Here is a 127,273-nt window from a genome sequence, read left to right as displayed (position 1 = left end):
AAATCAGGTAATGACAATTATATTAAATGTAATTGCATGACAATGCTTTATTTTTATAATTTTAAAGGCAATTTCATATCAAGGGCACAAGGGAGTTGCATCATTCCTTGTTTCAATGTATGTACTCATTCTTGGATCAAACTAGAGTAGCTGATGAAATTTTGTAGGTCCTCTATGTTTTCTGCTTGTTTGGTTCAAAGGCAGCCTAGGTACTTCCATAGTGCCATCATTTCAATTAAATGAACAATTAAAACTCAGCCCACATGTTTACTGAATAGTTTTTATCCCAGAGCTATAATTGCACTTAACAATGAACTTAAGGACCACCATCAGTGAGCTCTTGGACAGTATTACTTGGTCTGTTGTGTGGATGCTTATGTGTTTTTAGGGGGTGGTCAATTTTGGCGGGTGAGGGAGTGTTTGGGGATTGTCATGTGTGTATGCGTGTTGGGCCTGGTCTCTGGGTGTTATGTGAATTTCGTTGTATGTATACTGTGTATATATGTACAATGACAAGAACGAATTCAATTCAATTCAATTTCCACTTTCCCGACCCCCAAAAGAAATTTGAAGATAATGTGCAATTGTATTCATTAACATGTCAAAGTATGAGTGCACTGTCCTAATCTGAAGAAACAAAATGCTTTCTTCCCTGTTCATTACAAATGGGAAATAAATTATACAGAATATATGCAGGTTAGTTGGAAAATAGGCCTGGAAAATGACATGAGGAAAAAATATAACCATTTGAAAAAGGTTATAGATTGTTGAGTAGTTTAGTGGTCACATCTCACATTCTGCTAATTGTACATGATTTGGATGTGGGTGATTCTATTCTATAAACAACAATGCTCACAAAACAAAAAATGTCGAAGATAAACCTGGACAAATTCCAACATTGTGACTATATTTTTAGTCATACAATGGTACTTTGCAATGTGAATTCTCTGTACACATTTTGTTCACAAATCTGCTCTGGAGATCTTGTGGAAGAGATGCATTTTCAGAAGGAGCAAGGAAGGTAAAATGACAACGCACTGCACCAGTACAATCCTTGTGTAAATCTACCATGACATTCTACAATAATATGTTAAGGGCAGAGATCAGACAATGCGATTTTGACAAAATTGCAGTTAGGAACAGATGCCTCTTTATACAAGAGTGTCCGTTGGTAGCTGAAAAGTATTTGATTTCATCCATTGTTAAGTTCTTCTCATACTGATGTGAAGTTCTGATAATACAAAGCAAGCTTCAATTACTTGAGAGAGTCTTATTATAGTAGCCTCTCACAGCTATTGTGAGACCTCTGCTGTTTTCCTAGTGAATATAGTGAGGATCTGGTAGAAAAATTGCCCACTCATCAAACAATTGTTAGCCATGCCTGCTTATGTATCAGAGCACATATTTCTTTGGCAGGAGAGGCCAAATATTTCAGAGGCTTTCAAGTAATTGAAAATGGAATTCTGAAATGAACAACTAAGAATGAGATATTGTTGGAGAAAAAAAATGGATTTCTCAACCATGACTCATGCAGGCAACTCTTAGGCAGATATAAATTACACTTGATAAAAGGAAGTTTGTTTGGCAATGGACTTGTGAACTTTATCAGGAAAGCTTTAAATTAAACTGGAATGGGAAGGAGGGTTCAGAGAGTCCTGAAGTTAGCCTTGAAGGCAATAATCAGAAGCCATTACAGAAACAAGGATAGAAACATTCCTTAGGTTCTGGAAAAGGATATAGTGTTAGGGAACAGTGCAGATTGGTTCCTCTCTGGCCCAATGGAATATGAGAGAGAGAGACAGAGAGAGTAGGTGAAGAACAATCAGGTTTGCAAGATGCTGTTATTTATAGCATGGGCCTCCAACCTATGATCTGCGGCTCTCTACTGGGCTGTGAGGGGTTTGCAACCCAGTCACAAAAATAGCCAGTGTGTGCATGCACATGCGCATCCTGACCTGCACAAGCACCAGGTTAACGTGCAAACACGCTCCATTTAAGTGAACAGCAGGGGCGCATGCACACCACTTGTGCAAATGGAGCTGTGTGCACGCATACTTGCCAGCTGCTTGTGTGTAAACTTCCCCTCTCCACCTCTTCCACTGGTTTGCAAAGCCGGAAATTTTGAGGAACTCTTGTTTAGCTCAAAAGACTGACAAACCCAGGACTTCCGGTTGCAAGGCTTCAGCAGCGGCAGGAATCCGCTTCTCTGCGGGTCCCTGCTGCGCTGCGCCGCTGAGGTACCCCCGATCCAATTGGATTTGTGGGTTGTCGCTGCCCCAAAGAGGCAGCGGAAGACAGAGGAGATCCGGGCAGGGGTCTGGGGATATCGCACCCTTTCCCTAGCCGGCTAGACTCCTTTTCCTGAGGCGGTGGAGCGGCTGTCAGAGATGGCAGCCACATAGGAATCTTCAACCGGATAAGAGTTGTGCAGGAGGAAGAATCAGAAGGAGAAGTTTTCTTGGCTGAACCGGGACATTAAGATACTTTTAAACACCCTGGAAACCTGACTTTTGGATTGATACATTTGTTTCCAAAAGAAGTTGTTAAACGGCGAAAGTGCTGAAAGGAAAGTTCACTCCCCTTTCTTACGGAGAAAGCAAATGAGCACTGAAAAACCTGCTGCTTTAAGGTAAAAACAAGCTCTTTGTTATAAGTGGGAAGGAGAGGACTAAAAAAAAAATCTTTAAAACTGGTTGGAGGAGACACTTTGAAGATTATAAGACCAACAACTAATTGTAATACGGCTTTAAAATATATTTGGGATTTTGCCCCAGGAGGAAAAGTTGCAAAGAGAAGAAGAGGAAATAATTTCTGGCTGTTTGGATTGTTTGATAACTTTGACATTTGCAAATTACCTTAAGACTAAAAACATCTGGGTTGTTCTTAAAAATTTACAATGGCACCACCTTTGGATCAACTAAAAATGGAATATGAAAAATTAAAAGAAAGAGAACCAAATGGCAAGAATTCATTGGGAGCTGTCTTCCACTTTTTAGAAATGGCGGTTTCTACGTACCAGCAAATACTTGATGAAGAAGGAAAAGGAGAAGAAGAAGAAAAGGAAGCCATTTTTAATGGACAAAAAATTTGATTAAGAAAGAAAATAGGAAGAGAGGAAGGAAAAATGAGAATTTAAGATTAAGATTTAATAAAACAACCAAGAAAAAGAAAAATAAGGTGAAAAAAGGTACAATGTTAGAAAGCAATTGAAAAGAGAATTACAACAGAGAGGGAAGCTAAAAAGGTGGAGGTTAGGAGAAGGGGGGCAAAAGATCAGACTGGAGAAGAAAGGGAGGGAAAAAGGGGAAAAAGCCACGGTCTGGAACAAGATTTTTTTTTTTACAGATAAAGGATAAAGGATGTATAATTTAAGAAAGATTCTGCAAGAGTACATAAGATAGTATTGTAGTATTTGCAGTTGAAATAGTCCATTGGAATATTATAAGATTTAACAAAATATTAAAATATTAAAATGTTTTATATTGATAGATTTCAATATTTAATAAAATATCAAAGAGAATGTGTAAAATGATTAATGTTTAGTTATACTATTAATAGAATTAGAATTAGAATGGAAATTATATATATACTTATATTATAAGTTTATTATTCTTTTTCTTTTCAAAATGCAACATGTAGAATGTACTAAGCAGAATCAGGATAGAAATTATGTATTATTTTAAGTGTTACTTTAGGGAAAGGCGTCACACCTTAAAAGTGATTACAGGGAAATTCTTTTGCTAAAGAAAAGAGATAAATAGATGATTGGAAAAGAACAGACAAAAGATACAAACATAATGATTCTGAAATAAGATGAAATAAACAAAATATAACTAAGAGAGTGAAAAGAAGGGAGAAGTTATATAGAAAATATAGAATGGTTAATAAGATATGAATGGTATATAAGGTAAGCACGAACTTGATTTAGGTCTGTCAAAAAGATGTAACCGGGGCTAAGCCACTTTTCAAAAGAAGTTTTTTATTTTATGTTTTGTGTTTTGGTTAGCTATGTTTGATTGTGAATTAATAAAATCTTGGAGGAATAAAACTAAAGGGAGAGAAATTTGGAAAAGACATGTATAAATAATAATAAGGTTTTATCTTTTTATGTTTTGTTTTATGTTCTGTATTTTGTGTGTTTATGCTTGATGGAGAATTAATAAAACCTTGATAGAAAGAAATATAATTGAATAAAAGTGAAGGGAGAAACAATGAGAAATTTGGAAAAGATATATATGTGTTTAAATGGAAATGTGATAATGTGGAACTATGCTTTAAAAATAATGCCTTATTTGCCTTGTTAAAACTTATAAGTAATTTTTGAGAAAGGAGGTTTTATACTTTGATGTCTTATGTTTTGTCTTTAAAATCAATAAAATTTATTTAAAAAAAAAAAACTGACAAACCCAGAGGCATAAACTCAAGTGGCGGAGTGCTGAAGATTAGAAATATAGTTATCTATATACGACTAAAACTCTCAATGTTTTTATCAGTGTGTACCTTCAAGCCAAAATAGTGCATTATACCACAATTTTTTTGAATCAAGGTGCCTAAATTCTGGTAACTTAAAGAATTCATAAAATTTGCATTAAAATACAGGATTCATTGTTTATGTGGAATTGAAATTTCCACAATGTTCAGTCCAGTTTTATTTGCAAAGTTATGGCTGTTTACTAATTTGGGTAGTGTCAATCCATTACAGTTCTGCATAGAAAAGGCAGGGAAGTAATAATGGTATACGAAGAAGGCAAAAACTGCTGTATGTTTTCTTTGCATTAGTGCTCTATACTTCCTAGATAGGAAAAATAAAATGTATAGGTATAGGATTGAGGATGTCTGACTTGGCAATAATGCATATGAAAAAGAATTAGAAGTAGACCACCTACTTCTATTTGAAATGGACAAAGCAGAACGGTCAGTAAAATCTTTTGAGCTGTCTTAATAAAAACTTTGTGTCCAGATTATGGGTTTAAATATTCTATAATACTATGGATCACATTGTATTATGTTCAGTTGCTAATGTGGTGTAATCATAGCAGGTTTATAAGAAAAGCTTGGTAAGGACTGTGAAAGCTAAGCAGCTATGAGAAATAGTTAGAAGACCCAGATATTGAAATGGTCTAGAAATATCTAACAAGTAGCCATGGACAGGAGGTGGTGGTTTTGTTCTCTGTTGAAACCAAAATGGGACAAGGAACAATAGGGTGAAATTGAAAGAAGAATCAGGATGACTACTAAGAAGACATTTTTGACAATAAGAGTGATTTAGCTTTAAAAAGGTCTACCAAAAACAGGGGTGGATTCCTCACTTCAGAGGTTTTCAAACAAGGGCTGCTGGCCTTTCTTCAAAGATGATTTAGTAGATTTTTATACTAAACATATCAGGGAACTAGATGGCCCACAAGGTTCCATTCCAAGTTATGTATCCTATCCTACTACGATGGAAAGTGTCAGAGGTGCACTACTAGGATGCTGTATTGAAAACAAATTAGTGCAGACTTTCAGTATTTTAACTGTTTACAACACACCGGATGGTGCTTGTAATTCCAATTTAAGACTTACTATAATGCCCATTACTTGCTGAAAGTAAAAGCTGAGCACTCTAGCTATCCAAAGCACAAGTGACTTAGGAATTTGTTCACACATCACATTAAACTAGAATGTGATTCCACAAGATATAGAAGGGCAGCCTACTTTGTTGGTTTTTAAAATGTTAATTGGAAATTTTCATGTTGAATACAGATATTGATAACTGTTGATCAAGATAACTACAATATGGCTGTGTTCTCACAACATACTAAACCCAATATTATTATTTTCAAGGGATAAAGAACAATCCTGAATCATGCTCATCACATCATTTTACAACATATTAGCTAAAGTATCACAGTGCCATATAAAAATTGTGAATGCTGTGATTTACTAACCATATCTTAAGGCCCAGTTATTATGCAAATGCAGCTTGTGTAATATCAGATTATCGGCAAGTTTATCTCTCAGTAGCATTGTTCTTTAAGACATCCCCTAACGTTCCCCTTAGTTATTGTGGGAAGTCTGCTGAACCAAATTATTTTTAATCTAATTTATCAGTGCAGTCAAAAATTGGTTGTTACAAAGCACAAAAGACCTGTTTAACAAGTACTCCAAATTTAAGATCTATCATTTAATTCTACCCAATATTAATTTCTCTTGGTTTCTTTCTTCTGTTTACACTCCATACATATGCATGGTTGAATATAATTTATCCATTACCCCAATTTTGGGGGTATCCAGAGTGTACTGAATAAATTCTGAGGGCTTTGATCGCACAGCTGTAAAGCATAGGCACCCAGATCTGAGTTGCGAAATAACAGCTTTTCCGCAATCCACCTCACTGCTCTTTGCTTCCTTGTCCGGATTATTGCAGCCCAGATCGGAAAGTTGTAAATTTGCATTTGCAGCTCCGGTTTCCAGGCGTGCACTGTAAAATCCCAGAGAGCCTTAGAGGATAATAAAGAATTAAAGTTCCCGGGCTCTAGCGACCATCCCGAATTTTCGCTCCTAGATCTGGAAGCCCTTATACGGGAAGACGCCTCCCGTGAATCACTTCGGGTGGAGCTGATTGGTCGGACCGATCACGGAAGGATTGCTCGGATTAAGAAGCGATTGGAAGGTGAGCATTCGAGCAGGCGGGGTTTGTTTCCCGGGTGACGCGGGCGGCCTTGATGCTTGCCAAGCGTTGTGCTGGCAACAACTTGGAAGCGGGCAGCTGCAATTGAGACGTGTCATGGCGGCGGCCGACGAAGGGGATGCGACTGGGGAAGTGGCGGTGCTGGAGCGCGGGCCGGGAGCACTTTATCACATGTTTGTCATGATGGAGGATCTGCTGGAGAAGTTGAAGTTACTCAATTGCGAGGAAGATGCCGCGTTGCGGAGCCATAACATGAGGCCGCCTTCCCGGTAAGGCAAGCAAGTAGGCCTTGCTTGTTGGTTTTCTGTGTGTGTGTGTGTGTGTGTGTGTGTGTGTGTGTGTGTGTGTGTGTGTGTGTGTGTGTGTGTGTGTGTAGGTTGGGGTGCCACACAAGATTCCCCTCCCCCCCTTTTTTACAGTTGATTGAATACATTGTCTGATCCCAGCCAGTAACTCTTTCAAGGGCTTTGTGGATTTAAAAGCTAGTTTTCACGTGTGTATTTAATGTGTGTGTAACGGGCTTTTCGCGTGTAAAGTTGGAGGTTGGAGTTGTCGCGCGTGAACAACCCCCAAAACTATCAGACAGCAAAGAGAATTTAAGTTATTTTCGAGAAAGGCTCCTTGGAAACGGGGAATGTTTTTTGTTGCAGTTCAGTGTGTAATAAACTTTCGACCGAATCTTTTTATTCAATGAGATCCGGTACGAGATCCGAATAAAATCAGGCACTTTTCTGTTTATATAGGCCTATTTCTGTATAGGGTAAGAAAAATTAGAATACACACACACACACACACAAACACACACACGTCTCCTAATTTTATATCATACTGTGCTGTTTCAGAATATGCAATGTTATGCAAGTTGCAGAAAAAATACAAAGTCAAAAAAGAAAAAGATTTGATAAGGAAAGGAAACAAAAACTTTTGCACAAATATTAATGTGCTATATCTCTATTAACTTGAGAGTTACTTTTATGAAACCACTTAGAAGTTATGATTGCTTAGGAAACTTGTATGAAATTGTGCTGGAATAGGTGGTGATTTCTTCCTTGTTGTATTTGTAATCTTTCAAAAATACAGCATCAAATATATGACAAGCATTGTTTATTGCAAATAAACTTTTCCTAGAGATTCCTCCTTACAAACTCAAATTGTTGAACAGAATAAGTGGTTGTGATTCAGTAGATAAAGTTCTTTGGGATAGAATTTTTTCTTCCAGGCTCATTCTAAAAATGGAAAGTAATTATAAAGAATAAATGAGAAATTTTTAGAAATGTCTTTTATATCGATGTGATGTAAACGTATGCAGTCTTTTCTAATATACATCTGTGTTAAGGCCACAGAATAGGTATGCATCAGGCAAATGTCTCCTGTGAAGAATACTATTCGCGTTACTTTGAGAAGTTGCACATTCAATATAATTTTAAATTGGCGATATACCTAGACTCCTTTTTTTCTGATTTCTTTAAATGTACTCTAAGTCATGGGATTCTTGAGTAACTTTTTATTATTTACTCAGGGTTATGGATTATTTGGGTAAAAAGCTATGTTATTAATAGATAACTCTAACAATGGACTATGGAGATATTCTCACATTGTAAAAACAGTCTGTCAGACTAGCTTTGATTATATGCTAAAGTATGTGTTGAGTTGTGTAGCTGTAAGTTCAGGATTGTATCATGAGTACAAAAATAGTGCCATTGTCTCAAGACATTCTCATTAAATTCTAGTATGCATTAAATCCATATTTAAAATATAATAAATACATTCAATTTTCTTTTAGTTATAATCAGGGATGGGATACAACAGGGTTAACTACCGGTTCGGGATTTACGAGCTTCCCTGCACACTGTGAGCGGCCTGTAAATTGTCATCCACATGCTGTGTGCAGAGATGCAGCTTTTGAAACAGCCCTCTTTTCCTGCTTTTTTTAACTGCAGCTGTGCCTGGTTTAGCAGCTGAAGTTGAAAAATCAGGAAATAAAGATCAGGTAATAGCCCGGGTGGGCGGGTGAGCAAAAACATCAGCAGACATAGAACCAGAGGTGGTATTCAGCAGGTTCTGACCAGTTCTGGAGAACCGGTAGCAGAAATTTTGAGTAGTTCAGAGAACCGGCAAATACCACTTCTGACTGTAGGTTTTACAGCATCCTTCCCCTGCCACGCCCACCAAGCCATGCCCACAGAACCGGTAGTAAAAAAAATTGAATCCCATCACTGCATAGAACCGATTCTATGTCTGCTGCTCTTCAGAGCTACCGGTTCTACAGAGGTGGACAGAACCGGTAGAAACCCACCCCTGGTTATAATGCTTTCCCATCTATAGGGAAAAATAAAGTACATATTAACTTGGTTTGTGTAGTTTTTCTGCATAAGGGATAACATGGCAATAGTTTAAATGTTGCCTATAAAACTTTCTACCAATCAGTGACTATATTTTTGTCATGCAAGTAAAATTTATGGTGTATATTGTTTATATGCTGCCAATATGGATTCCAGTTCTAGTTTTGTGACTTGGGCTTCATATAATATACATGTAATAGTCTCAGAATGTAATCTCATACAAGTTTACATACAAGTAAGCCTCATTAATTTTGTCAGGATTACTTGAGTAAGATGAATATATTTGTGTCTCAACCTGTTCAGACTTTTTGCATCCAGTGAAACAAAGCTTGCCATTTTCCTGAATAATTGGTTCTACTGTTAAAGTGTTAGGAAATTTTTCCTAACATTCAACTGGAAATAGCCTTCAGTCAGAGTTTGTATGTATTTTGTCTTTCTGATTTCTTTCAGCAACATAGAAAACTGACAAAACAGTGTTTTAAATCTCCAGTTGTAATTGATTATTTTAATAATCAATATTTTAATAATATCAATATGTTAATTGTACAATTTTTAAATAATTTTGTGTACTTAAAGATACACACACACACACAATTTTGTTATAGATTTAAGATAATTAGAATATATGAAGATAGATTAATAGGTACATAAAGGTTGAAAAAATCAAATTCAAGTAGTACAAACCTAATAAGTATTATGACATAGAATGCACATTATAAAAATCATTTCCCAAATCCTTTTTAGATGTTTTATTAATATACTTAATGTGAAATTGCAGAACAGTGTAATGTCAAGGTGTTAAAAAAGGTGAAATAACCCTAATTTGGAGCCTTCTAATATTTCTTATATAATCTATTGTATGAATTTCTTTGTCAGAAATATAATGTAGACGATAGATATTTTGGAATTGTTCTCGAAGCTTTTTTTTTTTTTTTTTTGAAGAAAACCAATCTGAGAACTCAGAATAGAAAATAGTAAGTTTAAAAATAAATCTAAACTACTATGTTCAGATCCAATTATCCCCTAGTATTAAGCTTCTAATATTAAAGCAATCAGCAAATCAAGAGGACCCAAATAGACAGAAATAGAGATGATAGGATAACTGTTAACCTGCTGTTTGGACATCACAAAAGATCTTGTTAAAAACTGATTAAAATAAATGAGTATTTGCTGATCATGAAGGTACATGGAATTAAAAGTAAGTTTTCTATTATAGTTAGATTTGTTAAATTCCTTTTTGGTTATCTCTTTTGTTGTCAACACCTGAATGTGTTCGATCGGCGTTCCCACAGAGATCATGGGTTGAATGACTTCGTCTCTAGATACATTGTATTGAGGTAGTCGAGATAGTGCATCCGCCATGAAGTTTTTACCTCCCGGAACATATCACATGTGGAAATCAAAATGTTTAAAATACAAAGCCCATCTTACTTGTTTAGGGGACAGTTTTCTCAGTTTTTGCAATGCTTGCAAATTTTTATGATCTGTCCACACTTTGAATTTTTCTTTTAACCCTTCTAATGGGTGTCGCCATGTACTAAGTGCCCATTTTACAGTGAAAGCCTCTTTTTCCCAAATAGCCCACCTTCGCTCTGTAGTTGTAAATTTTCGTGATGTATACTGTAATAGGACAGCTCCCACAGCCACATCACTTGCGTCAGCCTGTAGTACAAAACTTTTAGTTGTATCAGGATGTTTTAAAATGGGCTCTTGAGCAAATAAGGCTTTTAAGTTGTCAAACGCTTGCTGACACTCCTGTGACCACACAGTGGGTTGGCTGGGTCTGGGTTTTGGCGACTGATGTTTAGTTTTTAACAATTCTGTTAGTGGTAAAACGATTTGTGCGAATTTAGGAATAAACTGCCGATAAAAGTTCGCAAATCCTAGAAAACTTTGTAATTGTTTTAGTGTTTTTGGTTCTTTCCAGTCAACTATGGCTCTGACTTTATTGGGATCCATCTCTATTCCTTTATTTGATATTCTGTACCCCAAATAATCCAACAATGTGCAGTGAAACTCGCACTTCGAGAGTTTCACATACAACTTAGTGTCAAGTAATTTTTTCAGAACTTTTCTCACTAAGGCAAAATGCTCCTCCATTGTTTTAGTATAAATCAAGGTATCATCTAAGTATATTAAAATGCCACGATATAAATGTTCTTGTAATACTTCATTCATGAGTTGCATGAAAACGGCGGGTGCTCCTTGCAGCCCAAACGGCATAACGTTAAACTGGAAACTTCCAAGGGGGCAATTAAAAGTAGTTTTCCATTGATGCCCCTCTTGTATCCAAACTCGAGAGTAGGCTTCTCGTAAATCCAATTTAGTGAAATATCTGCCAGTTGCTAAAGCTGCCAGCAAATCATTGATTAGCGGTAAAGGGTATAGATTGTCTACACAAATACCCTGTTTCTCCAACAATACGGCCTCCCCCAATAGGAAGTCCCAGCATGTTTTATAGGCATGAAATGAAATTAAGCCCCTCCCCCAAATTAAGGCCTATATTAAAACATGCGAAATGGGGGGGAATGGTGGGGGGGCTTGCCATTAGGAAGTACTTTTGTTGCACATCCGGATATGGTGCTGCCTGCGTTGACCCCGATACGAAGTGCCCCACCAACGCCGATGCCAACATCCAAGCCGTCGCCACCCGCCCACCCAAAGATGCAAGTGGGGGAATTAAGTCACCCCCGAAAAGAGAGCCTAGCCATTTTTTCGGGGCTCAAAAAAAAATAAGACCCAGCCTTATTATATGAGAAACACGGTAGCATTGAGGCCCCAGAAGTTAACACAAAGACGTAATCCACCATCCTTTTTCTTGCGAAATAAAACGGGCAGCTGTATGTGATTTCCCAGGTTGAATAAATCCATGCGCCAAATTCTTAGCTATATATTGTCTCATTTCCTCCATCTCTTTTGGAGTCATGGCATAGTGGTAATCAGGGATAATAAAGGCAATTATGGGTAATAGGGAGTAATGAGGGAAAATCATTATAAATACCAAGTTCCGGGTCTTATAACAGTCCTTATTTGTATCAAAAAAGATTAACTTTTTTTTTTTATCTTACAGAGCCATTTGTGTTTCTGTAGTATACTGGATTCTTCTATAGAAGATCGGATAATATAATTTATAATCTGAATAACTTTATACATTTTACACAGAGCTACTGCCATTAGTTGTTATTATTATACAGTATGGCAGTACAAAAATGTGGTAAATAAGTATAACAACTACTTTTAAAAGTTTTGACTTACATTGATTTTCAGTAATGTATACATACAGTTGTGACATAACATTCTGAAAGCACTTAAGGAAAATAGCACATATATTAAGAAAATTAGCTTAGTGAAATATAGTATCTTGGAGGGGAAGATTGGGGGCATAGATGATTGTAAAATAGAGACATTTTCTTAGTTTTTAGCACTTTTTTTTCAGTATAGGCATACTAATTTCTGCTCCTTTTTCTTTTAAAACAGACATTATTTTGCATTGCCTATTAACCCAGGTGAACAGTTCTACATGTTTTGTACCCTTGCTGCTTGGCTAATTAATAAGGCAGGGCATCCTTTTGAGCAACCACAGGAATATGATGACCCAAATGCAACAATATCTAACATATTAGCAGAGCTGCGGTCCTTTGTAAGTAAATTATTTAGTTTACTATCTCTGAATTGTTTTGATTATTTCTAATAACTTTGTAGATTGCAAAAGAAGTTTTTTACTTTATAGAAAAATTATATTGACAAGAAAAAGTGGATGACTGTGTACTAGTAGTGGTGAAGCCTAAGACAATATTATAGCTGAGCAGCTAACACCTTGAAAGCTAAAAAGATTTGACCTGATTAATACTGGAATGGGAGACTACTAAAGAAATGAGCAGTAGGGTGAACTGGAAAATAAATAAATATATTAAAATTAGTGACCCGTAAAACTATATGGATGTTGAAATCACCAGGATACAAGCTTGATTGGATGATTGAGAAAGCCAAAGAATACTAAAAAATAATAATAATCAGAATGTGTTCCATTGATTATAGAAAATCTTTGATTGCATCAATCATGTCAAGCAGTGGAATGATCTTAGAACAATTCTAAACATATAATTCTATTCTGAAATCCCAGAACAATTGATTGCTCTGAAATATGTGAAATCTAGACACAGATCAGAAAGCCAAAGGCCAGTCGGAACATGTTGAAACAGAATGAGAGGCCAGATGGCAAAATAGTGAGAGTGTAAACTGTCCCCTTATTTATTCTGTCTGCATATTGAAAGAAGTTGGCTTGGAAGATTAGCATGGTTTTGGATTGGAGGAAGAAGAACCTGCAGTATGTTGATAACACTGAGAGCTGAAAATACAAATAATCTGCAGGGTTTAGTAATGAAAATCAAAAAGCACAATAAAGATAATAGACTAATAGGTAAATAATATCAAATTTATGACAATTGATAAAGCAATCAACAGTAAAAATGACAATGGAGAGATTAAAACAGATATCTTCTGCATTTTAGTATGGACTATCAATAAGTAAAAGAACCGTTGGTCCAGAAATACACCACAGACTAGTATTTGGTAGAGTGCTAAATGAAGGACTTGAAACATATTCAGATGGCATGATGAGTCTATAGCTACAAAGATCAGAATAGTGCAGGCAGTAGCTTTCCCTATGATGAAAACAAGTTTTCTTTTGAAAAAGCAGTATATAAAGCTGATGCTTTTAATTTTTTTATTCTAATTTGAGTGTCAAAATAACTTTTAATAATAAAAACAACATCTTTGGTGTTGGAGAAGACTCCTGAGGATATATGAATAGCCAAGAAAACAAACAAATGGGTCATAAAATCAATCAGCCCAGAATTCTCTGCCAAGGCACAAATGCCCAGATTCAAATTATCCTACTTGGAAGGGGAGGCTGAATGTTCATAGGTATCATCTGATAATTTTAGATTTTATACCATAAATACTGATTTTTTTAAATTGAAGCACACAGCATTACTATCAAATAAATAAACTGCGATAAGCAAAGTTATTATAGAAAAGCGTTATGGCAATAATAAAGAATGTAAACAAAAGGTGGAACTCCAAGTATCTTAACTCACAAATTTACTTTAGCTCTCTGAACTAACTGCAGGAGAATGAAAGAACTATTGAGAATATGATGAGAAAGATATCTCCTATTATTATTTAAATACTTAAAATGGTCCTCACAAGACATGGCTATCAGTGACTAGGATTAGAACTGAAGTAGCAAAAGATTATAAAGACGGAGGAAGCCAAGCAGGATTAAAGATTTTTTCCTTTCAATGAGACTCTCACGTAACTCTTCTTTAGACAGGGGTTCCATGACCCCAATTGAAGGTATAGTGAAGTCATCTCAAGAGAGACGGTTGAAACGAGTAAAGTTAGCCAATTATCCTACTTTGGACATGCTAAGATCCAGTTCTCTGGACAAGCTTATAATGCCAGAAAGGTAGAAGGAAAGGGAAGAGGGGGATGACCAGCAACAAGGTATGTGAACTCAATTATAGTGGCAATGGATGCATTATTGAAAGGATCAGATTAAGTACAGTTGTATTGGAGAAAATCTATGTTGTCAATAATAGTTACACCAATTTAATGCTACATCAAGCTTGACTCAAATTAGACTTTAAGAAAGTTATAGAAATAATAGGTTTTGTTTATATTTTATTTATAATAAAAGATCAGTTACTAATTATACATAATCAGTATAAAGGTGAATACTATGAAACTATATTAAAACTTTAATGTAATTAAAGGAATATGAATAATCTTATAATACTTGCCCCCTCCAAAACAGCAATAGCTATAGAATATGATTTAGCAACGGTTTTAAAGATGACTAGTGGAGAATATGCTACTTATGCAAGGTGTTTGGCTAAGGAAGATGTTATTAAATATCTGCCAAGCCATATAGAATGGGCAGCTCAATAATGTATGAAAAATTGTCATAGTTTTTCCCTCTAGGCATGTACATAAATCCTCTTGCACTGCAATGTTAAATCATTACATCTGGCAAAAAGGGGCTTTTTATTGAGGTGAATGCAGAATTTTAATTAGATAATTAACTGGAGTGAAAAATGTTCCAGACAAAACTGCCACCATATGGTACCAACTATAGATGATAGCTCAGATCTTTTCTGATCATGAGTAAAAATTACACATTAGCTCAACTCATTATTGCTTTCTTAAAGCCCATGATACCAGGCTGAGAGTCTATAATATCCCTGATCTTACAACACCATTTTTCTAGGTCAATAGAAAGTTATCCAGAAACAACTTGAAGACCCAAGGGACCCATTACTGAAAATCAATTTTAGCCAGAATTTTAGCTAACACCCTTCAAACAAGCCTTTAAGGCAGGTATTGCTCATTCCAAATATAATAATAAACTGGAAATTCTGAAAAAATTGGACCATGACTTTTAGAAATATAGATGATCCTATTTTCACAGTCTCGAAACTCATCTATATAACAAGTAGTTAATCACCTACTGTATGTCTTAGAAATTTAGAGCAGAAAACATAGCTACTTTTTCTGTTGCTAGCAAAATAGCATTAACAATCAATAGCAGCTCTTATTTAATGTGTCCAAGCAAACCACAGCTTTAAAATAAGTTCCAAGATTTAAATGTATAATTTGCTCTATGCAAGTATTACTGATTATCAATATCTGTAACTTGCATGTGTCTTACTACTTTTGTTTCAGAGTAACTGATGCTAAATCTTCCCTATTAGCTACACAAAGCAAGAGTTTAAATGTTCTAGCTTGCATCTATTTATTTTGTAGAAGCATTTAAAGAGGTTTATTTGGCAAAATTTGTCCAATTAAGTTTTTTTCATACTTGTACTATAGAATTTATGTAAGGGCCCCATACCACCTTGCCTTTGTTTGAATTGGGGCAGAAAATCATCTTAGTTCAAGTATTTTCCTACCATCCGGTAATTAAAAGTTCAGGTAGTCTTTGCTTAACAATCACACTTGGAACCAACAGTGCTATTGCGAAGTGACATGGTTGTTAAGTGAGATATCTCATGACTGACAGATTTACAACCCACTCAGTTGTTAAGCAGTTGTTAAGCAAAAACACTAACAGTCCTTAAGTGAAACCTCATCTATCCATGACTTAGTTTTACTTTATTTCCATCATTGGAATGCAGCTGTGAAACATGAAACAGAAAGCTGCAATGTTTGTAAATACGCACTAGTTCCATAATGCCATCATCATGTCATTGCAGGGATGCTATGATTGTCATAACTTTACAACAAGGACTGGTTGTAAAGTTACATTTTCAGCTCTGTCAAAACTTCAAACAGTTTCTAAATAGGGCAGTCATTAAGTTAGGATTACCTGTATTCCCTGAAAGTGAATAGAAAAGCCGTGGGCAAAATTTCATAGCCTCATATACTGTGTTAAATGTCTTTACAGCAGTAAAAGTAGAAAGAGTACCATGAAGGCAATTAAAACCCCTTTTATCAAGATGCTGCAAAATGATGCACTAATCAAATGTTTTATGCATTCTACTCCAAACTGAATTTACTCAACCGGTAGATTGTCCTGTACAGCCAGAGACCAGTTTCTAATATATATGACTAGTGTATGATTTACTGATCTCAGTTAGAGATTAATTGGGTGAAATTTATCAAATCATCTGTCTTATCTCTTGTAAATTAGCCCTGTAATTGATTGACTGCATCCTTTGAGAATTTGTAAGGCGTACTCGATTTGAGTAAATAAAGATGCTAGTACTGGAAACTGCATAGTATTTCAGCTGAATCCAAGTATACTCTTATTTTCTGTACTATTTTCCAGTTGCAAAGTAAGGTCAGGTATTTCAGAAAAGAAAACAAGAGGCAGTTTGGAGATGAGATTTAATTCTGAGTTATTTAATTTTATTCTCATAATAGTCTTAGAAATTTAAACAGACACCAATTTGTATTTCAATGACTTGCATCTACATTTCTTCTGAAGCAGCCATAATATAGAATTTAAATTATGGTTTGAGCTTGCAAGTATATAGGTTTTCAGTAGCGTTTTTTGTTGTTGCCTGTTCAGATTTACTAGTTACATAGTAAAGCAGCCTCTCTTTGTCTATGCACTCTTCCTTTGACAGAGTGATAACAATTTTAATGCACTTGGCAAACCCAGTTAAAATCATAATATCTAATTCTGATTTGAAAGTGAAAGCCTGATTTTTCAGTTTTGACAGCATATCAAATAATGGCTAAATTTCCCTAAGCATGCATGGTTTGATGTAATGTATGAATTAAAACTATGTTCTGGTTTGATTGTGCTCCATTAGAATGAAAAATCTTTAGAAAGCTGACCCAAATATTTTGAGATACTTTGGCTATCTCTTTTATTCTAACTAATAATCCAGTTAGAAAACAAATTTAAAATACTGGATAATAACTATAATAGTCATGAGTTTGCTTTGTGCATTTACTTGATTAGTGTGCACAGTGGTTGCATTCTTATGGTTTACTATTTGCAGCTGAATGTATAAATTAAGTCCATTGAAAAGTGCTGTATTTGAATTCATGCAAACTTCATACTTATTAAATTCTCAACTTTGGGTGGCTCACAATATTCAAAAGAAATAAATTGCAATAAACCCAGTGAAAATTAAGAATAAAAGATAACAGATGGCAAGAACTATACACTGGATGGAAATGAAGCAAGGAGGTATAATTTCTTGTTTGTTTCTTCTTGTACCAGTTGTACAAAATAATAAAGCTGGAACAATAGTTCAGATCCAAATATCACATCTCTTTAAACAACAATGGACTAGGGGCCATCCAGATCTTGGGGGAATCTTATTCTAGAGGGAGGCACTGCTAAAGGGAAGGCACACTTCTGCGGTCATGATAGATAACTTTGCTTAATTGAAGGAACCTGATTAAAAATTGAACTAATTCCGCCAATCCTGTAAGATCAAATCAGCCAGCCAGCCAGATTCTGTAGTAGATATGTGATTCCTCAAGTAAGCAGCCCATATTGATGATATTTGGTGATTCACATGTACAGATAGTTTCTTGTTACAAACTAGAGAAGGTAGGCAATATTATTTGATTGAATGCTGCTTTGTCTCTGTTAATGATGTTTACTTCTTCTTCAGGGAAGAACTGTAGATTTTCCTCCCTCAAAGTTAAAGGCTGGTTATGGAGAACAAGCTTGCTACGTTCTTGATTGTTTGGCAGAAGAAGCCTTGAAATACACATCCTTTAGCTGGAAAAGGTATTGTATCTTACCCTGACTGAAAGGGGTCTAGATAATCAGCTATATCCTGGTTCTTCTGAAGCTACAACCACTTTCTTCACAACCTTCCTAAAAAGAGGAGACTGAAACTGGACACAAACTGTCCAGAACAGTTGAGTTGAATGATGGTCCCTTGAAGAAAGGGTGCACCATTACTTCCCTAAGAGCCAGCGGACTTCCCCCTCCCTCAAGAAAAAATTACATGTTCTCTCATGCAGCCTTGAGTAGCCAACAGGACCACTGATCTAACATGGAAGTGGCTAGATTAGTAGCTATAGGAGCATATATACAGTAAACATTTTTATAATTGCTCATATTAACACATTTTGTATAGTATAAAGATATATCAACCTTATTGTAAAACATCCCTAGCACAGTGTAAAATAACTCCTCCCCCTCCCAAAATCTATATAAAAATATAGAAGAAGGTGCTTATAGCCCTACCATTGTGAAGCTTTAAAATACACCTGAAGAAAATTGTTTTCACAGACAAAATGTCAGTATCAAGTAGGCTAGATACATCTCTAGCGATAAGATGATCCAGCATGGATCCCTGAACAGACCTTTTCTAGATAATCTAGCAACTGTCATTTTAAAGAAGTCATTTCTTCTATAACAACCAGGAGCCATGTCCTAATGAAGAGGGTTGAATGATAGAAACCACTTTCAGCAGGTGCTGAGAATGGAGGTTAGTAAAGTTAGATGTTAGGGCTGTTTTATCTTAAATCTTACTTAATCAGACTCACACCCACACAGAAGATGAGACACGACCACAGACCAGAAGCCGCACTGCAGCTGCATCACTACCCACTTCAAACTCCTCTGAACCATACATGAAGCGAACTGACCCCCACCATGAAGATGTGGCACGACCACGAACTCGAAGCCAAACGAACACAGACCCAGACCCCAAACTCAAAGCCATATTAAAAACCCAAAATGCTACATCACAGCCACCCGCTCAGGACATCACATCAGAAAACTCAAGAAATTACACCTCAAGAACTCAAGAAGTCACAACACAGCAAATGACCCAGGATATCACAGCACAAGACCAAGGATACCACAGCAATAAATCTCACAAGGTCATCACACAACCCATTACCCAAGCTGTTACAACAGGAGGCTAATCAAAAGAGATCAAAACACAACGACCCAGGAGATTACAGCAAGACCCAGGATTACAAGCCCATCACACAACCCATTACCAAGCGTAAAACACAAGAGGCTGTGACAGCACAAGATCCAGGATTGTTACACAGCCCATTATACCAACATCAACTCCATCAACCAATCAAGTGCAGCACAGCCAACCAGCCCAGCACACCATCCCCACCACTTGTATAAGAGATGGCAGCTCCGGTCACACACTGCTTGCACTGGCACTAAGCAAAGCACCAGCTGAAGATGGCGAGGGACCTCGCGAACGTGTGTACTTTGAATCTTCGCGGGAGAGAACCCAATAACCAAAGATCCACATACAAATACCCGAGAACTATATATATATATATATATATATATATATATATATATATATATATATATATATATATATATATATATATATATATTGTGTGTGTGTGTGTGTGTTGTGTGTATCTATATATAATGTAGTGGATATTTACATAAATAAAATATGTATATTGATGTCACCACTTTTGTATAACTACCATTTTTTAGTTGTTAGTCAATTTGTGATTTGGATCACAAACACTAGTAAGGTGTGTGCGATAAAGAAGAATTTCATTTGTTTATATAAAAGGCTTTACAGGAATAACCAGCATTTAGAATTAAGATTAAACACAATGATGATAGGTGCCTGAGAATGTGTGTTACACAACACTGTTTATTATTTGTAACTTCAAAGGCAGGCCCACATGTAGCATTATGTAGTCAAGTTGTGTGATGATTATTGCTTCAACCATTGCTATTAGGATTTGCTGATGAAGATAGTGCTGCAAATGATGTACCAGTCAAACTACAAATTCAGGAGTATCCTCAAGTCATGGACTTATTTCTTCAGCAAAAAGTACAACACTGTCTAATTCTATCACTGAAATTATTGTTTCTGGACAACACAGAAGATCAGAGGCAATACTCATATCTTACTAGGCTTTAGTCTTTTTGCTCCATCAGTTCCCTAACACCTTCAGATGCTGAATCAGAATATCCTATTCAGCATGCTCCGAGGTGGCAAAGTACAGCTCACTATCATCAACATATTTATAGTATCCTATTTATGCTACCTTATTTCAAAAACTGATTTTGTCTTCCACTGGTTTCATACAGATATTAAATAGTATGGAGAAAGGGTTTAGCCCGCTGGTGTCCCACACTGGAGAAACCCTTCTCCCTCAGCTGCCAGTTCCCAGGATGGATTGAATAGGTTGGTTGAAAGATTTGCAGGATAATATTAGCAACAAAATACTATTTTCTAATGCATCATGCTTGAATATGTTAAGTCTGGGCCTAATAAAAGACTACAACATTCTGTACTATTGGTTGTAGGTATAACTAGTAAGTGGTATAATTGTCCCCTATAATAGCAGAAGCTTGGAACAAAATAACCTTGGAGGCAAATGAATAAATGACAGATAATAACCAATTATTTACATTTATTTATTAAATTTGTTTGCAGACCATCTTGCTGCAAGGCAGCTCATTTTTTACTAGAAGCATGAAAGTAATCATTTTATCTCTACAAATTAGTGAGCTGCAGCAGCTCTTTTATTTCTCCAGGAAATTTGCCAATGCCATATTTGAGAACCACAACTAAGTGAATAATTAGTTCTGCACACTTCTTTTTAGTAAACCAAGTTTAATGGTGATTTCTTTTTGTATACATAATCTTAACACTCTTTTCCCCCTTCATTTTCTCTTTTTGCAAATATATTGATGGAAATTTCAGCAAGAAATATATGAAATAATTGCAGTGTTCACATTTACTAATCTTTGTTTTGCTATTTTGTATATATAATATTATATATGAAGGAGGCCTTTGTTATTTATTGATTGTTTCATATTTTCAAATGGATCTAATTTAAAACTGACGAGTCCATGCTTTATTTAAGACTACATTGAATGGTGTTATTAGAAACTGGCTGAAAACGTCTATCCAAATAAATTAAAAACTTGGCAATTTTAATAATTAGAACATTTGTAAATACTAAATGTCATCTAACTCAATTGTATATACTTTCTTACATAGATTTGATTATAAGCAAATGATGAAGGAAAACTGCACAGAGAAGGAAAAACTCTTTTGCACAATCATGGCTGCTCATATAATATGTCATCCAATGCATTTACATTTTAGACATTTTAAACATTTTAGACATAGTACTTTTATTCTGTATGCATACAAGCATTTTGGGATCAGCATTTGAAAAAACGAATTACAATTTTATTTGCATTGTTTGGCTGGAATTATATCCAGTCATTTTACTAATTATGGAAAAATGAGACAGAAAGTTCTCATATGACATAAATAAAGTTATCAAAAAAAATCTCACTGTAACTTCATGTCTTAGAGAATTGCATTTATTGCATTTATCTTTTAAGGCCTACATATCCTACTGAGGAGCTAGAAGAAGAAGCAATAACAGAAGATGATGCTGAATTAACACTTAATAAAATAGAAGAAATAATTGCGGTAAGTTTATGTAACTTGTCTTGACTGATTGCCCACTTATAAAGGAAAGAAAAATATATTTTCAATAGTTCAGTTTTATATGTGCACAAATGATTGATATCATTTTCAAATTTAAATTTATAAGTTTTTCTGTCTGGGAATTTAGCACTAGGTTGAACAAATGAGAAAACGGCTGATGTATGGATATGTGTTTGAACTAAAAGTTAAATGTGTTTAACACAGAAAAAAACAAATTAGATCTGTATTAGGCAGCATAGAGGTGGAGTGGTCAAGTTCTGAAATAGAAGAATGGAATAGAAGTTAGCCAAGAATATTTTTAATTAGGTATTGGGTTTTTTTAAATTGTAAGCGAGCATTGGGAAATTCACTTCTTGCCCCTCTATCCTAGCATAAATATATATGCTCCACTCCTGCTTCAAATTTACTGGTACAGTACAGTTGACTTCAATCTTTTCACTTTGGAAGGAACCTTGATTTAGTGAGCCTTGATGCAATAAACTAAATATTTAATGCATGTTTGTCAGTAATGGTCATCCTATCTTCCCAATTAATCTGTTAAAATGAGGATTTGCTATAATACCCATACAATTATAGGAAAAAAAACTATTTTTTTTGCACACTATTTTCTTCTTTTTTGTTATTAGGGTTGAATGTATGCTTTTATTTCATTTTATTTGTTGTTGTTTTGTTTTACTGTTTTGTATTTTATTTTCTGTGATAAAACAGTAAAAAAGGAAAAGGAAAAAATGTGGCTTGAATTGTTGCATATTTAAATGCCAAAGCATTATTTTTCTCTTATTTTGCTGACTGAATTGTCGTATACACAGTTGTGTAGTCAAAGTTAATACATGAGATAAAAAGTTAATTGATGTAGCTGGTAGCAATTCTTGTCAAAATATTACCAGGTTTTCACATGTCCCTATGATTGGATTCCTGCCAGCTGTTTTTTGTTGTCATTGCTTCTTGGCTCTCATATTACATTGTCCATATAAATACATTTGACAGGGGAAGCCAATACTTTTCACAAATGGCTTATATCTCAAATAAGGAGCTTAATGTCCTTAGCTCTACAATCCTTTTTTTCACTGTCAATGTGGGCTAGGGCTGATGTGAACTGAAGTAAAAAATATCAGGAAATTGCCTATCCTTAATGTTACAAAGGGCAAACTGTTTTGGGAATGATTACTAAAGCAGTGCTTTTTGACAAAAAGTCCTGTGAGTAGCATATTGTATAGTTTTGGATTGCAATAGCATTTTAAAGTTTGTTTCATCTAAAATAAATTTTGTGATGACATTCAGAGAATAATTTCTAAATCACAATGTTGACTGTCTTGCTAAAAATATTTTCTATGTTTTTAAGGAAGAAGAGACAGACAATGAGGAAAATTATATTGATCTGAATGTTTTAAAGGCACAAACTTACAAATCAGTAAGTGTTTTCTTCAATTAGTACCGAATACTAGATATTAAAGTATTGATTTGCAAACACAATGCATTGCTGCTTGAGTGAAGTGTCCCCTTCTTTCAGTAACTCTGTTCAATTTCCTATGATTATCTGGGAAGTGTCCCAGCATTTATACAATTTGGGTGGTTGTGCAGATAATCAAAAGAGCTATGACAGAGAAGAATTAAGGGTATTCATTAATGATGAATACCAGCCTCTAATTGGAATTTTCTCTCTTTTGACTCCCCCAACAGTTTTTACAAAGCAAACACAAAGAAATATGAGCTATAACAGTATTAGTCAGTTGATATTAGAATAGCAGTCCCCAACCTCTGCGACATTGCAGCCGGCTGGGGGAGGGAAAGGAGAATAAGCCCGTACGAGCTTATGTGTGTAGCCCGCTGCTTGCGCGAATGGAGCTGCATGTGCCTGCTGGTCTGCCACTCATGCGACTGGAGCTCCACCCATGCACCTGTGCTGGCTGCTCACATGAGTGGAGCTGTGTGTCAGGGTTCCAAGTAATAGTCCCATAGCCAGCAAAACTCCGAGGCAGGTGAATTCCTCAAATAATAGCTTTATTGGAAATATCATATTGGCAGAGATCTGGTGAAAACCAACTCTGAAGACTCCCACAGTTTTTCACCTAATTAAAAGTAAAAGTTTTCCACTTGCCCAAAACAATCAGTCACATGTTCAAATCACAGTGCAGTTTAGCAGCCAGGTGACATCACTCCGCCTTCTTCTGACCACATGTGAGAATGTCCTTGGTTCCCAAGAGAAAGTATTTTGTTTTGGGTACAGAATCCCAAATCCCCCCTTCTTATCCCCTCAGCTCCAGTGTGGCAACATTGAAGCGGTCAAAATGGCTTTGATCAGGTCAGCTTCAGGGTTGACAGTGCTCATGCCTGGTTCCGAATAGGCCACAGCCTGGTAGTTTGCCATGGGTCAGGCATTGGGGATCCCTGATTTAGAATATAAATTGAATATCAATTCATTGAGAATTTACAATTAGTTGTTTATACATTTCTCTCATTTGCTTTTTTAAAGGCAGCAGTAACATAAATACTCCTTTTTATATTTATTTTCTTGTAAACTATTTTTTTTTTCTGTGTGAATTTCTTTGTTGAACTAGTATGTTTTTTTGTTGTTATATGGTCAGAAAGCAAACCCTAGGAGTTTTCCCCATGCTGCTTACTTGTGTTGTACTTTAAAAGTAAATGTAAAGTGTTTACTGCTGGTACTGATATAACTGGCAAATCACCCTTTGGCCTTTATGTTGGTGAAACAGATTTCAAAGTGAGTACGGGTTGGGTGCTTTCTGTATCACTGCATATTATAACGTGATAATTCATTAGTGTGTTTAATGCCAATATCTTGATAGGACATGCTTGAGTCTAAACAGGAAGAGATTTTAGAATCTAAAGTAGATGCAGCTGAGTGGAATCTTGAAGTGGAACGTGTTCTTCCTCAGTTGAAAGTCACAATCAGAACAGATAATAAGGTAAGGAATATCTTATTTAGTGCGTTCCTTCCAAGTTAGCATGTCATCTTTCAGAAACAGTCTACCTATGTGCATGCACACGCTGTTTAGGCATTATGAAAGTAGGTCAGCAACTTCTCTGCTAAAAGAAATTTCCACATGTACAGGTGAAACTCGAAAAATTAGAATATCATGCAAAAGTTCATTTATTTCAGTAATGCAACTTACAAGGTGAAACTAATATATGAGATAGACTCACTACATGCAAAGCAAGATAGTTCAAGCCATGATTTGTCATAATTGGGATGATTATGGCTTACAGCTCATGAAAACCCTAAATCCACAATCTCAGAAAATTAGAATATTACATACAATCAATAAAACAAGAATTGTACATAGAACAGTATCGGACCTCTGAAAAGTATAAGCATGCATATGTACTCAGTACTTGGTTTGGGTCCCTTTTGCAGCAATTACTGCCTCAATGTGGAGTGGCATGGAAGCTATCAGCCTGTGGCACTGCTGAGGTGTTATGGAAGACCAGGATGCTTCAATAGCGGCCTCCAGCTCTTCTGCATTGTTCGGTCTCATGTCTCTCATCTTTCTCTTGGCAATGCCCCATAGATTCTCTATGGGGTTCAGGTCAGGCGAGTTTGCTGGCCAATCATGCACAGTAATCCCACGGTCATTGAACCAGGTTTTGGTGCTTTTGGCAGTGTGGGCAGGTGCCAAGTCCTGCTGGAAAATGAAGTCATCATCCTCATAAAGCTCATCTGCAGAAGGAAGCATGAAGTGCTCCAAAATCTCCTGGTAGATGACTGTGTTGACCCTGGACTTAATGAAGCACAGTGGACCAACACCAGCGGATGACATGACTCCCCAAATCAACACAGACTGTTGAAACTTCACACTGGACTTCAAGCATCTTGCAGTGTGTGCCTCTCCATTCTTCCTCCAGACTCTGGGTCCTTGGTTTCCAAATGAGATGCAAAAGTTGCTCTCATCAGAAAAGAGGACTTTGGACCACTGAGCAACAGACCAGTTCTGTTTTTCTTTAGCCCAGGTAAGACGCTTCTGATGTTGTTTGTTGTTCAGGAGCGGCTTGACAAGAGGAATATTTGCAGCCCATGTCCAGGATCCGTCTGTGTGTGGTGGCTATTGATGCACTGATTCCAGCCTCAGTCCACTCCTTGTGAAAGTCCCCAACACTTTCAAATGGCCTTTTCCTGACAATCCTCTCCAGGCTGCGGTCATCCCTGTTGCTTGTGCACCTTTTTCTTTCACACTTTTCCCTTCCACATAACTTTCTATTAATGTGCTTTGATACAGCACTTTGGGAACATCCAACTTCTGTTGCAATTGCCTTTTGAGGCTTTCCCTCCTTATGGAGGGTGTCAATGGCTTTCTGCACAACTGTCAGGTCAGCAGTCTTTCCCATGATTGTGATTCCTACTGAACCTGACTGAGAGACCATTTAAAGGCTCAGGAACCCTTTGCAGGTGTTATGGCTTAATGAGCTGATTAGAGTGGGACACTTTGAGCCTAGAATATTCTAATTTTCTGAGATTGTGGATTTGGGGTTTTCATGAGCTGTAAGCCATAATCATCTCAATTATGACAAATCATGGCTTGAACTATCTTGCTTTGCATGTAATCAGTCTATCTCATATATTAGGTTCACCTTTTAAGTTGCATTACTGAAATAAATGAACTTTTGCACGATATTCTAATTTTTTGAGTTTCTTAATGAAGCGTTCCTCCCATAGATATTTGCACTATATATGTGAAAGTCAGGGAGACTTGCTAAAATGCTCATATAAGGAATTGTACACCTTCTTTCTTCAGTTATTTTCATAATATTTGTGAAATATAGAGGCTTTCAAAATTTGTCTTTTCCTCTGCTAAACAAGATTATTAAAAATAAAGGCACTTTATACTTGACTAATATCAGATAGTTAGAATAGGTAAGAATCTCCAGATAAAGAATTTATTATTCCAGAATAAACATGCTGCAATTGCTGAACACAAATACCTTACTGAAAGCAGTGCAGATGTGTGAATAGATTTTTAGAGGCATTAAGATAACATTTAGCTATCCTAAATTTCAATGCCAACTGAAAGCATGCAAATTTTATAACTGTCAAATATGATTAGAATGATGGCTTTATTTAACTTCAGTTTCCTCAGTTTCCCCTCAGGAAAAACTTGATGTACTAACGTTAGTTTGGAATCAAAACGTGTTTGCACCTACTTTGTTTTTTAATCTTCTTCACTGTTAATTCCCCAAATTCTTTAAGATTTGAAAATTCCAGAAGTACTCTTAAGCAGCACATCTTGGATTTTGATCTACTAATTTGCCTAAGTCTACTCACTTGAACTCTTAGAAGGTTCACTGATTTCCCATGACTGCTGTGTATGGGTAGTCATCACTTAACAACCCTAACTGAAATCAGAATGTTCATCTTTCAAGCAAAAGATTATGTGATGACCTGGGGCGTGGCACAAAGGCAACACAGCCAGAATAATAAGTAGGGGTCTCTTTATTAGCTCCAACTTGCCCCTCAATGTTCTGGTTACCTTCCGGTCTGGAGAAAAACTCTCCCAGGAACTTGCAACAGCCTTGGGCTACAAATATTCCATTCCAAAATGTTATAAACAGAAAACTTTAAACTATGCATTCAGCAAGACAAAATAAGATAATAAATCCAGCAGGGCAAGATAAAGAGTTCCAGAAGTGAAGTAACACGGCAGTAAATCAAACCAGTTGGGAGGATGCCAGGAACTCTCATAACAGCAGCCAACATGAGAAATGCCCCTCCCAAACTGCCTCTCCAGGTGTGCCTTGTGAAGGGAATTGGGGCCCTTTCCTCCCTCGTAAGCCATGCAACCCACGTAGCTCTCATCTCTGTTCTTCCCTGCGTGCCCTAGGATGAAGAGGGACTGCGCCTTGGTGTTCTTCTGAAGCTCCTCTCCCACTCTAACTCTTTCCTGCTCTGCCCAGCCTGACTTTGCCCTTCCCCAGTTTCCTCCACAGCCAACAGAGCCTCTCTCCCGCTCCTTGTCAGCTATTCGTCTTCCTCCTCGGACTCCGATGGGGGCATGACACATTATGTGATTATACCACTTAGTGACAGCAGTTCCAGTAGTCCAATTGTGGTCAGTAGGTGAGCAGTGCACCATTATTAGGTGAGAACCTTACACGTTCCTGCCTTGTCATGCTCTCCTCCACTCAATTCCCCTCTAGTTCAGCAGATGTCTCAGTCAGGCATGTCAAAAGAAAACAGTGAAGGTCAGCTGGGGACAGTGGTAGAGTGCAGGATGACAAAAAGGCGGAGATAGGTGGATGAGGGAAAGTTGAAGCGCACACACTGTGATTGTAAAGGCAAACAAGCTACCAAGTGCCCAAATTTCAATCTGCCACAACTACCATTATTTCAGCACCTTCGTAACTTCAAACTCTCATTGAACAAATGGTTGTTAAATGAGGAGTACTTCTTTGCCTAATATATTCTATTGAACCATGTCTTAACTTTACTATTTTATGCTATTTCCTGTAGATTTTTTGTTTGTTAGTACTTGCTTGACTCTTTATTGGAACCCTCTTATTGAATGTTTTACACACTTGTAGTTTTCATCTCCATCTAACTATGTTTAAATGTAACAATTCCATTTATTCTGGTTCTTCCATTTATTTCTATTCAACATTGGCAATTCAGCTTTTACTCCCCTCTCTTCTCTCTTGTATTACTGTAATGTCCCCCTTTTCTGTGGGGTGTTGAAATCAAGTACTTGAATTATTCTCTATATATCAAGGAAATTACTAAATCACATTGCTGCTATCTTGTGTGTCAAATGTGACTATGTTTTGGCATGCAGTATTAAAGTTTTCATTGCTGCCCATTGTTATTACAATCAATGGAGGCAGAAAAAATAGTGATTGCTCAACATCATTCAGCACAGTTGGTAGATAACTGCAGCTTTGCAGAGTATATTCTAGGAAATCAGAGTAATTATTTTAGATGGTAAAGAGATTACACTTTTTTCAGTTTATTCAAGTATTGCAATTCCTTTTTTTGCAATTCCACACCTTCAATTATTATTTTTTATTTAGAACATTTCTTCTAAATTATGTGACTTCCTGTTACTGTAATTATACTTGTCATCTTTAAAATGTGCACCTTGAGTAGTCAGTTGAGGCACCGATATATTAAATTTTTTTCCTTGCAAACCTGTACCATGTTACATGCAGGTTGGGATATGTAAAAAGTTGATAGCCAAAATAAGTAAGGTGGAATTATGAATTTTTAAGTTTCCAACAATAAGTCTGGTTTTATATTCTTGTTGGTTTATCATCTTTCTTATTCAAGGAATGTGCAGGAGCCTTCTTCAGCACCACAGCTCAAACAAATAGACTGTTTCATGATCCAACTTTTGCAACTACAAATGCATATGGACAACACAATTGTGCAAACTAATCTTCATTTAAGTTCCAGGCTGATGTGCTAATGTCCAGCTTTACCATACTCAAATCATGCTTATTGCTGAGCAACCCAGTGCAATTCAGTGCTTTATTTCTGGGCTACATTCACTGCTTTGATCAATCTGAAATCGTAGGAAAGTGAATTCTTGCATGTTTTTGACCTCTTCACCATCAGTTGTTACTTTGACATTTCCATTTTTGCAGTGGTTAGGTGTTTGTTGTTTTTAATGTTCAGGAAGAGAACAAATTTTCTTGTTTTCTTCTTTAATCATTCTGATCAGATGTTTCAGAACTTTGGTTTCTAAGAGGAGCGTTGTATCATCAGCACATCAAAGATTGTGAGTGATCCTTTATCCATTTTTTACTCTTGATTTTCAATTCTTCCAGTTCTAGCTTCTTCATGATCACTTCAGCCTACTTTGAATAAAAAAACCTTGCTGCACTCATTTCTCTATCCTGAACCAGTACATGTTTTCATATGGCACAATAGTTTCCTAATTTGTGTACAGCAACTACACCAACTTGCCAGATGTGTTGTCACCTGCAAGTCTTCTAGGACTTTCCACAACTTGTCTTGACTGACACAATCAAAGGCTTTCTTGTATTCTTGTAGTTTTTTCCCATGATCTAGGATAGATTTGTAATATGGTCATGAGTGCCCCTTCTATTCTTGACACATCATTGGTCAGACAATTTTATTTCCCTTGCTTGTTTTTGATGATGCTTTTATGAACAGTTAATGGTGGTCAAATCCTTTTGATTTGCACAAATGCATTCTTGGCATGAACCTTCATACAGTCCTCTTTTAGCTGCTTGCTTTTCTGGTTCCAGTAAACTTTGCTGTCTTTCCTTGTTGCTCTTGGAAATCTGTATTCAATCTCCTAGCTTCTTCTTATATTACACTGCTTTGACTGGTTTTCTTTGCTTGGCTACTCTGATGGTTTCGTCTGAGAGCCACTTTTGCATTTTTCTGGTTTCTTGTCTATATTCAACTGTTGATTCAGTGATAGTTGATTACATTTCTTGCTACAGTACATTAGGAACCTTCTAAGCTATATCCAGCAGTTCAAACCTATTTTTCATCTCAATTGTATACTTAGAAGGGATTTTGGTGGTGTTAAATTTCTTTGGTTGTTTAGTAGTTCTTTTTAAATTCTAAAATTTTCCAAATTTTTATTTAGGATTGGCGAATCCATGTGGATCAAATGCATCAGCACCAAGATGGAATTGAATTAGCTTTAAAAGATACCCGTGTAAGTCTGATGTGTAATTCAAAAGTGACATTCTGAATGACATTGCAGCAATTCAGCTACTGCATGTTATTAATTAGTTGTATGTTGTTAAATTGTTACAACATTATTATGACAACATTCTGTTGTTACATTATTTCCATCAAGGATTGCCAAGGCCTATAACATCAGCTTTCTCTTTCTCTCTAAAATCACTTCTAAAGAATAAAAAGTATTTTTCCCCAGGCATCTCTTTTCCTTTAGAATTGGGATGTCTCTGTCAACAAGCTATTTTTATATGATGCCTATTTTAGGAGACTTCTGTCAGTAACTGAGTTTGGTCAACATGTTTGGAAGATTTTGCTTTCAAATGAGATTTCTGCACTGTTTTGAGATTATCAGTGTTTTCCTGTGAAAGAAATTAGCTGGTAATCATTAAATGGTGCTAACCTCTGAGGTGAAGGCTTGACCTGTATTAAGATTTAAAACCTTAGGGTTCCTAATAATTAAATTTAATATTAAGTTTTTGACACCTATGAAGAGTAGATGAACATTGTACAAATAACTGTCCACTGTTTGCTCTCATTCTGAGATACAGACAGTTGCAAGACCTTTTTTATTAGTGTATTCATTGTTTTATTTTTAAGCAGAGCAACGAATATGAATAATTGTTGAGGCTACAGAAGTGTTTACAGTGTCCAGGTGCACGGTGATAATTGTTTTACATTCATAATTAAATGATTCAGAATATTTAACAGCGTACATCCCATTTCATTATTTAAATTTTTCAAGTGCAAAGTAATTGAGAAACTAGAGTGTACCCTGGTTTTAGTGTTAGGATTTATTTTATGTTCCTTGATACAGGTAAACTTAAACTGGATAGAAAAATAGCATAAGTACATTGGATCCAGCGTTGGATATTTTTAGTATTTCAAAATTTGACAATATTTTTTCCAGCATAGTGTTACTGTGTTGGAAAAAGTATTTCAAAAAATATAAACATTATCTAAAATGTTGTTGTCCTTGTATTTCTGTAATGTTGCAGATGTGATTTTAAAACTTGGTACAGTTTTCAAAGCCTGTTTAGACATGGAACATGGGCTGATGTTCAGATGAAAAAGTGTTAAAAGAAATTCCATTGGACATGAACCAACAGTTCAGCAGAACTTTAGATCCCAATCAATTTCAGTGATAATTAATGTGCTTCTCAAACTTTTACAGGGCTACCTTGACAAGCTTCACAATGAAATCAGCAGAACTCTGGAAAAGGTTAGCAGTAGAGAAAAGTATATTAACAATCAGCTGGAGCATTTGGTTCAAGAATATCGTTCTGCACAGGCACTTTTGAGTGAGGTAATCTATTTTGCTTTTTAAAGTATTTTTACAGTATTGTGCTGCTGCTGCTGCTATTGCTAGCTGAATGTTTTATACTATATGTTTTATATTTATATTATAACTCAACTCATAAAATATAGGAAATGTTCACATTTAGCATTGTTCCTCTGAAAGGAGACATTTTCATAGAAATTCAGCACCTGATTAAAATATTTCCTAACATTTCTTCCTCTTCCTTCCCCCAAACAGGCCAAAGAAAAATATCAGCAAGGAAGTGGTGGTGTGACAGAGAGGACAAGAATTCTGTTGGAGGTACAGCTTGTTTATCTTAGTATTACGTCAGATATCAAGTAAATGCATATGTGTTCCCCTCATATTTAAATATGGTGAAAATAATAGTGTAATTGTGGAGATTTTTTTTATTTCCAAAAATCTGGTAGAGATTGATAGTCATGGGGACTGCATTTTCCAACCATTGGGAGGGTGGTTTTTGGTACAGCTTCTGAGTTCAAGAACTCCATGGCAACTGTTTGTTCCAAGTAATCTCAGCGTCGTGACATATGAGTGGGATCCTGCTGTATCATCATCTAAGCAGATCAATCTGGAAATGGAGATTAGTTCTATCTGTCCTTTGCAATATTGAGATTTGCTTCTTTGTTGAAATGGGATCTCATGGCTCTTCTAGATTTCTGCATGGTCAAAATAGATCACTTTTAGGCACCCAATGAACAACCCTTCTAAAGGGTTGTTGGAAATTTTCCTGATAATTTGACAGGCAGTTCTATCTCACATTTAGTCAACCTTTGGAATATGAAAACAGCCAAAATATTCAGTAAAATTATTCCTTTAAGGCTTCTGCTCAGTCATTGATCCCATATGTTTATTGCACTGAGAGAAATGAAGCAATTGAAAAGATGCCCAGAGTAATGGTAGCATGAAATCTGAAGTGGCTGCAACTAAGCTCTGATGAGGCTCAATCCTCAAGGCTCCGTAATTGTAAGAAGAGTGGCAAAACATGAGTTCTTTATACATTCAGCATCCAAAGATTCCTGCCGTTTCTCTTCATGTTATAAGGATCATTTAGGGAAGGCTGTGTCGGAGAAGACACCTTCAGGTTTACTAGTTGATTTTAAGCATTTTGGGGCAGTTAATCCAATGTGACTAATGAAATGAGATCTTGTGTTGTTATCTAGTATTTATTTGAGCTTACTGACTCCAGAGAAGTTACTAAGATCCTCTGTAGTTTGTTTTCTGCTATCTGTCACTTTGTTCCATGTTTGGCTGATACCTTCAGACATTTGGTGAAAGGTGATCTTCTCCTCCATGCTGCATCGAGAGCCCAGGATGGGTTGACTCCTTCCTATGACGTCATAGCTGAGTCTGTACTAAGATATAAAAGCCAGCCCCCGGGAGAGACCCCAGCTTTTGACTCAGCTCCTTTCAGTCAGTAGCTGTGTCTCTGAAAGCGTTCTGTTAGATAGCAATCACCAGCGATCTTCAGTACTTTTTTCCTCTCTTCAAGCAGCTCCCAGGGATCTGGGCAGCTGCTTTTTCAGGAGAGCCTTGCAACATTGGGAGCAGCGTCACAGAGCTCTGTGCAGGCAAGCTGGGCAGCGTCTGCAGACCTCCCCCACGCCTGCAGTTTGGAGCGATCGTAAACACAATCGGCAAACTGATAAGAGCTCAAGCCAGCTGATCGTGTAGCTGGTTGCTGTGTTTTTCCCTTGCTGACTTCACTCGGGGGCTCTGTATAGTCTAAGGCAGGGGTCCCCAACCATCGGTCCCCAGACCGGTACCGGTCCCCGGGTCATTTTTTACCGGGCCGCAAAGCTTGGACGCCGCGAGGGAGAGAGAGGGAGAAAAGAGCGCTACGGTATGCCCAGCGCTAGTCTCCCTTTTCCTCTCCTTCTCCTTCTCCCCCGTCAACCACGCACACGCACGCACGCAGATAAAACTGTTGCTGTTGCTGCTGCTGCTGCACCACGACCCGGAGGAACAGATTGAGCACAGGCGCCGAAGGAGCGCCACGGCGTCCGTCACCAGAGCGCAAGGAAGCAGCAGCAGCTGCAGCGGCGGCGGCTGCTGCGCCTCTGACTTTCCCGGGGAAGGTCATTCCCTGACCAGTCACGCTTCCCGGCCCACGCTTGCACCCCTTGCCCCCCTCGCCGCCCACTTCCTCGCAGGCGGTGGCGGGAAGCTGCGAGGAATTCGGGCGTGCTTTCTAGCCGGCTGTGCCAAGTCTTTTTTTTTTTGCCTGAGGCTGGAAAGAAGAAGGGTGACGGGTCACTGAGGAAGGTGAGAGAGACTGAGAAGGGAGAGAGAAGCCCGGCTAAAGCAGCTCCGCACTGCTTTAGGGACTAGTAGTAGAAGGCGGCGGTTGGCGGCACTTGCCACCAGGCGATGCTTCCAGGTTTTCGGTTGGAAAGCGGCGTTTGGGTGCTTGTGCCTTAGTTTCATCGAAGGGGGGGGGCGGCTTCGAACGAAGAGCCGTCCCGATGGCGGTGGAGTCTCGCGTTACTCAGGTACCGGTCCGTGGAAGAATAAATAATCGTGAAACCAGTCCCTGGTTCAAAAAAGGTTGGGGGCCACTGGTCTAAGGAACGATTCTTCAATCTTGGAGCCTGTTTTCCTGTAGTCAGTGGCCATCTTGGATTCAAGCCTTCCACCACGAGGTGAGTGGCCATTTTGTAAGCCCGGGGGCCATTTATACCCTAAGGGGCTTAATAGAAAAATTTCTAAAACAGCTTCTTTCCAACGCAAGAGCCTTTATTTTACAAATGGAGCAAGATAAGGCTCTGGCAGAGCTTTCCCCCCCAGTGGAACAGTCTCTTAAGCCCAATAGGAGAAAAAGACGTAGGCAACGCACCCAATCAGTCCAGAGGGAGGTGGCTCCTAAAATCAAAGCTAAGGCTCTAGCCCCTAAGAAGGCAACTCAGGCTGAATTGAGGACAGAGAAGCGCAGACATGCAGCTCTAGAGAGGCAGTTCAACAGAACTATTCAACAGAAGGGAGTGCAACTACAGCATGTTTCAGGTGATACTCGTGGGCCCCAACCAAGCCCTCCCAGGGGAGGAGAAGTTATCTATGAGCCTTTCCATCCTCCATCCTGGTCTCCTGAGGCTCTTGCTGTACAGTCAGATCCTCAGGATTTAAACAGAAGAAATAGATCTACAGAGGACGCTAAAGCCATCACTCTTCACACTGCTCTGACTCATCTAGAACAGCGGGGGAGGGGGTATGTGAGGATGCTTTTTATAGATTTTAGTTCTGCATTTAACACAATTCTTCCACATAGACTAATGTCTAAACTTCTGGACCTTTGACTTTCTTATTCAATCTGCCTTTGGATTATGGATTTCCTGTCTGGCCATTCACAGAAGGTCAGATTAGGTAATCATACTTCTTCAGCCCTTATTCTTAACACTGGTACACCACAGGGTTGCGTGTTGAGTCCCTTACTCTATACTCTTTATATGCATGACTGCATTCCCACTCATGCTAGTAATACTATTACTAAATTTGCAGATGATATAACAGTGGTGGGACTCATTTCCAGGGGGATGAGTCTGTCTATCGAGATGTGGTGGACTGGTTGCTTTCGTCGTGTGGAGACAATAACTTGGTCCTCAGCACCAACAAGACCAAGGAGCTTATAGTAGACCGTAGAAGGGATGTACTGTGGGGATTTTTTAATGTTCACAAAAAAAAGACCCGCCGGGGCCCCACCCCCCCCACCCCCCCCTTCTACTGGCTCAAAGAAAAAATTCTTTTTTCTCTGAGAGACTTACACTGCCTTCTGTGTTTGCCAAAGGCGACCCGTCCAGAAGATCATTGGTTGCCTTCTCTCCTCTTTGGAAGAGCTTTATAGCTCCTGCTGCCTTAAGAAAGTTCAAAACATTCTCAAAGATCCATCTCATCCTGGGCACCCTTTTTTGAACGATTACCATCTGACAGATGGTACATAATAATAAAAACAAGCACAAATAGGCTGAAAAACAGCTTCTATCCCAAGGCAGTAGCTCTGCTGAATTCTACTGTATAGTGCAGTGTTGGTGCGGTGTAGGGGGTTTTCAATTCAATGTGTGGAGTGTGAAGGAGGTATGTTTGTGTTTATTTTCATGGTCATGATGTGCACTGAAGATGATTTTTTTATTTCATTGTATGAGGTGCAATGACAATAAAGTAAACTAAAAAAACCAAAATCAATAAAATTTAATTACATTAAAATAGTGGTGCTGGGTCACTACTTCAGTCCATTATATATGGTGTTTTACCATATTTGTGACAAGATTTGTAACTTGTGGGTGTGGATGCCTGATTGAAAGTAAGCAATGGGTTTATCCTGAAGTATTCATGAAAGCTTAGTTATAAGTTGTATGATTTGAAATTTAGAGCACTCTGAATGGACACTTGAGAATTCTACTTCTGTCAGTTCTCTCCCTGAAGCCAGTTCACTGACCTCAATTAAATGATTTACTGTACTCTGCTTCTGTGAAATAGTTCAGGATGAATGAATTACTGATTTTCCTTTTCAAATAACTTAAATTTTATAAGATATTAATGTTAAAGAAATGAATGTACAATATATAACTTTACATGACTAAAAGGCAGGGCCTCTAGTGAGTGTTTCATCAGAATCAAATCAATTTATGTAATAGACTTTACTAATTTATCTACCTTGTATTGTTGATTATTATTCTGCATTAAGAATTGAACAAGATATATACATGTTTTAATTATGTCAGTAGACGGAAGAAGTAAACCTTGGGTATAAAGTCTTTTTTTTTAATAGAGTCAATATAAATATGACCTATTAAAGCAAGAGTTGTAATTCATAAGAATCATCCTCTGAAAAAGCCCCTGAACATGATATTACCATCATAGATAAATGAGATCGAAAAGGTTTGCTGTGGTGGCATAGTGATTAGAATGTAGTATTGCAGGCTAGCTCTACCCGCTGTCAGGAGTTTGATCCTAATGGCTCAAGGTTGACTCAGTCTTCCATCCTTCTGAGGTCAATAAAATGAGGATCCAGATTCTTGGGTACAATATGCTGACTCTGTAAATCACTTAGAGAGGGCTGTAAAGCACTGTAAGGCAGTATATAAGCCTAAGTGCTATTACAGTTGCATGTGAAATTCAGAGGCACAGTGCTGTTTCGGCTATGGAACCACTTTCTCTGCTTATTCATACATTTCATACATTCATACATGAAATAATTTTATCCTTCCAATGAGGTTCTCTGTGTCAGTTATACTAAACTTGACAAAATAAATTAACTATGATTTCTGCATTTAGGTATCATCTTAGTTTTTAGTGTATAGTAGTTCTTTCATATACCTTCCTTAGTTTGTTGGACTTCTGTGGGCTTCAGTAGGGTAGTTTGCAATATTAGAAGAGTTTTTCTATTAATATGTCATAGTTATGTATTCCTCAGCAAGGGTCAGTTGTCTGAGTGTGATTCATTTACCCTCTTCCATTTTCACTTGATTTTAAATTATGTTTACTTTATTAAGCATGGAGGCAGAATGGCATAAAAAACCCAGAGCTGCTGCAGCCAGCCTGTTCTCCATCTGTTTGACTTGGCTGGCTGCCACAGCAATCCTGCTCTTTCCACCCACGGTCTCTTGCCAGCTGGAATACCTTGCTCTGAGGTGGTTATGGTAGCTAAGTAATCCTTATTTGTCTCCCACTTGAACTGGCCACTGCATCTTGCCAAATGGCAGATTTACTTTGGGGAATCTACTTTACTGAAAATAATGAAAAAGCAAAACTACTGACATGATGTATATATGCATAATGTAACTTGAGTATCTCTAGCCCTCCTATAAAGAGAAATTCTCAACAGCACAAACTGCATCTAAGAGATAAGAAAACAGACAATCATTACTTAAGGAAGGATAATGGGTCTTTTTTCCCCTCTTAGACTGCAAATATTCTAGCTACTTACTGCGCTTTTGACATTCAAGATTGTGCCAGGTTGTAGAGGCTGCTACAACAGCAACAGCCAGATGTTAGTCTCTCAATGAACAAAATTACCTTCCTCAAGCTGCTGTTGCTGATATTTTTCACAGTTTTGGATTCTGGTGGCTTTCCCACCTCTTGTGTTCCAACACTCACACTATTTCTATTTGAGTGAAACTGCAAGTAGTCCTTAACTTATAACCATTAATTTTAATAACTATTCAAAGTTACAATAGCACTAGAAAAAGTGAGTTATGACCGTTTCACACTTATGAATGTTATAGCATCCCCATGGTCACGTGATCAAAATTTGAACGCTTGGCAACTGGCATGTATTAATGACAGCTGCACTGTCCTGAGGTCATGTTTTTGTTTCCTTCTGTCAAACAAAGGGGAAGCCAGATTCACTTAACAGATGTACTACTTAACAACTGCAGTGATTCACTCAACAACAAAGGGCAAGAAAGATTTTAAAATGGGACAAAACTCATTTAACAGCTGTCTTGCTTAGCAACGGAAATGTTGTGCTCAATTGTGTCATAAGTCGAGGAGTGTATTATTTTTTAATGCTAGATGTCTGCTTCGCATATTAGACCACACTATGAATCATGGTTTACTGTCCTCAGTGGTTGACTTCATACAACCCTCAAAGTTCTGTGTACTTGTAGAATATTGGACACCAATATGTTTGATTCAGACATGTTCTTTGATAAGTATGCTCCACGCCTCACCTATTTTTTAAAAAAATAATTAATTAAAAATGGAAATAATATCCATGCTGTAAAGTCTAGCCTCAAATATTATCTTAATTTTTTTTAATCTGGGCATCACATTGACTCTAGAGAAAGACTTATAACATAAAAATGAAACATCACTACTATTCTGATTGAAAGTATGGCCATCTGCCAAGTTAAACAGTGACAGGTAAACAGTTAATAGAGAAGATGGTGAGCAATTATCTTGCTCTTTTAATTTTTTATTAACATGTAAATATTTTGTAACAGGCCACACCCTTATTGTAGCCATTTGTAAGCGTGCCCATCTTCTGCTCTAAAAAATTAAATATAATTCAAACAGGCTACGTATTGTTTACAGAATGCAAACCTAAGCAAACCCCACCTCATGTTTTAATGCGATATTTGAACCCAGAGGATTTCTTGATCTTTGGGAACAAACAGCTTTAGAGATGAGCGATACTGGTTAGGAGATGGTTTTCAAAACAGAACTTGTTTCTTCAATAAGTGAAGCTGTTTTACCTGATTTGCTACTTACTTTTAATTTTTGAGAATACATAAAAGAAGGAAAAAAATAGAGAAAATAAAACAAGTCAAGGTCCATTCTCCGTAAAGTTTTCAAATGAGTAGAAATTTGTATTTATTTCGGAATACCAAATAAAAAATCGTGCAAGCCTGATTGTGCTGTACTTTCTCCTCCTTCCTATACTTATGTGAATTAGAGAAACATCTGTCTAAACCACTTCCAAATGTTATCTTGTTATCTTCAGCCCCTTTTACCTAGCAATGGAACCTACATACCTCTATCAAGATCATCTTCCTTACTGTCTATACCATTGTCCAGAGGCAGCACCTTGAATTGTAACCAGAAGCCTACTAGAACTTAGTTCAGCTCATGAAATAGTAGTGTTACATAGGTGTACTGAAGGGTCCATTAATACCAATCCTCCTGTATTTTGGATCATTTGCAACTTCTGGATGATCTTCAAGGACAATCCCATGTACAGCACATTGTAGAAATCTATTTGGGGGAAGGCCAATGCATGAATAGCCATAAGCAGAGCCCATGACTTAGAAATGATAACAATTTGAGCACAAGATAGCTTGTGCAAAGCTTTCCTGGCCATGTCCCCCATCTGTTCTTCAGGCTATATATAGAGTTCAGGGGGACCCATAAAATTGCCCAGAAGTCTGAGTGAGGAAATAAAGCCCCATCCAGAACCAATCTGGAAAGTCTCCAGATCTGGTTCCTGGGGGGTCACAAACTCACAGCTCTCCAGTCTTCCTAGAGTTAATTTGAAGACTGTTCTTCCTCATCTAGACCCTCACAGCCTCCAGGCACATTTTAAATTAAAAAATACTTTTTTTATTCTTTTGAACCCAGCAGAATATACATGCTTTCTTTACCCTGTTTTAGAATGAGAGTATTTTTACAGTGCAATTTTTAGCACTGTTTTTTATTTGTGTGGTTCTGTATAGGGGGGGACTACTCTAGTAAGTTGAGCCTCTCCCATTATGTTCAGTGAGCTTAGTATTTCATCATTCTGCTTTGTTTTATACTTTTAGTTTTTCTGTTTGCTCTATGAAGAATTTAGGTTGACTTTTGGAAATTTGATGCTCAACTCTTTTTCACAGAGCAGAAGGGAGTCAATTTAACTCCAACAACAATTTAATAATATAACGAAAATAGTTTTTTCTGGGTAGAGAGAGAGAGTTATCCTTAACTTCAAAGTAAAAGTATTTAAAGCCTGTTTTTTTTTAATCTAAGATTACTGAAGAATTAGAGAAAGTAAAACAAGAAATGGAAGAAAAGGGAAGCAGTATGACTGATGGAGGTAAGGCATTCTGAGGTCTTTTCTTGAGATTTTCTCCTGAATATAGGAAAATACCTTTATTTACTCTTGATGGATATACCTAGACTATTTTCTTGGCAACATAATAGAAATGCTTTGACACTGCTGCCTTCTGGAATGTTTTAATTTGTATAACAGGTACAAAAATAGGCTATTCAGCTGTGAAAAGATAAACAGAAGATACTAGTTGCAGTTTAATTCTATTTTTATATCTCCACAAACCTTAATGTTGTCTGGAAATAAGATGTAGCAGGTTTCTTGTTTATTGCTGAATCAGGTTTGTAGTATTTTTAAGATTGGGAGGGTTACTTCTGAAGACATTGATAAAGTAAATAAAGTTGATAAAAATACAGTGAGATAATATGCAGGCATTTTTCAAATAGAACATTCTGTGTTATCTCTTTAACTACTGGGAATATATGTACATTTTTAATATATTTCTTCAGATCTAAAATGTCATGAAGATGGAAAATACATTATGTTTTATAAGTAGATTTGATATGAAATGATAATTTATAAAATAATTCCAGAATATTATCATTCTTCTGTTCATTTATCTCTCTTGATTAAAAGAAATTGAATCATGGTGGGAAAATAATAACTATGCAGTAAACTGAAAGAAAAAAAAAGTACTGTTTTTACATTTTCCTTTAATAGCTCCTTTAGTGAAGATAAAACAGGCTTTAACCAAACTGAAACAAGAAACCATTCAGATGGACATACGAATTGGCGTAGTGGAACACACATTACTTCAATCAAAGTTGAAAGAAAAATCAAATATGACAAGAGACATGCATGCTACTATAATTCTAGATTCTTCAATTGTTGGTACTTATTAATTTTTAAAATAAATGCTATGCTAATACAATTTTGTACATAATATATTTTTCAATTTATGTATGCCATGCTGCAAATCTATTGCTGTGTATATAAACAAAAAGATTTATGTTTTACAATCAAGACCTACTGTGTGTGTGTTTTTGTATGTATGTGTGCCTGGATGTGTGGAGAGAAAATATTTTAAATATAGTATATTAAAAGTTTTGGATTGCATTGCATTGAAATGAAAAACTATTCAAAAGCAAAATCCTATACAAAAATAAATTGTTGTAAAACATCTCACTGTAAACACCAGCAAGATTGCCTTCATTTTTCTAAGACAATGAGCCATCACAACTTTATGGACTATATCAGACTTTCAGTTTGTAGTTCGCTGCTTTTGAGCAAAGAAATTACTAGAAAACTAATTTTGCTCAAGAACAACCTAGTTAGGTTACATTGCATTAAAGTCTTTGTCTATAATTTTGTTTTGCTAGAATTGCTAGTCCTATGAGGCTAAAACTCATCTGGCTAGATGATATGGTATAGGAGGGTTGCAAGATGAAACAGGAGGGAGCATATGGAATCCCGAGTTATGACTCAAATGGAGAATGATTGATTATTGATTTTTCTGCCAACTTGTGACATTGGCTCAGAGGGAAAAGAAATTGAAGAATCCACCAATTAGTGCCTTGAAGCTGCCTTCATTAAATATGTAAGGACACAGATCTGATCTGAGTAACTGATGCCCTTTAAATCAGCTATGGTGGCAGTAAAAATGACATCAACATACTTTCCGGTTGATTCAAACTTGTGGGAAATTTCTATTTACACAACCATAAGGAAGTACATATGATAATCAAGCATATTTAAAATACTCAGTTAATGCTATCACTTCCCCACCCCCCATTCTTCTTTCTTCGATGTGTTTCTTTCAACACCAGGGAATATTTGTATATTACTTTCTCTTTTCAAATGGGCTAATTTGAAACTTCCCCTAGTCACAAAGGTTTTTTAAAAACAGATAAAGGTTTTTTTAAAACAGATAAGTAGGCATTCTGGGAGTTGAAGAGTGCTATCGTTCAGAGATTCTTGCTTTGTTTCTTATTAGTTTCTCCAAAACAGCTCTCTGGTCTCAAGAAAGTAATTTTTTTCTCTGAGACTCAAGTGTTTAATAGGATGCAGGCCTATAAGAGCAGATCTTGAAACATGGATATAGAAGAAAAGAAAAGAAACAAGAGTGGAAGTAGGGCAGCTGCAGGAAGAGAAAGTATTGGTTTTATAGGTAAAACTATTAAGACAATTGAAACTGGATGTAAAGAAAACATGTGGAAGCTGCTTGGAACAGAATGAAAAAATATTCACATGTATTCACACATGAAACATGAAAAGAACTTATGTGAATGATGAAGTGAAAAAGGGAATCAATGGATGAGAAAAACATAAAAGGATGGTTGCTAGAAAAATGAGGATGAAATAGATTATACAATGTATTTTAAGAGAAAAATAGAGAGATGAACAGAGCTCAGCAAGGAGACTCCAGCACAGAAATTGCAATTAAAATTTTTAAAAAATATTTAGAATAAAAATAAAATTTGAAAATACTTTAAGAAGTATTTTAGAAATTTGTCCTGTAGGAATTATGGTGTTAAGCTAAAGAGTGGAATTGAAATATACATGTGAGCATCCAAGGAAAAGGGGAAATCATAAATGCTGGGGAAATGTTGAAAAATTGTAAGGAATCGGGTATAGATTATATAATTGTATATGCATTTTTTTAGTATGTGTATGAAAAATGTAACTGATAATTGGAAGAATGCTTTTATTTTTCCTAAATAGATGGAAAAGAAGCAAGAGTGCATATAAAAACTAATGGCTTATTAATTGTCCTCAAGAATGTTTTGCAGAATTATGATTAAAGAGGCGGGGCTAAGAAATGATTGTGAGCAAAAATGTTAGTAATACTGCAATTTATTGTAGGTACAGAATATGCAGAACAGTTTTTTTTCTTTAACAAATAATTTTAAAATATATGGAAAGCTTATTATATGTGTAATAAATTTTGTATGAGAAATTGTGTGATAAAATAAACTTCAATTGTGGAATGATTTGCCTGAATATGGAGTTGGGGTTGCTTTCTGAAGCAATTAGAATGATATGTAATGGAAGTGAAACATGCAATAGTTCATTATTGAACAAAGAGTTTGATAGGATACTGTATATATCCCTGGTTGTTAAATGTGGTGTATAGAAAACGTGTTTAAGAAAGCTGCTAATGAATTAGAGGTATGATTGATTGAGAATGTAAATGAATGTGTAGTCATTGTATGAGAACAATACCAAATTATTTGCAGTGAGTGTTAGGCAGATTATATGATGCAGCATGGTGTATAGATCTGAAAATTAATCTATTGAAAAAGATTAAAACAGCTACAGGGAGTTCTCTACTTACAGCTGTAATGGAGTCTTCCCATCATAGTCACCCTAATGCAGTTGTTAAGTGAACACCAGCCACCATGTTCATTAAGCAAATGCTGCAGTTGTTAAAGCAAACCAGTGGTTTTATACAGGACAGTTTTGCCAAAAACCGGAAGTAAATGGCAGTTTTCAGCAAAATGAGAAGTAAAATGCAGTCACATGACTATGGGACACTGCAAACGGTCATAAATGTACCCCAGATGCTAAATGCTGAAAGTTTGGTCATGCAACTGCTGGGGGAGGGGCATTGGAATTTCAAATCCAAGTTGGCCCTCAGATACATCTTTCATAATTTTGAATATCACTAAGCAATCAGTTGTAAGCCAAAGATTACCCGTATGTATAACTGTGGGGAATTGCCTCCCCCCCTTCATTCTTGTTGATTGTTCCTAAATGACTCAAAACCTGATGAAGGAAATGGCATGAATTATAACAAGTTATAAGTAGTAGCTGAAAAATTATAGCAAGCAAATGAATTATTGTTCTTTGGTATAATGTTTACTGAAGATTGGAAAAAGGGTGAACAATGCTTGTAAGGAGATAGGTATTAATGTGTCTAAAAAGAAACAAAAATTTCTGTGTATCAGTGCATCCTTCTACCCATTTTGTTATATGAAAGTAAGACTTGGGAAAATCTGCAGAAAGAAAGTTGAATGCAGACATTATGAACGAGGATTTTTATGCAATACCAAGGTGTGCCCAGAAACAGTATCTGTCATATTTAATCATTAATCTTTTTGTTAATCATTAATAATTTTGTTTCCTGGAACCTACTTGTTGTGCTTTCCCCATGATTCATTCTACTGTCTCGACTATACACCATGGAGTTTCCAGGAAAGGTGAGCATAGACACTGCTGCAGTTATACTTCCTGGTTTTTTTTAAATCTTGGATGGATGATATCTTGGTACTTGAAACATTTATCTGCTCCAGAGTCAGTGCAGCAAGCATATAATTTATGCTGGACATGAAAGATGTTGTTTTCTTTCTATGAACTATCCTTTGCTTCAGTGCCTTAATAAAACTCACTCTCACTGACTTCCTAGAGTTTAAGGGATTCTAATAATTCATCAGCAGTAACTTGGGCTGAATTCAAATGATCACTACCTATTATGTACTAAAAGGTTTATTGCATATGACTATCATTTCATAATGAGAAATGGGATAGGTACAAAGCCAGTTTCTTACTTTAAAACAACTATAGATAACTATAGGGTTTTGCCTCCTTCCTTCCATTCTCAATGGAATTGACATGGAATTGTACAACTAATGTAAGATATTCTATCAATATATTGATGTTTACTCTTAAAACCAGGCAAGCATTAACAGCCTGCTTCATGAACATAATTTTGAAAACTGTTAAGAATCTTAAACAATCAGTGGACTCATTTATATTGTTAATTACAGGACAGGGGCCTCTTTTGGTTCTTTTCTCTTTCAGCATTCCTTGTGATACCTCAAACTGGAACCAGGACAACCTAAATCTTGCAGTGCCATTTGGGTGGCTTGGCTAATAATTTATCTGTGTGTACTTAATTTTTCCTTATTACTCATATTAACATTTCTTTGATTTAACCACAATACCTGCTAGGTAATTGAATTAATTTCAGCAATTTTTTTTTAAAAATGTGCCTACTTAAATCCTCCCACTTGTTCACTCAGGATTTCTATTGTTACATAGGACTAGTATTATTAACCTCACAACTGCTTTGTATTTTTCTGCTAAAAAGATTGTTTCTAATCGTAATAAAAACTTTTGGAATAATTTGTCATTAAAAAAGTTTATTATATGATAAGGACAGGAGGTTTTCAGGACATGGAGCTCCCATTTCAGAGCTCTATCTGATTACGTATCTTATAAATTGAGGTCAGAAGAAATACAGAATTACAACATGAGCCGCAAAATATACATAACTCTTTCAAAAAAAAGATAGAACAGAGAAAAAGGCACTTTCTAAATGACTTCTAAAGCTAAGACAATCCTTTCATCTCCCATATTTGTTATATGGCATACTCGTTTGCAGCACTGGGTCTCCCCAAATTATTACATGAATTACCTAGCTATAAAAAAATTGCCCACCTCTGTTGTAAGTGAATATACCAATCTCTCTTCCTAATTGGTAAGCAGTATTACTCATATCTCAGGATGAATAATTTTGAATCTTTGGAATAGGATTGGATAACTGCATCCCTGCCTACTCAGATACAAGTTCCGTTATGTTTAATGTGATCTATCGTCATGCAAATTGGTACAGAATTGTAATGATGTCTCAGCAGTCACATTGTCCAAGAGGAAAATATAATTGGCATGTAAGAATTGCTTAACTCCATCCAGCATTGTATTTATAAATATATGCCTATACAAGCAAAACACTATGAATAAGAGTATGGTGAATTCACATCTCATAAATTTGATGGGTGTTTTTCCTAGGCTAAAGGCAACTGTAGCTTTACCATATTGTAATGTACCCTATTATTTAGCATCAGTTATAACTAAGAAGGAAACATAAGTATCTTTGTAAAGTAAGAGTGGTAAAATTCAGAATTGGAATGAACTTTTGATGCTATCTGGCTCTTTCTTTAATAGACACTCATATTTCTGCCATTTTTATTGGTATTTCTAAAAATACTTATAGGCTAAATGAAATACCTGATAACCTAAGATTTGTTCACAAGCAAGAAATTTTTGGAAAAATCCCTGTGGCATGTGGGTTTTGTAACTAACCATTTAGAAACACTAATTTTCATCTGTGTACATTTTACTCTTCTTAAATACTGTGGTATTCAAAGAAATATTTTTAGTACAAAAAGTAATTTTTTTAAAAAGAGTGAAAGGTCTAGAATTTAAACACCAAAAGACAGCTGTGATACACAAGTGACAATCTTCAACATATAGATTTGCTTTCTAGAATTTGTAGATGCAAACATCTACATTGAGCTTTTTCCTCAACAAAGGGAAAGTACTGACATTAGATTTTTAGGAATCTATGAAATTCCATTGTATATATACAATTAAATCTTGAGCAGATTTTTAGCAAGTATTGTACTTTATCCAAGTGAGAATATTAAAATGTTTTGGTTTTGGTCTTTTTCTGATCCAAACAGAAATTATTTCTGAAACCACTTACAGTCAGGCCAAAACAATATAAATATGATGAAATAGTTAAATCTCCAAATTAGAAAGCTGGGAAGAAGAAAAATATAGACACTATTCACTATTCCTCTCAAACACACAACCAGTTATGCTAATAGCTGTTGAGGGGTGGGGCCAGTTTATTTTGGACAACAGGTCTTCTCCCAAAGTGACTTTTTCAGGGAAACCCTTTGATTGATAATTAAAACTAAACCGGTAGTTTGGTCTAATTTGATCCTCAGTTAACCCAATATATTTATCCATCCAGTTTTGAATTCATGGACAGAGTAGAATAAAGTAGCACATAAAATGGGAGAAAAAAAAAATCCAACCATTAATTTGGAACACAAATGGGCCATATACATTTGTATATTCATTTCCTCCCCCACCTACCCATCACTTTTCTTCTGGAGGCTTTTGGTAGAATCAAGGCTATCAAGTGAAAAAGCATTTTTGCAGTAAATCTGCATTATTTTTAAGGCTAATGGAATGAGAAAGAAACTGGTGGTTTTGGAGATGTGGGGATGCAGGGAAAATAGGCAAACTATATCATTACAGGGAGAGAGAACAAACAAGGTGGGAAAGAATGAGATGGCCAGGAGAATAGTTACAGGCAAGAAGTGCCATTCATCTTTATTTTTTAAAAAAAATAGGCTTAGGAGTCAAATCTAGTATTTCTTTTCAAGTTAAAAAAAATGCAGCCGCTCCCTGCTTTGGGGGCAGCTTATAGGAGTTGTTTCAGTTACAAAAAGCAATTCTAATTTAATCTGCCATCTTTATAATGGGTCAGTATTCCAAATAAATTATTCTGGGATAAGCAATATTGCTGAAATGACTAGTCACCGTGACCAACTTAAGTCATATTAACTTTAATGAGATGATAAATGTTATAATCAACATGTTTTGAAGGGCAGAATAGAAATCAAATTATTTTTTTAAAAAAATAAAGGTCATCCATTACTATAACATCTGAATAAATAAAATGTCTAATGCATCATTTTTATGAAGGTCTTAAAGTAATACATCATTTTTAAGTTCTTATAGTACTTCTGTCATACTGTTAAGGTGTTATTATGTATCTCTATACATTTGTAGATGCACTGAATTAATTCTTAATGGCTTCCTAGCTAAGGAATCTTTATGTATTCTCAAAACCCAGTCACAGTCTTCACTAACTAGAAGGAGGAATGAGATTCAGGAGGAGAGGAAGTTAAGAGCTCCATTGTTCTGAGTAAGTTTTTGCTATTCACCCCACCTTACAGATTCAGATAGGTGAATGGGCGGTTTATAAAAACTGAAAGACTGAGAACTAGTGAGAACTCTACAAAGGGGACAAGTGAACCTGCATATGTATAGGGCTTCATGCATATGCTGCAACTTGCAAAATCGGTTCAGATGTCATGATGCAAACAATCGTGACAGATGTGTGGCATTTTGACATAACTGTTGGAAACGTTTAGTTGTTCAAAGGTTACCTTTTAAAAAATAATGCTATACATTTAGTTGGGAGTGATTCTATATCTGTTGCAAACCTGTGTATTCAAAAACCTTTGTACAGACTACTGAATATGAGTTTTTCAGAGCCAGATCTCAATTTCATGTAAATTACAGCAATTAAACTGTTTTCTCAAATCTCTATTTCATTGCTTTAATTGAGTATGTTTTTTAAAAAGTATCCAGTGTATAAGATTATTCCTGGAGATTTCCAGCTTTGCTTCATCCAGTTCATCCAGAGGAAACTGTCTCAAGAATAGGTGGTGATAGATTTTTGCCATTTTTTTTAAAAAAAATAATCTTAATTTTTTACAGCCTTACCCTGTTTTTTCTTTATATCTGATGATAAATTCTTATACAAAGTCTTATTCATGTTGTTCTCATGTAGATTTTGTTTCATATCTTTTTTGTAACATCTTCTGGAAGCACACTGTTCCCCAAAAGACAAACATAGCTAACATAATTGATTCAAACTCACACCACAGTTCTTGGTGCAGTTCCTCCACAATATCTCTGAATGCTATTAAAATTATTTACAGTATCTTATTATGCCTCCAATATAAAAATAATTTTTGTTTCCCACAAATGTGTATTTAGTTTTTAAAAATAATTTCAAAGTCTTATTATTCAATATTCCTCAGAAATTGTTTTCTGAGCCCTTAACCTTGGCTTGTTGTTTGCTGTTTATTTTACATTCTTAAAGATTATAAAAATAGATATTCATTTTCTTTTATTAAGGATTAAAGGCACTCACCCAGTAGTTGCAATCTTGTCATTGTGAAGGTGTCTAACTTCTTTGAAGCAATTAATAAGCAATTTCTAAAAGTGTCTGTCAAGGGAAATGTGAACTTAGCATACTTTAAAAGGCTTATTTGCAGCTGGAGCAATTATGGCAAATTACCTCATCTCCTGATTGTCTCTCCCTCCCCCCCTCCAAAACCTGCTATCTTGTGGTCTCTTTGCAAGGAGCACCTGGAAAGAGAACAGCTTGGCCAATTTCACATCCTCTCTTCATCCAGAGAGTTATAGGAGCCAAACACTTACTGGCTTCCTATTTGTGGCTGCAAAGGTGGATTCTACTTTTTGAACAGCCATCTTCAATCCACCAATGAGAACTTTGGGGCCTTAACAAGGTAACCATTAGTGGGGACTACTATTAACATCTGCAATTCAATTTTATCTGCATAAGAAAAAAAATAGAAAAACTTGCTAACATTTTCTGTTCAAAATAGCAATAGCACTTAAAAATATCACATCACATATATAAACTTATACACCACGCTAAGCAGTTTACAGAGTCAGCATATTGCCTCCAACAATTTGGGTCCTCATTTTACTGACCTTGGAAGGATGAAGGCTGAGTCATCCTTGAGCCGGTCAGAATTGAATTCCAGGCACTGGGCAGAGTCAGCCTGCAATGCTGCATTCTAACCACTATGCCAGTATAGCTCCTAAAGCCACATTAACATTTTCTGACTTCACTCATGGTGAAGTCCTCTCAATTCCTGGTAAATAGATGGGGAAGAAATGGAAGTAGTGACAGATTTTATTTTCCTGGGCTCCAAGATGACCGCAGATGGGGACTACATCCAAGAAATTAAAAGATACTTGCTCCTGGGGAGGAAAGCTATGGCAATCACCCTGCCAACAAAAGTACCTATAGTCAAGGCTATGGTTTTCCCAGTTGCAATGTATGTTTGTGAAAGTTGGACCATAAGGAAGGCTGAACGCCAAATAATTGAGGCCTTTGAACTATGATGCTGGAGAAGACTCCTGCAAGTCCCTTGGACTGCAAGGCAATCAAACCAGACAGTCCTAGAGAAGATCAACCCTGGCTGCTCTTTAGAAGGCCAGATCCTGAAGATGAAACTCAAATACTTTGGCCATCTAATGAGAAGGAAGGTCTCACTGGAGAAGAGCCTATTGCTGGGAATGATTGAGGGCAAAAGAAGAAGGGGGCGACAAAGAATAAGGTAGCTGGATGGAGTCACTGAAGCAGTCAGTGTGAACTTAAATGGACTCTGGGGGGTGGTAGAAGAAAGGAAGGCGTAGAGAAACGCTGTCCATGCTGTCACAATGGGTCAGATACGACTTCATGACTAACAACAACAAACAGTTGAGAACTATTTTCCTTTATTAATGCAAGCCAATTTTATATATTGTTAACAGCTGTGAGCAAAACTTTATAATCTAATTATAAAATATTTCAATATTCACTAAGCATTCCATTTCTTCCCATAGAAGTGCTGATCTGTCTCTTCTGTAGTGATTTATTGTTCTCTGATTCATGTGGAACAGGAAATGTATGTAACGTTCTGGATATCAGCTTTCCTTGATGCAGGGCAATTTGTTAAAGTTATATTTGTATGATACAATGCTGGCAAATTAGTTTCTATTCATGAACTAACTCTCAGACTTTTAAAAGATGTACAGCTGTCTACGGACAAAGTGGCTTAAATAAGATATATACTAGTTTCATATAGCTGGAGGACCATACTTTTTTTTTTAATAAAATGCCTCCAGAGGTGGCAGGGTATAGTTATTGAGGCAATGTTTTGGAAAGGTTGGAAGGGTTAATGGACAAAATGAATGCCTTAAGCCTTGCACTTTTTTAAATGATCCATTCAATGCTATTTGTGCAAATGCAGCTACTAGATTTGGAAGTGACTTGGTTAAGCACATTTTATTATCACAGCCAATCTAATTCTTTTAATATAGTTGTTTGCTACTCATTTCAAATTTGTACTTTTCAGGATCTATAAAACATATCGGTCATTTAGTCCAGGAGTTGCCAACCTTTTGGACCTCAGGGAGCACCAAACTCATAATTTTAAATCCTGGGGACCACTAATATGAATTCAAATTTCTTAACAACCAGTTCTGTGGACGTGGCCTAATTTGTGGGTGTGGGTTGATGGTCATGTGACTGGCTGGGCATGGCTTGTATGTAAATATTATAAATATTTATGTAAATAATGATTTTTTTTATTAAAAAAGAGCAACTTTTACCCAAAATCAGGCAAAGCAGGCAGGCAGATTGAGTTGCTCACAGAATCACAGATTCACTTAGAGATCTGTGTTTCTGCCATTGGCTACCTGGGTCTGTCACATAAAATTTGCTTGAAAGCAAACTCACAAAATTAACTCACAACACACCATGTATGTAAATATTGATTTTTTTTTAATTAAAAAAAGCATCTTTTACCCAAAATCAGGCAACGCAGGCAGGCAGATTGAGTTGCTCACAGAATCACAGATTCATTCAGAAATCTTAAAAGCAGAGCCGAAGATCTAAAGATTAGCTAGAAAGCAAGAAATCCAGCGATTTCCTGCTTTTTAGCTAATCTAAATCTCCTGGCACAGCAGAACATCTGATGGTCGGAAAAAGGAAAAATAGCAACTTAGCAGGCAAGTGGGCCAGAGGGAGGGCCATGTGGGTGGTGCAGCCTTGTGTTCCTGCGCAGCCTGGATTAACTGCTTTGGGGGGTGCTCTGGGGAGTGACATTTCTCTGTGGACCACCAACATTTTCTCACAGACCACCAGTGGGCCGCGGACCACCGGTGGGCGACCACTGCTTTAGTCTCTTTGTTTCATATTTGAATCTATATCATTTTGTATTGCTTTCAGGCTGTTGACATCTTCAGAGACCTCAGATAGCAGAATGGCACTCAAAAGGTCTATTTCTGTCATTGTTATGCTTACCCTCTTTTAAAATATACTTGAATCATGACCCCAATCTACCCTAAAAAAAATAATATGTAATTTATGTGAGAAATAGAGGCAACATTAAAATTAAATCATTTCAAATTATGCTCATTCCAAATGCTCTCGTCTGAGAACAAGACGTCAAACTATATGCATAGAAACATTTTAAAAAACATTTTTGTCACACTGTGGTAATGAAACGTTCTGCAAGGCCAAATAATGTTGGCCAAAGTGGTAAAAGAATGCATCAAGGATTTGGAATGGTTAGAAAAGTGAGGGGGAATCCATAACATTCACCAAAAGTATCACAATATTTGGCTAAATTGTGATCAGGCAGTTGAAATGAAAATCTTCACCATGAGATCTGAAGATACACCTCATATTGCACATGATTTGCTGATTAAACCACAATTGCTACATTCATACATCATGTTAAGTTCTAACTGCTAGTTAGAATTTAACTGTGAACTGCTAGTTAAATGCAAGCTACATTGCAGCATCATGAATCCAATATAATCTGACTGAGACTGCTTTTACTTTTTTTTAAAGAGTATCCACAGTGATATATTCAGGCTTCAGGCCTCAAATATGCTACTGTGGTTTATATGACTACCTTGATAACATCTTCATAGGTCTGTGGCTTAAAATCTCTTCAAATTCTAGACTCCTCATTTTCTTTGACTGTGTTTCTTTGGCCATATGACAACTTTTTATTCCCAAGCAGGTTCTGCCAACTCTTATCAAAATTAAAGAGAGGATCTTCAAATCAAAAGCATAAAATTCCAGGCAGAATGGAACTTAGTTCTCCAATACCAGATTCATTTAAATACAGCACAGTCTTAATCTGTTGATTGGCAGAATGATTCTCTTCCTCCTTCATGCAACAAGCTGATATGGACACATTACCGTATTTACCCCCCCCCCCCCCCCCAAAAAAAAACAAACCCCCCCCCCCCCCCCCCCCCCCCCCCCCCCACACACACACCGCCCCCCACCCCCCCCCCCCCCCCCCCCCCAACCCCAAAGGGCGAGGCAAACCCCCCCCCCCACCACAAACACCCCCCCCCAGAAAAAATTTTTTTATAAAAAAAAAATATTTTAAACACCCCCCCCCCTTAAATCAGAAGGGAACTGTATGCATAGCAGCACTGATACTTTGGGAGTCAGAAATAGCCCAATTAAAGTGTTTGCAAAATCTGATACTGGCTCCAATCTTCATCCTTTTTAGTGATGTGGGAACTAGAAATCACTGTGGTTGGGACTTGGCAGAACTAATGTCCATTTAGCTATCTAATTTGCAAGACCCCTAAACAGCATAGCTGCATTATATATATCAGACTATTTGCTGAAATCTGATGACTGTTTTAACAGCACTTAAATCTAGTAGAATAGAGCATGCAAAGAGTGAATGAAATAAAAAAATATTATCAATACAATGACTGGCATATTTCTTCCTAAGAAATAAGGACACTGATGTAGTGCAATTAAGACAAGGTACTAAACAAGGATATTAACAGCTTTTTCTATAAGAAAGTGGTTCAAGATCAGGAAAACATGCATAAGCATTCAAAATAGTTTCCAAGCTTTTACTACCGGAAGCCATAGAAGAAGCTTTGTTCTGTGTAACAAAATAACATATTTCATCCCCCTTTATGTTTCTACTAGCTTCTCATGTTGCATGGGTATGTTTGAATGTTTGTGCACACTAGGAAGTGAGCTTCATGGAATCGTCACCCCATGTCCTGGTGACCATGGAGGAGTTACCAGCATCTTGAGCAATTTCCAGCTGCCATTCACCACAGGGAAAATATTCTTAATTTTTTTTCTATAGCAGCCAGCTGGATTCAGCCCATTTTCAAACCTAAACTTTTCTTGGCAAGCTTCTTCCCCTGTAGAAAATTTGGTTTCTGTTCTATACAGTCTTTGGACATTCCTACTGAGAGGCAGCCATTTGGACAAAGGCCCAAGTCCCTTACATAATTTGTTTCCCACAGACTCTTGATCTTTTGGTGAAAAAAGTAACCTGGAGTTTATAAAATTCAATGTGATTGTTGACAAGCAATGTAGGTAAAATATTCCAACACTATTGCCTTGTGAAAAATTAACACAGCCATTGAATTATGGAAATACAGCCATTAATTATGGAAATAAAGTAAGGTTTTTCCTTTCCTCTCAAATTGCTGTACATAAATTTGGGAAGAATCAGAAATAAGGCGCAAGAGCTGTTAAGATAGCTGGCTAGTTATGATAGGACACACATTATATTGCTCATCAATTCTAGAAAGCAAGAATTTATTTGTCATTTTTTCTCTAGCAGCAGGTTTAATAAGACTAGGCCCATTAGAGCAGACATTTAAAACCCACTTCTTCTATACCCCCAAAACCAGGGGTGGGATTCAAACATTTTAACAACTGGTTCTGTGGGTGTGGCTTAGTTGACGGGTGTGGCTTGGTGGTCATGTGACTGGGTGGGCGTGGCCAACTCAACATTACTCATGTCAAGGGGCACTTCTCCTCACCTGGCCTCTCATGACCGTAGGGATGCTGAAACAGTCATAAGTGTGAAAAACGGTCATAAGTCACTTTTTTCAGTGCCATTGTAACTTTGAATGTTCACTAAATGAACTGCTATAAGTCAAGGATTACCTGTACAAAAATACAATAAGCTTCTTTGCTTGCAAAAAGCTGCCCTAAATACTAATCATTAGATTAAAAATACCTGCAAGCTATAGTTACAAATCAGGCAGGGTGCCAGAGCACCTTGAGGAATTAAAATAGTTAAAATGCTATGATAATTGTCAGCAGCCAACTCTTGCTCATAAAGTGAAACCCTTTAGCAGAGAGGTCATTTAAGCTCTCCAGAAAGAGCACACTCAGGAGAAGCAATCCTTAGATCCATTTGCACCACTTAAAGATACCAGCTGGTCTCACTCACCTCACAAGATATTCTAAGGAAATCATCCAGATTTAAGGAAAGATCACATGCCCCCCAGAAAGGCAGTAAAAAAAGTCAGTGCCAAGCTTGCATCCTGCCTCTTGGAAGTACACCCCAAAAGGACAGTGCCAGGAACTACTAAAGCAGTGAAGGAAGATTCCCTCCCCTGATAGAAAAAGAAAACACGAGGCAGGAAAAAATTTAAATCACAACAGTAACTGTTGCTTGTTAAACCAATTACCAGAACAAATAGACTCAGGAACTAGCCAGATTTCTCATCCCAGTTTCTTTTCAGGAACAGAGATTAATCTTTTTTCCTTCCAAATAAAGCTGAACAGGGAAAATTACCCCATCAATAAACACAGGATTAAACATCACCAAGCACAGATTTAAACTTCACCAAAAACCAGTTTTAGACCAAAACTCAGAATGGGTAAAAACTCAGAACGTTTGAATGTCAATCTTTCTAGCTAGCCAAGAAGCCTTGCTGAATGTCACTCATCTTGATTCCTTGTCATTAAAAAGCTTCTTTCTGGCAGCTCTGCCTTAATTATTAATTTTTCAACTATTCTTCAAAGGGCTGATCCCGGCTGGAAGAACTCCAACAGGGGAGTATTTCCTCCCAATAGCAGTGTAAAATATTTAAAACAACCCTTCCTCTTTAAGAAAGTCAAGTCCCAGAAGCTCTGGAGATAGGAATTCTAGGCGTACTGCCAAGAATGTAGTAAGGGTTAACATAGGGGCAGTTTCTGTAAGCAGGGCAATAAATATTACACTAGAAACAACACCAGAATGTTTCCTTCCTGCCTTCCTTATAGGATCAGCCCTGTAAAGTGGGGAAAAAACCAAAAGGAGATTTCTTCCAACAAATGGTTCTCCAAACTGCTTAGATAGTTAACAACAGTTCTAGTGAATAGGTGAGAACCGGTAGAATCCCACCCCTGCCCCCAACAATAATGATTTCAGAAGAAGCAAATTCTCACTTACTGTAAGAAATAAGTTGACTTCCACAGAGATGACTCAGATACATTACCAAAGTAAAAAGCAGAAAAATATGGCTTAAATCCAAAACAAACAGAAAGCTGTATGAGTAGTTCAGACAGATTGATTGATTGGATGATTGATTATGTGCTAACAAGTCATTTTCAACTCCTAGTGACCACATAGATAGATTTTCTTTATGGTGATCTATCCCTAAGCAGGTCTTTCAAGTCTCCCAACGGTGCACTACTGTAAACTGAGTCCATCCACTTTGCTGTTGGTCATCTCTTCTTTTTTCTTTCACCTTTCTCAGCATTAAGACTTTTTTTTTTTTTAACAGGGAATTGGATCTTTACGTAACATTTCCAAAGTAAGGTAATTTTAGCCTGGTTACTTGTGCGAACACTTAGTTAAAGTTCAGACAGACTGCTTCCTAATTCACATGGTATAAGAAAAGGTAAGAGACAGAACAGTCAGACTCACAAGATGTTATTATTATGGCCTTTCAATTAAGTAATCTGTGTACCTGATGGAGCTGACCCTTACGCCTTTTTGCAAGCAAACAAACGTGCTTTGTTGCTGGTTGCTAAATTTTAAAACACTTAGCTAAAGCATAAATAAAAAGCATAGCCAAGGAGTAGAATGAACATCTCATGACAATTTCAAATATTCAGCTATTCACTAGTTATGTTATGACACTGGCTGCTTTTCTTGTGGTCATGTATAATAATCAGAGGATAATTATTATTGTGAACAATCCATCCTGAGTAAAAGGATATTTGACTCCAAGAAGAAAATATTGTTCCTACATTTTTGATGGAAAAATCATCACTATTTACTTGGAAATAGAACTCTTCATATTTATTTTTAAAACAAGCTCTAAGTCTTTAAACAAAGGCTGCCTTTGCTGTGTGATCCTGCTAAGGTACTGTAGATGGGCTGATATACTTATTAATTCTATCTAGCTATACTCCTCTGCAGGGGTGGGATTCTACCAGTTCGCACCAATTCGCTAGAACCGGTTGTTAACATTCTAAGCAGTTCGGAGAACCAGTTGTTAGAAGAAATTACTGGCCTAATCCTGTGAGGAAGGCAGGAAGGAAACGTTCTGGTGTTGCGTACAGAAACTGCCTCTCCGTTAACCCTTATTACATTCTTGGCAGGACTAGACTTCCTGTCTCAGGAATGTCTCTGGAGTTTTTTTCCCCTCCTTTGCTGGTACTTTGTTTGTGTGGAGTGACCATTCAAAGTTACAATGGCACTGAAAAAAGTGACTTATGACCATTTTCCCCACTTACGACTGTTGCAGCATCCCCACAGTCATGAGAGGCCAGGCGAGGAGATGCATGCCTCGATGTGAGTGATACTGAGTTGGCCACGCCCAGCCAATAACATGACCACCAAGACACATCCACCCAGTCACATGACCACCAAGCCACACCCACCAACTAAGCCATGCCCACAGAACCAGTTGTTAAAAATTTTGAATCCCACCCCTGCTCCTCTGCCAAACAGTAACTAATGATCATGGATATCATCTACAAACATTTAATCACAGTATACACAAACTCAAAAGAAAGCCATTTAATTTGGCTTTTAATGGCATTTAATTTGGATTATTGTATTTGGGTTGCAGCAATCCTGGCAACTACTAGATGGCATCAAAGAGTTAGAATATTTTGCATTCTTTGTCACCATGTGACAAACTGAATTTATGCAGCCCAGATGTGGTAATCCAATATTTAATGAAGAGTTTGTGTGGTTTATCTATGAACTGTTTTTTTAAAAAGGCAAACAAAATGCAAAGCCAATCACAGTGCAAAAAGCAATAACTTGGTTTTCATAAAATAAATATGATTATATTGGGTACAGGAAATCATACCTTAATTCGACATTTAATTTCTTGGCATGCCCCAATTGTTTTGATTTAAGAAGGAAGGGACCATTGATCAATTCATTTGAACACAAATGGAAACTGTGATATAATCAAGAACTTAATGGTAGTGGAAGCACCTTGATTTCACAAATTTCTAGTCAGTGCAATGAAATAAATAATAGGTTGGTCATTGACTGGGAAGATTTATTTTCAAGTCTCCACTCAGCCCAGAGCTCACTGGATGATTGAGTCTATTTATCTTCCTCTATCCACTTTATCAGACACAATTGTTGGTGAAGGGAAAAAATAAGGGAGACATACAGTATATATCTATATCATCTATATCAGTATTGGTATCTACATTGGAATAGGTATTGGTATGTGTGTGTGTGTGTGTGTGTGTGTGTGTGTGTGTATAATCGATAGTCTCAATTTTCTAGAGGAAAAAAAAGGTATATAAGTAAATATATAAAACGGGAATTGCCTGTTCTATTGTTCTATTATTTTTAAAGAATATGTTATGCTTACTCATCCCTACAATAAAAGCAAGGCATACAATGTGGTATCTAGAAAGCATACATGAACTCTGATGTTCTCATCATATATAATTCTCTTATGTTAAGAGGTACCATATGTAGCTCTCAGTTGATCATTTACTACAACAAGAGGGAAGAATTGCAAACATCTGGATGAACAGCAGGTTAATCTAGAAGGTTTTCATAGAGTGACTACTCACATTTTAGTTACTGCCTATTGGCAAAAAGTAATTCTAATATAAGTGCCAAGATTAAAACATATATATTCATATCACTTCCGTTAAGCCATCTTGACACATAAAATGTTTTTTACAAGGGGAAAATGGACAATTTTAGGAATTTTAAAAGGGTTTTAAGGAATACAATGAGTCCTTTGGGCTTTTTAAATGTTCAATTGTGGGTAATTTATGCCTTGTGAATCAGCTCAGACCCTCTGAATGTCCTCCTCAGGATCATAGGATCCTGAGAAGATGGATCTCAGGAGCTCTCATACAAGAAACCAGGAACCTCTTTCCTATGAATTTGTACTCTACATAGAACCAATGAGCCACCAGCCAATGGATAGAGATTAGACCTTTGAAATGCATTGTTCAACAAAGACTATTTCAAACTCCCACATTGTCACAACCAAAAGATGGTTATTCTTAAGCAACAGAACTAAAAAAGGACTTCAAAACTGCTGAAGAATAGATTATCAAGAGGTTCTGCTGGAACAAGATATTTTTCTTATATTTTTAGTGTGGTAAATGCTACAGGCATCTGTAATATTATCAAAAATACTTTATGAATTACTAGTTTTAACATTATTATGATCCTTATTCCACTTTGTCTTTTTCAGTTATATCTTCCCTCAAACATACATACCCCCACACTCATATATCTATTTATCTATCTGTTGCTACAAGATACATAATAACAATCCAGGGTCACTGGGAATCAAGTGACATATACATTTAATAAATAAATAATGCTTGTATACCATCTCCCTCTTTTAACCTCCTCTGCCCAAGAATGCTCAGTTTGCTCTAGTGGTTAAGTCACTTTAAGCATGAAGGCCTTGGGTCAGCTATTTTGTCTCAGCCCAACTCACCTAATAGGATTGTTGTGGGGAAAGTAGAAGCTGTGTTGGATATGTTTGCAGTCTTGAATTCTTTGTGAAAATAATAAAAGTGGGGTACAAAGAAATAAATTCAAAGAGTTACTAAAGTTAAATCATGCAGTTAAAACAAAGGAATTTCCAATATACATTAAGTGGTATACAGTACTTGAGTTTAGACAAGAAAATGAAGACAATCTTACTTTCTGCCCATTCTCAAGATGGAATTATATATTAGTCATAAAAACCTTCCATTAAAGTCACATGTTGTACAACATATTGGTGCTGTATGTTGGCCTTATTAGTATTTAAAACAGAGATTGGGCAAATGGAAAAAATAATTGATCATCTTTCATACTACCATCTGTATTGTTTTCATCAGCCAGCGAATGAATCATACCATCATACATTCTACCCTGAACAACTTATTTAAACAATTTATATATCTGCCATATATAGGAGTGACTCTAGGTGGTAAACAGAGGATTAAAGTCAAAAACAGCAATACAGTTTGCAAAAATAATATCCTAAAAACACACACACACACACTAAGTCTTTGGATCCAGGGAATCTTAAACCCCACAGCCTCTCAGTCTTTCTAGGCTTGAGCTAAAAACTGTTCTTCCCCATTCAGACCATCATAGTATTCAGCCAAAGGAAAGAACCATAAAGAGAGAAAACCCAGGAGAGTGTAGAACCTGGATAAATTCTACAAAGCATGGGCCTTGCTCCAAGCTTTTTACCACTAACCTCACCAACTGGAAACAGCTCTAGAGAAAGAAAGAGAACTACTGTAATACTGCGTCTCCCACTCCCAATCTTTTGAGACAATCTAAAATGATTCCATGATAAATGACATCAAAAGCCTCTGAGAGATCAAGAAGGGCTTGGATGGATGTTCCATCTCCATTTTGAGGTCATCGACAAATATGATCAATGTCATCTCAAGGCTATAAGTAGCTCTGAATTCTGATTGAAAATGGTCAAGATAATCTGCTTCCTTCAGGACCTTCTGGAGCTACAAACCAAACCCTTCTGTGAAAATTGTCCAATTCTGTTAGGTCCATTACTGGCCTCTGAGAAAAAGACCCATCACCTCTTTCAAAGCATTTGGCATAATTCCCTCTCATAATGAAAAAGAAAAATCTTCCCAGATTATTTTATGCACCTTTATAGGACCTATACAGTTAGAGTGCAACTCAGAATGTATCTAAACAACTTTATGTGGAAGATTTATGACAAACTGTGTGCTTTTAAGGGTTCAAGTTCCTGTACTTGATTGTCTATATGAAAAATACTTTCTCAAATGACAAGATATATTGACAGAATGTATTTCATATATCATACATCATTTATCGTTCAAGATTATTTTACATTTCGTGCACTACCTGAGCAACTTACAGGGTCACTCCATGGAATTTATCTTCTAAAAGGTACAGCAGATAGATGATAAACAGAAAATTGCCATCAGGTAAAATAGATTATCTGAAATTGAAAGAAGCTTTGTATTAGGAAATTTTAAATGACAATATCCTAACTTTTTTAAAATATTCTTTTTTACAATGGCACATATTCAATGCAAGCTAGAGTTCTAATGTGCATGGTTGCTAGACATTGCAGAAATGTATTGATTTTCCTTTAACAATGTGTGTTTATATACTCAAATAGATAAACACTGTAATCCACAGAGCAATGTAAGACTGCACTTTAAGATTTAAAAATACTTCTGTAATGTCCTCCACGAGTTATAACAAGCAGCTGAATTGCAAATTTTTGGTATTTTCAGGAACGATAGTTAAGCTGCAACACTGGAACATTAATCCTTGTATCAAGCCGATGATGTTATCAAAACAGAAGTTTTCATGAGAACTTGAAGAGAACTAAAAAGATGATTGCAACTTAGATTAATGTTCAATGACCAGTTTAAAGCAAACAAACCACCCTTTAAAATTAATACATAGATATTTTGATCTATATCTAACATTTATTCAGAATTTTAAAATTATGGAACAAGAAGATTTTAGTACAGTTGTATATGCTAGCACAGTTAATCCCAAACACTGGAAAATAATACCTGCTGTCATTTTTTCCAAAGCCAATCCTATCCATTGGAAGGCCCCAGACGTTTAAATAGAGATTTTGCTATTATTGTTTCCATTTATAGCAATTTTATGGTTACACAAAAGGTACAAATTTATGCATACTGACTAAATTTGATCTTAATAGACATTTGGATTTAATGAACCATTCCTTCCATCCAAATGATCCCTTAAACTGAAGTTTTACTTAAAATATACTTTTTATTGGTTTAATACTCACATTAGAATGGAAGAATGGAAGAAAAGAGAGAAAAACCTGAATAGATCAAGGTGCAAGTCCAAATTTTATTGTTTTTTTTTTTAAATACAAATGTATGTTAAATATAAATATATTGTATCAATTTATCTAATTGCATAAACACATAGTTGATGTATATGCTATCATTTATTGCAAATGCTGTCATTTGCAATAAAACCCCAATTTAATGAATTTTTCAGTGTCAGGAAGCTAACAAAGGAAATGGAGTTAATTATGTTTCAAGTTATATAAAGCTTGGAGAATAACTATGGATAGTAAGGCTGTGAGAAATATTTGCCATAGATTATTGAATAGGTTTTTTATTTCCTCAAATGCAATTGGCTTCACAAAGAGTTTCTAGAGTTAAATTATACTGAAATAAACAATGCTTACAAAGTAAAAAAAGATATTCCAGATGTTCAAAGCACTGTCAAAAGTATCTTTTACATTAAATGTCCTATAAAGCAAAAATAGGTTGCAGCCTTCATACACTGTGAAGGTAAATACATGGCACTTTGTAAAAGCACATATCCTTTGAATTAAGTTTGTGATTTCTTTTTGTGACTTCTACATATATATACATATAGTATAGAAATTGATTTTTATTGCCATCTCCCAGGATGATTTTACAAATTTCAAAGTTACATTCCTGCTATTTCTTGGTTTTCTCTATCCATATACTAAACTGCCCAACCTGCAAAGGAAAACCATTCATCAAGCCCAACATTCCTTCCCCCTTTTGTCTCTTTGGGATCCTGCTGTGTTAGTGCTTGTCTTTTTTTTTTTTTTGTCCCCTATTTTTTTCAGGTAGACATAATTGGATTAGCAATACTTCTGGCTCAGGGCAGATACCTTCATAAAAATTGAGACTAGCAATAGCAATAGCACTTAGAATTATATATCGCTTTACAGTGCTTTACAGCCCTTTCTAAGCGCTTTGCAGAGCCAGCATGTTGCCCCCAACTATTTGGTTCCTCATTTTACTCATTTTATCTCGAAAGGCTGGAAGGCTGAGTCAACCTTGAGTCTAGTGAGATTTGAACTGCCAAACTATAGGCAACTGGCAGTCAGCAGAAGTAGCCTACAGTACTGCACTCTAACCATTGTGCCACCGTCCTTCCTCCCTCCCTCCGTCCCTCATAAGCTGTGACTATGCAAAGTGTGTGGGTGAATGTCATTTGAACCTGTTTTATTTCCCGTGATGGGAAACATTAATGATACATATTTAAACCTCGCCTTCTTTTGCTTAGCAAGCAGCTTCTAGTTTCAGTGTTGCTCTGAACTTCACATTTTGTTGCCTTGAGAAGAAGCCTTGCAGTGTTTTTGGTTCCTATTTTTATTGTTCTGGTTTCTTCATATCTAGTTACTGTTGTGCTAAAAAGAATCACCTTTTGAAATCCTATTTCCCTCACCTTTCTTTTTTTAAAAAAATGTTTTTATTTTTTACAACAAACATACAAACAAAACATAAAAACATAAAACCCTCTTTCAATTATATACATATAATGTGTCAGTTAGTTACAATTTTTTGTGCTATCCTTTTTTTTAACCATTACTCACAAGTTATATAAATTCTCACCTTATCAATCTAGTTGTGCTTATGTAATATCAATTATTAAACATTCATTTGACTAAATGATTTTTCCATCATTTTATATGAGATATTCTAAATTTCGTTATGGTTTAATCTTATACATTCATCCAATGGTTATATATTTTATATTGTATTCTATATCAATCTTTTAACTTTTATTGTAAGGCTTACTAATCTACTTCTTTACCATGTCTTTTTATCTAACCATTGATAAAATAAATCCCATATCATATAAAATTGTTTATCTTCTTGTTCTCTAATTTCAAATGTTAATTTACTCATTTTGGCACAGTCCATGATTTTCTTAATAATTCCCTCCTGCATAGGTATTTTTTCATTTTCCAATTCTTAGCAAATACAATTCTAGCCGCTGTTAAAACATTTACAATCAAATATTTCAATTCTTTATGGTATATTTCCGGTATAATTCCCAATACAAATATCTCAGGTTTAAAGTCTATATGTTGTTTCCCTCGCCTTTCTTTGAACTTGTTTTCCATCCTCCTTGGATTCAATTAATTTCCCATTGATTGTGATTTCCCTATTGTTCCCTCTTTTTCCCAGTCTTGCTCCCTGTTTGGCCTTTCCACTTTCCTTTCAGTCTATCTAATACACTAGTACTATATTATTTTGTATACTTGTCACTTAAGTATTATTAGGATGCTTTAGATTAAGAGCAGGCTTTTAGTGTGTATTTCATTAGCATCCCTCTTTAATAATTTATGTTTGATTTATTATTAATGATTGATTACTTTCTGAATGAGTAAGTCTGTCCATCCTCTGCAGAACTGGCACTGTGGGAATACCAGGAATATGTAAAGGATTAACATACCATCAATGCCTTATAATAGTGGAAACATTTAACTGCTAAGTGTACTTTTATCTGAATTCCAGATAAAGTTATAAAAAAGGCTCTTTTCAAGCCTTTATTGAAACAGAATTAGACTCTTCTGAAAGAATAGGCAAATAACATTAGGTCATCAAATTTCTTTGTGTTGCATATAGAGTAGATTGCAGTGTTAAGTAAGCCTTAGAAGCTTAATTTCAACTGCACTTATTCTAGATGCATTTCACTGACATGATTTGGAAAGTAAATTTTCCCTTATTATTTTTCTTTGTTATTTTTATCCCTTTAGAACAAGGGACAACTTTGTTATGCCAAAGGCTTCCTTCCAAAAAACAAGACAGGTTAGGTCCAAAACTACAAGTACAAACTGTATAAAATACAGTTAAGATTACTCCTTGAGTTTTTCATAATATCCTTTTCTTTCAAAATAAATATTACTATTTGTATCATTTGAGGGGGCCATAGAATCATTTGGAATCATTATGCAAAACTATTTCAGGTTGGAGAATCATTTAACAAGAATTTTTTATATGGCATTTTTACACAGGAAAATAAATGACCTTGAGAATGAGAGTTTGTCCACTTATGTAAACTTATGGTTGTTGTTGAAAAGTAATTGAAAAATTGAGTCATATGTAATTCAAAGAAACATTATATGTAATATAGCTTGAATATTGGAATGAGACACTAAAGCAAGAACTGCATTAGGTTTCAGATGAAATTTTACCCCCATAAAAAGCATTCGATTCCTCAAAAGGTGATTACATTCTCATAATACATAAATATCCACACTTTAAAACAAAATATAATAACTTTAAAAATGACATACACATTTGGAAGAATACCACATCTACTACAGAAACTGGCACATGAACCAATCCACAGTTTTTGTGAAAGAAATTTGCTAGCAGAATATGAATAAGAATTCTCAGTTGAGGTATTACTGAGAAGAAATATGTACCCTTACATATGAAAATAGCATTTTGTAATCAGAATTATGAATCAGGTTACGTAACAGAATCCGATGAAATTTTTGCAGTAATTATTTCTCCTATCTTGTTGATATTTATGGGTCAATTTAAGCAGCAAGTTGGGATGACCAATGTTTTTCAATAACAATCACATTAAAAAACATCATTTTGTTCACATTGTTAATCTCTACCTATTTATTTTCTTTTCACTTTCTGCTTCAATCCACTCTTTCAATAACATTTTTGAAAGCTTGTCTTGTCTATTTCAATTGGCTAAGTGAGAGGTGTTTCAGTATAGTCCTTGTCCTTGCCTTGCTATCTCTGTCTTTAATTGGAAAGTCTAGATCAAATATAACAAGTTAATTGAAACAAATCAAAGGAGCAGAAAATTCCCATTCAAACACCTTCTTCACTACAGTTTTCATTTTCAAAGAATTTACAGTATTGTTGTACTGAGTGCCGTTAAAATAGACTTCAGTGTTGCTAAGATTTCAATTTTACCTTCTGAAACCTGATGGGAGAAAACTTTGAATCCTAAAGCTAACAACGTAAGCCACTCAAAGCAATGTTCACTCTAATTTCAGACATGCTGTGTAAAAAAAAACCACCTCAAAAAAACCTGGTGCACCACAATACATCAGTAAATTGCAAGTACAAGTAATAACAATGTGTTAAAATCTGTTCATATTCCATATTTATAGGAGCTTTAAAATATACTGCTTTGTCAGATACATGCCTACAAGTTTTGCCTTCAAGTCATTTTTGGCTCCTGGCAATTGCCCCATTTTTGGTTCCCCGGCAATTGCTATTTACCTTCTTCCTGAGGTTGAGAAAGAAGAACTGGGCTCAAAGTTAACTGAGGTAGAGTTATGAGCTCATGGTCTCCAGATTTCTAGCCTGATGCCTTATCCACAACACCAGACTGCCTCTGTATGTGCATTTTTAAAGATTATAATATAAGCTCACTAGTCACTGAAAATTGATAATTATTGTTCATTTTTTCTTTTTTCTTTTTAAAAAAATAGTAATTAGAGAAACATTTAGAAAGAAAAGGATTATACAAAAACATTAAGACAGCCCCTCTCATTCCCACTCGCCATGCTTTCCAGCAAGGTGTCCTTCGGCCATCACACACTCTCAGTCCAACCCACTTCACAGAGTTGTTGCTGTGGGGCAAATAGGAGGAGGAATGTGTGTTGGATATGTTTTTTGCCTTGAATAATTTGTAAAAATAATAATAAAGGTGGGATATAAATACATGTTCTGAATTTATTTAAACATTAATTATTAATTAAAATGTAATTTTTTATAAATTTAATAATGATCATCGCTGTTGTATGGCCTGAAACTCAACTGGTATTAATTAAACTTTTGGGGTAGAGGCTGGGTCTGATCTTGGGTCTGATCCAGAACTCAGTTCCACCTGCAAGACTAGGAAAGGATCACCTCTCTACTGTTCCAGATAAAAGGTACCTCTACCAAAGCCTACCAATGACCTTACTGCTGCAGTTAAAACCAAGGCAACACGCCTTGTGAGTTGCAACTTGTTGTTCTACAGTTGTTATGGCATCTACATTATTATTTTGTGATAACAATTTGGTGTGTGCTCAACTTTTATCATGTGTGTGGGTTTCATGAGTAGTGTGTATACACATGTGCAGAGAGAGAGAAAGAGAGAGAGAGACGGAGGGAGGGAGGGAGGGAGGGAGGGAGAGAGAGAAAGAGAGATTAGACAGAACAACCAGACTTGAAATTTTGGCCTTGGACAACCTAGAACTACACCACATACCATTGGACCTAAGCAAGGTACACAAAATTATCTGTTACAATGTCCTACTAGTCAATGACTACTTCAGCTTCAACTGCAACAATACAAGAGCACACAACAAATACAATCTCAATGTAAACTGCTCCAAACTTGATTGCAGTAAGTACAACTTCAGCAACAGAGTGGTCAATGCCTGGAATGCACTACCTGTTATGGTTTGACAGCAGCCGGTGCAGACGGCAGAGTAGTCGGACAGTGAGGAAGAAAGGGGACCAGTCAGGGAGTCTAGAGAGAACTTGGACGAGGGTCCTGCGTCCAATGCAGGAATGGGTCCAGGACCATCTGGGAGTGGAGTGCTGCCTTCAGAGTTGGGCAACAATGAAGCAGAGGACCCAGGGGAGCCTGTTCCCAGTGAGCGTGTGGTTGGTTTCTGTTATAATTAATTGGATACTTCTGTTTTTGGCAACATTCCACAGCACTGAAAGGCATGTGCTTATCTTGGGGAACTGATTAGTTCTGACTGGGAATGAAAGCAATTCCCAGCGTTGCAATAAAATAGGTTTTGCTTTTAAAACAAGTTTGTGTTTAATTACGCTTGACGAAGCCTGGGTCAGAACACTACCTGACTCTGTTGTTACATTCTCAAACCCCCACTCCTTTAACCTTAAACTATCTACTATTGACCTCACCCCATTCCTAAGAGGTCTGTAAGGGGCATGCATAAGTGCACAATCATGCCTACTGTCCCTGTCCTATTGTCCCAATTTATTTGTACCTATTTCCTGTATTCATACTCATGTTTATTTTTATACCTATTATCTTGTAAGCGATTGGCAAATCAGATAAATAAAAATAAATATAAACCTAAATTCATTTTGAAATTCAGTAGTGCTGAAAGCAAATAAATAAATAAAGGTATTCTTCTCTAATACACTTTAGAATATTTGGATTTTATGTATTTCAGTCTCATATTTTAGGCAGTTCCTGATTTTAATCAATTTAGTACAACCTTCAAGATGCTACAAAATGACTCAGTTTAACAAACAAATGTGAAACTGATTTCTTGAAATCTGAACATTTATTCTAACAGGCAGTGAAATTCTGTTCAGTCAATGCTGGGCAGTTGCTATGGAAAAACATTGAAAGACTGCAGCTGTTTTCTTTAAGAATAGACTCTCATCCTATTTCTGAATTCAAAGGGTGGGAAAAACCACTCCCCTTCTGAAAGTTAAAGAGATCAAGAACTGTTTTTGCTGTATTCATATATTTACGCATAAGCCCAGTGAATTAAATGGAAGATATGGTTTAATAGATCAGTATAAAAAGTCCACTTCGATAGTTTGGCATCTTATTTTGTTTTAATGCTACAGAGGCTTCAAATGAATTGTGTTACATAAGATCAATTTTGAATTTTGAATTGTATTCACTTTGTCTTGGTTCTGGGCAAAATTCCAGCTTCCATGAGGTACCTTCTAAGTTAAGAGCAATTATGTTATATAAGATTATCTGGCACACATTCTTACTGAATTTGAGCTCTTGATATAAATAATACTTGAGCCATAACCCACACATGTTAAAGGTAAATTATTTATATGCTTTTTGGGGAAAGAGTTTAAGTATGTGAGAGACTTTTAATGGTTTACTTTGTTCTAGTCAAGTTCAATACCTGTGATTGCATGAACATATCTCAGTAGCTTCCTTGAGAGCAATGTGTAAGTTAAGCCAATATATACTGAAGTAATATGAAGTCGAAGTATAAAGAAGTATTTCAATTCCTTAATGTAGTGATTATCATGATAGGATTTCACGATGGTCTTCCATCCAGGTATTTATTACATTTAAATCCCGCTCAGCCTTTTTTTCAGAGTCAGGTGTGAATGAATGGATGGATGTCTATTAATCTGAAAGATATTTAATTTTCTGATATGGAATCTTACACAATCACACACACACACACAATTTTGCCTAGTTATGGAGTAGGGAGGAAAAGCTATCAATTTCCTGGACACCATTCAGCCAGAAGGATAAAAAATAGCACCCCAATTTTTAAAAATAAAGAGATTGTGAAAAGCAACATATGGCTGCTGGTGGAGCTAGAAGAGACTAAAGAAAAAGAATTATGCCCAGTCAACCATTACCAATGACTTCTTGGGCTGCAGGAAAGATAAAATCATGTTATGCTTATATAGTCTAGGCTACAATTACAATCAAACAATTCTTAAAATAAGATATATTGCACTTGCAAGTGGATATTTTGGAACTGATACATTGAACAGAAAAACCAACTTGTTTGTTTTTCAAGAAAATGCATTCAAAAATAAACACTTAAATTCCCTTTTACATAGTATGCTGTTTTTTAAAAAAAAACATAAATGCAGAAATGAGACACTTGTGAATGAATAAATGGGAAATTAATACAATGGGAAAAAGATTCTTATATCAGGATACTTCTATAAACTTTACAGTAACCATTTCTGGCACTATTACCAGCATAAAAATACTCTTAATATTATTATGCTTGGGTACCTTTTTATAACATCTTGAGACTGCCCAGTCTTTAAAGATAAAAGTTTTTCAAATAGGTTCAGGTACCATAAGGAAGCTGTTCAATAAGGGGAAAAAAGCACTAATAAACTAGACTGCATGACTTATTAGCGATAGAACAGCTCAAGATTTACAATCATACCAAAGCAAAGTTATAATCAAGGATAGGGATCTGCAGGGGGCAGGGGTAAAAACAAATCACATAGAACCTTTATATATACATATCCATCTCTTCTTTTAAAAGGATCAGGGGTGTAATTGTGCAGCGACCATCTTGACTTTCTTTTTAACCTCTGTGGATACCTCTATACCTCAATTAACCTGCACTGATCAAATAACAATCAATGAGTTATTTCTCAGTCTGATAGGAGTCACATAGTGTGAAAAACAATTGCTTGTTTAACTATAACTTGCTAAAGAAACATGGTTGCAAACAAAGTCCTATATAAGCTATGTGATGGCCTGGTATAATTGGTGAACCCAGCCTGTTTATGCTGCTCATATGCTAACTAGAGAAATATATGGGTGCTGGGAGGAGAGATAAAGGGGCAAGCAAGGGCCACACCTGTGCTACCACCGCTGTCATATTAATCCTGCTGCATTTCCAGATAAGCTTTCAAGTTATATTTTTCTTTGTTCTTTAATTGACCTTAATTTTAAAAAATAGTTTGTCTTGGTTCCCTGGTTATATTTTTCACATAAACGATAAGGAACTGCATAAAGTAGAGAATCCTGGTCATTATGTGAAAGGTAAAGTTGTCTTACACAAGACTGATGGTATACAAATCTAACAACCAAGCCCAAATATGTTTTTTCAAGAGGGAACTGGACTTTCTTGTTTTTCTTTGAAGACATTTTGCTTCACGTCCAAAAGCCTCTTCAGCTCTGACTGGGTGGTGGGAAATGGAAGGATTTATATTCCTTGCAAGCAGCTGATCATTTGCATTCTTTTAGAGAATCCTTGAGGCCATTTGGATGTTTATCTGTATCATCAGAGTAGTGCAATGGGGTGGAGCCTTCTTGGAACTTCTGAAATGACTGTGTTATAGACTGGAGATAGATGCTGTCATATCTCTATCCCTCTGTTGAGAGCGGGCTGAACACAGGCCTCCTGCTTCATTTCAGTTTAGATTTTTGCTGTTAATACAGTCATTTTTTTCATTGCCAGTTAGTCTAAATAAAACTGGCTGTTCTTTCCCCCCCACAAAGGTACATCTTATTATATTTTTTATCATTTTGTAGTAGACCGAAGAAAACGTTATCCTTGGCTTTTGTTAAATGTTTATTCTCCTCTCTGTTAACACCTGATGTGAGTCTGAGTCATCCTTGTCCCTGCAGTATTGAGAAACATTAGCATGGAATTTCAAAACCCACCTCTAGAAAGATCTCAATTGATCAAGAGAAACTCAAGATTCCTGAGAAGAACAAAAATGATAACAACATCACATCACATCACATATCTCAGAGATCTCTTTTCATCCCTGTAGCAAAAGCAGAGGTAGAGGTAATATTTTTGCAAAAACCTCCTGTTACTGTGCTAGTGATTTACCATAAAGTTCATTGCTTGTTCAGCCAAATCACATGGATGTTTTTTTTAAAAAAGAGTTTTGAAATGAAATATGGCATTTCAATAAAGCACAAAACATTCAGCACAGCTCATCTTAGAGATATTTGTTAAGAGAAGCTGAAAAGAGAAAGATACAAAAAACAGGGGAATAAAACCTAAAGAAACAAACACTAAAAATAATTAGGAGACCTGTGCTACTGTTCATGAAACATTGTGTGGTGCTGTATTTATTGCCTGATTTCTGGATATCAAAATAAGGTTAAGTATTTCAAGAATCAGAACCTGGAGAAGAAGTGCAAAATGATTTTTTTTCAGCTGCAAAATGTGCACAAAAATATGTTCTATTCTTGGTACGATTGTAAAAAATGATCCTATGTTGACTGCAATGAGAAAGAATGTTTGTTGACAACGCAGGTGAAACAAAGGCAGTAAAACAGTGATTGTTCTGGGAAAAAGGACATAGCATCCTTAACATAGGATTGAGTCAGCATTGGAAAATGCTGATGAGAATGAACTCCCTAAAGTTTTTGACAGGTCAATTCCCACAAAGTGTGGGAAATAATTCTTATTTTCAATACTGAATTTAGCAAAAAGGAATAGACCAATGTCAGATACTAGTCTATATTTTTGTTTGATGGCTATTAAAATAATTTCTCACAAGAACTAAGTAAAAAATATTCAGCAAAATGGTTGCAATTATTAATATTATTGACAAACTCTCAACTATGCTGTGGCTATGCATGTCACTTGGATCATCGGTGTTAGACGTGAAATTAAAAAAAACCCAGAAAGCCCTATAAATCATATTGAATTACAGCAACTCAAATGGAAGCAGTATTAAATCGGGGTTTGCAACTATATATGTACTCATTGATTATTCATATCTAGTTAGATATCTTCTTATCTAACTGATTGCATATTGTTTCCACAGTACCAATAGAATGCTAGGCGAAACATCATACACTACAATGTATATTGTCAAGAAGTACCCAATTTTGCTGAGTAGCATTCAGTCATATATAATATAAACCAGGTTAACAACTTCAATATATTTTTAGACTATTTTCAATGTATCATCAATCAAATAAGCAATATTAGTATCCTATTATTTGCAAATTTTTTGGAAGATGAAAGGAGTGTAAAGAATCAAAGACTACAATCAATCAATTTTGTCATCAATTTGGCACTAATTATTGACATTCTCCCAGAGTTCAGCCACTTAAAAAGTTCTAAAAGAGCACAAGGACTTTTGCAACAGTAAACTATTATATAAAAATGATTATTAGAGCCCTGCAGGTTATTGGAGAGTGACCTACAGCTCAGCCTTTTGTATAGGTCAGAAAAGCAGAGATTTTTTTCCAAGATTAATAAGAGAAGTGTAATAATAAAAGCACAACTAATATCAACAGTTTTTTTAAACACAATTTTCCTTGCTACATGAGTGAATAACTTGCTTCAATCTACTAGAAATAGTTATTTGGCCAGAAAACATAATTTACCTTTGGTAAAGAGAAACAAAGAAAACCTACTTAAAATCTCACCAGATGAATTTTGACATTTCTACCAATAATATTCATGACTTCATGATATAAAAAGAATTATAGTTTCTAAAAGAATTATAGATTCAGAATCTATAGTTAGAGCCAATATGATAATATGTGCTATATGTGCTGTTGTAATTAACAGTGCTGAAGCAGAATGCCAGTGAAATGACATTTCAACAAAATATAGAAACTTGTACCTGATATGCAAAATATTCAATCTTGTGTACATCAACATTTAGAAAAACATATCAATCACTTCACTGCCCAACCAGAGATAAAATCGTGGTTAACAAAGATCAGCTGCTGAGCCATGTGTGGAAAATTCTGTAGACAACAAATAATCCAAAATGAAGAGAGTATCTGAAAATTATTATTGAAATATCTATAAAATCATTTGTCTTATCTTTGATGAAATTCCAATTTTTAATGACAAATTGATACAATCTGATTATCTATAGTGATATCCTTATTTTGAAGTGTTAATATTATGAGTTTGAGACATCTGTTGCCTAATTTAGATAACCCAAGAGAGATATAATTGAGTAATAATCATATTTATTGTATTGAATTTAATATTTACTTTAATATTTATCCAAGCCTTGCCTATTTCCATATCGTGGCTCCACCCATTTTGTAAGTACAGCCTTAGCAATTTATTCAAAGACCAGATTTCAGCACAAAAAGGAATGTGTATAGAGCAGAGTTGTCAAACTCGTGGCACACGGGCTGGATGCATCACACTCTGGCCACACCCACGCCCAGTTTAGCAAAGGGCAAAAAAGTCATGGTACGTCATGTGATAACACCTTGACGATGCAAGTTTGACAACCCTGGCATAGAACATTATTGATTGAGTAACCCTTTGACCTGTATTACAATTGAAGGTAGGTACTACAGACTAAAATATTTGTTCCTGTTTTGCTTTTCAAACTTTTCTTTCACTCTTCATTGTTCACTAACTTTCTCCTCTTTCTTCTTCCTGATTTGATGTGTGACCTAGCAATCTCCAGATTCATTAGACTACAACTTATAGTAATTTCAGAAGTATTCTGGAATGTGGGTGTGGGAATCCAGTCCTTCATGATATGACAAGATGAGGAAAGACTGCTGAAAAGGATCCAATTCAGTTTTAAAAGAAGAGATAAATCTTGTTGGCTGTCTTCATTGACTCCCGTCTCTTTCTTTTCTATGTTATTTCCCCCCTCTGATCTTAAAAAGAAAGAAAAACATCTGGAAGACTTCAAGCACCAGGAAATTCCACTGATTTGTGTTGTGATAACCCTCTGTAAAACTGTAAAATTAAGCCAATAACAGAAGAAGTGATAATATATAGAGGGGGGGGGAAGAGGGGGGGAAAAGAGAGAGAAAGAGAGAGAGAGAGGGGCTGGTGAGGAACCACTGCCACTTTCATCAATTATAAATTATTGTTCATTATGTATCTAATGTAAAAAGAATTTCTTTGCCTAATCTGTTTTACACTTTGACTCTGGCTCATTGTTAATTGTTTTCTATTCATATCATATGTTTTCTTCTGGATACACACACACACATTTCGGAGACAATGGTGCCATTACTTATTTGTTCCATTTGGCATGCAAATACAAAAGGAAAACAATCAGACTTCTGTTTTCTAGTGCTGGCCAGGTTAATCCTGCATACCACTCACTGGTGCCTTTCACCCAGTGTTGAGATGCAGCTGCTTCTTAGCAAATCAAGGTCTCCTTTCATTTCATTCTGGCTTGTCAGTTAGGCAGTAGTTAAACTATCTTCTGATTAACATGGCTTCAGTTCTGGGTCTAAATTTGATTTGTTTGCTTTCACTGTTTTGGGCCCTAATGTTATTAAAAATAACATTTTCCAGATGGAAAGCTTTGTTGCAAAAAACCCCCCAAACTATAATATTTTTTCAAAAAGAAAGACCTTTCTCCTGCTGCCTGGGAAGCCTTTGAATCCTGCAAGCATATATCAATGTCTCTGAGAACCGAAAGGGGAATAAAAGGCACTCTGCACAAGTTCAAAGACATTTGCCAGTGTAAGTGTAAAGCAATCTGAGATTGAACCAGGAGTGTTGGGGAGCAAGGTAAGAAAAACAAAAACAAGACAGTGACTCCAACTATGTGAAGTCCTACCTCTTTTGTACATCCAGTATATGCATAGCACATATAAAACAAATGGAGTTTCAATGACATAATCATGGATGCTGTCAATTTTTTATATATATATCTCCCTCCTTAAATGTCCCTAGGTTGAGCAGTCCAATCTACAGTAGTTGTGATGTCCAATCATATAGATACAGTGTTGTAAAACCAGCATGATTTAAACTATAACTTTACTTTAGATACAAACTCAAAGTAAACCGCACCAAACTTGATTGCAGGAAATACGACTTCAGCAATAGAGTGGTCAATGTCTGGAATACTCTACCCGACTCTGTAGTTTCTTCCCCAAACCCCAAAAACTTTAACCTTAGACTGTCTACTATTGACCTCACCCCTTTCCTAAGAGGTCTGTAGGGGCGTGCATAAGCGCACCAACGTGCCTACCGTCCCTGTCCTATTGTTTCTATTATTCTTTTATTTTTCTTATATGTACCCATTTCATGTATTCACAACTATGTATACATTTATACTTATTATCTTGTAAACAATTGGCAAATCAAATAAATAAAATAAATAAATAAATACTTAAGAGCTAGACTCATATTTCTATTCAACCATGACAATCCTCAAATGGCATTTTGCCCATTAACTGTTCCCAGCCTAGTCTATTTCACAGATTTGCAGTAAGGATCAGGTTGAGTTCTACTCCTGAGGGCCATAATGGAGGGAAAAATCATATTGAGACATATTTTGTGAAGCAAATATGGAATTCATAGGCCACCTCCCATATTTTAGCATTAGAGTCAAAAAGAGTCACTGAGGATTTCGTTGGACCAATATATCCAAATATACATGCTAAGCAGAACAATATATTAGGAATGGATAAACAGCCAGCTGGGAAGCAGCCTGCAATTTTAATAAGGCTTCATGAAGTTTCCTATGCAAAGGCAACAATGTTAGATCTTGCTAAGAACTAAACCCTAACCTAAGAAATAGACTCTAAGCTCACAGCTAGTAGCTACATCTATTTTTGTTGACATTAATTAATAGTAAACTTGGCAGGAAACCATAATTTTCACTGAGACTGGAGGACATGACAGTTTTTACAATCCCCTTCCTTGAGTTGTGATCTAGACTAAAGTCCCCCTCCTCACCCATGCAGCAATTAGCCTGAAGGGGAAAAGTTCTATTGGCACCAATGTCAGCTCACCTCATCGCCACCCCGCCAGTTGCTGTCTGAAGGGAAAGATCATTAAGAGTATAGGAAAAAAAGGAAAGTTAAAAATGTTTTTTCACACACACTGTAGTTTCTAGTGAATTTCCCGTTTACTATTCGTTTAAAAGAAAAAAATCCAGAAATAGCCACTAGCTATGCAACCAATGTCAGATGTAAAGGAAAAGTGTGCTTCAAACAGAATTTGATTTCTGATATAGACACACCCGTGAAGTTTCTTGGTGATATTACAGAAGAGGTTTGTATTTCCTGGAATTGGGAAATCCCAGGATTTTAGGGGATTTTTCTTTTTTTAAAAAAACCTCTCTAGTATTTCCTGATGGTATTAACTGAATTCTGCTAGCTTTCAAGAGCAACTCTTTCCAGGCTTTGGTATCCCTATACTTTGCTTTCCACTTGTGGAAAGGGAACTTCACGAGGACAGTGGTGTCACCCAAGCAGGAAAAGCCCAAAGGGAACATCAGGCCAGCCATAAAACAAACTTGCATAGGAAAAGAAATCAAATAAAAGGTATTAAAGAAGCCCCTTAGACAAAAGCCCAAATAATTAAGAAAACTAGGGAAACAAGAAAACCCTTACAAACACAAGACATGCCAAATCAGCAAAACAAACAGACAAAAGACACAAAATATATTGCAAAGGAGACAGACAGGAGATTGCCACAAAACAAATATAAGAAACCATTAAGCTAAAAAAGATTAGGATGAAACCGATAATCCAATCAAACCACCCCGCAAAGTTTGCCTTCTGTACCCCGCGGAGTTTACCCTCCGGTGGAAATGAAGACAACCCCTGACAGGATTTAAAACATTAAGAAATACAAACACAAGCACACACACACAAAATGAGAAAAAGGTATAAAAATCAGGGACTTACCATACAAAGGTAGCTAGCCCAGGAACGCAGACTTCTTGCTATCTCTCGCCTTCCTGAAAAATAAAAAGATCCAGCTTTCAAGCAGTTGTCTGTATCCTTGCACCGGAGCTCTCCCAGCGGGAAAATCGAATCCTCAGAAGAAAGGCATTTTGACAGCCTTTCAACACACTGTATTCAGATCTGGATTATTTTTAATAGTTCCTATTATTCCTGTTCTATAGAGACTTCCTTTTGGATGAAACAAATTTCACCTTCGTTTTCTTTTTTTAATTATGTTCTTGCACGGTTTTAGATTCTTAGGGAACTTCCATACTTTATAATTATGGATCCTAAATAATAATACAGAAAGAATGTCTATTAAATGAGCATTAATAAACACAAGTAACTGGCCAACACAGCCAGAGGTGGTATTCAGCAGGTTCTGACCAGTTCTGGAGAACCGGTAGTGGAAATTTTGAATAGTTTGGAGAACCAGCAAATGCCACATCTGACTAGCCCCGGCCTCATCTATTCTCTGCCTCCTTTGCTGATTGGCTGGGTCTTCAATGGGTGCCCTGCACAGGAGAATGGAGCTGGGAAGCAGGTTAGTGGGGTGGGGAGGGAATGGGATTTTGCAGTATCCTTCCCCTGCCATGCTCACCAAGCCATGCCATGCCCACCAAGCCACGCCCACAGAACCGGTAGTAAAAAATTTTTTAATCCCACCACTGAACACAGCATATTATTTTGCAAACAGAATAATAAATCCTGAATAAAACTATGGAAAGAATTTCTATAAAATGACCATAAATAAAAACATATGCTGAGACAGTTGGAAAAGGTTTTTTTTTTTTTAAAAGAAAACAGATTCTAAAATACGTATATGGTATTTAGAACCCCAGAAAATCTGGTTGGCTTTCATAAAGTACTATATGTATAACATGCCTTAATAATATAATAAGCATTAAATAATATTTTAATATACTTATGTATACACTTATATTATATATTGAGTTGCTTGAAGAATAAATACTAATTAGCAAGCACAATTGCACAAATTTTGTTTTGGTCTTCCTGCTTGCCTGTATCAGTTGGTCTCTGTCTCAGCACGTCTCATGTATGGTCATATCCCATTTCCAAGAGTATCAAAAAGGGGGAGGAGGAGGGGTAAATTGTATCATCTTTTACTTTACCCTAACTTTCCAGGGTGCATGGATGGAGTGTGTTTATATCAATAAGCCCAATCCTTGAACTAGAAATTTTACATCCTTACCCAGGTACTGGTATTGACCTTGGACATGACTGCCTGCAGAACATTTCACTTGGAAGACTTTTCTTTAAACCTTGACAGAAAATACTGAAGTAGAAATACCTGAGTTCCTAGTCCAAAATCCCTCCCATAAATAAATGTTGCAGTTTATTCGTGTAAAGCTTATTGGCAACTGAAATGTACTGTAGTGCTAAAATAGGGCTAGAACTCATGGTTTCCCAGTTCTTATTGCCTTAACTACTATACAAAACTGACTCTCAATATTTTTACTATGGTATAATATTATACATTATAAGATATACATGATACGATATTAATAACACAATGGAGATCTTAACCCTAATCAGTTCACAACTGAAATTTTTTTATACAACAAATACTTTGATGCAATCTGTAGTGTTGTTAGTTTTTATATAGTGCTAATTATTATCTTTGGTATCACTTTGGCTTGTTTATGAGATCTCTTTAGGTGATTCTGTTATGGTACTGGTTATTAATGAACTATTTAATGTTTCTAATCTCTGTAGGAAACATTTCAAATGATTGAATAAAACCTCCTCTTCCTCCTCTCTCTTTTTCTGCCCAGTTAAGTTAGGTCTAGCCTTCTCTGGCCTTAAGAGTTGCTAAGTGACACATTACTTCTACCTGATTAGAAGCATTACAGGAACAGTTTCCTCTGCCATTGTTATTTGGTTGGATGGCATCAGGGGTGGGATTCAAATTTCTTTAACAACCGATTCTATGGGCGTGGCTTAACTTGTGGGCATGGCTTGGTGGTAACATGACTGGCTGGGCATGACCAACTCAATGTCACTCACATTCAAGAGGTGCCTCGCCTGGCTCCTCCCTTCCCAGTCATTCCTTGTCACACCCAACCTCAACTTATCTATAGTTCTGTAAAAATGTTGTTCACCTTTTTTTGACTTTATTATTTATGTGCTATAGATATACTTTCATCGACCACTGAAAGGAGGAAAATGGCTCACATGCTTTGCCCAAGAGTGTGATAGGCAACAGGCTTTTAAAGGGCTGCCAGAAAGAAGGGGGGACAATGTATTTTCCAAAGAAGCAGAAGGCAAAACAAGAAGCAATGGATGGAAACTGAACAAAGAGAGAAGCAACATAAAACTAAGAAGAAACTAAGAAGAACCAGGGGTGGGATTCTAAATTTTTAACAACTGGTTCTGTGAGCGTGGCTTACATGGTGGGCATGGCTTGGTGGTCATGTGACTGGGTGGACATGGCTTGGTGGTCATGTTATTGGCTGAGTGTGGCCAACTCAATATCACTCACATCGAGGCACGCATCTCCCCGCCTGGCCTCTCATGACTGTGGGGATGCTGTAACAGTCGTAAGTGTGAAAAATGGTCATAAGTCACTTTTCTAGTGCCATTGTCACTTTGAATGGTCACTCCACACAAGCAAAGTACCAGCAAAGGAGGGGGGAAAAGCTCCAGAGAAGTTCCTGAGACAGGAAGTCTAGTCCTGCCAAGAATGTAATAAGGGTTAATGAAGAGGCAGTTTCTGTAAGCAACACCAGAATGTTTCCTTCCTGCCTTCCTTACAGGATTAGGCCAGTAATTTGTTCTAACAACCGGTTCTCCAAACTGCTTGGAATGTTAACAACCTGTTCTAAAGAATAGGTGTGAACTGGTAGAATCCCACCGCTGGTGAGAACAATTAACCAGTGGACCTGCTTGTCTCCAGAAGTTCTGGGTGCTCCAAAACTGGAGGTTTTTAAGAAAAGACTGCATGGAAATTTTTCTGAAATGGTATAGGGTTCCCCCCAAGGTCCCTTCTAAGTGTTATTCTGATACCTTTCCCAGGACCTCCACTCAGATCCAAAATGTGGCTGTGATAGTTGATCAGAGCTCCTCTGTTTTTTATATGCAGCAGCTTTAGTATTTAGGACAGAGGTCTCCAAACTTGGCAACTTTAAGCAGAGCTGGCTGAGGAATTCTGGGAGTTGAAGTCCACAAGTCTTAAAGTTGCCAAGTTCGGGGACCCCTGGTTTAGGATCAGAGCTAAGTTAGTTACTTTTCTATTAATCCATAATCCTTAAAAGGGCTCTCCTGCATGGTCTAATTCAGAAATCCCCAACCTTTCTGGCACCAGGGACTGGTTTCATGGAAGACAATTTTACCATGGACCTGTGTGTGTGTGTGTGTGTGTGAGAGAGAGAGAGAGAGAGAGGTATACAGTTTGGGAAAGAAGCACAAACAGAAGTGGTAAATTAAATAGTGAGTGGGCCACGCATGGAGTAAAATAAGTGTGGGATTGTTACTTAAGGCCTGCTACCAGATGATTTTGCCCCAGTCCAGGGGAAAATCATAATAAACACACAGAGAAGACTTCATTAGAAAGGGGTTTATTTTGCTCCTGGAGAAAATCAGAATGAAGAACTGGAAAAGCCTTCACAGGAAGAGGCCTTTTTGATCTGCTCTGGAAGAAAATTAGAAGACACAGAGAAATCTTCACTGGAAGAGGCTCTCTGCTTTTTCTCCAAAGGAAACCCTCAAAGATCCAGGAAGGCAGGAAGAGGGTAAATGACCACCCACCTGCACTTTTCAATGGTTCAGCACAGTGGTTATCTTCCAGATTAGACCTGTGACTTCCTTCTAAGAAACTGGGAAGAAAGGGGGGGGGGAGAGACAATTCTTACTCACCCTTCCAGCAAAATAAACGGAAGATCCAGCATGTTGAGGAAGTACTGACAAAACCATTCAAAAGAGAGGGGGAGGGGGAGAGGCAGAGACAGAGACATTTGCCCTTGTTGTATCTTTCAAGGCCATCTGAAGCCTCGTGCTGTTTAACTGAAGCAGGAGTGTTGCATTCTGTGTAAGGATTTGAAGTAGCAACATGTATGGGGAAGGGAAGGGAAGGGGAGGGAAGGGAGGAAAAATTCCTATTGTGATTTGCAATTTTATTGTGATTTCTCTCCTGATTCCATCTAAAACTCAGGGATTCACAAGAAATGCTTATCTTTTCAAGACTTAGACGAGAATATTTGTAGCTGAGGGTTGAATTGTGCGGTTCTTGGTGCTCTCTGAGCTTGGTTATTTTCTTGCAGATATTTCGTTACCAAACTAGATAACGTCATCAATGATAGTAGGAAGTGAAGTTTTCTCTCATTTTATATACCATACTAGTGGCTTGCTTGGTGGGAATGGCCTTGATAGTTCCTTGATTGGGATATTATTTGCTTCTTGATTGCTGGTCTAATGTTGACCTTGGTATTAATGTCTGCTCATCTGGATGGTGAGGTCTTTTTTATTTATTTATTTTTGTTTTTTTGGATGGTATGTAGATGTTATTTATCTGTATGTGCCCGTGATGTGTGATTTGCCTAAGTGCAAGGCTTCCGTGAATTCTTTAGTACTTTTGGACTTAGCTTGCTCTAAGATGCTCTCAGTTTCCCAGTTGAAACCATGATTAAGTCTGTCCATTTCCAGACTTACTTGCTTTTAATGTCTGGAGTTCTTTCTTCTAATTTCATCATATACTATTGCATTTACCATTTGCCATTCGCTGAAATTGCTATCCTCTGAGCCGTGGCAGAATGCCCCATTTCAATTGCCCTATGTGTCTGTTAGATAAATAAAAAAAAAACATGAAGGTCACTTGTTGCTTCTCTATGTAGCGGTAACTCATCTATTTTGAGTTGTTTAGAGCATTTGGTAGATGTTAAACATTAGTAGCTCTTCCTGTTATGATTCCTTCCTTGGTTCTTTTTGTTCTGAAATTTGTTGCTATTCCTCCTGGTGTTGTTATTTATGTTTTCCATTTACAAATAACAGTGTCCTCTGACACAGTTGCTTCCAATCAATTGTTTTTATTTCAAGTCTTAGACAGTGTGGAATTTCATTGAAATCTCCCTTGCAACCTTAAATGCAGAGAATATGCAAAAACCTGCACAACTTAGTGCTCATCTATTTTCCCTGATATTGACCAAAGAACAGGCATACCATATCTAGGTTGCAGACATTCTGATGGGTTTATCAGATGGTAGCAAAGAGTTAGTGGGTAAATGAGTAGGTCTGATCAATCCCAGAATAATTATTGGTCTTCCCTCTAACATCAGTACCAGGGGTGGGATTCAACCGGTGCTACTACCGGTTCGATGACTACATTTTACTGCGTGTGCATGTACAAAACCTTAAACTGTGCCACCCAGACAGCTGAAAAGTGCTGCGTGCAGGTGCACAGCATTTGACAAGAGACTGAAAGCAGCTGAGGTTGAAAAAGCAGGAAAAAAAGGATAGGTAAGAGACAGGGCGGATGGGTGGGTCAAACAGCAGCAAACACAGAACTGGTTCGGTGTCTGCTGCTCTTCAGAGCTATCAGTTCTATAGAGCCGGGCAGAACCGGTAGTATCCCATCCCTGATCAGTACCGCTGTGTCTGGCTATGGCTATCAGTTCTGGATTACAAAGCACTAAACTATCTCTAGATGGCATAAAATGGACAGAATTTTATGTATCTCTTTGCAGCCATGGAATTATTGACTGGATTTTTGCAGCCCAGTATGTCTACAAAAGAATGTCATCCAACCAGTACCCTATATCCACAGTTATCATCAGTTCTTGAGTGACACAAATTTCATCATTTGTCCACATCTCTCAAAAAGACCAAAGTGTTAGTAGCTCACCTTTTTATATAAAACATTTCTATGTTTTTTCATATTTGAATTTGTCTGCAAATTGGAGTTTTTCCAAAAACTGAGAGATTGCTATGGTGAGAACCTATAAAAATATAAGCAATGCAAATTCTTCACTGCAACCTCACTACTGTTACTCTGGTCCATTTAAAAGTCAGTTTGAATTATGAGAGTAAAATGTTGATGCTTTTTGAAATACACTGCTCAAAAAAATAAAGGGAACACTTAAACAACACAATGTAAGTCCAAGTCAATCACACTTCTGTGAAATCAAACTGTCCACTTAGGTAGGAACACTGATTGACAATCAATTTCACATGCTGTTGTGCAAATGGAATAGACAACAGGTGGAAAGCAGAGGCAGTTAGCAAGACATCCCCAATAAAGAAGTGGTTCTGCAGGTGGTGACCACAGACCACTTCTCAGTTGCTATGCTTTCTGGCTGATGGTTTGGTCACTTTTGAATGCTGGCAGTGCTTTCACTCTATTGGTAGCATGAGACGGAGTCTACAACCCACACAAGTGGCTCAGGTAGTGCAGCTCATCCAGGATGGCACATCAATGCGAGCTGTGGCAAGAAGGTTTGCTGTGTCTGTCAGCATAGTGTCCAGAGCATGGAAGCGCTACCAGGACACAGGCCAGTACATCAGGAGATGTGGAGGAGGCTGTAGGAGGCAACAACCCAGCATCAGGACCGCTACCTCCGCCTTTGTGCAAGGAGGGACAGGAGGAGCCCTGCAAAATGACCTCCAGCAGGCCACAAATGTGCATGTGGCTGCTCAAACGATCAGAAACAGAGTCCATGAGGGTGGTATGATGGCCCGACGTCCATAGGTGGGGGCTGTGCTTACAGCCCAACACCGTGCAGGACGTTTGGCATTTGCCAGAGATCACCAAGATTGGCAAATTCGCCACTGGCACCCTGTGCTCTTCACAGATGAAAGCAGGTTCACATTGAGCACATGTGATAGACGTGACAGGGTCTGGAGACGCCATGGAGAATGTTCTGCTGTCTGCAACATCCTCCAGCATGACCGGTTTGGCAGTGGGTCAGTAATGGTGTTGGGTGGCATTTTTTTAGGGGGCCGCACAGCCCTCCATGTGCTCGCCAGAGGTAGCCTGACTGCCATTAGGTACCGAGATGAGATCCTCAGACCCCTTGTGAGACCATATGCTGGTGTGGTTGACCCTGGGTTCCTCCTAATGCAAGACAATGCTAGACCTCATGTGGCTGGAGTGTGTCAGCAGTTCCTGCAAGAGGAAGGCACTGATGCTATGGACTGGCCCGCCCCTTTTCCAGATCTGAATCCAATTGAGCACATCTGGGACATCATGTCTCGCTCCATCCACCAATGCCACGTTGCACCACAGACTGTCCAGGAGTTGGGGGATGCTTTAGTCCAGGTGTGGGAGGAGATCCCTCAGGAGACCATCCGCCACCTCATCAGGAGCATGCCCAGGCATTGTAGGGTGGTCATACAGGCACGTGGAGGCCACACACACTACTGAGCCTCATTTTGACTTGTTTTAATGACATTACATCAAAGTTGGATCAGCCTGTAGTGTTTTTTTCCACATTAATTTTGAGTGTAACTCCAAATCCAGACCTCCATGGGTTGCTAAATTTGATTTCCATTGATAATTTTTGTGTGATTTTGTTGTCAGCACATTCAACTATGTAATGAACAAAGTATTTAATAAGAATATTTCATTCATTCAGATCTAGGATGTCTTATTTTTGTGTTCCCTTTATTTTTTTGAGCAGTGTAGTTCTGGCCATCATTGTTGGCAACTTTCAGTTATGTGTAAAACTGTAACTTTAATTTAAAGTTCCCAAGGTTGAGAAACACTGTTTTTTGGCATCTCAATTGAGGAGGGCTAAAAATTTAAACCATATAAACAGGAAGAGACAAGCTCTAGGAATTGAACCCAGACATTGAAGGTAGAGGGATTAATGGGAAGCATGAACCTAGGAGGCCACTGAGACATGAGAATATAGATTACCCACAAAGTTTGAAGAATGATGGTGATTTAAAGAAAAATATCAGCTTTAATATTTTCAAATAAACTGGATAAAAGTCAGAAATACATTAATTATCCAAAACAAATTATATCATGACAAGTCTGAAGCAGATCTTATGCTTAAAATTGCATAAAACAAATAAGAAATAAAGTAGCACAAATACAAAAAGAGAAGGGCCTTTTTTATTTTGGCACCCACCCTATGAAAAACATCATTTCACCTGTGATTGGGTTAGCTTTAACTCTGCTGGCCTTTTGTAAAACTTGTTGGGATGCTGGGAATGTGATAGAACCTATTTCTTGACTTTGTGGATGATTATTCATGAAGCTCGGCTGCTAGGTGTTTTTATTTTATTTAAATACATTGTGTATTTTATTGTTTTTATATATTTGATTGTAAACCCCCCAGAATCACTAAAATGAGTTAGGTGGTTATATAAACCAAATAAATACACATTTAAAACACTACAATGTAAAAGTGTTCTATTCATTCAGGACCAACTTGTCCTCTTTTCTCTTTATTCCAATAATAAATATTTTTCACTACTCTAATTGTTATATCCTATACATTGTTAGCAATTTTTCTCATAGTTATATAACTTTTTTTCATTGTTGATCTTTAAGTTCTGCAGATCTGACTTTCACAGTGAGGCATCATTTGTTGCTTTGTTCACATCCAACTGTTCTTCTGTTGAAGGTCATTATTTAAGGTACTTTACAGTGTGACTTTGTCGATACAAATTATTTAGTATTCCAGATAGTTTTATTTTACCAATCCACATGTTTTTCTATCCATTGAATTGGGTTTTTTTAATAGCAACATACACACTGATGGTGCTTAGTAAATGCATAATAATGATAATATGATTGAAGTCAGAAAATACATTTTTTATGTAAGCTATAGAAAATTAGCTCTGAAATCTATTTTTGTTATAGGGGTATGGAGAGAACACAGAAGAATCTAAATGAAAGAATAAAAACACATGACCATTCAGAGAATAGCAAGCATAAATTTGTGCAATTCCTGTTTGCGGATAGCAGCTGCAATAGGAAATGCAGAGAAGATTTTAAGCAAGTGTGAAAGAAAATTTATTTATTTTATTTATTTATTTATTTGATTTGCCAATTGTTTACAAGATAATAAGTATAAATGTATACATAGTTGTGAATACATGAAATGGGTACATATAAGAAAAATAAAAGAATAAGAGAAACAATAGGACAGGGACGGTAGGCACGTTGGTGCGCTTATGCACGCCCCCTACAGACCTCTTAGGAAAGGGGTGAGGTCAATAGTAGACAGTCTAAGGTTAAAGTTTTTGGGGTTTGGGGAAGAAACTACAGAGTCGGGTAGAGTATTCCAGACATTGACCACTCTATTGCTGAAGTCGTATTTCCTGCAATCAAGTTTGGTGCGGTTTACTTTGAGTTTGTATCTATTGTGTGCTCTTGTGTTGTTATGGTTGAAGCTGAAGTATTCATTGACAGGTAGGACATTGCAATGTATGATTTTATATACCATGCTTAAGTCAGACCGAAGACGGCGTAATTCAAGGTTTTCAAGTTCTAGAATTTCAAGTCTGGTGGCATAAGGTATTCTACAACGAGTAGAGGAGTGGGAGAACTCTTCTTGTGAAATATTTCTGGACTTTCTCAATTGTGCTAATATCAGATACGTAGTGTGGGTTCCAGACTGATGAACTGTATTCGAGTATTGGTCTAGCAAATGTTTTGTATGCTCTGGTTAGTAGTGTGATATTACCAGAGAAAAAGCTACGTAGGATTAGGTTAACAACTCTTAATGCCTTTTTGGCTATGTAGTTGCAGTGGGCTCTAGCACTTAGATCATTAGAGGTGAGTATTCCAAGGTCCTTTACAGAGCTTGAGTCATCAACAAGATCTTGACTATTCAGCTTGTATTTTATTTTCTGATTTTTTTTGCCAATATGTAAGACAGAGCATTTATTTGTTGAGATTTGAAGTTGCCATTTGTTTGACCACTCTGATACATAGTCAAGATCTTTTTGTAGGGTAGCAGTATTGTCTGTGGTATTGAACAGCTTTACATAAATGCTGAAAGAGTTATGAAAGAGAATGGAGACATATAGGGGTTAAGTTAGGACAGATACTATCAGGAATCAGAGGGAGACACACAGAAGTAAAAGCATAAGTAAAGAAAGAAGAAGAAACAGGAAAGCTAAAAACTAAACAATTAAGAATGTTTTTCACACAGCTCTTTCAGTTCTTTCCTCTGAATAGCTGAAAACATTCCAGTTGATGTGAAGAGGAATATTACATATTTGCCACAATCATAAAGAGTCTGATAAGATAAGCGTTGGCTGATACAAGATATAGCCTTTTTTGCAGTGTCTATAAGCTGGAATAACACTCCCATTGTTTGTTTGATCCTTTGCCCATTTTACCTAAAAGAAAGAAAAGGGGAAGAATCCCACAGTTACACTTTCACCTTAGCTAGTTTTCTTTCATTTTTTGCTCCTCATCAGAGCACTGCTAAAGAGCCTAAAATGTTTGCCCTCCAATTATTTCATGCTTCTAAAAAAGCACAGGCTGCTGCTTTATTAGGAAACAGAATAACAATTAAAAGACGACAATTTAGGTTTCATTTCCAATAAAAATGCAGAATTTTAACTATAGAGATGTATAGTTACGCAGCTTTTTCTCCGGTAATATCACACTACTAACTAGAGCATACAAAACATTTGCTAGACCAATACTTGAATACAGCTCATCAGTCTGGAACCTGCATTGCATATCAGATATTAATACAGTTGAGAAAGTCCAGAAATATTTCACGAGAAGAGTTCTCCACTCCTTTACTTGTAGCAGAATACCTTATGCCACCAGACTTGAAATTTTAGACCTAGACAACCTAGAACTATGCCACCTTCGGTCCGATCTAAGTATAGTACATAAAATTATCTACTGCAATGTCCTACCTGTCAATGAATACTTCAGCTTCAAACACAACAATACAAGAGCACACAATAGATACAAACTCAAGGTAAACCACACCAAACTTGATTGCAGGAAATACATCTTCAGCAACAAAGTGGTCAATGTCTGGAATATTCTACCTGACTCTGTCGTTTCTTCCCCAAACCCCAAAAACTTTAACCTTAGACTGTCTACTAGTGACTTCACCCCTTTCCTAAGAGGTCTGTAGGGGGCATGTATAAGCGCACCAAAACGTGCCTAACATCCCTGTCCTATTCTTTTCTTTTTATTTGTATCCATTTCATGTATTCATAACCATTTTATACTTATACCTGTTATCTAATACTTCCTTGACAAATAAATAAATAAAAATAAAAATAAAACATTCAATTTAGCACTATCACAGCATTATACCCTTAAATGGTGTATGAATTATTTATTGGGTTTAACATTCAGACATGATATGGTATAATAACTGGTATCATATTGATGTGTTCTCATTGTTTTATTTTTCATTGTTTGTTTTATTGTTCTATTATTTTACTTCTGTTTTGTTTACACTCTTTTCATTTCTTCCTTTATATTGTTGTAAGCTGCTTAGAGCAGCCCGATGAGGAGATAGGTGGGAAATAAATTTAACAAATAAAGTAAAATAAAATAAATATATACATAAATGATCCAGAATAACACATTTCCCAAGAATGAGGAAGATAGTATCATTGCAGCTTTCTGATTCTCCTGCAATGGACGGGAATTATTTGTCCAAGTTACATATGACATTAATAGTATATTTGCATTCCACTTTGGCTTTATGAAAATAAATGCACATAGATTCAGCTGGAAGAGGTGATAATAAAAAAAATTAGAGCAAGCATGCTCTGGAGAATTTAGATTTTATTCGTACAGAGGTTCTAAGGAATAAAAAACAGAATTCTATTAATTCTGTTAAAAACCCTTCATTTAAAGCAAAGTGTATCTTCCATTGTCATTATGGAGAACATCCTATGAAACCTGCATGTGAAATGCAGAAATGTAATTAAGCCCTTATGAGCTTTGGTCTATAACTAACAATCAACTGAACAATTAAACAAAGTATAGGCTACTTCAGGCAACAGCTTTTAAGTGTTACATTAGGAAAGAAAAGTCTCTTTCTTACTAAAAAGGAATTAGTGTTTACTTCTCTCCTTGCTTAGAAATGGAGACATTTGCTAGGCCTTTGGGAAATATAGTCAAGGTATGCAACTATATTGGAGAGTATTACCAATAAAGGAGAATTTAGATAACCCAGGGTTGAACTATGGAGTTCTTGGTGTTCTCTGAGCTTGGTTATTTGCTTGCAAATGTTTTGTTGTCTGACTAGGTAATATTTTCAGTACGAGAAGGAAGTGAGATTTTCTTATATGCAGTTGTTTGCCCTGCCAATGGTGGTGGCTGTATAGTGTTCTCCCTGATTCTTTGATTAGGCTGTTGTTTACTGCTTGATTGTTTGTCTGGTGTTAATCCTGGTGTCAATCACTGCTTATCTGGGTGTTGATTACTGGTGAGAAGGTGTTCTTGATCCTTTTTAGCTTTTGTATTGTATCCTTTGAATTGTGTATTGTTCTGTACGATCCATTAGCATACTTGTAAACACTGCGCCCTGATTGGCCAGGGCGCACGGCGACCTGATTGGCCGAGCGAGCCGCACTGATTGGCCTGCTGCGAATCTCCGTGATTGGTGGAAACTAATCGCGGGAGATTCAAAGCGGTGCCATTGGCCGCGGCCGCCGCGGCCAGAGAATATAAGCCGCCGCTGATCTCCTGAACCCCAAGTCGATCTTGGGACCTAATAAAGAGCTGAAAACGGTCACTGACTCCCGAGCTTTCTTTCCAACGGCGAACTTAACACTGGCGACGAAGGTGGGATCGCGGAACTGATACCCACCGAGCACGTGGCACCGAGGGAAACAAGATCGACGAGATGGCCAGCATCATGCCGCCCGGACCCTTTAACCAAGCTACTGAGGACTGGGAATCATATATTGATCGGTTCCTGATGTTCTTAGAAAGTAGCAATCTCATGGATGCAAACGGGCAGAAAAAAAGGGCCGTCTTCCTGACACACTGCGGGCCCGCAGTGTTTAAGATGGCAAAAGCCCTCGCGAAACCCGAGGACGTGAAGGCGATGGACTGGACCGACCTCGAACTGCTGCTACGAAGCCACTATGCTCCCGTCGTGCCCACCCTCATCAGGCGGCACGACTTCTACCGGCGAGACCAGAAACCGGGTGAGAGCATTAGTGATTTCGTGGCAGACCTGCAAAACCTGGGAGGCATGTGCGGCTTCACAGACATGGACGAGGCATTATGAGATCGCGTCATCCTCGGGCTCAGGGACCCTGTCCTACAAAGCCGGCTGATGGCAAAGGGCGACATCTCCCTCACAGACGCTCTTGCCGAAGCCACCGCAGCCGAGGCGACCCGGAAGTCAGTGGCCCGAATGCAGAGACCAGACACCGGGGACCGAGCCACGACCTCCGAGGAGACCCCGACGGCCGAGACGCATCCAGAAGCAAGCTGCCGAGCGACCACCACCACCCACCATGGCGACCTTGACTCCGTTTCTGACACCACGGACGAAGAGGAGGACATCCATCGATTCCAAACAGAACAAGACCGGCGCGAACGGTGGAGTCGTAAGTCGGGACTCCAATGTGCCGGGTGCGGAGGCGACCATCCTCGATCGGAGTGCCGGTTTTTCAACGCAATCTGCCGGCAATGTGACAAGAGAGGCCACATCGCCCGAGTCTGCCGATTCAAGAAAGCTTACAGCCCCCGACGGCGAGACAACAGCGGCCGGAGACGGGATGGCACCCCCCTGGACAAGGGACCGCCAAACCGAGAGTAGTTGGAACCGGGACGGACGGGGCCAACGGAACGGCGAGAACCGACAGAGCGTGGAGACCCACCAGACGGTCGTCATCGGCCACTCATCGAGCATTGACGCCCGAAAGGTATACGTAGAGGTGGGCATCGAGGGCAAGCCATGCAAGATGGAGGTGGACTCCGGGTCCTACCTCTCCATGGTTGCATGGCGGGAAATCAAGCGCCTGGTGCCCACCATCCACAAAAGGGGGTTGGAAAGCCAGAAGTTAATCCTAAAGGACTACCAAGGGAACCGCATCCCCATAGTCGGAACAGGACACTTTGAAGTTACATTCAAGGGGCGCACAGCAAGGCTTCCCCTAACAGTCGTGGACAGAGACTGACCCAGTCTTTTGGGACTACAGTGGTTCGCGCTGCTCGGGATCGAAGTAACGGGCATCAACCACGTCGCAGAGGCAGACTGGGAGGAACAACTCGTGAGGGACTTCCAGGAAGTGTTCGACGGCACCCTAGGCAAGTACCGAGGGTCCCTTATCTCCTTCAGCTTAGACCCCAGTGTTTCCCCGATACGCCTAAAACCGTGGCAGGTACCTTTTACACTCTGGCCCAAGATCGACGAGCAGATAGACAAGCTCATCAAACAGGGGGTCCTAGAGCCAACCGATCACGCCCGGTGGGAAACCCCCATAGTCACCCCAGTCAAGCCCGATGGGTCGGTGAGAATTTGCAGGGACTATAAGGCCACCCTAAACTGCGCCTTACAACAAAGCGCCTACCCTGTCCCAGTAGTGCAGCACCTCCTACACTCACTGGGGGGAGGCAAGGTCTTCGTGAAACTCGACCTGGCGCAAGCCTACCAACAGTTACCGGTCGACGCAGAAACCGCCGAGGCACAGACCATAGTGACCCACCGGGGGGCTTTTCGTTGCAAGAGGCTCCAGTTTGGAATCAGCGTAGCACCGGGAATTTTCCAGAGCCTCATGGAGAGACTCCTGCAAGGAATCAATGGGGTGGTGCCCTATTTCGACGACGTGTTGGTGTCAGCAGCCAACCAAAAAGAACTGGAGGGTCGCCTGAGGGAGGTACTACAAAAATTCAAAGACGCAGGACTAAAAGTCAAAAAGGAAAAATGCCAGTAGCATACCGAGAGGGTCGAGTTCCTAGGATACCTCCTAGACCGGCACGGAATTCACCCAACCGAAAAAAAGACCAGAGCCATCAAAGAAGCCCCCAGACCAAGGAATAAAATGGAACTGCAGGCGTTTCTCAGGGTGATTAACTTCTATAATGTTTTCCTACCCCAGAAGGCGACCGCAGCGGAACCTGCGTTGCATAGGCTGCTGGATAAAACAGCCACCTGGACCTGGGGGAAACGAAAGGAAGCCGCCTTCAACCAAACCAAGGACCTGCTCACATCGGATGCCATCCTCATCCAGTACAATGAGACCCTCCCATTGACAGTCACGTGCGATGCATCACCATTCGGGATCGGGGCGATCCTCAGCCACACACTCCTGAACGGAAACGAAGCACCCATCGCCTTTTACTCAAGAACCCTATCAAAGCCGGAAAGGAACTATAGCCAACTCGACAAGGAAGCCCTGGCAATCATCGCTGCCGTCAAAAGGTTCCACGAGTACCTTTACGGCAGGACATTCACCATCATCACAGACCACAAACCGCTGTTGGGCATCCTGGCAGGAAACAAGGTCACCCCGAACATTCTATCTCCAAGGATGACAAGGTGGTCTGAATTCCTCGCCGCCTACAGTTACCGGCTGACCCATCGACCCGGCAAAACAATCACACACGTAGACGCCTTGAGCCGCACCCCATTACCCGACCTGGATGCCGACCCAGCACCCACAGCATCCACCCTGAGCATCGAGGCCATACCCAACCTCCCCCTAACCGCGTCAGACATTGCCCACGAAACAAATAAAGACAAACGTCTGGCGCGGGTATTGCAATGGGCGGAGAAAGGGTGGCCGGAAAAAGACGACAACAAGACATTCAGGACCTTCAGGAACAAACAAACAGAACTTTCCACCCAAAAGGGTTGTATACTATGGGGGGACAGGGTTGTTATCCTGGAAAAATTACAAAAAAGGTTCTTGGACTTGTTACACGAGGGGCACCCGGGCATCGTCAGGTCAAAAGCCCTGGCCAGAAGCTACGCATGGTGGTCAGGGATGGACAAACAAATTGAAGCCTGGGTGGCAAACTGTAAGCAATGCCAAGAATCCAGGCCAAGCCCGCCCGCCGCTCCAGTCCTGGAATGGGAAACCTCCAGGGGACCATGGTCCAGGATACACATAGATTTCGCCGGACCCACAAAAGGACACACATTCCTCAAAACGGTAGACGCTTACTCCAATTGGCTGGAGGTAAGCGACATGAGAACTACCACCACTGAAGCCATCATCAAAGAACTAAACAGACTATTCTCAACCCACGGCCTCCCAGATGTAATTGTGTCAGATAACGGGCCACAGTCCACCGCACTGGAATTCGAAAAATTCCTAGCGGAACGGGGAATACGGCACGCCCTGACAGCGCCGGCACATCCGGCGGCGAACGGTAGGGTGGAACGAATGGTCCAATTCACCAAAAAAACAATTCAAAAAATCGAAACCGGGGACATGCAAGAGAAAATAAATAAACTACTTCTTATCCAACACATAACACCTAACACAACGACCAACAAGAGCCCCGCAGAGCTACTAATGGGGAGGAAACTAAGATCCCCCCTAGATAGGCTGCACCCCACGTACAACCCCGAAAAACCCACCGACTCATGAAGCAGGTACCGAACATTTGCACCAGGAGACGCGGTATACGCAAAAAACCTTAGAGGGGACCCCCTCTGGATACTGGCAACAATAACCCAGGCAACAGGTCCACGCTCGTACCGGCTACAAACAACCGACGGACGAGCATGGAAACGACACATCGATCAAATAAGATCGAGAACAACCACAGGAAACACAACCGACACGCAAACAGACAGAGACATAAACCCAGGAAGGGGAAAAAACCCCAGCACCGACCAAGAGGGGAGGGAAAGCCCCGGGAACCAACCCCAACCAGAAAGAAACCAGGAATACTCACCAACCAAAGCAGAAATAGACAGCCAGCTCGAAGCCTCGCCAGGAAGAAACAGCCAAGCCAGCTCAACCAGCCCGGAAAGACCGGGCAGGAGCGGCAACACCAACAGCTCGACCAGCCCGGGTAGACCGGGAGGAAGCTGCGACGAAAGGCCCGGCTCACCCTTCCAGGCGGTTCCATCTACGAGGCAGAGAGCAGCACAGAACCCGACTGAACCGCCCGAAGGCCAGACATCAACTAACCTGTGCAGGTCAAGTAGGCAAGTACGGAGCCCCGCCTACTTACGGGACTACGTCACGTAGGACCGTACCAAGAGGGGAGGGGTGTTCTGTACGATCCATTAGCATACTTGTAAACACCGCGCCCTGATTGGCCAGGGCGCATGGTGACCTGATTGGCCGAGCGAGCCGCACTGATTGGCCCGCTGCGAATCCCCGCGATTGGTGGAAACTAATCGCGGGAGATTCAAAGCAGTGCCATTGGCCGCGGCGGCCAGAGAATATAAGCCACCGCCGATCTCCTGAACCCCGAGTTGATCTCGGGACCTAATAAAGAGCTGAAAACGGTCACTGACTCCCGAACTTTCTTTCCAACGGTGAACTTAACATGTATGAATATTGCTTATCTTTTGTGCCTTTCCATAGCTAATCATCCAATTGATGAACAAAACTGTTGATAGTTGATCAGATGGCCTCTTGATGGCTGATGCTGAATGTCTAAGCAAACACATCTGTGAACATGTGCAGAACCTGTCTCCATGAGGGATAGGACAAATTACGATACGAAAACTTACAGTTTCTTTATTTGAAGAAATAAGTCATTCTTGCAATATATTTGTGTTAGTTGGAGATGGGTTTTTTAAATTAGACCTAACTTTTAAAGCTTACTTTTTCCTTAGGATGGTTCATTTCTGCTGGATTTGCTGGATTAAATTGCATCTGTGCACTTCCTATGCTTGTGCTGTCTACGTATCATAAAGCAATCATGATGTAAATGTAAATCAGTGCATGAGCTGTATGAGTTAAGAAGCATCACATCCTAAAACTTAGCAAAGGCTCTCCTAACAAACTTAGCAAAGGCTCTCCTAGCTACAACTGTCATCTGCTCCTCAAGCAGGAGTATGAATCTAGGAAGACCTCCAGATTACATACCAGGGTCTGTATGTAGTAGTGCAATCCCAATCAAGACCAACGATGGTAAACCCCAGATACAAAGAAGCCCCTACCTTTAACCATTCCATCTTACCAGGTTTCAGTTGAAGTCTATTCCCTGTCCAGACGTCCACAGCCTCCAAACACTATGAAGGGACCTCCAAAGCATCACTTACTTCACCTAGGACAGAGGTGTACACCTGGGTATCATCCATATACTGATAATACCCCATCCTGTGGTAATGGATGATCTCACATTTTACTGATAAGTAAAATGACTGTAAAATATTTTATATATTTTACTGATGAGCTGCGCTCCCATCCCAGGATTATAGCTCCCTGCAGCCCCATTTCTTGATATTTCTAACTCTCTGCTGATTATTGTAAATCAATACAAAACTCTTTAGTCTTCTTTAAACATTTGTTATTATCCCTATCACTTACAGGAGATTTCCCCAGTGCTTATTCCTGCCTCTTTTTAACAGTTTACCAAACAGCTTAATTTGGAGTCCTGTCTAATAAAATATATATTTGAGGCATCCCAAATACACAAAAAGGAAATTCTGCAACAATGTAAATGTTAATGAAACCACATTGGAATACATTATGCAGAAAGTGAAACTGCATTGCATAACACATAAACAGTAGAACATTCTTATGCTGTTCAGATTGTCACTACTACTTTCTGGGTAGCAATTAAAGTAATGAAGAGTTTTGTGGATTAAATATTAAGAACTAGAGACCACTGATCTCACCGCAGTACACTATAATATTAAATTACTGTAGCAAAGCTAACAATAGTCCTGAGAGTTTCTAACATTGGGGTTGTGTGGATTTTGATTTTACTTATTGTGTTATACAATTTGTTTCAAATGCAGGTTAGGCTCTGACATAGTCTTCTTAAAATTCCCAATGCATCTCCAAAGTCTGAGAGTTGTAGCCATAAAAACAAAAAAACAAAAATGCATGAATATCCCTGCTGGATCAAGTATCCTGATGTTAAAGAATAGTCTCTTGTTTGTTATCAGTTTTTAAAATGTCTTTATAATCTACAAATTAGAAGTTGGAGCAATACATTTCTATATGGTCTAAATTTAATGACAAATTTAAGAACGAAATTTATGTTATATTGCTATTATATGGATTTTCCTAGTTTCTTCTTTTCTTCCTTTTATGTTTTATTCATTATGTTTCTCTATAATGTATGAAGTTCTTTTAACCCTTCATTGAAGTCTTACTACAATTTGCTTTTTTGCTAAGCTTCATGAATATTATTAAAAATATAATAATGTGAATGATTTAGCTCTATCTAGACCAGCATTCTCTGTTTTGTAATGGTCAGTAATATGCATTCAGGAAGATCACAACAATGGATCAAGGGATGATTGACCTAATCTAGCATCCTAGCAGCTAAGATTGAAGAACAGTGCTAAAGTTCCAAAAGTAGGAATTACTATTAAGACAGCTGATAATTAATAGCCTTTCTTCCATAAATTTAACCAATCCAAATTTTAAAATGTCTCAATTGGTGGTTATCATCACTTCTGATAGATCCCTCTATCCATACCCAACTTCCTTTAAACCTTTTCAGGGTGCTGAATCTCACTGCACTGAGTTTTAAAGCAAAACTGAGATTTAATACTACAATAGACAGAATTTTTTCTCTAAATGGACATTCTCCATTCTGTGCATGATTTTTTATATCTCTATCATGTTTCTTCTTACCTTTCTTCAAACAATTCAAAGAAAACCCCTGCAGATTTTGCTCTTTTTTCACAGAAAGCTGCTCTAGTCCATTAATCATTTTTATTTCCTCTTTATGTACCTTTTCTAGTTCAACTATCTTCTTTTTCACCCAGAGAAGTCTAGATGGGGACATGTAAAAAAGTGTACTGTAAAATACACTTTATTGTAAAAAAAAATGTCCATATTATACCAAAATGTTTGACTCTCAGTAGCAAAAAAAGGAGAGTAATGAACTGTTTCTATATTGGTAATTATCCTCACTTGATTCAAAATGATATATTGCATGACATCATCAAGTAATTGTTATAATTATTTCCAGACTTCAAACTGTCTGATATATGTATCAGCATTTGCATTCTAAAGCTATAATGCGTATGTCATCATTTTCCACATATCCCTCACACAACTCAGAATTTAATTGTTCTTGTTCTTGAAATAAGTAGGAAGTGATCTTCAGTTATATGGACATCTAATAAAAAGAAACAAGTTAATAATCAAAGAAATTAACTCAAGGTACAAGTGTCCAGGCTAAAATTATACTACTCTGAGCACAGTATGTGAAGATCTACCTCTTTGGAGGGCGATTATTCTGGAAAGGTGGAAGAAGAAGGAAAAACACAGGCACAGGGGTAATAATTGCACAATTGGAAATGATGAAGGATTAAGTTAGGGAGAACATCTATCTATGCAATCATTAAGAGTTGATTTTAACCTGATGCTATGAATCTTTCCAATGAAATAATTTTTAAAAAGAAGTGAATAAACAATAGAGATAAAAGAATGTACAGAAACAAACTGAAGGAAAACTATTGCTAGCCTAATAAGGGAACTATTGCTAGCCTAATAAGGGGACAAAAAGGCTTTAAAAGAGAATTTTCCTTAAAGGCAGGCTCAGCTCCAAATGATTGTCTACTGTATATACATCTACACCATTTTTTGGCAATAATTCAGAAATGCTTTGCTACAGCCCTCCTCCAGGAGATAGATAGATAGATAGATAGATAGATAGATAGATAGATAGATAGATAGATAGATAGATAGATAGATAGATAGATAGATAGATGTATAAATTTACTTACCAATTTTGCCTACAGACCTGGTATGTCTCTGCATAGCCACCATTTTCATTTTTCAAATGCTAATATTATTTCAAAATTGTCCTCATTGCTACATACTCAAAACAATGAAATACTGATTAAACAAACTTAGTTCTGAAAATGCTTCTGAACCATTTTTTACTTTTCCTGAGATATATGCAGGGGGAAGCAAAATAGAGAGGAAAAAGCTATTGCTACAGGCAGTTTCACAATAGAAAGCAGTTGAAAAATGAAGCAGGTTAGGCAAGGGCAAAGGTATAGTGGCTGATATATTTGGCAGACATCAGAAAGATCCAGTTTCCACCCCATCTTGCACTTGATAACTTTTAATCCAACCTAACTCATAGGGTTGTTGTTGTGAAGAAATATAGATAGATAGAATTCTTTATTGGCCAAGTGTGATTAGACACACAAGGAGTTTGTCTTGGTGCAAATACTCGCAGTATACATAAAAGAAAAGATACCTTAGTCAAGAGTCAAGAATCATAAGGTACAACACTTAATGATAATCATAGGGTACAATAAGCAATCAAATCATACTAGGAAACAGTCAATATAAATCGTAAGGATATAGGAGGCTGGAGCACTACATATGTGCTTTTATTTCATGGTTATAGATTCATATGTGTGCTTGTGTGCCAGGGAAGGGGCATATAACACAAGCTTTTCTTCATGAACTTAAATTTGTTGTTTCTCTAAGAGCCACATAATGAATAAATCCCTTGCTGCTGGGTGACTGACTGAGAACCTGTCACTGAAAATGAAGATCAAGTGACTGCAGCAGCAGTACAACAGCAGTCAATAGCACTGAAGCAACCACATTCTCAGCCAGTCCTTGAGTACTGAAGATTTGTCTTGAAATGAATACAAGCTCCAGCTCCTTTGTAGTGCAATGGTGGTTTATTCATTAGCTCAGCAAACAACAAATGTTCTTCTCTGACAAGAAAGGCTAAAAGCCAGGCAAGGTTAGAGTTGGGTTTGAGTTTGCTTCCTTTCCTTTTATTACCATTATCATGAGACACACCCCACCACACCAAAATGCAGTTCTAATTCTGGCCACACCTAACCCATTATCCCTAAATGCTATTAACTCTATAACATGTCTACATCCCTACCCTATTCTGACCCTCACTAACTGATCCCCACCTGGTGTCACCTTCACCATGTTTTAACCTAAGGCTTAATTACCACCTATATGTGCCCCAACCCCCTTTAACAATAGGCACCACATCAATACATGAAAAGAGCCATTTCCAGCAGCCCCGCAGTTGCTTCAGAATCCTTCCTCCATCCCTGCAGTTGTTGTAGAATCCATCCTCAGCTCTGCTGAGTCATTCCAAAGCCATCAGCCAGCACACAAGCAGAAATACAGATCTGGCAGCAGCAGAGATAAGGTGACATGGCCAGCTAACTTGCTGCAGGGCATATTTAGAGCTGCTCAGAGCCTGACACACATATTTCTCTTGATAGTCATGGATCCTGGATTTTGGACACATTCTGTAAGGTAGTCCATTGGTATCTTGGCTTAAAAATTGTTGCTCTGTGATGCATAGTTTACCCAGGTAAAGGTCATGACCACAAGAGCTTTAGCTTTAATAATATTTCTATATAGCAGGAAGGGCCCTGACTTCAGTGTATATTACTCTAAAATCAGCATTTCTAAGACTGCAACCTAAAATTATAGTAAGGGAACTACTTAGGGCATGATGGCAGGGTCCCCAAAGAAAATATGGTAGCTGTGTATAATTTGGGATTTCAAGACACAAGATAACCAGGATTTATGCAAGGCTTTAGTAAGAAATCCTGTTTTTCTGTCTTCTGCACAGTAGTGTATTTTTAAGCTGTGCAGATGCAGATAGATAAACTCAACGAAACATCCATAACAAAGTACATTCATTGGTTCATCAGGTATCCTCATAACTCACATTTGTGACAAAGTTCTTCTTTAATGACCAATCCTTTGCATATCTGCCTCGTAGTAAAAGATGGTTATCTCCTAACCCATCTCGTAGCGATAGAAAGCAGCTGCCATGAGTTAGAGAATTCAGGGAAAGTGAGTAAAACTCCCCCAACCCATCGAGGATCAAATTAGTGACCAATCAGTATTACAGATGTGGCCATGTGATATGGATTACATTTCCCAGGATACCTTTAACTACATTTACCATGATGCATTCCCTTAAGGGGATAGCTCATAATTCCTAAGTAATTATCCAATGCCCATAGACTGGCTGGGACAGCACACCTGTGATGCTGAATTTTGCCTCCAGGCAATCAATGGAAAGGATGCCCAGAGAGAAATATGGTCAGAGTTGTTTAAGTCAGTAAAATCAGTCATTCTAATGCCACAGGCTGTTTGAGTTGAAAGCGGCAAAAAGCATTGTCAGAAGCTTATAACAGAGAATTACACATAATAACAAGGATACATTTCCATGAATGTTGATTTGCTTCAAATGGGATTTGCATCCGAAGGTTTTACTCTTGGCTCTCTGCAATGTATGTTAGGAGACTATCCTCTGCTCCAAATGCTGTTTATTTTGGACAAGAGAGAGTAAAGGTCAGGACTTGCCTTTCATATTTTTGAACTTTGGTCTATAAGAATTAATTTGGGTCCCCATCCTGCCTTTCTTCTATGTTATGGGTTAGAACAGACAGTTGGCTTTTAGATGTTGGATTTAACTGGTTGTTTACCATAATTATCTGCAATCATTTTGTTGTCACTATTGCTGTTGTTTCTATCAATTTAATTCTTTCTTCTTTAAAACATTTGTTTTTAGAAAAAAAGATAAACATCATGAGAGTTTACATTATGAATTATGCAAATGTTATAATTACTGATAAAAAGCAATTACAAAGAGTTGAATATTATCATCAAATAACCTACAAACAAAATGACTTTCCTCTTTTGATCTCAGATAATGTAATCTTAAATGAATACAATATACTATTTATTTCCATACTATTCCAAAATGTAACAGCATCATATAGAGAAGGACAGAGATATGCATACCCTTCCTAGGGCTATGCAAATCTTTGAAGCTGTAATTTGATTTAAAGGAGATTGTGCTGAATCATTCTTTCTGACTGAATCTTTGAACAAAATCTTTGAATCACATCAGAGCTCTGAATTGAATCAAATACTTTAAAAAACTCTTCGGCAACGCTGAAAATGATTCAGAGATTTGGGTTTTTTTTAGCTTTCAAAAGCATCAATCATGACTGTATCTTTTCTTCGATAATCGATACATGGGGGAATGAAGTAGCACAATGGGCTCTCTCTGGTGCTGATATGAATGGGTGGTCAATGAGTTTTATCACCTTCATAAACTCTGACTTAGGGTGCTTGGGGGGGATGTTAATTTAGAGTTTGTGTCTTACTTAATATTTAATTAATCAGGTTCACCTGGAGGAGGGATCAAAAGACAGGAAATGGAAAGTCAGATTTATTCTGCCACTTAAATTTTGGTTGGTCTTCCATAAATGGTTTTCTATCTTTTCAAAAATCCAGTCATTTTTATCCTTTTGTTTCATTAATTTTTAGTCTGTTTGTCTATCTTTTAAAATATTTCCTATTCATCGCCATCTCCAGACTGTAATTCTTTAGCACTTTCACTACCATTCATTCATTTTTCTATACTCCCTGTTCAAAGTTCCTGTTTTCACACTGCTACTTGATGGTCTCTTTCTTGTTTTATAAAGACAGAGTATGTGTTCTTCACTAAATGAATGTGTCTGAGATAGCATGCTTGCCATTGGGCTGTTATTTATGATATTGACTATTATATGTAGCAGTGATAAAACACATGTTTCTTGGCCTTAATTGCTGTACATTTAGCAAATAACATCTATCTCAGAGGAGGTTATGAGTTATGCTAGTAAAACTGCCAGCCTACCAAGGAGGCCAAAAGATAATACATACTTCAAATTTTAGTTTTTTGAAACAGTTATTTTAATTGTAGGACAATTTCTGCAATAATTTGGAACAATTTTTCTACATGTTTTCTGCTGGATAGCTCAGAAACTTGCATTGTACAGGTAGTGCTTGACTCACAACTACAACTGAGCCCAAAATGTCTGTTGTTAAGTGAGTTTTGCCCCATTTTATGATCTTTCTTGCCACAGTTCTTAAGTGAAACACTGCAGTTGTTAAGTTAGTAACACAATTGTTAAGTGAATCTGGCTTCCCCATTGACTTTGCTTGTCAGAAGGTCGTAAAAGGGGATCATGACCCCAGGACTCTTCAACCGTCAAAAATATGAGTCAGTTGCCAAGCCTCTGAATTTTGATCACACGACCATGGGGATGTTGCAACAGTCATAAATGTTTAAAAATAGCGGAAACTTCCGGTTTGTCGGCTTCGCGAGCGGCAGGGATTTGTGACTCTCTGCGATCCCTGCCGCGCTAGCCGTTTTTGGTGCTCCGATCTGGATGGGTTCGGAGCTAGGCTACCCTGCAGGGGTAGCTGAAGATAGGGGGATCCGGAGAGGGGTTTGGGGGTGTTGCAGACCCCCTCCCCGGCCGGCAGAACCCCCTTTTCCCAAGACGGTGCAGCGGCGGTCTGCAATGGCCGCCACAAAGAAGCCGGCAGCTGGGTAAGAATGCACAGGAGGAAGAGGAGAAAGCCTTTGAGAGTGAAAGTTTTCTTGGTTGATCCAGGACTCTAAGATACATTTAATATAATTCCTGGAAATTATGGCTTTTTGGATGATTCTTTCCACAAGAGAAAATAAGCGGCAATTTTGAGGTGCTGAAAGGAAAGTTTATTCTTCCTCCCGACGGAATTAATAAGTGGATATTGAGAAACATGTTTTTTTTCAGGTAAAACTAGCTTTATGTGATAAGTCGGAAGGGAGAGGACAAAAAAGATATTTATTTGGTCTGATGTTGTTGGAGGAGATGCCTTAAGGATTTGAAGACAGAAATATAATTTCAATAATGCTTTAAAATACAGATTTGGATTTTCTTTTTTTTTTTTTTGTCTGATACTACCCCTGGAAGAGAAAGGGAGAACTTTGTCTTGGCTTGGATTGATTGAGGACTTTGGGATTGTTCTATCTTTTTCTTGAAATATCTTGGTTGGTGTAAGAAGAAAGAGGGAAAAAAGAAAAGAAAAGATTTATAATGGCTTTTCCTTTTGAGGATCTGAGGGAAGAATATGAGCAAACAAAAACAGACGGTAAAGATGGTATGGAAAAAGCCTTCCTTTTTTTAGAAATGGCGCTGGTTAACTATCAACAGACAATACAACAGATCGAGGCAGAAGAACAACAACAAGAAGAAGACGAAGAAGCCATCTTTAATGAATTTCAAAATTTAACTAAGAAAGAAGGAAGGAAGAAAGCGAGGAAAATGAAGGACTTAAGATTAAAAAAAACATTCAAGAAAGAGAAAAATAAGATGCAAAATAAATATAATGATAGTAAACAAAAGAAAAAGGGAACACAACAGAGAAGGGATGCTAGCAAGGCAGAGACTAGAAGAAGGGGGGGAGGAAGATTTGGTGGGGGAAGAAAAGAAAGGGGAAAGGCGGAGAAAAGCCACAAAGTTTTGAAATTAGATGGGAAAAGAGGAATTTTTTTTAGGGACAAAGGGTAAAGTACAATTTCTTAAAAAAGATTTTGCAAGGTACATAAGATGGTATTGTAACATTTGTATTAGAAATAGAAAATTAGAATGGCTTAAGAGTTAATAAGAAATTAAAATGTTGAAATGTTTAATAATGATTGATAATTTAATAAAATATTAAAGGGAATGTTTAGAATATTGAGTTTTAATTAAAGAGTTTAATATGACTATGGTATTGATGTTATTATAAAACTATTATAGTAGCATTTGTTTTTTGAAAAGGCAATGGGAAAGCTATAAGATTTAATATTTAGATTTATTATTTAACTATGTATTCAATCATTTTGGATTTATTACTCTGTTTTTATTATTATTAAAAAAAAATTAGTAGATAGAATGTACCAAGCAGAATCAGATTGGGTATTAGGTGTTATTTTAAATGTTAATCTAATTAATTTAGGGGAGGATAGAAAGGCATCATACTCTGAGTAGTGATTTCAGGAGAAATTCTTTTTTTTTTATTATAAGGAATGAGATAGAGGGATAATAAAGAATGGGCAAAAGATACAAATATAATGATTTAAATTAAGATGGATTAAACAAGATAGAATTAAGAAGAGTGAAATGTGTGGAGAAGTTTTTATAGAAGATATAGAATGGTAAATAAAATAGGTAATGATATGTAAGATGAGCATGAATATAATTGAAGCCCATGTAAAGAGAGGTACCTGGAGCCAAGTTACTTTCCTAAAAGATTTTTTATATGTTTGTTTGTTGTGTGTTTATGTTGTTGGAAGAATTAATAAAACCTTGTAGAAATACAGAATGAGAATAATGGTTTAAAATATTTCCTATTCATCTCCATCTCCAGACTGTAATTCTTTAGCACTTTCACTACCATTCATTCATTTTTCTATACTCCCTGTTCAAAGTTCCTGTTTTCACACTTCTACTTGATGGTCTCTTTCTTGTTTTATAAAGACAGAGTATGTGTTCTTCACTAAATGAATGTGTCTGAGATAGCATGCTTGCCATTGGGCTGTTATTTATGATATTGACTATTATATGTAGCAGTGATAAAACACATGTTTCTTGGCCTTAATTGCTGTACATTTAGCAAATAACATCTATCTCAGAGGAGGTTATGAGTTATGCTAGTAAAACTGCCAGCCTACCAAGTAGTCCAAAAGATAATACATACTTCAAATTTTAGTTTTTGAAACAGTTATTTTAATTGTAGGACAATTTCTGCAATAATTTGGAACAATTTTTCTACATGTTTTCTGCTGGATAACTCAGAAACTTGCATTGTACAGGTAGTGCTTGACTCACAACTACAACTGAGCCCAAAATGTCTGTTGTTAAGTGAGTTTTGCCCCATTTTATGATCTTTCTTGCCACAGTTCTTAAGTGAAACACTGCAGTTGTTAAGTTAGTAACACAATTGTTAAGTGAATCTGGCTTCCCCATTGACTTTGCTTGTCAGAAGGTCGTAAAGGGGATCATGACCCCAGGACTCTTCAACCGTCAAAAATATGAGTCAGTTGCCAAGCCTCTGAATTTTGATCACACGACCATGGGGATGTTGCAACAGTCATAAATGTTTAAAAATAGCAATAGCACTCAGACTTATATACCGCTTCACAGTGCTTTACAGCCCACTCTAAGAGATTTACAGATTCAGCATATTGCCCCCAACAATCTGGATCCTCATATTACCCACCTCAGAAGGATGGAAAGCTGAGTCAACCTTGAGCCTGGTGAGATTTGAACTCCAAATTGTGGGCAGCCAGCAGTCAGCAGAAGTACTGCAGAAGCTTGCAGTACTGCACTCTAACCAATACACCACCGTGGCTCATAAGTCACTTTTTTCAACAGTGTTGTAACTTTGAACAGTCACTAAATGAGCTGTTGTAAGTCAAGGACTACCTGTATTATCTTTTCCCCATTCCTGTGATATAGACACTGAGCATTGAAAGATGACTTTTCAACAATGTATTGTTGAATGGACATTATTATTGAAACAAGTCTTAACTAACAGTGGTTTGCTATGTATTATTTTCAATCCAAACCATCCAAATTAGAATAGAACCTTACAATATATGATTTCGAATTTAAATGTAAATTTTATAAACATTTCACAGAGCTGGAATTGTCTTCAGAAAAATGTGGAGCTACCATAGTATTAAGAAAGGGAAAACTGAGAAGGATTTTGAATCTCTTAGCATCTCTCACATTTAACTCAACAAATCATAGGACAAAATTGATTTTTAAAATACAAAATTGCTGAGAAGAAAGAATAAGACTTTTTCCCTGCCATATCGGTCTTTCGTTGGCAGACAGCCATATTTCTCAGAGCCTCTGGCCTTGGAGGCCTTTGAAAAGATAAGTTAGATTTCTTTACCAGCCTGCAATTATATCTGTGATGCATGGAAACTTCAATTCTGCAAATGTTATAGATTTAGGTACTGTCTCTTTCCTCCCCCACCAACATTAGTTCATATAATGTAGGAATAAATACCCTTGCGAATTAAGCTTTTTGTTTATTTCAGATTTTATTCTTCTATAAAGTCATTCTTATAAAATCATTCCTATATTGTAAAAGATAATATTGCCTGTGCTCATATCATAAAGTTTTATGGTTATGAATGAGGATAACAAAGATCTAGAATCATATAATGTATTAAGTTAATATACAGATATCAGCCCCTTCTATCAGAATGTAACAAATAACAAAGGCAACAAAGATATTTTGGATAAAAGCAATTCCAAGTTTTTGATGTTAGAGAAGACTCCTGAGCATATAGCTAAGAAAACAAACAATGAATCATTGAACATATTTATCCAGAGTTCTCACTTGAGGCTGAAATGACCAGATTCAAATTTCCCTACTTCTGAACATTGTGTGAGAACCCAACTCTGTGGAAAAACTCTAGTGCTGAAAGGTGAAAGAGGATGAACAGCAGCAAGATGGACTGGCTCAGTGACATTGGTGGTGAGTACACCATTGAAAGACTTGAAAAAACAGTTTACAGACAGATCATCATTGATAAAATTATCTATTTGGTCACTAAGTGTCAAAAATAACATGATGGCTCATGATCAATCAGTTCAATTCAGGGGTGTCAAACTGGATTTCTTGGAGGGCTAGATCAGCATTGTAGTCATCCTCCGCAGGCCGGCTGAGAGGAGTGGGAGATGGGATAGATGCTTCCTGGACAGCCTCCTGCAGCACCCATTTTGGCTGGCAGAGTGCTGCAGGAGGCCATCCAAGCCAAAAACAGGGCACAGGGGTTTTTTGCTAGAAGAGGCACAGCGCCCCGTTTTCACTAGCAGAGGCACTGCAGGACAGTCCTTTGCTATTCCCAGGCCAGCCCCATGGGCCAGATCTAAGCACCCCATGGGCTGGATCCGGCCTGCGGGCCTTGAGTTTGGCACCCCTGGTTCAATTGAATAATTAATTGATAGCTATTTACAACTTATTGTTACTCCAAATTTGATTACCTTATTAGATTCAACCCCCATGTTCACTTTAAGATGCACAAGATCCATAAATCCTGAGTAACAAATAATTTGATCAAAAACAGAACTCATAAATCATCTACATTCACCAATTGTAGTGATTCTGTTTAATTGTAAATTAATTATACAATTGTTAATTGATAAATTTTACTCTATTATTGTACAGTTTGATGTGAACTATTTCTGGCCTCATGTAACATACTTAATGAGATTACAGTGGAGTTGATAGTTATAGTTCAATGCGTTGCTGGAATTCAGCTGTTCTCTTAGTATGTTATGCAAATTAGGCTAGCATATCCAACCACTATACAGTTATTGGTTTGAGTACAGAATATTAATACAGCAATTATATATTTGTTAAGCTTATTTTAGAGTCTAGCAAGTTATATGAGCCCAGTCTATTACATATTACATATTTATTTATTTTTTATTATATGTGGTAGAGGTGTGGGTATGATACAAGTGTGGTATGATACAAGTGACTGATAATTGAAGTTAGCAGGAGTAAAATCATTTAAAAGTCTTTTCCTAAAAAGAAAAAGAGCAAGGAAGACTTCTAAGAAGCTCTCCATAAAGGTGTTTGCACCACACCTGAGTCTGTCCAATCTTAAATATTGACTTTACCTGGAAGTTAAGTTGATTTATTGCTGGCTTAGCTGCAGTGTTTCTTAAATCACATCAGTTGATCTTTTCACTTGAAGCGCTACCGCTTTGTGGAGCTTATAAGCAATCTGTTTTCCTTGTGGTGAGAATTCATCCTCTCTCCCCTGCAGAATTATAGCTCCTTTGTTTTCAGCCATTTTGAGTTTAGCAGAAGTGAAGACAATTGAGGATAGGTTTCATGCTGCTTTTGAGGATTGGGGAAAAGAAATGGTAATGCTGAAGAAATGGTCTATAGTGTAAAGAAAGTTCAATTATGAATCAATCTAAATGGTAAGGAATTGGGATCATTCAGAAATTAAAATGGTGATATTGATCTAGGTTTCAAGTATTGAGATTTTAGTTCAGGGGAAACTAACTAAAGAAAATCCTATGTGAATTGGGGCTGCAAAAGCACCTTGGGATTTGAAAGGAAAAGGTGCTTCAGATGTGCCAGATACTCACATAACCCCTGTCATCACCCCCTATGCAGCAGCATCTTTTCCCAGGTTGCATGAGTATTCTCCATAGTTCCCATGCAATCCTGGAAAAAGGCTGATCCGATTTAAGAATCTACTAATAAATAACTCATGTATATCCACACATACTCTGAAACAGTTTTTCCCCTTCAAATCAGTGCACAGCTGTTATAAGTCTATCTTAGAAGTTAACTTATAACTATCCCCAAAACATTGACAAGAAATACATGAAAACTATAACCTTTATAAAACCATTACATCAATTTCTAAACTAATAAGCATTTGAGTGAGCTGAATTATCTCACAAGCATGACATTTCAGGAATTTATAAATAACAAACTTCTAAAATACGAAACAAGGGGCTACTTTGTTTTTTATTGTCAGCTGACACTTTTACATCTTCTACTTATTCTTGGGTGTGCTCCAAGAGAGATTCTAAACTCCTTCTGTATTAGACAGAATATATATTTATATATTTATTTATTATTCAAAACCAAACTCTACATTGAAAGATGAAGAGAACCATGATGTATCTCAGAGTTGACATATATTTATGAGTAAAAGCAACAGTACTTGAAAAGAAAGATATTCACACAGATTTTCCAGTAAATACTTTTATTATGGAGATTGAAAAAGGAAATAACATTTGCCTACGAGCGAAAACTGGTGGAACTACAAAATAGACAAAGGCGTAGAAAACAAAAAAGCTAAAGTGCTTTGGGACTTTGGAATTCAAACAGACAAACATCTACTACACAATGCCCAGGATTAACAATTGTCAATTAGAAAGAGAAAAAAAGTCTGGAGAGTGAATGTGGCAGTACCTGGAAGTAATAGATTTGAAGAGAAAGAACTGGAGAAAATCACAAAATAGAAAGACCTGCAAATAGAAATAGAATGACTGTGGCAAAAGAAAACAAAGGTAGCATCAATAGTAATAGATGTCTTGTATGCAATCCAAACCGACTGGAGCACCACTAGAACACCTCTGGCATTGCCAAAACAGCCATCAGTTAAATGTAAAAGGCAGATTTACCTGGAACAGCCTGTGACAATACCTTTAATTCCATCAAATAACAGCATCCCTATTCCAAAACCTTGGGAATGAGTCACTAAGTTGGTAAAAATGACAAATCCAGTCTAAACATCTGTCTGACTGTGTGACAAACCATAACAATAATAATTCCCAGTGAGGCACTACCCTGGTGTGATAGTGGGGCTTGTGTGCTCTGAGGAAGATGAAAGCTCTGCATTAGCAGAGAGATAGAATCAAGATCACGTGAAATATTAATACTATTTAATAACGACTTGGTAAGACCACACTTGGAATACTGCATCCAGTTTTGATCGCCATTATATAAAAATTGTGTTGACTCTCTAGAAAGAGTGCAGAGAAAGAGTGCAGAGAAGAGCAACAAAGATGATTATGGGAATGGAGGCCGAGACATATGAAGGATGTGGCAAGATTTGGATATGTCTACTTTAACGAAAAGGACTAGGGGTGACATGATAGCAGCGTCCCAATATCTAAGAGGCTGCCACAAAGAAAAGAGGGGGGCGGCACCTATTTTCCAAAGCACCTAAAAGCTGAACAAAAAGCAATGGATGGAAACTAACCAAGGAGAGAACCAACTTAGAACTAAGAAGAAATTTTCTGGCAGTTAAGAGCAATTAATCAGTAGAACAACTTGCTTCCACAAGGTGTGAGTGCTCCATCACTGGAGGTTTTTAAGAAGAGATTGGACAACCATTTGTCTGAAATGGTACAGAGTTTCCTGCATGAGCAGGGGATTGGACTAGAAGACCTCTAAGGTCCCTTCCAATTCTGTTATTGAATCATTTTCATAACTAAACATCTAGAACAGCACAAAAACAACAGAAAGGTTCCCTGCCTTGAAGCTTATTACAAAAAAAAGCTATTACTAGTATTGAAATATGTCAATACTGTAATATCAAATATAAGCAGCAGCTCACTGCAAGAAACAAGCCAACTAATATAAAGCACAGCTGCAGTTAAGTCCCCAAAGCTGTTAATCCTAAAGCTTGTTGGGAAAATTCTATTTTTTCCTTACCCACTAAGTGGAAAATAATACATAAAGTAATGCAACCCCATGTTTAACCCAACATATATCACATGTGGTGTGACACCCAAGAGCTTTTTCTAGCAATCCCATTCTAATACATTTGAGAAACAGAACTGACTTGGAACTCACTAGCAACTGAAATCCTCATAATCGCTCTTTATTTTCCACTTTTATTTTCTTCGATTTTTGAAAAATCAATTGCTGTTCAATTCCAAAGTGCCTCTGGGTAGCATTTATCAGAGCACATAACTACAATTCTTTCAATCTCACCCCCCCCCCCGCCAACAACGATGGTTTTACAGGTAGTCCTCAATTTGCAAACCACAGCTGAGCGCAAAATTTCTATTGCTAAGCAAGACAGTTGTTAATTGAGAAATGCCCCATTTTACAACCTTTTTGCCATGATTGTTAAGCAAATCACTATAGATCTAAAGAAATTCTTGCAGTCATCAAGCAAATCTTGCTTCTCCCCTCCCGCCTCCCCCCATTGAGTTTGCTGGTCAGAAGCTCCTTCAAAGATTTCAAGTGACAATACCAGGACTTTTGAGATGCTACAAACATTGTAAATCCAGGCCAGTTGCCAGGCACCTGAAGTTTGATTACGTTACTGTGGGCATGCTGTAACAGTCAGAAGTTATAGAACTTTGTATCTTTGAATATTCATAAAAGCACTGAATGGTCATTAAACAAATGATTGTAAATCAAGGCCTACCTGTGTTATTTGTGTTCCATCTTGCCTTTTAACATATTATTCTATAACCTGATTTGAACCTATGAAGAATGATAGGTGGTAGAGCAATGGAAGATATTGGGCATTTTTATTTTCTTCACTTTACTTTCATCTCTTTCTCACAATCCATAAGCATTTTGCATTAACTTTGGATTCTGAACTTTCTCTCCTTCACAATGTTAAATCTGTTTCTATATATAAACTATTGTTTGATCCTTATTAAAACCAGCATCCATAGATTAATGTTTGATGTATGAATGAAGTTTCCTTGACACCATGCTTAATGTTTAAGTCCCTGCTTTCTAAGGCTTTGCTAATAGAAGATGGCATCTCTTTGAAGATGCCTGATTAGTCCAAGAGATCACATGTATACAGAAGACTTCCTATTCTAAAGTCTCTCTTAAGATGAATAAAGTCAGCAAGTCAGCAACAGAAAGAATGTAAGGTGTCCCACTCAACATGTGCATATGACAAAAAAGTTGTTCTCAACTTATCATGTAATTGTGAATTGCTTGCAGTACACTGACTTTTATAATTATTCAGCAATTAGTAATTCAAATTCTCATTTCTGCATACTAGGATCTTAGCAGTCAAACTTATCACTGACAAATGCCAGTGGCTTCATTCCAATATACTACACTCTGTAGTCTTCAGTTCCTCTGTCCTTAACATTCATTTCCCAAGCAATTCAGTCTCTGATCCACCCACACACACTTACATAGTTCAGTACTCCACCATGCACAGACTGGCTAAAATATGTTTTATCTTTATTCATTAGAACTGTATATAACACTTATGGGGTTTTTTCCTCTTAGATCTGTCTAAAATGGTTTATTAATGCATTAGATGCTTTTTATCTTTTTTCTTGTCAGTGGTACTTCAAGGACTGATAAAAGCAGTGCAAAAGAAGAAGGGAGCAAGGGAGGTTACATATGTTGACAATTCCTCTAGGGTAGCCGATTATTATAAAATATATATATATATTTTAAAAAAGATAATTACCCAGGTCATCAACAGCATAGATAATAAATTCAGAGAGCAGGTCAACTATGAAAATCATGGTCAAACAGAGATATTGTGCGATTATGAAATATGTAATAAGCAAACAAATGAGTGGCAGCCTCTCAAGTTGAGAAGCAAAATGCAGTGTTCTTCAATCTATCACCTTTCTGACATGTTTACTTACATATTTCTTAGATTTAAATCCTTCCCTTCAAGAGTTTGAAGAGATTTGTATGGGATTATCTTTTATTTTACCTCCATTGAAAGCAGTTCTGAGTGACAGGTTAGGCATCTTAAGATGATTACATGAAGAAAGGAGAAAAGAAAATATACCTAGTACTCCATACATCTAACATAAAGAACAATGTTAATCTATTGAAATAAAGAACAAAAGAACAAGATTTTGCTGTAAAGTGTAGCACAGATTAAAGGCTATTAAAACCAACATCTTGGCTTATTAAGTTCCTCAAGCTCATCCTAAATATGGGTATCTTTGGGTATCTATGGGTATGTCATTGATGGTCAATCCACTGAGAACAAAAATACTCATATAAAATGACATTTAGGATGACCCTGAGGAACTTAATAAGCCAAGATGTATATCTTCTACAAGGGTATCTGCAGGAAGAGTAAGAAAATACAAGAGATAGAATGTTTCATCATAATCAAAGCCTCATTTTTTGGGGGGTGTGGGGGGGTATATACATGCCATAAAAGGGGAAGGTCTTCCAATGCTCTGCCACTACAATAGATACAACTTTTGCTTTTACTGACTTCAATTGTTGAAGAGATCAATATTCAAATATTTAATATACTAATATTAAAATATTTAAGTACATCTGCTCCTTTTTGATTTGATAGTGAAACAAGTATTAGATCATCAGAGCAATGTGGAACAAATGACAGTACTAACATAATTACTTACTGCTACTCCTAATATCAGTGATAATATAGGCCAGCTTTTAGAACTCCTTGCAAGTTAGCTTATATAATCATATTTATTCGATATATATTTAGTCTATTCAGATACAAGAATTATTTAATTTTATGAAATATGGGAAACAAGCATCTTTAATTAATAGAGGGCAGTCTTTCAGAGATTGGACACATATATTGTTGAAGGCTGCTTCTTGCAAGGAAACCTGCAAGATCTAGAAAATTACAGGTGAACCACAAGTAAAGCTGCCAGGAACTTAAATCAATCAAAGGACATTGGGCTCAATCCAAAGCCCACTGTTTTGTGCGTGCACACACACACACACACACACACACACACACACACATATAGATATATTTGCAAGCTTCAGAGATCTTCTGAACAGCGTAGCAACTAGACCAAATGATGAGTGTTCCTTTGAGTTGGGACAAGTGTAAAGTAAAATGTAAAGAAATAATTATAAGGATTTAAAATTAATTTAAAGCAATAAATCTATTAAGAGTTTGAACTACAAAATTCTAAAAGAGATCAGCATCATTTGGAATATTGTTTATTTTAAAATGCTTAATTAAACAAATTAAATATTTTTGTGGGACTATCTTTTTATCTTTTTAAGAAAGGAAATTGCATCTAAAACAAATTGCATACTTCTGGATAGATGGTTTTATTTTTCTATCTTTGCACCCAACTTTTAGTTTGTTTGTCCTTAACTCACTTGTTTTGACAATGTTTTTAGGTATCTTTGAAGCTAACTCCATAGTCTATCTGGAACTTCTAAATGGAAAAGAGATATTGCTGTTAGATATGGGCTAGACTGAAGAGGCAGGACAACGGTATAAGGAAAGGATTTCTTTATTTAGCTCTGAACAAAAGCCTGGTGTGCCTGCTGTTCTTTTTATAGGCTGCTGTCCACAATTTCAGCCACTGATGGCTGTTCATTGTCCCACCTGGAAAATGAACCAATGGGGGAAGTCTGACATTATTAACTTTTCCCCATTAAATATCTAACACCCCTCCCCTCCTGGAAGAAGCATTCATCCTATCAGCTCTCACTCACAGACATAATCACGTAAGTAGAAGGGACTCCTGTGAGTGCAACTGGACCTTCACAGTTCACCCCACCCCCCAGCAGAGGCAACCTGACTAGTTGGGTCTGTTGTCACTCCAGAGCCAGCCTCAGGATTTTTCAGGGGCGGAGCTGGCTCCGACGGAACAGAGGGCTCTGAATTTCTTTTCTGGATTTCCCCCCCTTCAGCTAAATTACCCTGCAGTGTACTTGAGTTTGAGACCCACCCTAGAGTGGGGAGGCTTGTGTTTTCAGTATTTGTAGTTGTTAGGGTTGGTCTTGCCGCTCTATGTTGTGGTTCTGTTTCTGAGGTTTTCTGGTTGTTCAGATTCCGTTCCAATCATCCCCGGAGTTGGTCTATGTGTCTGCTCCATATTTTCCCATCTTCTAGTTCTACTCTATAAGATCGGGGGCCTGTGAGTTGCACTACTTGTACAGGGACCCATGGGGGCCCCCCTGCATAGTTGTGAGCATAGACCGATTGACCTATGTTCAAATATCTGCATTTACTTGTTGAATCTGCGGGTGTGCTTGGATTGTATTGTGGGTGTAATCTATCTAGCTCTGATCTTAACTTCCACCCCATTAAAAGTTCTGCTGGACTTCTATGTGTGGCGGCCGAAGGTGTGATATGTTGTATCATTAAGAATTTGTCTATTTTCATTTGCCAATCCCCTGGTCCCATTTTTGCTCAGGTTTCCTTCGTGGACCTTACGGCTCTCTCTGCCTGCCCGTTATTCTGGGCATGTCCAGGTGCTGATAATGTGTGGCGGATTCCCTGTTCAGCTAGGAAACATTCAAAGTTGTTTGCTGTGAATTGGGGCCCATTATTCGATACCACAATGTCTGGTAACTCATGTGTGGCAAACAATTTCCTCAATACCTTAATCACAGCATCTGCTGTGGTGGTTTTCATGATCGTTACTTCCACCCACTTTGAATATGCATCAACAGTTATTAGAAATGTTTGCCCCTGCATTGGCCCTGCCAGGTCTATATGTATTCTAGACCAAGGTGCTTTTGGTGCTAGGGTTGGTGCTGAAGGGGGTGTGGGTCTAGATTCCTGAAAAGGCGTACAACCCACAACCCATTTTTCAATTTCCTTATCCATTCCCAGCCACCAAGTATAACTTCTGGCTAATGCTTTCATACTTACTATCCCTGGGTGGCCCTCATGCAACATTCTTAAGACTTGTTCTCTCAGTGCCTCAGGTATCACAACTCTATTCCCCCACAACAAACACCCTTTAATTACAGACAGTTCATTTTGCCAAATTTTAAATGGTTTAAAGTCACCTTCCAGCGCTTCTTCTGGCCATCCCCTCAACACCCAGTTTAAAATACGCGCCAGAGTTTTGTCTTTGGCTGAGTGTTTGGCTATCTCTGATGCTGTGAAAGGGCCAGTGGTGATGTCTTCAATGAGGAGTATGGATGTGGCTGGAGCTGGGTCTTCAACAGGTTCCGGAAGTGGGCAATGGCTGAGTGCATCTGCATGAGTTATGGTCTTGCCCGGTTGATGTATAAGGCGATAATTATATGCAGCTAAGAAAACAGTCCATCTTGTCATTCTAGGGAACAATATGTTTGGTGTTGGTTTGTTTCCTGCTATGATGCCTAGAGTGGTTTGTGGTCTGTGACTAGTTCAAATATCTTCCCATAAAGATATTCGTGAAAATGCTTAATGCCTGCTACTACAGCCAGTGCTTCCTTATCTAGCTGGCTGTAATTCCGTTCAGCTTTGGATATAGTTTTTGAGTAGAAAGCAATGGGTGCTTCTCTGCCATTCAGGAATTTATGGTGAGAACGGCCCCTACCCCAAAAGGAGATGCATCACATGTTAGTGAAAGAGGTAATGTTTCATTATATTGTACTAGAACACTGTTAGAAGTTAGGAGTCCTTTTATGGATTCAAGTGCAGTTGCTTCTCTGTGCCAAGTCCATTCTGCATTTTTATCAAGAAGTCTGTGAAGTGGTTCAGCAACTGTCGCTTTCTGTGGTAGAAAAATACTGTAAAAGTTTAAAAGTCCCAGGAAAGCTTGTTTTGTTTGTTGGAGTGTGAACTTCCTTTTATTTTATTATTGGTGGGGTATATACCTGTCTCATCAATTAAATATCCCAGAAATTCAACACTTGGTACTGCTATGTGACATTTCTCTTTTTTGAGTTTAAGGCCAGCTTCTTGAAATCTGCTCAAGACTAGCCTTAGTCTTTGTTTAAGTTGTTTTTTTGTTCTCTGCTGTCACGAGGACATCATCAAAATAAGGTACCATCCCCACAATGCCCTGTTGTAGGCGTTCCATTAAGCTTTGAAATAGTTCAGGGGGTACGCTGACCCCAAATTGCAGTCTTTTGCATTTGAAAGCACCCCTGTGTGTTACAATGGTCTGAGCTTCTGCTGTTTCTTCATCCACAGGTAACTGCTGATAGGCTTGAGCCAAGTCTAATCCGGCAAAAATTTTCCCCTTTCCTATTGAATGCAATAGATGTTGTACAACTGGCACTGGGTATGTGCTCTGTTGCAATGCAGTATTAAGTGAAATTTTATAATTAGCACAGATTCTGATTGACCCATCTGGCTTAACCGGAGTGACTATAGGGGCCTCCCACTTAGCGTGATCAACTGGCTCTAGTACTCCCTGGGCTATGAGTTTATCTAATTGTTCATCCACTTTGGGTCTCAAGGAGAAAGGGACTCACCTTGGTTTTATTCTGACAGGGGGAACTTTTGGATCAACTTTTGAGGGAAATAGGGGTCCCCTTATACTTGCCTAGGGTTCCATCGAACACATCCTTGAATTCAGTCTGCAGGTTCTCTCTCATTTGATTGTGCTCCTCTGCTTGCGTGGTGTGGATGGTCACCTCCACTCCTATGGCTCTAAACCATTCTATTCTGAGGAGGCTTGGTACTTCTTTGTCCACGATGGTTAAAGGCAATTCACCGGTGACGTTTCTGAATTTTACTGGAATAATTCCTCTTCCTAGCATGGGAATTCTGTTCCCTTGGAATTTTTTTAGTATTAAATGTTATGGTTTTAGTAGTTGTTTTTGAGTGATGCCAGGGATTGTTTCTTTTATAGTTGTCCAGGACACCATAGATATGTAGGATCTGGAGTCAATTTCCATATCACAAGGTTTTTTTCCTATTATTACTGTGATGTTGAATTTCTTTGATTTATGGTGATCAGAATGCCCCAATATTGTGTGTTCATAGTCTCTGTCCTTCTCCATTCTATTCTCTTCCCTCCTGTAATTTGAATGAGGAGGTCTCTGGAATCCCCTTTGTTGTGGGCCACGTGGATGATTAGGGAACCCTGCTTGTCTCTGACTGGGGTATGCTGGCAGATTTGCTTTGCATGCTTCAGCAATATGCCCCCTTCTCTCACATCGGTGGTAGATTATATCCCTGAATTTGCAAACCGCCCGGGGGTGGTTCCCTTTACAGCCTGCACACCATAGGGGTCTCTGGCTCATCCCTTGGGGCCCTGATCTTCTATCAGGCTTCACTCTATGTATTTCTTCCTCCTCTTCTTCAGAGAGTTCTCCAATCTCCCCCGTCCCTGATATTTGCTGGTCGTCCCCCATGCTGAGTGAACACTCTCGGATTTCTCAATTTTAGCTGCTGGTTTTTCCGAGATTTCTGCTGCTCTGGCTTCCTCTATTACTTCTTTTAAAGAGATGCTCTTTTTAGTTATCAGCTTCCTTTGCAATCTCAGGTCCCTCATTCCAACAACAATTTTATCTCTTAAAGTTATTTCCACATTTTCAAACTCACAGCCTGCAGCAATATCTCGTAGGTTTGTAAGGTAATCATTTATGGTCTCACCTGGTTTCTGTTCTCTGTGGTAAAAGTCAAGTTGGTGAGCCAGTGACGATGCAGCGGGAGCATAATGTTCTTCTAACATATTCTGTAATTCTTTCCATTCCATTGTTTCCACATCTTTGGGAGCAGCTAGGGTTCTAGCCATTTTGTAGAGGCGATTTCCACAATATCCCAGGAATAGAGCTCTCTTCCTCTGTTCTATTGTATCCTGCAGTGAATTTGCTTCTAAAAACATTTGAAATTGTCCCATGTACGCCACCCAGTCATGCTTTTTTGGATCAAAAGGTTCTGGTTGAGCGTGGGTGGACATTCTGATGATCAGCACGGTGATAGCAGCGTTCTGTTGTTAGAATTTTCCGTCTTCGCCTCGTTTCCTTTGTTCTCTTCTAGAATCCCATCCTCGTTGCCAGTGTTTGATATGGGCTAGATTGAAGAGGCAGGACAATGGTAGAAGGAAAGGATTTCTTAATTTAGCTCTGAACAAAAGACTGCCGCCCGGTGTGCCTGCTGTTCTTTTTACAGGCTGTTGTCCACAATTTCAGCCACTGATGGCTGTTCATTGTCCCGCCTGGAAAATGAACCAATGGGGGAAGTCTGACAACACTGACTTTTCCCCATTAAATATCTAACAATTGCTGCATGTCATCCACATTATTTCTAGATGAGCCCTTAAGTTCACTCAACTTCCACTGTATTTAATATAATTATTAAACTCCCTCTGTGAAGGAGATGGATACTTCTTAAATATGATAAATAAATACATAAATATTCATAGGTAAATGAATGTAAATTCACAATCACGAAAGATTAAAACACTGTATATCTTTTTACTTTCAGCCGAAATAATTCAAAATTTGCATCTCTGAATAAAATTCATTTAATAAAAATCTGATAACTCTGATTAAACAATGTATTATATAATATCTGATAAATATTAATTCCTACACTTCAAATGAACTCTAAACATTATTAATCTCAAATCTGGAAATAATAATGTTGTTTGTTGATAAATCATGAACAATTAAAATGCTTTAACCACATCATATGGATTGTATAATTTTGATCTCCACAAATCTATCTCTGCTTGTTCTAATGTTATGTGGCAACAAGAAGAAAAATGTCAGCCCTTTGATTAAATGAATGGATATTATATGAATACTTTGATTGTTTTGATTTATTATGTGCCATCAAGTCCCAATAATGTATTCTTGAATACACAGGCCTCCCTTATAAACCAGGAAAATATAACTATTTCTAAATTTCATCAAGCATTAACTTAGGCATTAACTTTAGCACATTGTAATGCTTTGGAAGGCTGATATTAAAAAGTTCCATATGAGCTGAGACTATGCACCTGTGGATAAGGGGCCATTGAAACCACAGCTCATGTCCTGTTATATTGCCTGCTCTATCAGGACTCATGACCTCATAACACCTTACAACATTTCATTACACCTAAAAGTACTAGCAAATTTATGCCCAAAAATCCAGATATAAATTTGCCTGAGTAGCAACGTGCCCTAGCAAAGCAGATACTAAAAAGGAGTGGTTGTTTGCCAGTCTATCCTTCCTGAGACACAGCATATTGATAAAGATGGAGACAACCACCTTATGCTAACCACATAGCCTCTGAAAAGTAAGGACAAGAAAAACTCTATTTTTTATGGCAACAGTTCATTGGCCCTAATGAGCTTCCACATTAGTGACTGCTGATTTAAAAAGACCTCCTGGAGATGCAAATAATTTGTGAGTCAATCCCCATACTGTTTAAATAGACAATTCAAATGGCAAATAATTAGTAATGCATCTGTATGAGCTCGGGTAGATGCTGACAGACATTCTCAGTCACATTGATTGCCATACACTAAATAAATAAATAAGTCACATTGATCTATCACATGATTTATGATACTATTGTATATAAAACTACTTCATACTAGGCCCCCATTAATTTTAATTGATCTTAGTCTTAAGTAGGTGGGCAATTGTCATTCTGTGTACACTAATCTGAGTCAGGTCTACTGAAAACAATTTACTTCTTATAAAAGGGGCTGCATAGAAGTGTGCAACACCGTAGAACAAATGGCTGCACTTGGAATTTGCAACATACAAGAAGACTCTGTCACATTAAAATCAGGTAATGATCTTGATGGTATCATTGATGGATTAAATTCATTCCACCCTCATTTAAAATCCCATCACTAAGGGAAAGAAAGGACCATTTTCAAGTGAATGGAACTAAACAATTCAAATATTGCTGGTGTGAATAATGATTGGTAACCATAACATCTACATGTATAACATGAATAATTGGTCTTCCTTGCCCCTTTCTCTACCATTTTGGCTGTATTACAAGTTCTTTCATTTCAGGTTCTTTTTTATAGTTATCTACCTACTCTATCCAAGCTGCATTCTTATAGTTCTTTGGGTTTTACCACAACTGCACTGTTTTTCTTCTTTGTTAGGTGTTGATTGATTAATTGCAGTCTCTCCATGGATGTATTGGTAGAGACATTTTTGTTTCAACTGAAATTGAATATTCTGCTGATTTGAGTTCATATCTGTGATCTTCTTGGCTGTAGCTATACTTTGCTGTGTTATTATTTCTAGGGCTTCTTTGATCCTCCTTGTTTCTAAGTAATATTTGTTGATCAGGTATTCTTTGATCTTCTTGTTTTTCAGCTTCTTTCTTTCAACTGTTCTACCTTGCTTGCATTTGATCTTAGCATGCTGATTGTATTTTTCAACTTGATCTTCCATTTTGGTAGTGCATTGTTTGGTGTTTTTTTTTCATTTGTTGAGTTTGCATGCAAGATATTCAATTATAATTGCAGCCTTGCTTTATATTAGTTGGTTTTTTCTTGCAGTGAACTGCTGCAGCTTATATTTGATATTACATTACTGGCATCATTTAATAATGCTAGCTGTTTCTTTGGAACAAGCTTCAATGTGGACAACTTTATTTTGTTGTTTCTATACTTGTTCTACGTGCTCAATTATTCTTTGTTTCAATTCCAAGTAAGGGGAAGTAGTGAGGCAGCAGCAATGTCTAGAAGGAAAAGTCAGGTACTGTAAGACCACCTACACAGGGATCAGGCAGCTTCTCTGCATAGATGGGAACTTTATGAAGCAGGGAGATGACAGTGCCTTCAATCTGAACTGAGCACAATGTGACCCCATTATCAACTCTCTACAGCAGGGCTGTCAAACTCATGGCCTGCACCCACACCCAGTTTAACAAAGGGAAAAAAGTCCCGACACATCAGGTGACACCACCATGATGACACGAGTTTGACACTCTTGCTCTACAATATGGTCTGGAATTTTTAAAGTCACCTTCTAGAACAGTGGTTGCCAACCGGTGGGTCACAACCTACTGGTGCGCCATGAGAAAATTTTGGTGGGCCGCAGAGAAATCTCACCCCAGAGCACCCCCTAAAGCAATTAATCCAGGCTGTGCAGAAACAAGGCTGTGCCTCCCACATGGCCCGTGGGAACCCTCCCCACCCACTCACTTGTTACCCGGCAACTTGCCTGCTAAATTGCTATTTTTCCTCCCCCCCCCAACCATAATCTATTCTGCTGTGCCAGGAGGTTTAGATTAGCTAGAAAGCAGGAAATGGTTGGATTTCTTGCTTTCTAGCTAGTCTTTTAGATCTTCAGCTCTGCTTTTAAGCACAGCCGAACCTCTCTTAGAACTGAAGGTTCTATTATTCAGTGCAGACTCATGCAAGCAAATTTGAGAGACTGAGCTAGAGATAGATAGATAGATCATTGAATGATTCTGTGAGCAACTTAATCTGCCTACCTCCTTTGCCTGATTTTGGGTAAAAGTTGCTCTTTTTATATAAAAAAATTCAATATTTACATACATGGTGTGTTGTGAGTTAATTTTGTGAGTTTGTTTGCTAGCAAATGTTATGAGTTTGCTTGCAAGCAAATTTTATGTGACAGACTGAGCTAGCCAATGGCAGATAAATAGATCTCTGAATGAATCTGTGATTCTGTGAGCAACTCAATCTGCCTGCCTGTTTTGCCTGATTTTGGGTAAAAGTTGCTTTTTTTATAAAAAATTCAATATTTATATAAATATTTATAATATTTACATACAAGCCATGCCCAGCCAGTCACATGACCACTAAGCCACACCCACAAATTAGGCCACACCCACAGAACCGGTTAGTGGTCCCTGGGATTTAAAATTACGAGTTTGGTGGTCCCTGAGGTCCAAAAAGTTGGCGACCCCTATTCTAGAACAAGGGTCTTTAAACTTGTCAAGTTTAAGATTGTGGACTTCAACTTCTAGATTTCCTGAGCTAACATGACTGGAGGAGGAATTCTGGGAGTTGAAGTCCACAAGTCTTAAAGCTTTCAAGTTTGAAGACCCCTGTTCTAGAAAGATGGAAGCAGCATGGGAGAGAAACAGCAAAGCTTGTGGTATGGAATTGCCTCCATATTGACAACATTGTAATAGCTTTTGACGGAGCTGTGAGGGATACAACCAGGGCTTTGGAGGGAAGGCAGCGATTGGCAATAAAGACTCAGTTTATGTACTGTCCATTAATTACATAAATCATGTGGAGATATACTAGCCGGCAGGTTGATGTTGAATTTAGAAAAATAAGAAATAAAAAATAAAACAAAAACATCAAAATGATTCTGTCTTTTGGCTCCATATAACCATCCATCACACAATCTGACAGTATTTGTACAAAATGTTATAAAAGCTCATCTGTCAGGAACGAAGAAGTGCGTAGACGGTTCAACGTCGTGCCCATCCCCACGGTCATGAGGCAGTCCTGGCTACGATGGTTCGGCCATGTGAGTCGCGCCAAGGAAGAATCCATCATCAAATCTGCGATGAAGGTGACTGTCAGAGGAGCGAGACCGCGTGGTAGACCTAAGCAACGCTGGATGGACACGATCAAGGCCGATTTAGAGATCGCGAAGGCAGACCCGACATACGTGGCAGACAGAGAGGCGTGGAAGCAGTACTCAAGGACATTAGCGGACCTCGCCAGAGCGCGAGACAAACGCTGAAGAAAAAGAAGAAGAAGTTATAAAAGCTCGTCTAATGAACTAAACATGTTGGTCCATCAGACAAAAAGACTACACAGCAAGAAAAAGGCAGTTGTTAATTCCATGCTTCTTTTCCTTTAAAAATATTGTTTAAAACACAACAACTGGAAAAAGGTATACACTGAAATCACTTCCTATTAAAATTAATTCTTGTGGCATGGGATGCTTTGTTGTTTTGGAAGATACTTAGCTAGTCATAAATGTTTGATTCAGAAAAAGAACAATTTTTGATGATAAGTAATTAGAAAACAGTTTTATTAATTTCCTTACTTTTAGGAATAAATTCAGATTTTCAGAAAGTCTTGTTAAATTACCTTGTAAAGTAATTAACAAGGAATTAAAGAACAATTACATTTAAATTAATATTATTTATAGCATATAATATATAGTGTGAAACTGGACTGGTGGAATAAATAGTTTTCACACTGAAGGAAATCAGATTCAGTCCATAGAATCTTTATTTATTTAATGAATCAAGTAACACAGTTAATGAATTATAAACAATGAAGTAGAAAATTCATGCAATGTTTATTATCCATGACTTATTTGTATAGTCCATCTTAGGAAGCTCAAGGCAGAATGCACAATTTTCCATTTTATCTCCACAACAAGCCTGGTCTTGTTATGTAGATATGATTTCAAGGATGAGACTACCTGACAGTCACCCAATAAGCTTCCATGAAGGTAGAGTTTCCTCATTATTAATCAAATGCTATTACCATCACAACTGATTCTCTTGATAGTAAACATATCCTGTGTGCACTTGAATAAAGATTGGCTAAGCTAATTAAACTTATGCAGTACATTTAGTAATGCTATCTGATCTGCTTTCTTGTCATCAGTATATAAGGTATTCAGTGATTTGCAATAGTGTGCATGAGCCAATCTGAACTTCTACATGAACAGCATTCTTCTGAGCATTGACAATATATATTATTTTTTCCATATACAAGTTTTTAACTTGGATTGATATGGCCCTTTCTTGCATCAAAGCATGAACTTGCAGTTATGCAAAGAGCCCTTTATAATGGGTATTTTGCTTCCATTTCAGTCCAGCTCTAGCAACTGTAGAAAGTTGTGCCAGAATGTTGATAAGATCAATTATTTAAACATAGAGCAGAATGTGCATGCTTTTGAAACAAATGTACTGTAGTTAGCTGACATCTGTGTCTGTATAACCATTAATTTACGGTGGTGGTTTCTGATCCAGAAAATAACAGACTTGTAGAAACTTGCCTGAAAAAGTGGTTCACCTTAGTTGAATAGTGGCAATAATGGATAACATTATTGATGGAACAACGGTTCATGTTATTGTTAACTCACTGATCCTACTTAGAATTTTAAAATCTAGATATTTCCTGCTTGGCATAAGCAACTATCATTTTTGTAAACTAACCTGGAGGAGGGGAAAATAGGAACACTCAATGTTATTCCTTTATTTGGGTGAATCATGCCAAGCATTTTCAAACATTATCATCAATTAAATACCATGCCAAGAAGAGCTGGAGGAGGGAGAAGAGAGAAAGAAACCAAGTAACTAAGGCAACATTTTTTTAAAAGTCAAAAACAAGCACTTTTAGTTACAAAAAAAAGTTTGAGAGAAGTGACTAAGTACAAGGATATTTCATAATGAATTTGTGTTTGCCTAAATAAATATGACTAAGCATGCAAATGAGGCCAAGACAATATTTTGTATTTATTTTAAAAATTACAACTAACTTAAATATGAAAGGGCAACAGAGCAGTTAATTTTAATCTATAGTAACTCTACGTATAATTTATTGCTGTTGTTAGGTCAGGAAGAGTGAAGGGAAAAAACAGGATTATTATACTTCATGGTGTGCTGATAGTGATGAAGAAAACATCAGTGACAGCAGGAGATACTTCACTTAATAGTACTGTTCCACCTGACATTTTAAATATTTTTAGATATTGTTTTTAATTAAAAGCATTATTTATTCTCAAGGATGCTCCTGGGCCTGATGTTTACAAGTAGAGATAATTGCTTCTATGATTTTGTATGGAAGCCCATTTACTTAGGAAAAAAGGCCAAGATTAACTAGAGAGCTTCTCCATTTCTTTTCTGATAAAATTATGATTAGTCACATCTGACACGGTAGTCATTTTGTTAGGGTGCCCAGAAAATGCTCTCCAATTGTCTCATATGCCCATTAATCATTAAAATTGGAAAGCTGTATATTCTATATATTCTAAAGACACCCAACAAATCACACCAAAGAAGCAGAAGTTAACAAGAGGAAATACATGAAAGGAAGTTAATTGTTTTCATCATTGGATAGTGTAAATATCATGCCCCTGGTGGAGACTGACTCTGAGGGAGAGGAGGAACAGCTGACAGGGAGTGGAAGTCTGACTCCGGAGGTTGTGGAGGAGGCTGGGGAAGGGCAGAGGCCAGCTGAGCAGTCAGAGGAGGACCCAGGCCCATCACCTCTCCATCCTAGGGCACACAGGGAGGAGAGGAGAGAGATGTGGTCTACTCAGGAGAGGGCCTTGATCCTCTTCATGGGCTGCAGCTGTGACAACTGAATAAGAGGACGGACTTGCGTACAGGCGAACACTGGAAACAAAGCGTGGAAATATCTCTAGTTTATGGTTCCTCTCTTGAGTTTGGCGTCCTTCCCAGTGTGTGTTATCTGTGGATGTCCTCCAGCCCTCGCCTGGTTTGTTTTGCTTTTTTTCTTCTTCTTGTAACTGTTTGTGTGGGAGTTTTTTTGTCTTCCATCAAGAATATTTGGAGCTTGGAAGCAAAGTGAAGGAATAAAAGGGGCTTCACCTGTTTTCTGTGACTGTGTTTATTTTGTATTCTGCCCTGGGTCATCACAGTAAATGAGAAGCTACCTAGCTAAACAGACCAGGCTAGAACTGATAGTTTTGTAAAATGTCTAGATACCAAATCTATCATTTTCACAGTTGATCGGCATTCATTTGAATTTTTTTCACAGTATGTCTGTTAAAAAAATTCAAAGGAATGCCAATCAATGTTGAAGAACTTAATGAAGCATTTATTTTTGCAAGGTGAAAGAAGCCATTTTGTTTCCAAAGTTTGTAGATCTGCTCTGAAGGTTGTTCCTAACTTTCTCTGTGTGTGTTTGCACCCCTGATCCTGTGGTCCCCTTTTCAGTTGTATCAAATAAATACATAGCTTTCTAAATAACATTATCACTATAATTAGTACTGTTCTGGACATGCCAATCTTCTATTTACCTACTCTAGGTTTCTAACATGAACATCGGCATGAGAAAATTGAGCTCATGCAAAGAAAGGAAAATGAGAATTGAAAACTAAGACTAATGAGAGGACACTCACAAAATTGGGTCTATTTGATCTTTTAAAAAGATCACTGAAAAGCGATACGATGGCATTTTCAAACACTTGAAACATGTTTCATGGAAGACCAAGAACTGTTCTTTATTGTCTCAAACACCAGTATTGTGGAATAATGGCCTTATGTTACAGGAAGGCAGATTATATTAGGAAAAACCTTCTAACAATAAGAACAGTTCAAGTCTGCAGCCAGTTACTAAGGGGAAGAGCTTCTCTTTTCTATATGTCTTCAGGCTGAAGCTGGACAGCTGCTTGCCAGCAACGCCTTAATTTGGATTCCCTCACTGAGAAGGCTCAATGGTTTAAGTTCTTTGATGTTGGATTCAGAACAGCTCAGGCATGCAAGCTCTCTGTTCATGTATTTTTATGCTATTTATATTCCCCGTACATTTTCCCAATGCCTTTGCTCAAAATATCCATTTTGATTTGTCAAAAGTTAGGCAAGCTAACCTGAGGGCCGCACAGAATTGGGACTGAATTTATTAATGTTGCTTCTCTTCTGTTTGGGTTGGGAATGCTGTCTAGATAATTCTGATTGTTTGCATGAACTGGTTGTTAAATGTCTTCTGCTCTTTTCTGCTACGCTTCTGCCTGAGAGGGATCACACTGGGTCCTGGTACCGAGCCTTTGCATATGAGCCAGGCAATCCAAGGGCTGCCTTCTAGGCTTCTTCTGTTTATTGCAGAAGGAAGGGCTTCGTGATGGGTGATCATATCTAGTGTGCTTTAGAATAATTACCTTTTTACTAGGCTGCTGAAGAGCTTTCAATCTCTTTATACTTGCGTGGGTTGGACAGAGAAAAGAATAAATACTAGAATGACTCTTCTGTGTTGGGGCTGGGGGAAGAAAAAGAACAGGAATGAACTGGCTTTGTTTGATGAGCATATGCCTGGGTGCTAATGCAAAATATTATACTTTGGTTGCAAACAAAAGCTGGAAAGGAAGGGAAGAAAGGAAGCTGGAACTGACTGTTGGCTAATTGAGATAACACCCCTGATTACATATGTGATAGTTCATTGTAGGTACATATTGTAAGAAGTATGATTACAAGATTCTTTTAACTATCTTCTCATTTCTGTGTTCTAAATGTTATTTTCATTTCTTTGTTCACTTCTCAGATTCCTTTAGGATTGGAGTGGTTTTTAAACAACTATCCAAAAACTATATGTTAATTAAATAAACTAATTAAATTCAAAGAGTTACCAAAATGTATCCAGTTATTACTAACAAAAATACAAACAAACAAATCCACAGTATAGTTT

The 127,273-nt window shown here is 37.5% G+C and overlaps 1 protein-coding gene and 1 long non-coding RNA gene across 3 annotated transcripts; one reads left to right on the top strand and one right to left on the bottom strand.

Moving 5' to 3' along the window:
- Positions 1-6,622: 6,622 nt before the first annotated feature.
- Positions 6,623-43,397, top strand: IFT57 (intraflagellar transport 57). 2 transcript variants are annotated; one of them, XM_026663975.2, is made up of 11 exons: positions 6,623-6,939; positions 12,490-12,652; positions 18,150-18,268; positions 21,851-21,941; positions 23,302-23,370; positions 24,767-24,886; positions 30,527-30,598; positions 31,796-31,927; positions 32,159-32,221; positions 40,376-40,442; positions 41,118-43,397. In XM_026663975.2, exons 1-11 carry the CDS (start codon positions 6,767-6,769, stop codon positions 41,297-41,299), a joined length of 1,251 nt encoding a protein of 416 aa, XP_026519760.1. In that variant the 5' UTR covers positions 6,623-6,766; the 3' UTR covers positions 41,300-43,397. The 2 variants fall into 2 exon arrangements, with proteins under 2 accessions (XP_026519760.1, XP_087822660.1); XM_087966534.1 differs by having other exon boundaries at positions 6,829-6,944.
- LOC148130441 (uncharacterized) lies at positions 23,570-80,898 on the bottom strand. The gene is made up of 3 exons (XR_015749798.1): positions 80,810-80,898; positions 60,915-60,998; positions 23,570-24,347 (listed from the first exon to the last, which is right to left on the bottom strand). It is a non-coding gene; the product is annotated as an uncharacterized LOC148130441 (long non-coding RNA).
- Positions 80,899-127,273: the final 46,375 nt, after the last annotated feature.

This window comes from Notechis scutatus, chromosome 5 (genome assembly GCF_049901735.1).
Source record: "Notechis scutatus isolate UNSWTSFEM ecotype Mainland chromosome 5, rNotScu1.2, whole genome shotgun sequence".
Lineage (NCBI taxonomy): Eukaryota > Metazoa > Chordata > Lepidosauria > Squamata > Elapidae > Notechis > Notechis scutatus.
Note: the sequence above shows the minus strand (reverse complement) of the source record. Positions and strands in the feature narration are given on the sequence as shown.

What these genes read in the sequence shown, in the direction of transcription:
- IFT57 (XM_026663975.2), top strand. Translation starts at nt 6,767, where the DNA reads ATGGCGGCGGCCGACGAAGGGGATGCGACTGGGGAAGTGGCGGTGCTG. An exon ending in AGGCACAAACTTACAAATCA is followed by an intron (nt 23,371 to 24,766) that starts GTAAGTGTTTTC and finishes ATATCTTGATAG; the next exon opens with GACATGCTTGAGTCTAAACA. An exon ending in CAATCAGAACAGATAATAAG is followed by an intron (nt 24,887 to 30,526) that starts GTAAGGAATATC and finishes ATTTTTATTTAG; the next exon opens with GATTGGCGAATCCATGTGGA.